The 121,896-nt window shown below is 44.8% G+C and overlaps 1 protein-coding gene across 1 annotated transcript; it reads left to right on the top strand.

Annotated features, from left to right (window-relative positions):
- The first annotated feature begins 896 nt into the window (after positions 1 to 896).
- Positions 897 to 86,407, top strand: HBEGF (heparin binding EGF like growth factor). Its single transcript, XM_078653335.1, has 6 exons — positions 897 to 1,489; positions 1,692 to 1,832; positions 55,456 to 55,633; positions 76,756 to 76,911; positions 82,081 to 82,176; positions 85,295 to 86,407. The coding sequence occupies exons 1-5, from the start codon at positions 1,450 to 1,452 to the stop codon at positions 82,169 to 82,171; spliced, it is 606 nt and encodes a 201-aa protein (XP_078509461.1). The 5' UTR covers positions 897 to 1,449; the 3' UTR covers positions 82,172 to 82,176; positions 85,295 to 86,407.
- The last annotated feature ends 35,489 nt before the right edge of the window (positions 86,408 to 121,896 follow it).

Here is a 121,896-nt window from a genome sequence, read left to right as displayed (position 1 = left end):
AAAGAGCTATATGTGCTAGATGATAGATTTTACATTAACATTCGCATATGTGGCTAATGTTACTCTATGGGAATCCATTTGTGTTTTCTTATAAAAGCGCTAGGGCTCAATAGGGTTTGCTTAATACTTCTGACTCACCTGTGCAGGGGTCCTCGACAAATGCGGTACAAAATAGCTTATATGCTTTACCCGGCATTCTGCTTAAACGATTCCACAGAGAAAGACTTGTGCAAGACTGAGAAAGACTCCGTTTGCTGGAGAGCTTTCTGCTTATTTTCCTGTCACCACAGTCAAACCCACTTCTGAAAGAAGAGTTCACACAAGTGCTGAAGGCATTTAAGTGGCTACATGGAACACATGGCCCGTAGGGCCAACAAAAGGGACAACTTTCTTGACATTTCGATTACCTTCACAAATAGGAGGAACTTTGTCTGCTTTTTTCTCGTTATCGCGAGCTTATTGAGTACAAATAGTCAGAGCTGAGGGTAATCAGAAGCGATTCAAAATATCACTGTTCGAAAATGGAATACCTCGTTTAAAAACGTTGGCAACCCCGTTTTCTTCATTTTGTGGGCCCTGGGTAGAAGTATTTATTTATTCTATAAAACTATGACAACCCTGTCAGAAATGCTAGTATCTGCAATAAAATTACGTGAGGACTAATAGCGCTGCAACGCCGATAGCACATTCTTAAGTCTGCCTGCTCATCGCAGCAAAAATAAACATGAGGTCACACTTTCCTGTGTTATGTTTTTCCAATCATTTTATGGTTAACTTTCAGTGTAGCGTTTTTTTTCCCTTTGTCAAGTCTGCCTTCTGGCATTTCTCCACGCAGTCCGGTTTATTTCACTGTGGGGGTAAAAAGTTAGAGGCTTATTAAAATTCCTCCCGCTGTCTGCCCGGGCTGGAAATCCCCCACATGCTTCGCGCCGTCCAATGGGGAGCCCTGGCCGCGCGACGCGCTCTTGGAATGGAGCGGTGGGCGAGCGAGGGAAAGGTTAGGCGGCGGAGCGGCCCACCAAGATGCGAGGACGCTTCAAGGCGCACTTTCCTCTTTCCATCCTTCGGAGGACGGCGGCGTGGCGCAGCTGAAAGTCTGGAATAAACTTGCAAGGCTGGTCGGCGAGGAGACGCACTCGGGCGGTTGTCTGCGTGGGGGCTGCAGCGACTGAGCCCTGTGCTGGAGCAGACATGAATAAGCCGCGCTGTCTGATCAATGAAGGGAGTGGCCGCAGTATTTAAAGAGGGGAAACGAGAAGATTCTGCCTCATTACGCCGCGGGTTTGTTGCTGTTCTGACTCAAAGGGAAAGTTTCCGATGAATCCGCGGATGTGGAGTTTTATTCCGCCCAGGCTTGCGTGTTGAACTCGAACTGGTTTCCATTTCAGGGTGCTGCTGGTCAATTCTTTGAAGGCAGTCCGCCGCGTGCGCTTCACTCACCTGGGGAAAATGAACCTCCTCAGACTTGCAAGCGCGCTTTTGAGTGCAGGTAAGATTTGCGTCATTAATCTCCTTTCATGTGTGCCAGACAAGTGCATGGGTCCGTATCTATTTTTAGAGAACGAATGCTGCCTTACCAAAAGGCAGAGCCGAGCGCTGTTTACAGACACGCAGCCCGTAGTTATATTGTTTCCTGGATTTCAGAGAAGAAGTGGGCTTTCATTTAATCTGGTGTATATTTCTGCCTACAGTTTGCATCGTTGTTATTAACGGGGCAGCAGTTGAGCCGCTTCAGAATGAAGTTGTCCACAAAGTAAGCGAAGGTTTTAAGTATGAAGACAGGAAAGAGGCAAGTGTTCCATCAGTGGAGGAAAGTGTAGATCTGAGAAGAGGTAAGTTAAATATGAATATTGAACTTGCTTTCTCTTTAAAGTTTCCTTTTTGTACTATTTGCTTTCAACAGTTATTTATCCATACGTTTTGCTTATTGAGTTTTTTTAAGGACATTTCTTATAATTGTATTTCTGTTGCGATCTGCCCACAGTCGTGTTATACATGTATACAGCAAGGTTGCTGGACAGCATGGTGGTATAGTGAGAGAATGCATGAAGCAAAACGCTTTTATCAGCCAAGAGCTGCGATTCAAGAGAGGTGATACATGTAAACACCCTACATGGTGTAGCATCATGCTACATTATTGGTAACCTCTTCGGCGCCCCACGTAGGGTAGTAAGGGCCATATAAGTAAATGTTACAATGCACTACTATAAAATGCAATGTATGGAAGCTTGCTGTATGTAACACGTTTTGATGGAGGGATGTGGCAGCAAGTTATTTTTATCCTGATGGGTGTGTAGTGCCTTGTGAAATTAAGGAGCCTACTGTGCAGGTAGTTACTCACTGGCATGGTAGCAATGTGTATGATGCGTGTCAAAGCACGGGCTTTTGTGAAAGTCCTCATCTCACAGTTGTAATCGCCTAGGCAGAATTCTGCAAATATTGAGTGAGTAATCACTGATCTGCGCGGAACAGCACACTGTGACACGAGTGGAGATATTTGAATACAGATACAGTTCTAAATAATAATCAGAGAAATGTAGCTGATGACGGAGCCTTGCAGCGCAGCTTCTTAACATTTGTCTTCTCATTGGCTGCTCGCAAATGATACGTTTATTGCTCACCTATGCTTTATTATTTAATATATATATTTTGCCTAGTACTGCATGCTATCTTGTAGCTTCTTTAGTGCGCTTGTCCATTTCTGCAGTTAGTCGATGGAGGGCCTGCCTTTGTGTGCCAAAGGTGTGGTGGGTGTGGTAAATAAATAAATAATACCCTATTTTTGACTAGGCATATAGCATAACAGATAGCTCAATAAATAAGAGTCAAGATTCGAGGTAGTAGGAGTTTCTGCAGGTTTATTACAGCATAAGGACAGGATCAGGACAACCTGCATAGGAATAGGACAATAAGGCCCGGCAGCTGCCGGGGCTGGGTCTGGGATGAGCGCGCTAACATTCAATAACAAAACACAGGCATATATACATAGCGCGAACACATAGCATTACATTGCAGTAGGCGTAGCAGTGGGTGGAGCAGAAGGCGTGACGCGTAGCAGTCGCGAGAGATAACAGTAAAAGTAGGTGTAACTGGGAGTGTACATAGACATGTGGTGCAAACGTAACAGAATATGTCATGAATGGGGCGGAAACATTGGAGGGGGCTACCTAAGGAGCCGGGACCTCTAACCTAATGGTGCGCGTAAACTGGCAATGACGTATTACTAGGAGAAGCTGGGGGCTATGAACTCTGTGCTAGGAGCGGAGACTAAAGTCTGGAGGGTCGGAGCGACATGTACCTAAACCCTATCTAGTATCTGGTGTTTAGGGAACATGTTGATATAAACTAGAAGTCATGAGGGGAAAAGCTAACTTGATTCTAAGACTGGACCATGCATTATTCTACATGTAGTGCGTGATGAAGAATATTAAATGACCATTTAAATACAGTATTTCTCTAACGTGGAGACGTGAAGGCTAGACAATGACGGAAACTATTGATGCAGTTCAGTAGCTTAGGAATGCAGAGAAGGAGGACTGAACTGATAGCTGGAACTATAACATACTTTTGGCAGACTCAGAGGCAGAGCCAAGCTGCACCGGGCACTGCGAGGCAGGAAGTAAGTGAAAGGTCGAGGATACAGGTGGGGGCTGTATCGCTCCTCAGCGAGGCTTTCAGGAGACAGGAGCTGAATCTAGTGTCCGGGCCCTGTTGAGGCCTGGAAACGGGGACTTTATAATGGAATAACGTGCACACTGAGAAACGTGGCAACGTAACTTTACATAGGCCTGATATTCGTAGTATTCACGAGGACTGGAAACTGACATACCAGAGGTGGACACAACTGTAATTGCGTCATTAATCAGATATGGGGAATAACATATGCATATTAGTCATGCACACATAACATATGATGGATGAGGCGTAGGGACACAGAACATGGCAAAATTTACTTTTCCACATTCCCTCCTTGTCACTACGTTTCCATCAGGAAACATCAATATTCATGATACCGTCTATCATTTCATACAGTACCATTTGCTCGTCTCGAATTGTCTTGGAACGGGATTTAGAACGGGGCTTAGGACTAGGAATACAAGAGGTAGCGCACATGCTGCAAATCGCAGGGCCACATTGTATACAGAGGCAGCAGCTAAATATGATCGCTACTGCTATACTTAGAAAGGACAGGACTTTCCATCCCCATGCGGAAATTATATTCCAGAACCAACCGGACCATGTCCAGGTGCCTGGGTCTTGATGTAACAGATGGGCAATTTTATGGAGTCTGGTTATAGCTGAATAAACAGACGGCGCGTTATTTGGAATGAAAATGCAGCAACTAGATCCGAGGACTCTACAGGCCCCGCCCCTATCGGCCAGTATGACGTCAAGGACGAGACGATTCTGTAAAACAACAATTCTCATAAAGGATTGCTCTTCAGTTAAGTTACCTAGAGCGGAAGCAGTCTCATCTACTACAGCTTCAAGGGTTCTTGTTAACCTACGGATTAGCTTACTATTTACAACTGTACCTAAATAAGGGAACACACCCTTATCAATATCAATGAATTGCTCTGCGGCAGTTTCAGTATAATCGACAATCGGGAGATTTCTCTTGTGTCTAGTATGTACTAGGAAGGAATTCCTATGGTAGTCAGGTGGGGCTAGGAAAACAGGTGGCAGTAGGAAGGCAATGTAACAGGTTCCCTCCCAATCGAGGGGCAGACGAACATATGCGGTTTGACCACAAACAAAATAAGAATGACGTGAAGCTTTGAAAACAGATTTCCCACTGTCACTATACTGGATAACAGCAGTACATTCACTATGACCTACATGTATGGAACCATAACTACGGACACATAATTCGCCTTTGACTGGTAGTACTGAAATAGCAGGTGAGTCTGGAGTAGTATCAGACTGAACATTCAGGACCATGAAATTCGACGAATAATTACCTAAATTATAAACTTCATTTTCTAGATCTAAACCTGTTCTGTGGGGGAAACCTTGCTTATCTGGAAAACATGTACTGTTAAGAAAAGACATATCTGTTGCGGATGACGTTAACGTGGACCATGCTCCACACGAACCATTATGTGAAAAAGGATAAGGAAAGAGTGGCAGAACTCCCTTCGGTGTCTGGAAAGGGGGGAGTCGACCACACACCCAACAATTAGTGGCATTGCTGGTCTGGTGTGAATAATGTAACATACGGATAAATGAGTTGTTGCGCATAGCGAGGCGGTAAGAATATTCGTGAGGAGGCAGATCACTAAACGTGTGCTCTACTGTAGCATTAGCAGACATATTTACATGAGGAACTGGAAAATACAGATAGAACGCATAGCTGATGCAGGAAATCATAATGCTGATGAATAATATGAAACTTAGAAAAACGATACATCTGATTGAACTTTGACTGACTCTCTCACTATGGGGGTCTATTTTATACATGTCAGAAACAGTCTAACCGTTTCACCTAGGGGAGGACTTATACAATCAAACTGACTGACTTATTTTGCTAGACCTGAGCTTTAACTTATACTCCTGTTGCGGAGTTTTCTCTAACAAGGGAGGGGTTGTAGTAATGTCTTTTGCGGGACAGTCCTTTAAAACAATGTTTTGGCAGTCTTTAGAATCTTGGGAATCCTTGGAAATGTTCTTGGAGACTGGTTTCAATCCATTGAAAAGTTTTACATGAGAAAGATGGACCCACCCCTTCCTGCCTTCCAGCTTGACGGCAGTACGGGTGGTCAAGAGGACCTGACGTGGCTCTTTCCAACGAGGCTCCAGCGGACTTGATCTGTCAAAATTGCGGACCATCACAAGGGAACCTGGAACGATTTCATGCGGTGCCACCTCGGTGTTGTCTGGAAAGGCGGCAGCAACCTGTGAACGACATGAGTTGAGGGCAGACATCAAGGAAGCTAGGTAATCTGTCAACATATTACATGAAACATCGGTAATACTTCGGGGTCTAGGAGTACCCCACATGTTAGGGGGGCGGCCGAATACGACCTCATACGGGGACAGACCTGATCTGGAATGTGCGACCATGCGCATATAAAACAAAGCGACTGGCAGAGCTACTAGCCAGTCCACACCTTTTTCTTTACAAACTTTGGCAATACGGATTTTCAGGGTCTGATTATGTCTCTCAACTAGACCGGCTGCTTCAGGATGGCGTATACAATGGAACTTCCACTGGTACCCTAACAACAGGGAAACGTGCTTCATTAACTCTGAGGAGAATGGCTGACCGTTATCAGAATATACGACTCTAGGGAGTCCATATCTAGGGAAAAATTCACGAACCAACTGCTTGGCAGTGGTCGCGGCTGTGTAATCTGGGACTGGATATGCTTCTGTCCACCTGGACAAAGCGCATACTACTACAAGGACATACTTGAAACCTTGACATCGCTCCATCTGAATATAATCCATCTGGAGGACCTCAAAAGGGTGGTCAGGGGGCTGGAAACCACCTTGTTCCACCGGGACACTTTTACCTGGATTAAACTGACAACATATCATACAGGTACGGACTTTCTGTTTGGCTGCAGCTCGTAAATGCTTATTGAACCAAATATTCTGGATACTGTCTAACATAGCTTTTTCTCCTAAATGTGCTGGACTATGTGCGGTATTGATAATGACTTGAACCATAGAGTCGGGGAGAAACCATGTGGCTCTACCCTTCGTTAACCATCCTTGATCTGTCTGGACCCCTCCTTGTTCAGACCATTTCTTGATTTCTTCGGGAGTAGCATGTAACTGGATATCTATGACATCTTGAGTAGGGTCCTTAACTGTCATGCATGTAGTCGGATCTGGAGTATGTGTCATGTTAACTGGAATGTCTGGAGTCTGTGCTGTAAGCTTGGCTGTGCGATCTGCTAGATCATTACCTTGGGAAATAATGTCAGTAATTTTCGTATGTGCTTTGCATTTCATGATAGCAATGGATGTCGGTAAATGTATGGCATCTAACAGGGCTTGAATAAGGAGACCATGCTGAATCTTGGTTCCATGAGAAGTCATGAAACCTCTCTCCTGCCAGAGCACTCCGAAGTCGTGTACAACTCCAAATGCGTAACATGAATCTGTGTAAACATTAACTTTCAGGTTCTTGGCGTGTATACAGGCTTGTGTCAGAGCGACTAGCTCTGCTGCTTGAGCGGACAGGGTATCAATACGGTGTGTTTCAATAACTTCAGTGTCAGTAGTTACTGCATACGCGGCGACTAGTTCTCCTATACTAGTTCTCATACATGAACCATCCACATAGAGTGTCAGATCGGGATCTGGTAACGGAATGTCTGTCAGGTCTTGTCTTGGCTTTGTCGTAATATTAACTACTTCCACACAGTCATGTGGGTCAGAATTTGAACTAACTGATGGTAACAGTGTAGCAGGATTCAGGACGTTGCAGCGTCTAATTTCTATGTGTGGCTGGAACAGTGTCAATTCATAACCTGTTAAACGTGCAATTGTCAAGTGCTGAGTTTGTGTTCGGTTCAAAAGAACTTCCACAGAATGTGGGACTTGTACTGTCAGGGAATGTCCTAAAACTATGGAATCACTTTGTCTGATAGCTAGTGCTGTGGCTGCAACTGACTTGAGGCACACAGGCAACGCCTGGGCGACTGGATCTAATGTGCTAGAAAAATAAGCACAGGGCTTGTATTGTCCTGCTTGATCTTGTGTAAGAACAGGTAATGCTGTACCTTCACGTTCAGTAACGAAAAGTGTAAAAGGCTTACTGTAGTTCGGTGTAGCTAGAACTGGAGCTTGGCATAGAGCTTTCTTTAACTCGTTGAAACTAAGTGTATGTTCAGATGTCCAAGGGAGGACAGTCGATACGGCTGCCTCCTGTGTCGTTAACTGTATCAGTGGCTTGGCTAGAAATGCATACTGGGGAATCCATTGTCTACAATAAGAAGTAAGGCCGATAAAGGCACGTACCTCCTTCTGGGTTCTGGGCTGGGGAAGACTCGCTATTAACTGGATACGGTCGGGTGTCAACTGCCTGCCCCTCTTGGACAGCAAGTGTCCTAAGTATACCACTTGCTGGACACAGAATTGAAGCTTCGAAGGTGACACCTTGTGCCCCATCTCGGCTAGGAAATACAGAACCGTCAGTGACGCTCGCTCGCAAGCACGTTCAGAACGGGCTGTGATCAGTAGATCATCGACATACTGGAGCAGGGCAGTGTCAGTTGGCATATGAATGTTGTCTAGTTGTCTCTTGAGTGCTTGACTGTAAATACTAGGGCTTTCTGTGAAACCTTGAGGAGCGCGTGTGAACATATAGCTCCTTCCATTAAAACAAAATCCGAAAAGAAACTGGCTGTCTGGATGAATTGGAACACTAAAAAATGCATTCTTGAGGTCTATGACAGTGAAGAACGTGGCTTCAGAATCAATGGCTGTTAATAGGGAAGAAATGTCTGGGACAACTGGGTACTGAGGAATAATACATTTGTTAAGCTCTCGTAAATCAATCACTAATCGATATACTGGGGGTGCATTTGGATCAGTACGTTTCATGACTGGAATGATCGGAGAATTACATACATTGGAGTCAGTTTCTACAACTACTCCTTGAGCCATGAGCTCGTCAATAATTTTGGATAAGGCTGCTACAGCCTCAGGTGGCAATCTGTACTGTCTGATTCGTGGTAACACTACACCTGGTTTGAGAGTCACACGATGGGGTGTGATTTGCATGTAACCTACATCAGTTGGACCTTGCGCCCATAAATGCTGCGGAACTTTAGACAGTCTGGAATCAAAATCTCGTAATACATAGTGACCCTTGAAGTCACGTAGGAACAGACGTATTCCCTCTGGGGAACAGCAAATGACTGCACCTAACTCTTTCAGTGTCTTAATGCCTAACAGATTTTCTGGACATGACTTAGTAAGTAACAGATCAGTAGTGCGGGACAATGGACCTACTTCTAGAGTAACTGGCTTAGATATCTCATTAACTATTGGCTTTCCTGAAAATCCAAGGGAAACATTTCTTGAGCCTGAGAGCGGAGCCCCTGGAACTTCGGCATGACTAATTGTGGTCCTACTTGCCCCTGTATCGATCAAAAACTTTCTGTCTTTCCCTAATACTTGACTGTGAACATAGGGACCTTCTTGATCTACAGGTATCTCGATGAGAGGCAAGCCTACCTCCCTCTCTAGGCTGTTTCATGAATATGGCTGGTACTCTGGATACTCGGACTGTGCATACTGGTACATCTGCGATGTAACATGCTGTGTTGCAGCGATAGGCTGCGGTACTGTAACTGTCTGTTGTGCTTTCTGTGACTGAGGAATCTGTGAAACTTGTTCTTGTCTAGGCGGACGTGGTCTTTCTTTAGTCTTACCAGTAGCTATGTTGTGTTTCAGAACTGCACACTCGTTTATAAAATGACCGGGCTGTTTACAATAATTGCAGTTCCCTTTAACGGGAGCTGCAGGATGACTGACTTGATTCGGACCCCTCTTCTGACTGTCTTGAGGAACAGATTGTGCAACTAGCACTTTCATTTTCGTGTCTTTCATACGTTTTCTCTCGTGTTCTTGCTCTTCCCTGATTCTATTCTGGTGATACTGGAGCATCTGGAGCATCTGGGACGGAGTATTTGCTTGCCAGGTGCTTTCGACTTTCAAGACTCGATTTTTAATTTGTGGACTTGAATTCTCGACTAATTTAGTAACGAAAAGGTGAGGGTATGACTCACTACTTGTCTTGAGACCACTGTTAATACTGAAACATTTTTCAAACCTAGAATAAAAATCACTAATATCTTCATCTTGTTTCTGTTTACAGGCTGAGATTGCATCCCAGTCTTCTTTTCTCGTTGTCAATAATCTGGGTAAAACTTGAATCAATAATTCTGGTAATTCTTTACATTTATCTCCAAGACCGGTACCTGGTACTCGTGCCTTGTCTTCAGCTTCTAGAGCTGTCCAATCGATCTTTTTCTCTCCCACCTCCCATTCTTTTTCCTTTAACTTTTCATACACCCCTGCGGGCAACAGGACTTTTAACATTTTAATGATATCTGGGTAAGTGTATTCTCCCATACGGAGCATGTCTTTTAATTCTCGATGGAACCCCGCTGGATCTTTGTCATGACAGGGAATTAATTTCTTCATTTCAAGAAGTTCCATCTTTGAAATCGGAGTGTATACAAACACTCGTTGCATTACGCCACCCGCCCCTTGGACTGGGTGGACTTCTCGTAACGGATTCTGTCTGTCTATGTAAAATGATTTATTTTCTGGGGGTGAGACATGAACAAAATGCGTGTTCAAGAACGTTCTATATTTGTGACGCTGTTCTAGAATGACACTAATTAAATCGGTACCTAGACCTCTCCATCTGTACTGGAGTAACTCGTTCAGGATATCATGTAACGGACCTGGATCAGAGTGTTGACCCTCATACAGAGTAATGAGGTGCTGAATCATATACATTCCCACCAGTCGTTGCTCGGCTGGGGGCAGTTTCAGAAACATTTGTGCCACTATTTCGTCTGGAAAAGTGGTAGAATCAGTAATCCATCGGACTGCTGATCGAGCTAGTTCTTGTTCATACATAGTACTTAACTCACTATAACCGATTCGTGATTTCAGAATGTGATCGGTAGCTTGAAATACTTGTTCTAGAGAACCTTGTTCTGGTGCTGAATGATGAAAAATAGACTTGTGTTCTAGGCGTAAATGGCGATCTGGAAATCTAGATTTTCCTACATACGCTATTCTGGCGGGATTCTCGTCGTCTACCTCTTCAGTATCAGAGTTACTTTCTTTCTCACTTACTTGTGCTGCTTTACGTTGTTCGTGTATCTTTATTATTTCTTTACGGATTTTCTTGTACATACTCTCCATAGCACCGACGGTCTTGTGCTTACCCTCGGCTATATTATCACTCCACCTTGTCAGGATTCTCATTTCGGCGGAATCTTTAGACGGGTAATCTTGTTCTCTTATTAGACAATTGATCAGGAACTTTAATATCATGAGCTGGATCTCGGCTTTCCTTTGAGACATAGTCTCGCTAATACTTTCTGGATCATCCCCTGTACGGATGAAACGATATATTCTGTCTAGATCTTCTTTCATATTCGGTAAGGTGACTAGATACTCGGCCACCTTTCTTACGCGAAATGAATATAAAACCATATTATCCTCGCCTGGGACTGGATCATAGACACATTCGGCAAGGGATTTTCTTATTTCTGCAACAGACTGATACCTAGGCGTACGCTGTGACGCTTGTGCATGTAATTCGGCTAACGTTAAACGCTTGTGTGGCGGCGGGGTTTGAGGAGGACCTCCTCCTGCGGCCCCTAAACTGGAGTCATCGACGGACATTCTTCGTGGCGGAGCGGGAAGTTGAAATGCTGACTGGACCGGGGGTACCGTAGCAGGTACTCCGGTGTCTGGAAGAGCGGGAAGTGCCTGATTTACAGGGACTGGCGGAGCGCGAACAGGATTTGCATATTCGGGGACTGTGTCGTCCAAATAGGACGAAATAAAAATATCAGCTGCGGTCGGTTTGTGACGTAGCTTGGTCGGAACTAATGGTAGCGGGAAATTACTGGATGCCTCTGGGGTCGCTTTTGGCAAGCCCTCGGCAAGAAGAGGATACATACCCTTAATGAGGGCATGCCTCTGTCTGTCTGACTGTTCGGCTTTGACTTGTTCACCTATCTCGATTAATTCTCTTTCTTGGGCTCGTTCTTGGGATTCTCTACTTAACTCTGACTTTCTGACTTCCTTTTCGGTTCTTCTATGCGCTTCTTTACGCCATAACTCGATGGAATCTTTCTGTGACTGTCTGGCTTTCTTTTTCCATAATGCTTCTTCTACTCGCATGATACATTCGGCATCCCATGTACCCGATACGGGCCATCTATATTTTTCTTCTAACTGTTTGGTATACTCTACCCATAAATCTAGATACAATATGGCGCTTATGCCATGTTTCTGATACATAAAGTGACCTGGACTGTCCCTAGGCGGAACAGGAACTGCTGCTTCCAGCAGACCCTTTCTAGTTTTTAACTGACGTAACTTGGAAAATATAGGCATGACTGAACTGTAATCTGGACACAATACAATATACAATGAAAACACGAAATCACGTCACACTCATACCACAACATTACAATACATGAAGAACATTATAAATAACAGTTCGAACAGAATATTACCTGAAATACTGAAAACAGAAATACAAGAATTTTCTCGAGAACGGAACAGACTAGAGTTACTAGATGCACTGCTATAACAGTACGGAACATACCGGTCCCATAAAGGGACGCATCAAGACCCGTATCCACCTAGGTGAACACTTCGTTTGTGAGTCTGGGCACCACCAACCCACGGACCAGGAGTCAATTTAGATTGGTCCTGTCTAGATACTACCCCAGCAATGGTACTCACCGGGCAGCACGGAACGGAAGGCCTCGGACTGGACTGGATTTCTACGACGACGAACTTCGGACTTCAGTTACGGGTGGGCCTCCGGATACCTCGGACCTTGGACTCTCGGCTTGGGCTCTGGTCGGGACTCGCCGCGTTCCTCCACCGTCTCGTTCGGATGCTGGACCGCCTCCTCCGTCTCCTCCGTGGGCCTGAGGGATACTTGGAGCAGAAATATCTGCCAGTGCACGGTATGGTTCCGTCACGACTGCAGAGGGTCAGGGGGTCGGCGTGGCTTCACCGACGCGTGGGGAAAGGGCAAGTCCCTATTCGGGCGCCATTATGTGGTAAATAAATAAATAATACCCTATTTTTGACTAGGCATATAGCATAACAGATAGCTCAATAAATAAGAGTCAAGATTCGAGGTAGTAGGAGTTTCTGCAGGTTTATTACAGCATAAGGACAGGATCAGGACAACCTGCATAGGAATAGGACAATAAGGCCCGGCAGCTGCCGGGGCTGGGTCTGGGATGAGCGCGCTAACATTCAATAACAAAACACAGGCATATATACATAGCGCGAACACATAGCATTACATTGCAGTAGGCGTAGCAGTGGGTGGAGCAGAAGGCGTGACGCGTAGCAGTCGCGAGAGATAACAGTAAAAGTAGGTGTAACTGGGAGTGTACATAGACATGTGGTGCAAACGTAACAGAATATGTCATGAATGGGGCGGAAACATTGGAGGGGGCTACCTAAGGAGCCGGGACCTCTAACCTAATGGTGCGCGTAAACTGGCAATGACGTATTACTAGGAGAAGCTGGGGGCTATGAACTCTGTGCTAGGAGCGGAGACTAAAGTCTGGAGGGTCGGAGCGACATGTACCTAAACCCTATCTAGTATCTGGTGTTTAGGGAACATGTTGATATAAACTAGAAGTCATGAGGGGAAAAGCTAACTTGATTCTAAGACTGGACCATGCATTATTCTACATGTAGTGCGTGATGAAGAATATTAAATGACCATTTAAATACAGTATTTCTCTAACGTGGAGACGTGAAGGCTAGACAATGACGGAAACTATTGATGCAGTTCAGTAGCTTAGGAATGCAGAGAAGGAGGACTGAACTGATAGCTGGAACTATAACATACTTTTGGCAGACTCAGAGGCAGAGCCAAGCTGCACCGGGCACTGCGAGGCAGGAAGTAAGTGAAAGGTCGAGGATACAGGTGGGGGCTGTATCGCTCCTCAGCGAGGCTTTCAGGAGACAGGAGCTGAATCTAGTGTCCGGGCCCTGTTGAGGCCTGGAAACGGGGACTTTATAATGGAATAACGTGCACACTGAGAAACGTGGCAACGTAACTTTACATAGGCCTGATATTCGTAGTATTCACGAGGACTGGAAACTGACATACCAGAGGTGGACACAACTGTAATTGCGTCATTAATCAGATATGGGGAATAACATATGCATATTAGTCATGCACACATAACATATGATGGATGAGGCGTAGGGACACAGAACATGGCAAAATTTACTTTTCCACATTCCCTCCTTGTCACTACGTTTCCATCAGGAAACATCAATATTCATGATACCGTCTATCATTTCATACAGTACCATTTGCTCGTCTCGAATTGTCTTGGAACGGGATTTAGAACGGGGCTTAGGACTAGGAATACAAGAGGTAGCACACATGCTGCAAATCGCAGGGCCACATTGTATACAGAGGCAGCAGCTAAATATGATCGCTACTGCTATACTTAGAAAGGACAGGACTTTCCATCCCCATGCGGAAATTATATTCCAGAACCAACCGGACCATGTCCAGGTGCCTGGGTCTTGATGTAACAGATGGGCAATTTTATGGAGTCTGGTTATAGCTGAATAAACAGACGGCGCGTTATTTGGAATGAAAATGCAGCAACTAGATCCGAGGACTCTACAGGCCCCGCCCCTATCGGCCAGTATGACGTCAAGGACGAGACGATTCTGTAAAACAACAATTCTCATAAAGGATTGCTCTTCAGTTAAGTTACCTAGAGCGGAAGCAGTCTCATCTACTACAGCTTCAAGGGTTCTTGTTAACCTACGGATTAGCTTACTATTTACAACTGTACCTAAATAAGGGAACACACCCTTATCAATATCAATGAATTGCTCTGCGGCAGTTTCAGTATAATCGACAATCGGGAGATTTCTCTTGTGTCTAGTATGTACTAGGAAGGAATTCCTATGGTAGTCAGGTGGGGCTAGGAAAACAGGTGGCAGTAGGAAGGCAATGTAACAGGTTCCCTCCCAATCGAGGGGCAGACGAACATATGCGGTTTGACCACAAACAAAATAAGAATGACGTGAAGCTTTGAAAACAGATTTCCCACTGTCACTATACTGGATAACAGCAGTACATTCACTATGACCTACATGTATGGAACCATAACTACGGACACATAATTCGCCTTTGACTGGTAGTACTGAAATAGCAGGTGAGTCTGGAGTAGTATCAGACTGAACATTCAGGACCATGAAATTCGACGAATAATTACCTAAATTATAAACTTCATTTTCTAGATCTAAACCTGTTCTGTGGGGGAAACCTTGCTTATCTGGAAAACATGTACTGTTAAGAAAAGACATATCTGTTGCGGATGACGTTAACGTGGACCATGCTCCACACGAACCATTATGTGAAAAAGGATAAGGAAAGAGTGGCAGAACTCCCTTCGGTGTCTGGAAAGGGGGGAGTCGACCACACACCCAACAATTAGTGGCATTGCTGGTCTGGTGTGAATAATGTAACATACGGATAAATGAGTTGTTGCGCATAGCGAGGCGGTAAGAATATTCGTGAGGAGGCAGATCACTAAACGTGTGCTCTACTGTAGCATTAGCAGACATATTTACATGAGGAACTGGAAAATACAGATAGAACGCATAGCTGATGCAGGAAATCATAATGCTGATGAATAATATGAAACTTAGAAAAACGATACATCTGATTGAACTTTGACTGACTCTCTCACTATGGGGGTCTATTTTATACATGTCAGAAACAGTCTAACCGTTTCACCTAGGGGAGGACTTATACAATCAAACTGACTGACTTATTTTGCTAGACCTGAGCTTTAACTTATACTCCTGTTGCGGAGTTTTCTCTAACAAGGGAGGGGTTGTAGTAATGTCTTTTGCGGGACAGTCCTTTAAAACAATGTTTTGGCAGTCTTTAGAATCTTGGGAATCCTTGGAAATGTTCTTGGAGACTGGTTTCAATCCATTGAAAAGTTTTACATGAGAAAGATGGACCCACCCCTTCCTGCCTTCCAGCTTGACGGCAGTACGGGTGGTCAAGAGGACCTGACGTGGCTCTTTCCAACGAGGCTCCAGCGGACTTGATCTGTCAAAATTGCGGACCATCACAAGGGAACCTGGAACGATTTCATGCGGTGCCACCTCGGTGTTGTCTGGAAAGGCGGCAGCAACCTGTGAACGACATGAGTTGAGGGCAGACATCAAGGAAGCTAGGTAATCTGTCAACATATTACATGAAACATCGGTAATACTTCGGGGTCTAGGAGTACCCCACATGTTAGGGGGGCGGCCGAATACGACCTCATACGGGGACAGACCTGATCTGGAATGTGCGACCATGCGCATATAAAACAAAGCGACTGGCAGAGCTACTAGCCAGTCCACACCTTTTTCTTTACAAACTTTGGCAATACGGATTTTCAGGGTCTGATTATGTCTCTCAACTAGACCGGCTGCTTCAGGATGGCGTATACAATGGAACTTCCACTGGTACCCTAACAACAGGGAAACGTGCTTCATTAACTCTGAGGAGAATGGCTGACCGTTATCAGAATATACGACTCTAGGGAGTCCATATCTAGGGAAAAATTCACGAACCAACTGCTTGGCAGTGGTCGCGGCTGTGTAATCTGGGACTGGATATGCTTCTGTCCACCTGGACAAAGCGCATACTACTACAAGGACATACTTGAAACCTCGACATCGCTCCATCTGAATATAATCCATCTGGAGGACCTCAAAAGGGTGGTCAGGGGGCTGGAAACCACCTTGTTCCACCGGGACACTTTTACCTGGATTAAACTGACAACATATCATACAGGTACGGACTTTCTGTTTGGCTGCAGCTCGTAAATGCTTATTGAACCAAATATTCTGGATACTGTCTAACATAGCTTTTTCTCCTAAATGTGCTGGACTATGTGCGGTATTGATAATGACTTGAACCATAGAGTCGGGGAGAAACCATGTGGCTCTACCCTTCGTTAACCATCCTTGATCTGTCTGGACCCCTCCTTGTTCAGACCATTTCTTGATTTCTTCGGGAGTAGCATGTAACTGGATATCTATGACATCTTGAGTAGGGTCCTTAACTGTCATGCATGTAGTCGGATCTGGAGTATGTGTCATGTTAACTGGAATGTCTGGAGTCTGTGCTGTAAGCTTGGCTGTGCGATCTGCTAGATCATTACCTTGGGAAATAATGTCAGTAATTTTCGTATGTGCTTTGCATTTCATGATAGCAATGGATGTCGGTAAATGTATGGCATCTAACAGGGCTTGAATAAGGAGACCATGCTGAATCTTGGTTCCATGAGAAGTCATGAAACCTCTCTCCTGCCAGAGCACTCCGAAGTCGTGTACAACTCCAAATGCGTAACATGAATCTGTGTAAACATTAACTTTCAGGTTCTTGGCGTGTATACAGGCTTGTGTCAGAGCGACTAGCTCTGCTGCTTGAGCGGACAGGGTATCAATACGGTGTGTTTCAATAACTTCAGTGTCAGTAGTTACTGCATACGCGGCGACTAGTTCTCCTATACTAGTTCTCATACATGAACCATCCACATAGAGTGTCAGATCGGGATCTGGTAACGGAATGTCTGTCAGGTCTTGTCTTGGCTTTGTCGTAATATTAACTACTTCCACACAGTCATGTGGGTCAGAATTTGAACTAACTGATGGTAACAGTGTAGCAGGATTCAGGACGTTGCAGCGTCTAATTTCTATGTGTGGCTGGAACAGTGTCAATTCATAACCTGTTAAACGTGCAATTGTCAAGTGCTGAGTTTGTGTTCGGTTCAAAAGAACTTCCACGGAATGTGGGACTTGTACTGTCAGGGAATGTCCTAAAACTATGGAATCACTTTGTCTGATAGCTAGTGCTGTGGCTGCAACTGACTTGAGGCACACAGGCAACGCCTGGGCGACTGGATCTAATGTGCTAGAAAAATAAGCACAGGGCTTGTATTGTCCTGCTTGATCTTGTGTAAGAACAGGTAATGCTGTACCTTCACGTTCAGTAACGAAAAGTGTAAAAGGCTTACTGTAGTTCGGTGTAGCTAGAACTGGAGCTTGGCATAGAGCTTTCTTTAACTCGTTGAAACTAAGTGTATGTTCAGATGTCCAAGGGAGGACAGTCGATACGGCTGCCTCCTGTGTCGTTAACTGTATCAGTGGCTTGGCTAGAAATGCATACTGGGGAATCCATTGTCTACAATAAGAAGTAAGGCCGATAAAGGCACGTACCTCCTTCTGGGTTCTGGGCTGGGGAAGACTCGCTATTAACTGGATACGGTCGGGTGTCAACTGCCTGCCCCTCTTGGACAGCAAGTGTCCTAAGTATACCACTTGCTGGACACAGAATTGAAGCTTCGAAGGTGACACCTTGTGCCCCATCGCGGCTAGGAAATACAGAACCGTCAGTGACGCTCGCTCGCAAGCACGTTCAGAACGGGCTGTGATCAGTAGATCATCGACATACTGGAGCAGGGCAGTGTCAGTTGGCATATGAATGTTGTCTAGTTGTCTCTTGAGTGCTTGACTGTAAATACTAGGGCTTTCTGTGAAACCTTGAGGAGCGCGTGTGAACATATAGCTCCTTCCATTAAAACAAAATCCGAAAAGAAACTGGCTGTCTGGATGAATTGGAACACTAAAAAATGCATTCTTGAGGTCTATGACAGTGAAGAACGTGGCTTCAGAATCAATGGCTGTTAATAGGGAAGAAATGTCTGGGACAACTGGGTACTGAGGAATAATACATTTGTTAAGCTCTCGTAAATCAATCACTAATCGATATACTGGGGGTGCATTTGGATCAGTACGTTTCATGACTGGAATGATCGGAGAATTACATACATTGGAGTCAGTTTCTACAACTACTCCTTGAGCCATGAGCTCGTCAATAATTTTGGATAAGGCTGCTACAGCCTCAGGTGGCAATCTGTACTGTCTGATTCGTGGTAACACTACACCTGGTTTGAGAGTCACACGATGGGGTGTGATTTGCATGTAACCTACATCAGTTGGACCTTGCGCCCATAAATGCTGCGGAACTTTAGACAGTCTGGAATCAAAATCTCGTAATACATAGTGACCCTTGAAGTCACGTAGGAACAGACGTATTCCCTCTGGGGAACAGCAAATGACTGCACCTAACTCTTTCAGTGTCTTAATGCCTAACAGATTTTCTGGACATGACTTAGTAAGTAACAGATCAGTAGTGCGGGACAATGGACCTACTTCTAGAGTAACTGGCTTAGATATCTCATTAACTATTGGCTTTCCTGAAAATCCAAGGGAAACATTTCTTGAGCCTGAGAGCGGAGCCCCTGGAACTTCGGCATGACTAATTGTGGTCCTACTTGCCCCTGTATCGATCAAAAACTTTCTGTCTTTCCCTAATACTTGACTGTGAACATAGGGACCTTCTTGATCTACAGGTATCTCGATGAGAGGCAAGCCTACCTCCCTCTCTAGGCTGTTTCATGAATATGGCTGGTACTCTGGATACTCGGACTGTGCATACTGGTACATCTGCGATGTAACATGCTGTGTTGCAGCGATAGGCTGCGGTACTGTAACTGTCTGTTGTGCTTTCTGTGACTGAGGAATCTGTGAAACTTGTTCTTGTCTAGGCGGACGTGGTCTTTCTTTAGTCTTACCAGTAGCTATGTTGTGTTTCAGAACTGCACACTCGTTTATAAAATGACCGGGCTGTTTACAATAATTGCAGTTCCCTTTAACGGGAGCTGCAGGATGACTGACTTGATTCGGACCCCTCTTCTGACTGTCTTGAGGAACAGATTGTGCAACTAGCACTTTCATTTTCGTGTCTTTCATACGTTTTCTCTCGTGTTCTTGCTCTTCCCTGATTCTATTCTGGTGATACTGGAGCATCTGGAGCATCTGGGACGGAGTATTTGCTTGCCAGGTGCTTTCGACTTTCAAGACTCGATTTTTAATTTGTGGACTTGAATTCTCGACTAATTTAGTAACGAAAAGGTGAGGGTATGACTCACTACTTGTCTTGAGACCACTGTTAATACTGAAACATTTTTCAAACCTAGAATAAAAATCACTAATATCTTCATCTTGTTTCTGTTTACAGGCTGAGATTGCATCCCAGTCTTCTTTTCTCGTTGTCAATAATCTGGGTAAAACTTGAATCAATAATTCTGGTAATTCTTTACATTTATCTCCAAGACCGGTACCTGGTACTCGTGCCTTGTCTTCAGCTTCTAGAGCTGTCCAATCGATCTTTTTCTCTCCCACCTCCCATTCTTTTTCCTTTAACTTTTCATACACCCGGACTTTTAACATTTTAATGATATCTGGGTAAGTGTATTCTCCCATACGGAGCATGTCTTTTAATTCTCGATGGAACCCCGCTGGATCTTTGTCATGACAGGGAATTAATTTCTTCATTTCAAGAAGTTCCATCTTTGAAATCGGAGTGTATACAAACACTCGTTGCATTACGCCACCCGCCCCTTGGACTGGGTGGACTTCTCGTAACGGATTCTGTCTGTCTATGTAAAATGATTTATTTTCTGGGGGTGAGACATGAACAAAATGCGTGTTCAAGAACGTTCTATATTTGTGACGCTGTTCTAGAATGACACTAATTAAATCGGTACCTAGACCTCTCCATCTGTACTGGAGTAACTCGTTCAGGATATCATGTAACGGACCTGGATCAGAGTGTTGACCCTCATACAGAGTAATGAGGTGCTGAATCATATACATTCCCACCAGTCGTTGCTCGGCTGGGGGCAGTTTCAGAAACATTTGTGCCACTATTTCGTCTGGAAAAGTGGTAGAATCAGTAATCCATCGGACTGCTGATCGAGCTAGTTCTTGTTCATACATAGTACTTAACTCACTATAACCGATTCGTGATTTCAGAATGTGATCGGTAGCTTGAAATACTTGTTCTAGAGAACCTTGTTCTGGTGCTGAATGATGAAAAATAGACTTGTGTTCTAGGCGTAAATGGCGATCTGGAAATCTAGATTTTCCTACATACGCTATTCTGGCGGGATTCTCGTCGTCTACCTCTTCAGTATCAGAGTTACTTTCTTTCTCACTTACTTGTGCTGCTTTACGTTGTTCGTGTATCTTTATTATTTCTTTACGGATTTTCTTGTACATACTCTCCATAGCACCGACGGTCTTGTGCTTACCCTCGGCTATATTATCACTCCACCTTGTCAGGATTCTCATTTCGGCGGAATCTTTAGACGGGTAATCTTGTTCTCTTATTAGACAATTGATCAGGAACTTTAATATCATGAGCTGGATCTCGGCTTTCCTTTGAGACATAGTCTCGCTAATACTTTCTGGATCATCCCCTGTACGGATGAAACGATATATTCTGTCTAGATCTTCTTTCATATTCGGTAAGGTGACTAGATACTCGGCCACCTTTCTTACGCGAAATGAATATAAAACCATATTATCCTCGCCTGGGACTGGATCATAGACACATTCGGCAAGGGATTTTCTTATTTCTGCAACAGACTGATACCTAGGCGTACGCTGTGACGCTTGTGCATGTAATTCGGCTAACGTTAAACGCTTGTGTGGCGGCGGGGTTTGAGGAGGACCTCCTCCTGCGGCCCCTAAACTGGAGTCATCGACGGACATTCTTCGTGGCGGAGCGGGAAGTTGAAATGCTGACTGGACCGGGGGTACCGTAGCAGGTACTCCGGTGTCTGGAAGAGCGGGAAGTGCCTGATTTACAGGGACTGGCGGAGCGCGAACAGGATTTGCATATTCGGGGACTGTGTCGTCCAAATAGGACGAAATAAAAATATCAGCTGCGGTCGGTTTGTGACGTAGCTTGGTCGGAACTAATGGTAGCGGGAAATTACTGGATGCCTCTGGGGTCGCTTTTGGCAAGCCCTCGGCAAGAAGAGGATACATACCCTTAATGAGGGCATGCCTCTGTCTGTCTGACTGTTCGGCTTTGACTTGTTCACCTATCTCGATTAATTCTCTTTCTTGGGCTCGTTCTTGGGATTCTCTACTTAACTCTGACTTTCTGACTTCCTTTTCGGTTCTTCTATGCGCTTCTTTACGCCATAACTCGATGGCATCTTTCTGTGACTGTCTGGCTTTCTTTTTCCATAATGCTTCTTCTACTCGCATGATACATTCGGCATCCCATGTACCCGATACGGGCCATCTATATTTTTCTTCTAACTGTTTGGTATACTCTACCCATAAATCTAGATACAATATGGCGCTTATGCCATGTTTCTGATACATAAAGTGACCTGGACTGTCCCTAGGCGGAACAGGAACTGCTGCTTCCAGCAGACCCTTTCTAGTTTTTAACTGACGTAACTTGGAAAATATAGGCATGACTGAACTGTAATCTGGACACAATACAATATACAATGAAAACACGAAATCACGTCACACTCATACCACAACATTACAATACATGAAGAACATTATAAATAACAGTTCGAACAGAATATTACCTGAAATACTGAAAACAGAAATACAAGAATTTTCTCGAGAACGGAACAGACTAGAGTTACTAGATGCACTGCTATAACAGTACGGAACATACCGGTCCCATAAAGGGACGCATCAAGACCCGTATCCACCTAGGTGAACACTTCGTTTGTGAGTCTGGGCACCACCAACCCACGGACCAGGAGTCAATTTAGATTGGTCCTGTCTAGATACTACCCCAGCAATGGTACTCACCGGGCAGCACGGAACGGAAGGCCTCGGACTGGACTGGATTTCTACGACGACGAACTTCGGACTTCAGTTACGGGTGGGCCTCCGGATACCTCGGACCTTGGACTCTCGGCTTGGGCTCTGGTCGGGACTCGCCGCGTTCCTCCACCGTCTCGTTCGGATGCTGGACCGCCTCCTCCGTCTCCTCCGTGGGCCTGAGGGATACTTGGAGCAGAAATATCTGCCAGTGCACGGTATGGTTCCGTCACGACTGCAGAGGGTCAGGGGGTCGGCGTGGCTTCACCGACGCGTGGGGAAAGGGCAAGTCCCTATTCGGGCGCCATTATGTGGTAAATAAATAAATAATACCCTATTTTTGACTAGGCATATAGCATAACAGATAGCTCAATAAATAAGAGTCAAGATTCGAGGTAGTAGGAGTTTCTGCAGGTTTATTACAGCATAAGGACAGGATCAGGACAACCTGCATAGGAATAGGACAATAAGGCCCGGCAGCTGCCGGGGCTGGGTCTGGGATGAGCGCGCTAACATTCAATAACAAAACACAGGCATATATACATAGCGCGAACACATAGCATTACATTGCAGTAGGCGTAGCAGTGGGTGGAGCAGAAGGCGTGACGCGTAGCAGTCGCGAGAGATAACAGTAAAAGTAGGTGTAACTGGGAGTGTACATAGACATGTGGTGCAAACGTAACAGAATATGTCATGAATGGGGCGGAAACATTGGAGGGGGCTACCTAAGGAGCCGGGACCTCTAACCTAATGGTGCGCGTAAACTGGCAATGACGTATTACTAGGAGAAGCTGGGGGCTATGAACTCTGTGCTAGGAGCGGAGACTAAAGTCTGGAGGGTCGGAGCGACATGTACCTAAACCCTATCTAGTATCTGGTGTTTAGGGAACATGTTGATATAAACTAGAAGTCATGAGGGGAAAAGCTAACTTGATTCTAAGACTGGACCATGCATTATTCTACATGTAGTGCGTGATGAAGAATATTAAATGACCATTTAAATACAGTATTTCTCTAACGTGGAGACGTGAAGGCTAGACAATGACGGAAACTATTGATGCAGTTCAGTAGCTTAGGAATGCAGAGAAGGAGGACTGAACTGATAGCTGGAACTATAACATACTTTTGGCAGACTCAGAGGCAGAGCCAAGCTGCACCGGGCACTGCGAGGCAGGAAGTAAGTGAAAGGTCGAGGATACAGGTGGGGGCTGTATCGCTCCTCAGCGAGGCTTTCAGGAGACAGGAGCTGAATCTAGTGTCCGGGCCCTGTTGAGGCCTGGAAACGGGGACTTTATAATGGAATAACGTGCACACTGAGAAACGTGGCAACGTAACTTTACATAGGCCTGATATTCGTAGTATTCACGAGGACTGGAAACTGACATACCAGAGGTGGACACAACTGTAATTGCGTCATTAATCAGATATGGGGAATAACATATGCATATTAGTCATGCACACATAACATATGATGGATGAGGCGTAGGGACACAGAACATGGCAAAATTTACTTTTCCACATGGGGAAGGTGGAGCTGACATCAGTTGTTCCACCAGACATGGGCTCTGGTCTTTTTAGGAGTCAGAGTTGCTTGTGGTTCAGGTGACTGGTGCTTGGTTTAGCAGATTGCCACTGAATGAACGGGGCCATGGCTCCTCAGTTGAAAGTCAAGGAACACCAGGTATACCATGCTAAAAGCCAAAGGCCTCCCTAAACAGGAGGGGTTTTATGAGTCTTCTTGTGTGTATGGTGGGTTGCTTGGGCCTTAAACTACCGATTGTTCATAGCATTGGCCCTTGATGTCTAATGTTCTGTCTCTCATAGCACATTTTAGACCTATAACACATGCTTGTCTGGGACATAGGCTTGTGGATGGAATATTGTGGTGCCAGCATTTGAAAATAGACCCCCATCTGCCGTATGCAATGTGGAAGGTGCAGTACAACTTGTATTTAGTGTTCTCTGCCACAGATAGTTTTTTGTTTGCCTTTGAACAATGGGAGATGTGCCTGGAGTTTTTCAGCACATTGTTTCTACCTTGCTTTTCTGCCTCCACAATGCTGGAATTTATAGAGGTCTGTACGTGAGGATGCATTGATCCATCTTCGAAAGAATCCAGAGTCTTTTTTTTAATAACCAATTATATTGATTTTTCGTGGTATAGTGTGGACGGGAGGCCAATTTACATATACTCAAGCTTGAATACGTTACCAAGTAGTACCAGTATCTCGAGATATCAACAAAAGCCAATAGGAATCTAACTAACAAGGCAACCCCGGCACAGGCGGTGTACTCCATTCCCCCCGCAGAGCATCTCTATCAAGATCAATCAAGCGGCTGAAGCTGCTAGTCATGAAGGTGTCCGAGGCCTAATGGGTGCATTCCCCATTCCATGGAGGCCATGTGGCGTCTGTGAAGGATAGTTCTATGCCCCTGTTTGTCGCCCAAAGGACCAAATCTTTTTATGTTTCTGTGGACAACCACGTGCTTTAAACACTGCTATTTCCATCCCCATGCACCTATATATGGCACGTTTCCAACTCCCTATCCATGGCGGAAAAGAGACTTTCCAATGTTGGGCGATGTCCCGCTTGGCCAGGTTGAGTCCCAGGAATAGGAGATGCTACTTGTATCTGTTACTGACAATCCCTTCTGTGCTATGTAATAGGAAGAGTTTGGGTTCTAAGAAGAGACGCCAGGATAGGACCTGTACTACACAGGAGGATACCTTACTCAAGAAGGGCTCAAGTGCCCTACAGTTCCATACTGTGTGTTGGAAGGTCCCCTCTTCATCCCTGCATCTGAGGCAAGTGAGGAACAGGATAACACCCATGCGCCAAAGGTGAGACCATATATAGTATGCTCTATGTACATAATTGAATTAGGCGGTACCGTGTTGTGATAGGGGCACTGCGGGAACTCGCCAAGACCTCAGTCCAGTCATCATACGTGAGCTCTGGGACGTCTGCTTCCCATGCCAAGCATAGTGTGCTTAGTGTACTATGATAATGAATGATAAGTGTTTGATGAATGTGTCTAATTTTGTGGGCACCTAGGTCTCCTAGGAAGATATTAGTTATGAAAATATGGTATTCTAAGATCTTTTTGAAAAATTACATCACTGGAGTGAACATCAAAGAAAGTTTACTGGTTATGACTGATTGCCTGATGCCCATAACAGTTACTATGTGCAGTGCCCTCTGAGAAGAGGGGTGAAACTCCGGTAATCCTCTTCCCCCCCCCCCCCCCTCCCGAGCACTGATATACGGTGTCAATGCTTGCCTAAGCTGTAGGTACCTGTAGAACTGGCTGCAGTGGAGATGATATTCAGTTTGTAATTGCTCAAAGGACTTAAGCACTGTCCCTTGAATTATGTCCCCCTATGTAGAGATCTCGATAAGGTCCCAAGCACGGAAACTTGGTAGTGTGGCAACTTGCCGGAGGTACATTCCATGCCAAAGGGAGGGTCGTCTGGGTCAAGCGTCCTCCCCAGCCCATCCTCCTTACTGTGCGCCTCCTTACCTTAAGTACTATCTTACACCCTGATGGTAGGTGGTCAAGGTTTGTCTGACGATAAAGGAGATCCAGAAGCGATTGGAAACACATCACACACCTCTCTACCAGATAGGCTGGATCCATTTGTGTGCTATACCACCAGTCGTTAATGTTTAGTAAGTGGGAGGCAGAATAGTAGGCATATATATCGGCTGCAGTGAATCCTCCTCAGTAGGGCTACCCTGATGGCACCATCACACCATAGAAAATGATTGTGAAGTGCGTTGACCTGTTGGAACCATGATTGCGGGATAGTATAAAGAAAAGTTTGGAGACAATATAATATTTGCGGTAGAGAGACCATTTTGAAGGTGGCAGACCTCCAGAACAAGGATGATAAAGGTAGAGGTGACCACCCCTTCATTTCTTCGCGGAGACGTGACATTAGAGGGGGGATATTCCGCGACCAAGAAATGATCAGACATGGTGAGATAAACACGTCTAGGTATTGGAAGCCCTCTGTGACATGGAGCAGTTGGGTCGCCCATGGGCCTCTCCACTGGTCCCCACCGACTGGGAACAGTACCAACTTTGCTGGGTTGGTGCAGAGTCAAGATGTTTCGCCAAATACCCAGAGTATCTGCAAGATTTGCTGGCTGGAAAAACATCAATGTGAGAAAAAGCAGCACATCGTCCACGTACTGTGCAATCATGTCGGATGCCACCGCAGACCACTCAAATCCCAGCTTCAAAGGGTCCCGCCTCACCCACGTAGCCAAAGGTTATATTGTCAATACAAATAAAAGCAGGGAAAGTGGGCTGCGCTGTTGTGTGCCCCGATGGATTGGGACAATGTTTTTTCATTTCTGCAAGTTTTTGATCAATTGCAAAGATCTAATTACTTCACTGAAGTAGTAGAAATCAATATATTCTACGGGCTACCTTCTTTATAAGATCAAGTATATTGCAATTAATTAATTAATTTAGGTGTATGGATTGTGCCATATTCTAGATACACTCTAAATGTTTGGCTCATGATTAGATTTTTTGCAATTGATCAAAAACTTGCAGAAATGAAAAAAATATTGTCCTTTAAAATGAGTTCCTTGTGAACAATTGTTGCTAGCTACACAGCTAATACACAGTTCACATGGACGTTTGGGTCGCTCTTGTGTTTTTGAAATTCAGATGGATTGGGAATCACTCTGATCGCGCTCCCGCCACCCGTACAGAGGCAGAGAGATCGTGTATAAAAGATAAATATATGAGAGAAAACGCGGACCAAAGTAGAGAGCATGGAGGAGAAGAAAAAGGTAATACCAACTATGTGAATCAAATGCCTTATCAATGTCAGAAGGCAAAAGAGCAGCGGGACGTCCAAGTTCTGGGGCTTTCGCATGGCGTTATGAACTCGCCTGATGTTGTCGGGTGGATCAATATAGCATGAAGCTAGCTTGATCCGGATGAACCAGCTCATGAATGTGTGTACGGAGGCGATCAGCAAGGACTTTACCCAGAAGTTTGGATTCCAAATTCAGAAGAGAGATAGGGCGGTATGAGGAGGGTTAATCGAGAGGACAGCCTGGTTTGAGGAATACCACAATTTCGGCATGGCCAGTCAGGAGTAAGGATTTGTTGTTCTAGGGCTTCAGGAAGCATGTTTACGAAGTGTTAGCCTAATTGGGACATATAAAATCGCAGAATTTCACTCCAGAATCCATTGGGACCCGGTGCGTGGCCGGGAAGTATGCCTGATAGGGCCACGCCAAGCTCCTCAACCGTAATTGGTTCATCAAGCTGTTCACGAATATGGTCGGGTAGTGACTTTGGTGGTATAGCTCTCAGGAATTTGCTGATTTGATCTGACGATATAATTTCCATTTTGGCGTATAGATTCGAGTAGAAGGATGCAAATTCTTGGGCGACAGTACCTGGGGTAGCACACAGGATCCCTTCTGCATTTCGCAGTGTAGGTACTGGGAAAGGTGATTGTACCGCTTGACATAGGCGATGTAACATCCATCTTGATTTATCCCCCCATTGATAATAAATTCTGGATTTGGTTGCTTTCCACACTCCTTAGGCTTATTTTGTAATCATCTGGTGCAGTTCTTTTTGTGTCAGGAGGTGACATCGCTTGGCCTTGGCACCCTTGCCCTTCCGCAATTCGGCTTCTAGGGCACGCTGACTGGTTTCAATGGCCACTACTTGCGAAAGGTGGCAGTGTTTCTCACCTGCCCAGTAGGTAATATCTACTCCTGTATCGTGGGTTTCAGGATTTCCCACAAAATTATATTTGAGGGGGCGGTGTCGACATTGGAGAATCCAGAGTCTTGCTACCTTTATTGGATAGACAGACTTCATTTGCAGGAGAGTCTTTCTTAATGTATTCTGCCTGGTGTTTGGTTACTTGGATCCTCAACCACCACGTTTACCTGGAAGCCCAAATTCTTGCCTTTGTTTCCCAGGTGAAGGATTTGGCAACATCAGAGGTCAAGTGGAAGGGAGAGCAATATCATTTGTCTTGTGTAATAGCAGGAACTCAGTTTTAGAACCATTAAGACTCAAACTGACAATTAACTTTTGTAAGCATTGAGTTGCAGTGCTGAGAACACAGACTTTCTACAGAATCCTTTAAATTTCTTATGTGTGATTTGGCTGCACCAGTTCTAATCTTGAAGCTTCAAATACAAAGAATGGATGTAACAAAGTCTGTTACCATCCCAGTCCTCCCTACCCATTCAGGCAAGCATTCCAGAATGATAGGTAGCCCACTGTTCAATAGGTAGCCTGTACGTTCTTATCCTCATCCAATGTGTTGAGGAGATCCTCATAAATAGCAGGGTATACTGACTCAGTTCACTGCTTGGACCTGCAGCCTCCCTGTTGGTTGTCACACGGATCTTCAGGACCTTTGCAGTTACTGGTGACCTGCCCCGTGTATAGTTTGTACATCAAAGATTGATTGTAGATCTGCTGACATTTGCCCAGGTAGATGGTTGAGTCAAAGGCTTATCAAAGAGCAAAGTGACCCTGCACTGAGTTAGTGAGTCATGAAGATGTGTGTGGCGAGCAGTGCCTAATTTGAGCTGGTAGTTTCTGATGCTCGGCACCAGCACATATTTGGCAGCACCAGCACGTATGAGTCTGCCACATGTTGGACTGTTTGTCTGATTTATATGACACCTATCACCCGAGGGCATTGAGAGACAACTTGCCTGCGGGGCAATTCCTTCGCTATTGCAGGAATTGTTCCACAACTGAGGTGTATATGGAACAAGCTCAGGAATTGAGTAACAAACTGTATGAGAAGAATTGTCCTGTAAAAACAATAAAACATGCTAGGAAAAGGGCACTTAATACTCCTCGGAGTGTCCTTTTAGAGAAAAATGTAAAAGCAAAATACGATTGTGTACCAGTTGTCATGACCTTCGATCCTTTATCTACGAAGATTAGGCAATCTATCCGAAAACATTGGTCGCTACTGTCAAGTAAGGATTTCAAGATGCCTCCGCCCAGGTTTACATTTAAGAGGGGCAGTAATCTTAAGGACAAGTTGTTCCATACACGTATACCAACGGCTCAGAAAATGAAGGGAAGTACCATACTAAAAGGCCACTTTCCGTGTGGCTCATGCTCGGTGTGTTCCCTCACGAAGAAAACAACGAGCGTGTCCTTATCATCAGGACGGGAATGGTTCTTGGCTCAGTTTAGTAACTGTAATACCACGAATGTGGTGTATAGGTTACAGTGTGAATGTGGCCTGCATTATATAGGTCTTACCACCAGGAAAATTAAGACAAGGGAGCAAGAACATCTTAGCACAATAAAGGCTGGCAAACTGACAACTAAACTAGTGCAACATTGCCACACAACCAAGCATTGTTTTACCTGGGTAGTCCTTGAAAATGTTAATGGTAGTCCACACAACATTGAAAAGATCCTCCTCTCTAAGGAAGCTCGGTGGATCTTTCAAGAAAAACGTGACCAATTGGGACTTAATGAATTTATCGAGTGGAATAGGGTGGGTTGAATGGAACAATACCACAACATGTTATTCTAACCCACTAGATCCCTTTGGTATTGGTGAGAGAGATAGGTCACCTCCAGGTACTCCTTCTTATTGTTATAGCCTAGGACTCTCGGCAGAAATAGACACTTTGCTCGGCAGCTCATATGTTTTGAAAAACTTTATTGATAAAGGCCCACGTGTATTATCAAGATTGATGAGACTTTATTTTATTTCATTCTATAAAAAAAACTTGCAGAATGAAATATAGTTTTATGAATGTGGAGGCCCTGATGAAATAATTAAATATAAACAAGTAGCTCCACAAAAATAGTTTTTGTGTTAAAAATTTTGTGGTTTAGAACGTGGGCTCTGTATATACGTATGGCGGGGTGAGAATGAAGAAGACAATCCAGAGATGAATACACTGGGATTAGAGGTGTGAGAATTGAGAATACAAATCTGAGATGAGGACATAAGATTGGCATTAAGATAAGTGTATTTACACGATCTGTGTTTTTAACTGTTGAATAAAGTTACCAGTGAGGCGAGGCTTTGGCTCGGTCCTGACTCCCAATCCAAAATGGCCACTATGATCTCGCGGGAATACGTGACTTGCCGCGTAATCTGAAATAGAGAGCAGCTGGCTTCAGAGAGACTCAGAGGTGGAGGCGATATGCTCCGTGAGGCCTCGGTTGGTAAGGAGTAGAGGGGGACGTGGGTTACGACTCGCTCATCACTGCATTTGTCGCCTCCACCTAGCTATGGCCCACCGTGGTCGCCTAACCCCGTATCTGGCGTTGCTCTTCATCGACTTTGAGAAGGCCTTTGATACGGTGGAATGGAAGTACCTTGAGGATGTGCTGGAGAGGACGGGCTTCGGCCTCCCCTTCTGCCACCTGGTCAGGGACCTTTATACTAACCCCAGAGCCCGTGTTCTCATTAATGGCGAGCTTTCTGGGACATTCCCAATCCGGAGGGGCACGCGTCAGGGATGCCCGCTGTCACCCCTCTTGTTTCCGCTGGTGATGGAGCCCCTGGCGGCGCTCATCCGGCAGGACCCACTCATCAGAGGTTGGGCCTGGGACTTGAGTCAGGTTGATAAGATAGCTGTTTACGCGGATGACGTCCTGCTTTATCTGGCGGACCCGGACAGTTCTGGCCCCAGATGCCTGGAGGTCCTCTCCGCTTTTGAGCGGGTCTCTGGACTCCGAATCAACCCGGCAAAATCAACTTTGGTCCCTTTACATCCCTCCCGGGCTTGCTTTGACTGACAGACGAATATCCACCTTTTCGGAGGCAATCGTTCAAATATCTGGGCGTCTGGATTACCCTTCTGCCAGAGCTCGAATGGGCTTTGAATGTCGCGCCTTTGGTCGCCAGGATGAAGTCAGACCTCAAGAAATGGCAGGCCCTCCCCCTTAATCCCCAGGGCAGAAGTGCACTCTTTAAAATGATGATCCTCCCCAGCTTCCTTTCCATTTTGCAGAACATCACCATCCACCTCGCCGCTGGGAACTCATTGGAATCTCGTTGCTTGGAGACGTATGGGTGGGAAACCACATTCGATCCTTTGCCCATCTGCAACAGCGTCACGCCCTTCGTCATTCCCAATTCTATAAATATCTACAACTCAGACATGCCCTCCATGCACACATTTCATCTCCTGCGTCTTTTCCAGAGTTCAGCCCGCTGGAGGCTCAGGTGATGATGGGGAACCTGGGGAGGGGGGAGTGTCCCGCATATAACGGTCACTGGTGAATAATGGTCCCGCATCCCTGGACCGGCTCAGGGCTCGATGGGAGGGATGGTTGGCCCCCCTAGAGGAGGCGGACTGGCGAGATGCCCGTATGGCACCCAAAACCCTGACCACATCCTCCAAGTTGCGCCTGGTCCAACTTTATTACCTTCATGCAGTCTACCTCACTCCGTCACGCCTATTCCGGGCCCGTTGTCTCCCAACAGTTTGTTATTTTTAGCCGCCTACGGGCCGCTGTTCCTTGTTCTCACTGGCAGCCGTGATTCCCTAGTTGTCTCCGCAGTTTACAAGCAGATCCCCACTTTCCATGCCTCTTTCCCTAGGTCCCGGGCGGAGTGGGTGCTTCCCCCGGGCTGGAACGGCCCCACGTCTACATCCGCCCCTCCACACATCATTCCTCTAGATGACGAGCGCCCTCAATAGGCCTATCCACATCCTCTCCTGGAACGTCAATGGCCTCCATGACCGAATCAAGCGCACAGCCGTGATTCGCGCGGCCCACCGCCACACGCCGGACATCCTGTTCCTCCAAGAGACGCACCTCCTGGGTACACAATGCAACTTCCTAGCCCGATATGGATTTGACAGGGTCTGGCATTCTGGCTTTGCACAGGGTCACTGAGGGGTGGCTATTTTACTCAGAAAGGGGCTTCCCTTTGCCCTGGCTTGAGCCGAGACTGATACACAGGGCCGATGTGTGGCCGTCTCCGGAACGATTGAGGGGCACCCTACGAACCTCCTATGCACTTACATTCCACCTGCACTTCTGCCCTCCACCCTTCGGCACCTCACGCTGGTCTTCTCCTACTTTCCACAGGGCCTCACGGTGGTCGGCGGGATTTCAATGCCGTCCTGCAACGCCTGCGTGGCGTGACGGGGAACCCATCGGAGGGTCGTCTCGCCTCCGCGAGGGCCCTCTCGAGTTGGTCTTCGGCCCTGGTCCTTTGTGACATATGGAGGGTCTGGAACCCCTGCAAGGAACAATACACCCACACGTCGGCGGCCCATCATACGCACTCCTGTATAGATCTCCTCCTGATGCCTGCCACGGACTGCCAACTGGTCTCTGGGGCAGCGATATTGCCCAGGGGGATCTTGAATCACTCCCCGGTCTCCCTTCGTCTCGGGTCCTCCTCTGCGGGTCCACGGGCGACTTGGCGGCTGAACGCCTGGTTTCTGAAGGACTCCACGCTCGTGAAATCACTTGGGCAGGAACTGCATCAATACTATTCCACTAATACGGGCTCGGTTCCCTCACCGGGGACGCTGTGGGAGGCTGGCAAGGCTGTTGTCTGGGGGGTGGCCAGGGGACTGGTCCACGCGAAACGGGAGGAGCAAACAGCCCAAATTGTGCAGCTGGAAGCTCAGGTAGCACAGCTGGAAAGAACCCAGCTAACTAACGGTCGCGGTAGCTCCTCTCGGCAATTGGCAGTGGTCCGCGAGGAGGTTCGCTGGATCTCATTGGAATCCGCGAAAACGCTCTGGTGTTCATCGGTGGCACGTATTTACGGGTGGGGCGATAAAAATGGCAAGCTCCTCCACAACCTAGTGTCCTATCCCAAGGTCAACCGCGTTATTCCTGAAATCCGTTCGGAGACTGGGGCCCACCAGGTCACGTCTTCAGCCATAGCACAAACTTTTGCTAATTACTACGCGACCTCATATGCTGCTCGCCCTCCTGGTGCTTCACTGGCAGACCTGCTGGAGAGGACCGGTACTCGGCTGGCGTGTCTCCCCCGGGAGACCGCAGAGGCTCTGGATCACCCCTTCATCCCGGTGGAAATTTGCAAGGCGATATCACTATTACACCCCGGTAAAACGCCTGGTCCGGACGGTTACCCCCAGGAGTACTACGCGACCTTTCGCGAGATTCTAGTTCCCCATTTAGTGTGTTAGGAGAAGGGCCAACTTCCACAGGAGCGAAGAAGAATCCCTCCACCTCCAGGACACAGCAGCAGGAATGCTATAACAGAGTATACGACACTCCTGTCTACTGTCTCCTAAAAGTATGAGGGAATTTACCCAAGGAGTGTCCACCACTCTCCTCATACGAGGGGTAACAAATAACAGAAGGCGTCTCCGGGGATGGTCCAGGCTAGGAAACAAAAGCACGTTATGAACAGTCACACTCCCTATGGTTCCTTGGTCTAAACACAGCGAAACATTGACATGTGTGATTAATTATGGATCTTACCCCAATTGTAGGTCGGGCAGCTTCATGTGTGAGTCCAGGCAACAGGGAGGGGGCCAAAAGGACTCACGAAGGACTCAACACACCTCAGACGCAAACCAAAGTTTAAAGGAAGGTGAGGTGAACGGACCGGCTGTCTGAAGGGGGCCAGTGCAGCGGAGCAGTACAACCATACACCAAACACAAGCAAACCAACTCAAAAAAGGAGTGAGGGGCACCGACCGGCTGCACAGGGGGCAAGTACAGCGGAGCAGTACCCACTCAGGAGGTGAGACACCCGGCCCCTAGCAAGTCAGGGCGGAGCGCTCACACTCGATAGGAAGTCCCAAAAGAAAGGTATAAGCAAAGGAGGTAGTGCAGCCAAAGAAACGAGGAGACTGAATGAAGTGAACGGACGACGCCCGCAAAATGCGTGAGAAATAGCAGGGCGTCGCGTTCACCGGTAAGAGAAGCGGCGAAGAATTACCGCGTATCAGTCAGGCACACACACACACTCTAGGAGCAGGAATACGAATGGCCAAAGGGCAGCAACCAAGAAGAGCAGCGTCTATTCACCAGAACTCCAGCAGAGAGTCCTCAGACGCCAGCACAACACACGAGCAGGAACCAGGAAGTGGGGAGGGGGCGTGGTCACGTAACAGTAAGCCAAGCAACGACGGGAGTGCGCTGCTCCTCCTTATTCCCCTTAGGGAATGTCAATAAAGTACATGCTCTGACAATAAGGGGCCACGAAAAAAGTGTCAGAACCGCATTAAGCACACAAGTCAAGGCTGATTCCTAACATAGTGGAGCTATTCAACCATGTGGCGGAGGCAGGATCATTCCCACCTGAATCTGACGTGGCCACCATAGTGGTCATTCCAAAAACGCAGCCGCCCTCCCTCGACTGTGTGGATTACCGCCCGATCTCGCTGATTAACACGGAGCTCAAGATCTTCGCTACCGGGATAGCCCAAAGACTCAGACCCCTTCTTCAGAACTTGGTCCATCCCGACCAATGCAGGTTCATGACTGCCAGGGGCATTCATCACTGCATCCGTCGCCTCCACCTAGCAATGGCACACCGTGGTCGCCTAACCCCGTATCTGGTGTTGCTCTTCATCGACTTTGAATAGGCCTTTGATACGGTGGACTGGAAGTACCTTGAGGATGTGCTGGATTGGTTAGGCTTCGGCCTCCCCTTCCGCCACCTGGTCAGGGTCCTTTATACTAATCCCAGAGCCCGTGTTCTCATTAACGGCGAGCTTTCTGGGACATTCCCAATCCGGAGGGGCTCGCGCCAGGGGTGCCCGCTGTCACCCCTCTTGTTTGTGCTGGTGATGGAGCCCCTGGTGGCGCTCATCCGGCAGGGCCCACTCATCCCAGGTTGGGCCTGGGACTTAAGTCAGGTTGATAAGATAGCCCTTTACGCGGACGACGTCTTGCTTTATCTGGCGGACCCGGACAGTTCTGGCCCCAGATGCCTGGAGGTCCTCTCCGCTTTTGAGCGGGTCTCTGGACTCCGACTCAACCCGGCAAAATCAACTTTGGCCCCTTTACATCCATCCCGGGCTTGCTTTGACTGGCAGACGAATATCCCCCTTCGGAGGCAATCGTTCAAATACCTGGGCGTCTGGATTACCCTTCTGCCAAAGCTCGAATGGGCTTTGAATGTTGCGCCTTTGGTCGCCAGGATGAAGTCAGACCTCAAGAAATGGCAGGCCCTCCCCCTTAATCCTCCGGGCAGAAGTGCGCTCTTTAAAATGATGATCCTCCCCCGCTTCCTTTACATTTTGCAGAACATCACCATCCACCTCCCGGGAAATTGGTTCTGGGAACTAAACTGTGTTCTTACCCGGTTTCTCTGGGGAGGAGGGAAGCCGCGTTTATCCCTGGTGCACTGTCGTATCCCCCCCTTCGATGGAGGCATGGGAGTGACTAATCTCCACCTCTACTACTTGGCCACGAGGCTTATTGTGATCCACGATTGGTTTGCGGGCAGCTGGTCCCACCCAGCATACCGAGTGGAACTCATCACAACGGACTTCGCGCAGATCCAGTCATTCTTATACGGTAGCCCGGTGCCACAGGCTCTACCCCCTGTCACGAGGACGGTACTCGTGGCTTGGCGCACAGCCCTACGCCATGTGCAGTGGGACCGGAAGCTCACTCGACAAACACCGCTCTGGAACGGGGCATGGCTACATGAGAGGTCTCGTCCCTGCAGGGGTTTTGCCGCTGGGACCTCATTGGAATCTTGTTGCTTGGAGACGTATGGGTGGGAAATCACATTCGATCCTTTGCCGACCTGCAACAGCGTCACGCCCTTTGCCATTCCCAAATCTATAAATATCTACAACTCAGACATGCCCTCCATGCACACATTTCATCCCCTGCATCTTTTCCAGAGTTCAGCCCGCTGGAGGCTCAGGTGATAATGGGGAACCTGGGGAGGTGGGGGGAGTGTCCCGCATATACAGGTCACTGGTGAATAATGGTGCCGCATCCCTGGACAGGCTCAGGGCTCGATGGGAGGGATGATTGGGCCCCCTAGAGGAGGCGGACTGGCGAGATGCCCTTATGGCACCCAAAACCCTGACCATATCCTCCAAGTTCCGCCTGGGCCAACTTTATTACCTCCATGCAGTCTACTTCACTCCGTCGCGCCTATTCCGGGCCCATATGAGACCTTCCCCAGCGTGTACGGGCTGTGACGCTACTCCAGCTGACTTCTATCACATGGTATGACAATGTCCGGCTTTAGCGCCGTTCTGGAGAGGGGTAGAACTTGAACTCATGCAGGCTCTGGGATGGGAGGTTCCCCATGATCCGAGACGCTTGCTGCTGGGGGTGGTCGACGTCCTGGATGGCTCCAGGGCAGATAAGCGCTTTCTGGGGATGGCCGTGGCAAATGAGATATAGCTGCGCTTTGGTCCCAGGCTAAGGCGCCGACTGTACAGAAATGGAGGAGAGGCGTGGATTGATGTGGAATGCAGGAGGAGTCTTTCTTCATGGCCCGGGGTTGCCCGGACTTATTTGGTAAAGTGTGGGGTAAATGGATTAATCTGCTACCAATGTGATGATCTGCCTAATTTTATGTATCTGCAATAAATATCTGACCTGCCGTACCCAGCTCAGCTGGGCCGCCCATGTCTTGTTGACTGTGTATAATGCCATGTTCCTTCCAATGATAACTGATCTGCTGCCAATGAATTTTCGTGCTTTTGAAAATCCAATAAAGTTGATTATCAAAAAAAGAAATGCTTCTATTCTATCTTCGATAAACAAGCAGAAAGCCATATATTATATGGTGAGCTTATTTTGTTACATTATTAAAAAACAGCTGTAGCAGGACGTTTATCATTGTATGGCCACACAGACGGACCATTAAACGTAACAAGCATTGGCAAAGCCAATAGGTCGCACCTTTAGAACCTGTTAGCTCCCGAGCAGCATGGTTAAAGTGTAAACAGAAAAAGGCGCTATTACTTGTCCACCCGCCTCATTTTGCAGGCCCACACAACTCACATGCACAAGCCTCGAAAATGAGGTAGGCTCTTGGTATTCTTTTATTTACCAATCCCAGTTGGTTCAAAGGTAAATGAAAATATCTAAAAAGTATCTCAAAAGCATGTTTATTGTGTTTTTTGAGGCACGGGAGAAACGACAAAAAGAGCGTGGGTGGGTAAGGAAGCAGTATGAGAGGTGAAGCACGTGCAGGGAAGACATACGATGAGTAGATAAGCAACATGGTCGAGAGAGAGGACCATAGAGCACAGGGGGGAGAGCAGCACATGAGCTAGAGTGCGCAACATGGAACTATTAGGAGGGAAGCACACAGGCGAGAAAATAACGAAGCACATAAGGGTGAGCACAACTCAAAGGGGATGCGGGGTAGAAGCACAAAGGAGAGAGACAACAACATGTTGCGAGCTGGAGGGGCGAAGAGCAGTATACAAGGGAGAGAGCCGGAGAACCCGTGCACTCTCGGTGGGACATGCTCACAAAAAAGCAAACATATGAGGGATGATAAAGCCAACCAATCGTAAGCAGTGGACGGGCTCTAAGTCCACTGTAAACTGAAAATAGGTCTTTTTGGCAAGAGACCGGTTGCGTTATCTGGGAGGAGACCTAAAATATATGTTTAGGAACAATTAGGAATGTGGGCTCATTTTTGTTGGTTCTGGATAAAAATATCTTACAGTGCTCTTTATGGAGAAAGGCAGTTGTTCAGCAGTTTGGGTCTCAAATACTGTAGCGTCAAGAAGTACCAATATATTTTAGGCAGGGCTTTGTTCCTGCCACTCATTCATTAGGCAAAATGCAGTTTGTTATGATGAACTCTAAAGTTCAACTTGCTATGCAATTGCCTCGAGATTTGAAGGGTATAAAGCTGTACTCCAATGATAAATGAAGAGAGTGAGCGAGAAAGCGTGATTGCTTTGTGTTGCGGAAGGGACAGTTGGGAAGGAAGATATTAGTTATGAAAAGATGGTATTCTAATATCGTTTTTAAAACTTACATCACTGGAGTGAACATCAAAATAAGTTTACTAGTTATGATTGATTGCCCAATCCACATAACAGTGACTATGCGTAATGCCCTCTGAGAAGATGTTAACTTCTCTGAATGGCTCATCGTGCAGTTAGGTACCCAAACTGAAGGTGAGGGTGCATGAAGAGGGGCAGGATAATTCACAATGATTAACTCCTGTCAACATGTTGGTAATGGTACTAATTGCACCAGCGCTGACTGTTCTAGTCCAATCTATGTTCCCGCTTCACACCCTCACTGAAGTTAGAAAAAAGACAAACACCAGTTGTTGCTGCCAGCATCAATAGGGGCTGACTCATTCCCAGCGTTTTCATCATGGTTCTCATATATCAAAGGCATTACTGGAACAGAGAGAGATGAATATGTTGGCTTAGGTGCTGTCATGTTATCTTAAGTGAGCCCATCCTCAGCAATCCCTCCCCGGATCGGCCCTTACATGCCAGGTACAGCCATCATGTCAAGTGCAGCTTCATATGCCTAGGAAATGCCTCCATATGCTAGATACAACTTCACGTACTTGTGTCTGGAATTGTATCCCCAATTGAAGCCATTGTATGTATGGATTCTGTAATTGAATGCCCTGAAACCTTCGAAAATGTTCAGATAGACCCTCAAATACCCAGTCACTGCCTCCTATACCAAAGAAAAGACTCACAGGTTGAGGAACTGTCCCACATGCCAAAATTGTTGATCTAAAGTTTGTTGTACTGTTATTACAACCCATTAAAAACTTGCGAGAAAAAAACATAAGTAAGTATACTGGGCTGCACTTTACAGAATTGAATGTATATAAATCACAGAGTATGCTTTAATATATTACATTTTTTTACAAGAGAACAGATGATCATTGTTTTAATAGAACGTTACTTGAATATATTTCGCACAACTCATAAATAAATCGTACATATAGCCCTTTGGAAGCAAAACTCAGTTACAAAGAACTGATTATGAATAACCTAATTTACAAAAAAGTGTTTTGCAGGTATAATTTGGAAATATTTTATCTGTTCACAAATGCATATTTATTTAGCTCTTGATTACGTGTCCCAGTACTTAAATTCTGCACAAACACCTGTTTGTGCAGGTATTGCAATCATAAATGGGTAGGAGTTCACCGCACCTAGCAATTTACTAAGTAGGGTAACGTTTGCATCCCCCAGAAAATGTTGGCAGAATAAATGTGCCAGATCTTAACAGAGGCAAAAAGGCCTGGTAAATGCCAGGTTAGGCAGATTTTGGTGTAGAGAATGCCAGAATCTGCAGGTGATAATCCGTTTTCGGGAAAACTCATAATGGGTGCTCTTTACCACACCCCAAAAAGCTAAATCATGGGGGGGCAATTTTATTGAGTGGGATAAATATCACATCCCCCACTGGAGCATTTGCAATAATGGCCTACGTGAATTAAATCTTCAGTGATTGGCGCACAAAGTCTGCACTGATTTCCTATATCTGTTGATTTTATTTGCAAGACACCATCGTTTTTCCTGTATATACAGAAGGTAGGGGGACCTCTGGGACTCACACCACTTTACAATGGTCTAGTTATAATATGTTGTGCCCTGACATTTCCATATGGTGGTTATGTCCCCTTTGGCCACTAATAACATATGAATTAACAAAGGAATTTGGAAATGTCAGTATGAAAGTACATGAACATTTTAAGAAGTTAACTTGGGAAGTTTAAGTTGGCACAGTGCATTTTAATTAAAACAGTAATGCACCTTTATTCGCTTTTCTTTTTTTTTTGTTCCAGTTAAACGTTTGCAATGTACCTCCCACATAGTGCAGATTTCTTTCTGTTCAAGTTTGGAGACCAAAAATGTTTTAAAAAGGTTCGATTGAAGCTTCTGAAGGCAGCCCTAGATAATTGGCTACAGATCCGTAAGATGTTAGGTATTCACTATTATCACTCACAAGCCCCAATTTGGGACTCCCCCGGCACTCCGGTCTGTTTGATGGACCAATTAGCTCTTCCATTGAAGAGAGCCGGTCTCTCAAAATGGGGGGACCTTTGTGACGCCTCGAAAGTATTAAATTGGGAAGTCCTAGCGAGTTTAACCGGGGGCACTCTTACGAGATTTAAGTTCTATCAATTGTCGGCCTGGTGGGGAAGCCAAACTCGGAATATAGAAGATGAGAACCCCTTGTTAGATTTAATAAGTGGCAATACAGGAAGGAAAGGAGAGACTGCTCAATGGTATAAAATCTTGCTGGAAAGTAAGGATAATTTGGAAACAGATATTAGTAAATTATGGGACCCCTCCACGGTTCAGATCTCAGATAACTTAGTGGAACTTTGGGTAGACTCTTTTTCCATGTCTCAAAAAATTATTAAACCTTCAAACTTAAGAAGAAATCATTTATTTACAATGTACAGGGCTTATTGGACCCCAGCGAAACTTTCTAAGATGTCAGCAGTTCAATACTCTTGCCCCAGATGTAAGTCTCAAGAAGCTAATGACATACATATGTTTGTTGAATGTCCTGAAATAGGTAACTTCTGGGGACAAGTGTGTGGTTTTTTAGAAGAGGTACTTTCATCTTCACTCATATGTACCCCTAGATTGGTTTTCTTTGGTCTCCCATCTGATTATGATATTAATAGCAATATATCACAGTTTATTTTTTATGTAATAGTCATTGCTAGAAGAGAGATCTGTAAAGAGTGGAAGTCGGAACTCCCTCCAAAATTTGCAGACTGCCTTAAAAACATCATGGCGGTGAGTAGATTGGATACACTATGTGGGGGTGAGAAGTCTGTTAACTTGTGGTCGGCCTTGAATGTATGGAGTGAGAAATAAACTAATAGTCCAATGATTATGCCAGAGGTCTTGTGGTCCTGTCCTTCCTAAGTAGCAAGTAACATCACGAGAGGAAGTTGGACGGGTAACAGCCCTACCTCTGGGCAATCTTCATTGGCTATCCACAAATACAAGGGTTGGACAGGAAGGTTTGTGTCAGTAGCCTGAAGAACGCCTATCTAGAGCAATCATCTACTGGTGGCATATATGAGGACAAGAAAAAAAAAATTTTTTGCAATGTACAGCCAACACATGTTTTGCTCCCTGGTGGCGTTCAGACCTGTGCTTTTTCAAGGCTGATAATGGAGTAATTCGATTTCTGGGAGGAGATGGGGCATCTTAAATTCTTGTTTCAGTAGTGTTGAGACAAGTTGAGGTATTCTCATCTTTGGGCACTGACAGGCTAAGTTCTCTTGGGATCTTGAAAAAGAAAATCGAAATCATGGGATCTAGCTGTCATTTGTTTTGAAATTTCTGAATCCCTCTGTTAAGCCATACTTTTCCTGGTGGGTAAAAGTAGAATGCATGAATCAATGTCTAATTTTAAGATAGACGTGCTTCCCAAGTAGTGTAGTGGCACTGGTGCACAAAACGTATTCTGCACGTTTTGCAATTTTTAAATGACCAAGTCTCCTATTACACTAAATTGCTTTGCAGAAAAGTATATTATTTATAAGAAACCAGATAATTACTTAAGATTTTCTGGGAGGTCTCCTATCACCAGAAACCTCTCTTTATACCAGCAGCCTCTGGATTTTAAGTTGTGGAGCATACATTTCTCCTCATCATGACTTTTTATATTTACAGTTTCTCAAAACATTTCCGTATGTCACATTTAGACACATTGAAGTCAACCACAGTGGGGTAGTTTAAATTTCCATTTTCAGTTACTAGATGAATCTTCTTCTCAAAAACCTTCTTGAAAAGCATTAAATGTGGTTGCAACACAGGAGCATGTGCAAGTAGTTTCCCATCACAACTTGGCATGCTCAGCATATTGAATTTTCATTTTTCCTGGTGCTTAGTAAGAGCAAGAATAGATATTTTATTGTGACTGTATACCATGAAAAGTTAAATCCTCGCTCAAGCCTTCCCACAGATTTTTAGAAACACCTTTCATAGATACAGTTGTCGATCATTTTATAAAGTGGATGCTTTTTATCTAGTTTCATGAATGTTTGCTATGGTCTCGAGTGAAGTATTCGTTTAAAATCTGTTCCTCTAAATGCTCACATACCCCCAGAAACATTCACTGAAAACCTTTAGTAAAGGTAGGAACTTTAACTCTGCCATCTTTTGTAAGCAGTGGGGATACATATTGTAAGGTTACATTATGGTCAGCTGGGGCTTGGTTCTATTTTACAGTATAGATAGCAAACTAATGTACATCACACACTTGCTGAGCTGCTGCACAACACATGCCTGGGATGTACAAGTTCTTTTCCATGATAGTATTTTGATGGCTTTAAAAAGCTATGCAGTTGGATAGTAGCCAGGCTTGAGGATATCATGAGTTGCAAATAGCTCTTGGATTGTAGTGTCAGGCACCGGTCATAAACACAGTGCCAGGAGGTTAAGTATTTGGCAACGGTGTTGTCTACAGATATCACATAATATAAGACTTGCTTGAGTTGTGGGCCACTACACCACAAACCTATTTTGTATATGATCTATCACAGATCTAGCTCTAAAGAGCAGCAGATAGCTTCAGAGGCAACATTTTATTGTACATGGATTTTTTTCTGCACAGTGATCCTGGCCACAATAATCAGGGTGCACTTTACACCCCACCTGAGAGATTAGTAATAGGGTTGCCTGGGCTCACAAAGCACATAAACGCACACATTGTTAGTCAAGGAGCAATACAGAAATTAAATATCAGGTCCTGAGGTTCGAAGGTCTCCTACTTAGCCAAAAGACCACTTTAACCTGTTTCCAAATAATAGCATCTCTGAGACTACCAATATGTTTACACCTGCCATTGATAAATCATGACCATGTATGACCTGCCACCCTTTGTTTACTGCATCATCTTCCTGTACACTCTCCTACCTCACCATGTTCCTGTTACTGTCCATTTTACAAAGAAATCCTTCCTAACTCTTCCGTGCTTCCCTTACCCCATCATGATCACAAAGCAGCACATTGTTATTGCAGGCCAAACACTTCTCTCTCGAAATGCACAAAAAGTATTTTAACCATTTGAGCAGTACTAGAAGTGGGCTAAGAAAGCCCTTTTGGTTATATAGATGAGCAACTCGTAAGTCTCAAACTGCTATTGTGGTGTTTTTGGACAGGCAGTTTCACTGTGACATCCAGAATTGCGAAAACAAGATAACAAATTGTTCAGAATGGATAGGCACATTACTTGGCCATCCTTTCTGTTGGCATCAGTATCACAACCCCAATCACCTCAGTTGCAGACTCGGAATCAGTGTTGCAGGGGTGTTTGGAGTGCTGAAGGGAAAGGGGTAGAAGTTTTACTGTAACAGGTCATGAAAAGTATGCTCTATGCTGTAATAATCTATCACATTAACCTCTTTGTCAGACTGAGGACAGATTATCCTCCCACTTCAGTTGATAATGCAAATATTTTAGGTTTTTGGATTGACAGAGAAATTTGAATGACCAGCCAGATAAATGGCGTAGTGGCATCATGCCAATTCCAAAATGAAAATATTGAGAACATTTTTTCACTTCATTTCAAGTTTTCTGAAAGTTCACATACCCAACGCTGACATCATCTCTAAGCTTGACTACGTAAATGCCTTGTAGGTAGGTCTACCCGATTCTGTTATATGTAGGCTCCAAGGTGTGCAGAACATTGCAGTTTGGCTTGTTATGAATTTCAGGACATGTGATTGTCTCTGCTGCTTACTGTAACGTGCATTGGCTGCCAGTTACCAAAAGGATTCAACATACATATCACAATCTCACAGACTCCGAATATTACCAAATGCAGTAAGGTATTCTCACTTTTCCAACTGCCAATTCTTCTCCAGTTTCTGGAAGTCTGGAAAGCAGATTCTTCAAGTGTCGTGTATACGTCTGTTTTTGGTAGTTTGGTGGTTGGAATTTGTAGTTGCTGTTTTGTGATGCGCAGGCAATCTTTGCATGTTTATCATTTTCCACTACCTTTAGGCTAGGTTCGTGCTATAGAAATACTGTGATCATAGGTGCCAACAGGAAAGCTTCTTTGCTGTGGTTAGTTGTGCACATGCTTATTCTTGTAGTTCTCGATGTATTTTTATTAATCCACAACTTCTCTGTTCTTAAAAGTTTCTTGCTCTGGTGCTTTACTATGTTTATATCCTTATCAGGCTTTACATTACTGTGCTGATATCAATAATAAGCCCAAATCTTGCATGCCTCCATAAAAGTACTAGGCCAAATGTTAACGGATTTATTTGGTACAAGGACACTTATGACCCAAAGTCCGAGCTTTCCCTCCTTTCTGGACGTGCACACGTTTCGCATATTGTGCAGTTATAATGTTATTGTGTGAAAAGAGAAAAAAACAAATAAGGGCGTTTTTCAGTTCTAGAAGATGTGTGATGGTTCAGACTAACCCTGGGCGAAGCACTACGCTACGCTCGCGGAGTTTGCGAAGTTTGCGCAACTTCGCACTACTCGAGCTGCACGTAGCACAGTGCGAGCATGCGTAGTGCAGGGTAGCGTAGTGCAGCGGTCATTTTTTGCTTGTTCGCGGTCCTGAACGTCATGTTCGCGACCGCGAGCAAGCAAAATGACATCCCGGCGAGATTCTCAACGCGGGGAGGTCAGGTTTCTCATTGTGAGTGGTTGCGCATGCTCGCGACCGCTCTCAATGAGAAACTACCTGTTCGCGTTGAGAAAGCTGCCGCTCGAGTAATAATCTACTCGAGCAGCAGAAAACTACAGCTCGCACTGTGCAAGATGCCGTTTTCAATGCTTGCACAGTGCCGGATGCTTGTCCGCACTGTGCAATCATTGAAAACGCATCTTGCACAGTGCGAACATGCTACTATGCAGCTCGCGTAGTGCTACGTGAAGTTCGCGTAGTGGGAAGTGCACTTCGCGTAGCTTCGCGTAGCGCTACTTCGCGAACTACGCCCAGGGTTAGTTCAGACATGTATATGTGTATGCCATCTTGGCTACTGGTTCACTTAGGTGAATTCTAAGCCATTAAGGGCCAGATGTAGGAGCCATTTACTGACCGGTAACGGCCGATTTCGGCCGTTACCGACCGGTAAATGGGTTTTCGGTATGTAGGGGCACTTTTTTACAGAATCGGTAAATCTCAGATGTAGGTGGGACTCTTCAGAGTCCCAAAGGCCCTACAAATTCGGTATTTTACCACACAATCCTATTGTGTGGTAAAATACCGAATTCAGGTGTGCATGCGCATGTGTGCATGCACACCTATGCCATGTGACAGACAGACATGCCCTTAGGGCATGTCTGTGTGCCACATGGCTCACATGCCCGTCTTTGGGGTGCTAGAGGGTGTCAAAGTGACACCCCCTGCACCCTTGCTAAAATCGGTATTTACCGATTCTGGAATTACAGAATCTGTATTTCCCATTGATTCCTATGGGCTTCAAAGCCCATAGGAATCAATGGGAAATACCGATTCTGTAATTACAGAATCGGTAAATACCGAATATTACCGATTCGGTAATTCCACATCTGGAATTACCTACATTTCCCCCCCTCTATTTTACCACTTCTTAAATACCGAATCGGTAAAATTCGGTATTTAAGAAGTGGTAAAATAGATTTACCTACATCTAGCCCTAAGTGTGCTACAATGCAGCTTCGTGCCTGATACTCAATCTTCTAAAGAAGGGCAGCATGCACAGGTGAAGTCCTTCAACATGAGCAGCCATACTTGCAGGAACCCCGAAATCCCTTCATGTGCCCATTAATTGGAGATTTAGGCTAGCTGTCTTCCTAATGCAGTTGTCATTTCTAGTTATATAGATGTAATCTTCCTCTCTGCCCAAAACCTCTGTTTATTGGTAATCTACGTGGAGAGCTTGGCTGCTCCAAAACATTACTTAACCTTCAAAATTGGCCGCCGAGGTCAAGATGTACAACAGTAGACATGCTGTCTTGCTTTCGTCAGATTGGCTCCAGCAAAGTTCAAGTACAGAACACTGGAGAAGGAAATGAATTGTAGCCTCCATTTTAAAAGGTGAAATACAATCTTTGTTGTGTTGAATCCCATAATATTAGTTAATATTATTTCAATAGATATCAAACAATATCAAACAGGACTTATAAAGTGAGGCTAATAACCCGTGAGGGTATCCGGGGCTGAGAACCCTGCTGCTAGTGAGGGTTTTTTTGAACACCCAGGTCTTCTTGAGTCCTTTCCTGAATTATGTTAGAGAGGATGAGGACCAGAGGTGAGGTGGGAGGTTGTTCCAGGACTTCATAGCGAGGCAGGCGAAAGAGCGTCCTCCACTGTTGCTTCGGCGGATGTGGGGTGGGAGAGGGAGGCAGAGCGCGGGACAGGGAGGCAGAGCGCAGGTGTCTGGTGGGTTGGTGGAAGTTCAGGCGGTGGTTGATGTATGTTGGTCCTTGGCTGTGTAGGGTTTTTTAAGTGTGAATCAGCATCTGGCATTGGCATCTCTTCTGAATGGGGAGCAGTGGAACTTCTTGAGGTGGGGGGGTTATGTGGGTCCGCTTTGGGAGGTCGAGGATGAGTCTCGCTGCTCTAATCTGTATTGTCTGCATAAACAAACTTTTAGAAGACAGAAATCCATTTACTACATTTATATATTTGACCACATTTCTACTGAGGTGTGTCTAACAGTTGGCTCCATTTCAAAGAAACCAGAACTGTTCATGAAAATTGAATCTGAAAGAGACACGTTAGTGATAGATTCCTTACCTTAGAATATCCCCAGGCGTCAGACTGGATCCGGAACTGTTTGCGTAGCAGTACCCTTGTGCGTCGTCTGCGGCTCCGCGTCCGTCGTGGGCGCCGTGATGACGTCGTCGGAGTACTTAGACGCCGCCTCCGCGTGCTGACGTCAGTTCTTCTTTTTTCCGTGCCAGCAAGCGCAGATCTGGAAAAGGCAGTACTTTTAGTCACTTTTTGACTAACTTTTTGGATCATTTTGATCATCTTTTCGAAGTCGAACGACTCCGATCGGTGCCATTGGGTTGCCTGGATTTAAGCACTGCGAGGATTGCGACCGCACGATGTCGGTCACGGATCCTCACTGCCGGTGTCTACTCTGTCTAGGCGTCGACCACGACGACAAGGCCTGCCCCGACTGCCAGGCCCTATCTTCGAAAGCCAGGCGGGAGCGGTCCCGCAGGCGACTCGAACTCCGGCAGTCGGCCCTGCGCCACGAGAGGTCCCGGTCCCAAGGGAGGTCGAGGGACAGGTCGCGGGGTCGGAGCCACCACAGCTCCGAGAGTCGGCACCACCCCTCCGGGTCGAAGTCGTCGTCAGGTAAGACACACAAGAAGTCGAAGAGGCGTCATCGCTCTTCTGACTCCCCCCTCCCCCCCCCCCCGACGCGCCTGGGGGTTCGGGTGACACCGCCCACGCGGCTCCGTCGGTGTCACGGGCGCCGCGTCCAGCTCCACACCTTCCAGTCCCTGGGCGTGACGCAACGCAGGAGTAGATCGAGCGCTTCCTCATGGCCATGAGGTCCCTTTCTCCTCCGACGGGCTCCGTGGCGCCTTCGGGCCCAGCGGACCCGTCTGGGGCCCCTAGCGGGTCGGGGGCTTCGGCCCGACGCCGCCGGGTGCTACGGCCCCGGCGCCGCAGGGCCCGTGGTCCCGACGCCGCCGGCGCCTTCGGGCCCGGCGTTGCAGGAACCCACTGGATCCGCTTCGGGATCTGGGTCGTCGCCGATGGACCTTACGACCCCCCCCCCCCCCCAGCGTCGGTCCGTCAGGTGTCACCTCCGACGCCGTCCTCGGGCGGCGCCGTCCCCAATGCCTCCCTCGACCCGACTCCGGCGCTGGAGCGGCGCCGCTGGGCGCCGCATTCGACGCCGTTTGGGGAGTTTAACTTCTATGAGCCGGACCCATCCATTGACAACCCTGATTATTAGGAGATGGGTGATGAGGAGTGTTGGGAGGGGTCTGAGGACCCTCTGACCAGAGAGTGTCAGTCTCAAGAGGACTGGACAGGTGGACTTGGGGATGCCAGTGGTCTGGACACCTCACCGGACACTGGTTTTGTCTCACATCCTACCGTGGCGTCGGAGGCGGGGGCAACCTACAGTGTGGTGCTGATGAGGGCAGCCAAGGCCTTGAGCTCCCCGTCGCGGCCGTGAGGACTAACCTCCTCACTGAGGTCCTTAAACCGCAGTCAAGCTCGGCCGAGCCTCTGCTGCCCTTTAATGAGGCATTATCTGACGTTCTTTTGGGCACTTGGTCCAGGCCCGCTACGGGTTTGCCTGTAGATAGGAACGTGGCCAGACGTCACCGCCCGGCCCCGGGCGACCCTGTCCACCCACCCCACCCCCGAGAGCCTGGTCATCCAGGCATCCAATTCCCAGACCGCATTCCCGTCGGCTCCGCCGGACAGGGAATCCAAGAGGTACGAGCAGTACGGTAAAAAGATCTTCTCCTCCCTTAGTCTGGGACTGCGGTCTTCCAACACCGCATGCCTCTTGGGCCGCTACACCCACTCTCTGTGGGATACGGTTGCGGAAGTGATGCCAGAGTGTCCGTTGGAGGTACGGGCCAAACTCGGCCAAGCCCTTGTGGAGGGCCGGGATGCAGCCAGATTTTCTATCCGGTGTGGGCTGGATACCACCGACTCACTAGGTAGAGCGATGGCAACGACGGGGGCGGTCAGACGCCACGCCTGGTTGAGGTCCGCCAACTTTTCGGCCGATGTCCAAAATACACTGATGGACATGCCGTTTGATGGCCGTCGCCTTTTTGGCGACAAGGCAGACCATGCGCTTGAGCGCTTTAAGGACTCCAGGGCTACGGCCGAGTCCTTGGGCCTCTCGGCCCCACGCCAGCAATCGGCTGCCTTTCACTCCTTTCGTGGCCACGGAAGGGGTGTACCCACACGTGCTGCCAGCCACGCTGCGCAGGGTAATACCCAACGTGGTGGCAGCCGTGGAAACCGCCGTGGCGGCGGTCGGGGGCAACGGCGAGGTCAGTCCACACCTTCCCCCGCAGCATCTGCCTCAAACCCCTCCTAGTCCGTGCTTTTAGGCCCATGTGACGTCAGTGGGGGGCAAGGTTCGCCATCACCACTCTCACTGGCGCACTGTCACTTCGGACAGGTGGGTGCTGCAGATCGTCCAAAGGGGCTACTCCCTCCCCTTCGAGACGACCCCTCCAGCCATGCCACCACAATTCCACCACGTATCGGGGGATCATTTGCGACTTCTGCAGGAGGAAGTTACGGCCCTCTTGGCCAAGGGGGCCATCGAGCGCGTTCCTGGGCCAGAAGTAGGGTGTGGTTGCTACTCCCACTACTTTCTGGTACCCAAGAAGGGCAAAGGGGGCCTACGTCCTATCTTGGACCTACGGAACATCAACGGCTTCCTCCGGAAGGAGAAGTTCAAAATGCTGACTCTGGCTCAGGGTTTGGCTGCCCTAGACCCAGGAGACTGGATGGTAGCATTGGATCTGCAGGACGCTTATTTCCACATCCCCGTCCTGCCGGCCCACCGGCGTTACCTACGGTTCACGGTAGGCCACGAGCACTTTCAGTTTACCGTGCTCCCCTTCGGCCTTACCAGCGCACCACGGGTGTTCACGAAAGTGATGGCGGTGGTCGCAGCTCATCTGCGCAGGTTAGGGGTTTCAGTCTTTCCCTACCTCGACGACTGGTTGTTGAAGGCGGGCTCGCCCCAGACAGTCGTCAGCCACCTCCAGACTACGGCCGACCTCCTGCACCTGCTGGAGTTCTCCATCAATGTGCCGAAGTCACACCTGTGTCCCTCTCAGAAGCCCCTCTTCATCGGAGCGGTTCTAGACTCGGCGCGGATTCGGGTTTATCCTCCCGAACAGCGGGTCCGGGATATTCAGGCTCTGATTCCACTCTTTCAGCCTTTATCCCGGGTCTCGCCAGGTTGACGCTGCGGCTTCTGGGGCTGATGGCCTCCTGCATCCTACTGGTGCATCACGCCAGGTGGCGGATGCGGGCTCTGCAGTGGGACCTGAAGTTTCAGTGGGCCCAGCATCAGGGCAACCTGTCCGACCACGTCCTGATCTCGGAGGGCACTGCGAGACAGCTGCAGTGGTGGCTCACGGACCGCAATTGGGTCAGCGGCAGATCCCTCTCCCTACCCCAACCGGAGCACGTAGTTGTGACGGACGCGTCCCTCCAGGGCTGGGGGGGCCACATGGGAGAGGCGGAGATCAGAGGCCTCTGGTCTCCGGCGGAGGCCCGGCTCCACATCAACCTTTTGGAGTTGCGGGCGATTCGTCTAGCACTGAAGGCATTCCACTCCTCCATCCGGGGGAGTGTAGTGCAGGTGTTCACGGACAACACCACCGCCATGTGGTACTGCAACAAACTGGGCGGGGTGGGGTCGTGGACCCTTTGCCAGGAGGCTCTGCGCCTCTGGCAGTGGCTGGAACGCCAGGGCGTGACCCTGGTGGCTCAACACCTGGCAGGTTCTCTGAACGCCAGGGCGGACGAGCTCAGCCGTCGGTGCATGATGGATCACGAATGGCGTCTGAACTCGGACGTGGCGCAAGACCTCTTTCAGCGATGGGGAGAGCCTTGGTTAGATCTATTCGCTACCGAAGAGAACGCGCAATGTCATCAGTTCTGCGCGTTGGAATTTCCAAGGGGGCACTCGCTCGGAGACGCTTTTCGTAGCGAGTGGAGTTGTGGTCTGTTATACGCCTTTCCGCCTATACCACTTGTGCCCAGAGTGCTGAAGAAGATCAAGCGCGGCCGGGACTAAGTCATCCTTGTGGCTCTGGACTGGGCGCGAAGGTACTGGTATCCAGAGCTACTCAGTATGTCAGTCGATTCCCCGGTTTGTCTGCCTCTTCGGGAGGACCTTCTGTCGCAGCAGCAGGGGACGGTCCTCCACCCGAACCTGTCCAGTCTCCACCTCCATGCTTGGAGATTGAGCGGCGACAGTTGAGGCCATTTGACTTGCCTCCTGAAGTCTGTAACGTCATTCTGGCAGCCAGGCGTCCCTCCACTAAGTCGGTATACGCCTGCAGGTGGAACAGATTTGTGGCATGGTGCACAGCAAAGGCTGTGGATCCTCTTGCTGCCCCTCTCTCTGAGGTTCTTCTCTTCCTTCTTTCTCTTGCCCAGCAGGGCCCTGCTCTGGGCACTATCAAGGGCTACCTTTCTGCCCTTTCAGACTTTCTAAGGCTGCCTGATCAACCTTCCTTGTTCAAGTCCCCTATTGTAAATCGCTTTCTGAAGGGCATCACACACACGTTTCCTCCTGTTCCGTTTGTGATGCCTCAGTGGGACTTGAACCTTGTTCTTACATTTCTGATGTGCGCTCCCTTTGAGCCACTTCACAACTGTCCTCTCCGCCTTCTTTCTCTGAAGACCGCTTTCCTGGTTGCCATCACCTCTGTCAGGAGAGTGAGTGAGCTCCAGGCTCTTTCTTGTACTCCTCCCTTCCTTTCTGTCCATCCGGACAAGGTTGTGTTGCGTACTAAGCCATCTTTCCTGGCCAAGGTTGTCACGGCCTTCCACATCGGGCAGTCTATCACCTTGCCCACCTTCTTCCCGCCACCGCATCCCTCTAAAGAGGAAGAGCGGCTCCACCGTCTGGACCCAAAACGTGCGCTTTCATTCTATTTGGATCGCACACGCCAGTTCCGGGTGGATGACCAACTCTTTGTTGGTTACGTGGGCGCTAAGAAGGGGAAAGCGGTGCACAAGAGGACCATCTCTCGGTGGATCATCTTGTGTATCCAGGCATGTTACTCCTTGGCTAAAAAGGAGCCCCCTGTTGGATTGCAGGCTCACTCCACCCGAGCCACGGCGACTACAACTGCCCTGGGCCAGGGAGTGCCCTTGCAGGACATTTGCCAGGCGGATACGTGGGCCTCGCTGCACACGTTTGCAAGACACTACTGCCTGGACAGTCAAGTCCGGAGGGATGGCTTCTTTGGCCGTTCCGTCCTCCAGGACTTTCTTGTGTGATTATTGGTTCGCAGACCCACCACCGGGGTTGGTATTGCTGGGGTACCTATTCTAAGGTAAGGAATCTATCACTAACGTGTCTCTTTCAGATGCACAAGTTACTACTTGTGTAACGATATATCTGTAAGAGACATTAGTTAGTGATAGATTCCTTACCGACCCACTCATCCTCCCCGTTCTGCGAACCGATTTCTGGGGTTAAGGACATCCCCTTTCAGGGCCCTAGTTTCATGGCACCAGTGTTGGTTTTTGGCATAGCTCTGCGTTTCTGGCACGGAAAAGCTGTGTCTAAGAACTGACGTCAGCACGCGGAGGCGGCGTCTAAGTACTCCGACAACGTCATCACGGCGCCCATGACGCCGACAACGGACGCGGAGCCGCAGACGACGCCTACCGACGCGCAAGGGTACTGCTTTGCAAAAATTTCTGGATCCAGTCTGACGCCTGGGGATATTCTAAGGTAAGGAATCTATCACTAACTAATGTCTCTTACAGATATATTGTTACACAAGTAGTAACTTGTGCTTACTGAACGAAAAGAAATTAGCCAGAATATGAATATTTACTAAATGTATCAGAAATGAGGTATTATAAGTTTATTGTGGTTTACATTTGTAAAATACACCTATATTGATTGCACAAAAATTAAGTGTTTGATAATGGTGGTGCTATTTGCACCACTTTGGCCAGAGACACAGAAATGGGTGCAGAAGTGAAATAAGAATACGAGTGAGGCTTGCATACAATTATACTCCAATATTCATTATACCAAAAAGAGATGGTAGCAAGGGTGGGAGAGTGCAAGTGAAGAATGAACAATAGTGTGTGGATAAACAAAATATGAAAAGATGTGAAGGATTTCCGACCCTTAAAAACCCAAGGAAACAGAAAACTACTTAGCATTATTTTTATAATATATCGGCTAAAAAGCCTTGTGGTTGATATGCTTTTTCAAATGCAAATGAGAACTAATTAAATATTCCAGGGTCTGCCAGAGTACCCAGGAGCAACATTTATCCAGAGCATAAAACCATATAGGTGTGTATAAAAAAGAACGTCCCAGATGCACAAAATGGATACACAGTAGGCAACATTTTCTGCCACATGAGCTGCAGGGTCTATCTATTATAGTATGCACATCTAAGTAATTACAGATGTAAGGTCATATGTTAAGAGAAATAATACCGGATTCAAAAATTGGGTCATACCCTGATGCCCATTACTGCAAGCCTGTCAGTTAAGAGTCCATCAAAACATGTTCTGGTGCTAGTAATATGGTACCAGAGGTACAGCCAAAGTATGCCACAGTGCTTTCCAAAATGCCAGCTGATCAGAGGTGATGCTCAACTAAGTCAGTGCTGTTCATTGTGACAGGAAGCTGTACGCTGATGTTTACAGAGCTAGATTATGCCTCTGCACTTGGAAACCTTCATGGTAGCAGGGTGCATTATACATTTAGTGAAAATGATCATGAAGAGTGCAGCCCAACTAGCCTTGGAACGCCACTCTAGTCTGCAGCCTTCCATGGAAGGCCATAGGGCCTAGATTGACAGTCCATTCCTGCACCATGTTCAAGCCAGTAGTAGTAGTTGCAATTTCTTTAAAACAAATTTTATTGGCATTTTTGAGAGTACATTTTTATACAGTCAAGTAATGCTCACCAAGCGGATCAAGGTCTTGCCATTCTTATGGTGTTTTTCAGTCTGTCATGGTCTTGATACTTGTGGCTAGCTAAGTGCTTTATACCAGTTGATGTCACTATTGGGACCTGGGGATGGGGTTTTATGTATCTCTTGAGTATTCTGCCCAATAAAACCTACATCTGCCATGTGTGTTGCTGTTATCTGTGTGATCTGACAATCCCATATCTTTTATTTGGGTCCCCTTTGTGTCTGTGGGCAATAATTGTTTTACTTTCCGAATCTAATTGTCATGTTGCATGAACTAAGTGAAGTTCTCTGCTCTAATGCCACTTCCTCTAACATCACAATGTGCTGTTCTTTCATTGAGATGTACGTTTGTGTCCTGAATCCTGAGTGCCTAGTCACTTCATGTAATTATAAAATTACGGTGTCATACTTTCATATTGTTACAAAATAGCCATAATTGATGTTATGATATAAGTCACCATGGGTTACCAAGGCAGGTTGTTGTCAGAATAGGTAAGCTCCAAAGCTATAGGGGCTTATTCGTTTCCCCATCCTGCTTTAAAAACAGTTTTTATCTTGTCAGTCTTTAGCATGCCTGGCCTTAGAAATGTTAGTACAGTCTGGTAACTCTCCTCCTAGACTCAGTTTGCCAAGTTTTTGGCAGCGAGCCAGAGCCCCTAAGAACCTTCCTTAGATACCATACATGCCTGTAGAAAAGAGGCAGCAGTTACACCACACCACACCATACCACAGAGAAACTTTTACTCTTCTTGCTGCCTTCCTCTCATCCATGGTTGACATGGAGGTATAACCTTTGTTAGCCCTTCATGTGCTGCCCTGATTGGTCTGCTATCTTTTTCGGGGTGTCAACAAGGGTAGTATTTGGTGTAAGGGCCTTCCCCTGTCTTGACCTGCTCCCTTAAGTAGATTTCCCTCAGATTCCTCTAGATTCTCTTCATACGGTGGCAGATTGGGGCGCCGTCCCTGGAAACTGCAGAAACATCACAGGTGCCCATCAAGGTTTGCAACATCTAACACGCAACTAGGCCTTGACCTGATGTGGGGAAGAAAGATCAATCCCATTCCTTTCCCTATGTTTTGTTGCTCTGTTCTCAGTAGCCAACGTGGTTTCAGTGTTCCCTATGTCAGACCTTAAAGCACTGGATGTAGTCATGTTAGTGGCAGGCACATAGCTTCTGCTATTGCCTGATCATGGCTGCCCGGGACTTAAGGGGCAAAGGTAAGCAGTTGAAATTATTTGGCTTGAAGTGAAACATTAGGAGAGCTATCTCCTGGAACCACACTGGAAGAGGGCACAATAAGAGACAGACAAGGTGGTGACCCTGTCCCAGGCAGTAAGGACATTTACTGACACATTTCCAATTCGTCTTTATCATTTCTGTTTTTTTTTTGTTTTTTACAGTGGCTCTCTCGCCAAAACCTGAGAGTATTGTTATTCAAAATAAAGAAGAAAAGAAAAGAAGAAATAAGAAAGGGAAAGGAAAAGGGAGAAAAAGAAACCCTTGTTTGAAAAAGTTCAAAGACTTTTGTATACATGGAGAATGCAGATACATAAAACAGCTTAATGTTCCTTCATGCATGTAAGTTAATGTATAGACATGTTTTTGACAAATGCATGATTTTTAAGAGTTCCGCCACACTCATATCAGATATTCTGGCTTTTGTTCTAGTTTGATATTTCAGATGTGATGCACTTTGTAGTATATTTATAAAAAATTGTATTTATCAACAATAATAGAGTCAAATTGGAGTGGTTTAGATGTGGTCTAGCGCTCGCCACTTTAAGATACATCAAAAAGGCAATGGAACAAAACATTGAACAACTGTTTGCTTAACGAAACAACTCTTCAGCTAAAATATTTAGATATGCGTGGTAGAGGTAGACGGGATACTAACTTCAACATCTAATTGAATGTCAGTCATTACCTCGCATGCCTTTACCATGTGGTACTGTATTACACATATAATCCATCGCATTGATCTTTACAACATATTGTATTACATCGTTCTGCTTGTGCTAGTAATTATATATAATTGATATACATATTTTTTACAGTTGCTTTGTTGGGAGAACCCTCCTTTATATATATGAATATATATATATATTTCTCTTTTTAAAATGGGATGAACACTATATATATGTGTGTGTGCGTGCGTGCTACTGTGCGTCTGTGTGTTAAAACAAAACATATAAATTTACTGACAAAACGAAACATTACAGGAACGTTATAGTGAGGTTGACGTTTTACCCATAATAAACCAAAGAAATTCAGCAGTTATAGTTTTACTTATATCTATACTTATGTTAAGAAACTATAACTCGTGGCCTAAAGTTACTTAACAGTATGAGTTATAGTTTCATCAGGTAAGTATAACTATAACTTCTGAATTTCCATGGTTTTTATGGTAAAACGTCAACCTGACTATAATGTCCCTGTAACCTTTTGTTTTTTTTCTGTCAATTTTTGGTATTTTTTAACGTAATGTAATTTATAATTATTGTACATTAATACAATCACCTCATTTGGCCGGGCGTGGCTGGGGGTGGAGGCAGGGTATGGTGTGTGAGAGGGTGAGTGTTTTTTGTTTTTGGACAATGTCGGGGCGGGCGGTGGTCGGGGAAGCCTGTTGCTCCCGGACAACGTCAGGACGGGCTGCTAGTATATATATATATATATATATATATATATATATATATATATATATATATACACACATATATAATAATAAAATGTCTCTCCATCTCTAAACAAACTCCTTACTACCACTTACACCTACTCATCCCTGGCTCCTAAGAAAAAACTTACTACCTACCCATCCCTGGGACATAAAAATCTCTTACTCCTACCCATACCTGTACCCTACAAACCCTTACTGCCTCTTACCCATTCCTGAAAACTAAAAACTCCTACCTTTTTAAAGTAACTTAAGTGTGTTTGTGTATTCATATATGTATACACACACACATATATATGTATGTTTGTGACCAAGCTCCCACAAGGAGTGAAACGCGTCATGGAGGGCACTAGTCCCAGCTATTTTATATATATATATATATATATATATCACAACAACCCTCTCTGCAAGAGAGAGGAATGAGTCGCCACTCCATCTGGTTTTTAATTATTTATTTTGCAATTCGGCACGTTCTTTTTCTTTTTCTAATGCATTTCGGTCACCACTGTGACCTTCGTCAGAGATGAGATGAGAATCAGCAGCTCGAGGTTACAAACAGCTTACCCACACAGCCAATTGTTTTTATACCTTCCATTTTATGCCCCCTGGTGGGCGCCGCATTTTAGGCTTTCTTAATGCATGCTCGTTCGTGTAGTTTGCCGTCGCCTCTCAATTCTTTCCCTCCAGTGGGTGCTGCATTTCTCTCCTCCAGTGCTCTCCCGGAAACCCTTCGTAATGTTCTTTTAAAACATATGCCGGGACCCTAACCACAGTCCAGTCCGTGGCGGCACCTCACACCCTCCGTGTCTCCACTTCAACTTTTTGATCCGCTTTCGGGTGTGATTAGGCGCTCTTGATGGGCGGTGCGTGTCTCTTGGGCCGGACCATGCCACATATAAATCACAACAACCCTCTCTGCAAGAGAGAGGAATGAGTCACCACTCCATCCGGTTTTTAATTATTTATTTTGCAATTCGGCACGTTCTTTTTCTTTTTCTAATGCATTTCGGTCACCACTGTGACCTTCGTCAGAGATGAGATGAGAATCAGCAGCATATATATATATGTCGCTCCGTCTCCACTAGGATTCGAGGCACTCGCAGGAGGGTACTGGTTGCGGTCGTGGAAAACCGCCAAACATAAACAAAAGTTAAAGTAATGTTATAGATAGGTGAACTGTTCAGTAACAACGCAACGTATTAAGCTCTAAAAACACTCAAATTCAGCAGTTTTAGTTATCTCAACTAACTTTAACTCGGTAGCTATAAGTTGTGCCCCCGTCATGCACAATGATGTTCTCAATGATGCCAATGAAGATGTCATGAGTGGTGTAATACGTAGGGTAATTAACAGTTCATGGCGAGGGCACGAGTTATAGTTCCTTAGGGCATGAGCGATTGTTACTTAAGATAACTATAACTGGTGAATTTCTGTGTTTTTAGAGCTTAATACTTTACATTATTAATGAGCATCTCCTACCTATAACATTAGTAGGACCTTTTATTTTTTCCAGTGAATTTCTACTTTTTTTAATGTAAAGTAATATTTAATTACCATACATTAATTCAAACAGCTGCTAATGGCCTCTGGCAGTGCATGGCGGGGGTTGGCTGAGCCTCTGCACCTTATTAGGCCCTGGGGACCTCATCCTTCAGGGCCTTTTTTTATTAAGAGAGCAGGGCCATGTGGCACCCCCTTGAAAATTATTAGGCCTGTGACCCATCCCCCAGGGCCACTATTAAAATGAATGAGGAAGGGGGCACGCATTCTCCCCCTCTCCAGGCTGAATTTGGCCCCGGGGTCCTATCCTGCGGTGCCCAGCGCATTTTCTAGGGGGAGGGGGTATGTGGCTTTCCTCTCGGGGTTGCTCTTGGCCCTGTGAACCTCATCCCTGAGCAATGGCAAATGGTTTAGGTGGGAGGCACGTGGCCACCCTCCCCTGGTCCCAGCGGCTCCCCGCATCCAGCTAATAATGCTGCTTCGTGCAGACGAGAGCAATCTCTTTGTCTGTTTCCCCGTCTGCTTCAGTGATGTCATTTGAGATGTCATCAGTGATCTCACTGACCATGTCATAAGTGATGTAATATGTGGGGTCAAAAGCAGCCCATTGCGGGGCACAAGTTATAGTTAGCTCAGCTAACTAGAACTGCTGAATTTCACTTGTTTTGTATAAGTGAAACCTGAGTCTAACTATAACGTCCCTGCAACCTTCGTTTTTTTCAGTGAATTTCTAAGGTTTTTTGTATTCCATTCCCTAACTATAACATCCCTGTAAACCTTTGTTTTTTTATAGTGAACTTGCGCGGTGCTAGCGGGGACATTGGCAATCCCTTTAATACTTTTTTTGCATGCGAATGGCGGTGGCGACCCACTTGGGTGTTACCGAACCACCAGTCCCAGAGAGCATTGCTTCAGGTTTTACACCTGTGCATAATTACTGAGGGTATTTACTGGTGCCTGCAGCTTGCCGTCATGTCAAATGTGCTGCCACTGAAGAGGGCGTTGGCCCGAAACGCGTCTGGCAGGAAAGGGACTCTGTTCGCGGCTCGCACCCTTGCGTTGGCATTAATCCCTACCTGTAAGTGCATCCCACCTAGGGGCAACTCTTTCTTTCCATATATATATATATGTATATATATCAGCGCCACCTGGAATTATGCCATTCTGAAGCTGCACGGTTTTTCTGATTGTTATGCATTTGTCACATAATCTATAATTTGCAAATACTAGGGGGTCACTCACAAGGCACCTATTAAAGAAAAGACAACCTGTAGGAAAAGGAGAGAAAAAGAAGTTCATGCAGCACTAAATATCTAGCACACACAAATGCACTTTTTTGCTAGCAGCACTAGATCTGCAGACAGGGCATACAGGCTGAGGTGATATTTTCTGCCTGTGCCAGAGCATAAACTGTTTAGTAGCTGTGCTTTTCACCAAAGCACACTTTGGTTTGGCATCTTATAATTCCTTTGTTATGAAAACTAATAAATGTGAAAAAAAATAGTAAAACGTCTTGCATGCCTAAACGGTAACTGGACACCACCAATGATCCTTAGTCTTAGACTTACATGTTTAGAGAGCCTTTTCATGTTGGGGAAAACCAAGATCATGAAGGCTAACAGGCCCAGCATAACTGTTGTCACTCTTGCAGGCAATGCACCGGTAGAGGTTGAGACCTTCACCTCCCTGGGCAGTTTCATAGATGAGCAGGGTGGCACAGACTCCAACATCAAGGCAAGAATCGGCAAAGCAAGGGCTGCCTTCATTCAGCTAACGAACATCTGGAGTTCCAAGGACCTAACACAGCAAACCAAAAACAGGTTTTTAACACCAACGTAAAATCGGTCCTTCTGTATGGAGCAGAAACTTGGACGATAACAGTGATCATCACCAACAAAGTCCAGACCTTCGCTGACATCTGTCTGTGGAAAATCCACAAAATCTGCCGGCCAAACACCATCTGCAACAACGACCTATGGCAGTAGACTTCCCAACTCCTTGCTCATGAAGAAATCATAAAAAGATGCTGGTGCTGGATATGTCACACCCACTGCAATCCCGTGTTAAACACCACCAAGCAAACCCTGACTTGGAACCCTCAAGGGTAAAGCAAAAGAGGAAGGCCAAGAAACACCTGGTGTTGAGGCTGACTGCAAGGAAATGGGTTACACCTGTAGTCAGTTTGAAAGAAAAGCCCAGGACAGAGATGGTTGGAGGGTCCTAATTGATGGCCTGTACCCCAGGAAGCATAGTAGGAATAAGTGAGTAAGAGTCGACATCGAAAAGATAAAACTGCCTTGAATAGGGTGTTCCACCTGTGACCAGATCATATCTTGCATAAGTAGCTTACATCCTCCCCCGGTCTCTGGTGCAATACTCACTTTTTGCTCATTTCCTGATTCTGTCCATTACATGTATCTCCACACCCTGTCTTTTTCCTAGAATTCCACACCCTTTTTTCAGTTATGACAAGTCTCTTTTGGTATTTGTGCTTTTTTATTAATTCATAAAAGACTGAAAGTGATAATAAACGCTTTGCCTCATGTGAGCCTCTGTGGATGTTTTATAGCGAGGGAAAAAATTGATAAAACTAAAAGAACCATAGTCATAGCTGCTGAACTTCTAAAGCAAATTAAAACTTGATTCCCAAAATAACTTGTCCAATGGGACACGCATTTTAATTTTACTGTTCACAGAAAATGTTTACAGGTGCCAACACGTAAATAGTGTTTGTCTAAAAAAGCTAGGAATAACTGAAGATATCACATGCTATAAGGTCACTTTGCAGCTTTGTATAGGATATGGCTCCTCAGTAGACGCTTGCACTTCCACCTCGATCTCTCCCCTCTGTCTCACATCTCTTGCTAACGATGCGTCACGTCTTACTCATCCTGGCTGGAGGCCTTTCTGTGACCTGCTAGGTGTACAACCAGTAGGAGGGGGAGGGAATTAAGGAGCAATGTGTCATATTTCTCTGAATGTTATGATGAAAATCCTTGGGCAGAGCTGTACTTTGGTGTGCTTTTGGTTAAGTAAATTCGGAAATTATAACCACAGTTTTAAGCTGAGTGCTTATGAGTCATTTTCCTAATATTTCCCACGTCTGCACTGAATATTCACCAGGTCACCCTTTCGTGTGTTTCATTAAATCGGAGGAGCATGTAAAATATTAATTTTGCACAAAACAAATTTTATATTCAAACGCCAAAACTGTTCACTTTGTCAGTGGGTGGTGTTTGTAAGTTCTGCTGCAGCTTTGATGATTGCCAGTGTTTACCCTGTGGTGAAAACCCACCCCTTCACCCTCCCGTTGCAACTGGAGCAGGGCTTGCCAGCATTCCACAGCCATGACATAGCCTGCTATAAAGTAGTATGCTGTATGGAGACTTCTCTCGTACAGCTTGTGAGTAGCGGTGAACACTGAATGGGACTGCTGAATTGAGGCTTTGCTGCAACTGCACAGTAATCGTTAAAGTATAAAGAACTTTCCCAAATAAAGTTAACAAAATAGCAAAAAAGGTGATGGATTAAACTGCCCAAATTGTTTTCTATTAATGTTAATTACTCTTAGTCCTCGTTGTTACTTATGAGGTGTATCACACTTCATACATACAGTTAAACACAGGAACGTATTCTGAAAAGTCCGCAAGGAGCCATAAAAGAGAATGGCATCCCAGCATCCTTGTGGAATACCAAGCCTTATGTGGAAGGCCAAATAGGCCCAGGGCTGTAGTGTGGGACATAATGACTGTAACAAGGACACTTAGGACTAAGTTATGAAGATCAATTTAAGTAATCAGGGCATTACCTCTATGTCCCTCATAAGTAACCACTTATGAGGAATGCTTAAGCTATTACTTATGAGGAATACCCAAACTAATAGACACCCATCGACCCCAACAAAAAAATATATGTAACAAATGTCTTACTGCCAAAACTCAATGATGTATTATATCAATAAACTCAACATTTTAAGAAAGAATGAAATTGAGAATCCCATGCCAAGTTCCTTTCATCCATTTCCAAACGAATTAGTCTATAGTGATTTACAAAAGTGATCAAAGAAGACCAAGTTGTAGCTCTAGAAATCTCAGCAAAAGGAACACCTTGCATTTCAAGATATGTAGTAGCAAAACTCCTGGTGGCTCTCCCGGTACCCCAGCATAAAGGAGACACTTTGCTAAGGTGCAGGGGAAGGCTAAAGTAGGCCTACTCGATTAATTTATCATAACAGCATAGGCCTTACTACCTTTATTTACCACACCAGAAGTTACAAATACATCACCTTAAGTCGCAAATCTCTTCATCTGTGCATATAACTCAATGTAGGCCTTTTTACATCCATCAAATGCAATAACTCCTCCTCTGGAGTGGAAGGAGAAGGGAAAAGACAGGTAGAACAATTTCCCGACATGCATTTGTGACGCTGGCCACTTTCATCGCAAAAGTAGATCTTTATATAAAATGATCCCATCATCTGTAATAGTAAGAAAAGGGGCCACCCCGCGCAAGCAGAGGTAATTTCTGTTAGGAATTACACTTCTCATCCTCAACAATGTTATATCTACAGAATCCAGACAGGCTAAAAAAAACTCTTCAGGAAATATCCATTCTTTTAGCCTGGTCCAAGGTTCTCTGAAGGCTCAAACACCCACCCAATGGGTCCTTGGTGTTAAGACTGCTAAACTCTTCTGAAAATCTTCTTGCAGAAATCTTTAGACCTAGAATAGTTCACACTGCAACATCTTTGAGGCCACGTTCTCGGAAAGCTGGAAGCATGCCGAGATCAACGCCCTTCTCAAGAAACCCAAGGCGGACCCCAAGGACCTCAAGAATTTGCGGCCCATCTCCCTGCTCCCGTTCCCGGCGAAGGTCATCGAGAAAGTCATCAACGCGCAACTGACCCGCTACCTCGAGGACAACAACATCCTAGACCCATCCCAGTCCGGATTCCGACAAAACCACATCACCGAGACAGCCCTCATCGCCGCCACAGACGACATCAGGATCCAACTTGACAACGGCGAAACATCAACCCTCATCCTCCTGGACCTGTCAGCCGCCTTCGACACGGTCTGCCACCGCACACAAAGACACGCCTCCAAGAAGCCGGAATCCAAGAGAAGGCCCTGGTCTGGACCACATCCTTCCTCAGAGCGTCCGCCTTCCTCCACCTTCCCCCCTTCCGCTCTGAAGCCATTGACATCATCTGCGGCGTACCCCAGGGATCATCCCTCAGCCCGACGCTGTTCAACGTCTACATGGCCTCCCTCTCACACGTCGCCCGCCAGCATGACCTCAACATCCTCTCCTACGCCGACGACACCCAGCTGATCATCTCCCTCACCAAAGACCCGCACACCGTCAAAACCAACCTCCATGAGGGAATGAAGGCCGTCGCCGAATGGATGAGGAACAGCTGACTGAAGCTGAACTCGGACAGCCTGGGATGAACCCTGGTGGCTGACCACGCTGGGAACAGCACCAACACCCAACGACCACGCACGCAACCTGGGATACATCCTTGATTCCTCCCTCTCCATGTCGAAGCAGGTCAACACCTTCTCCTGCTATAACACCCTCCGCATGCTTCACAGGACCTACAAGTGGATCCCCACCGAAACCAGAAGAATGGTGACCCAGGCCCTCGTCAGTAGCAGAGTGGACTATGGCAACGCACTCCATGCAGGCATCACGGCCAAGCACCTACGACGACTGCAACGCATTCAAAACGCCTCCGCCCGACTGATCCTCAATGTCCCTCGCCACCGCCACATCACCCCTCACCTGAGAGACCTACACTGGCTCCCCGTCGAAAAAAGGATTACCTTCAAACTACTCACCCACACACAAAGCCCTCCACAACACCCTACCAGCCTACCTCAACAGCCGACTCAGCTTCTACACCCCCGCCCGCCAGCTCCGCTCCGCCAGCCTTGCCCTCGCCGCGGTCCCACGCATCCAACGAACTACCTCCAGCGGCAGATCCTTCTCCTTCCGCAGCCAAGACCTGGACCACCCTCCCTACCCACCTACGGCAGACCCAAGACCTACTCACCTTCAGAAGACTCCTCAAGACCTGGCTCTTCGAGCAGTAGCAGCACACCCTTCCCCTCAGCGCCTTGAGACCCTCACGGGTAAGTAGTGCGGTTTATAAATACATTGATTGATTGATTAATTTGAGGTGAACCGCTATGGCAGTAGCATGACTTTGAAGTTGAAGGCCTATGACAATTCTGTATGACAAATTAGCCACGTTCTCTCTAACACTCTCCTTACAATTTATAAACTGGAAAGGGTAATGTTAACAAAGGCAATTCCTCCAGTTCTCTAAGTCCCTCTCTCGGTCAGAGACAGGAAAAAACTGTAGAATGCTGGCATGCCACCCCCTTTTATGGTTCCCAGGTGGGATGGACGATACTGTCTTTTCAACACACTCTTGTATCTTTGTTGTCTCATTCGGGTGGGCTATAACTCATAAGCAATGACAGGTGCAAAGACAAGAGACGCGGAGGTAATGTCTGAATTAATCAGAACCATTGGAAAATACCCCTTGCACAGCAAACTACTCAACCCACATTTGAGCATGTCCTCGTCATCTGTGTAGACCTATGTAAAGTTTTTGTCAATTAAAAGAAATCTATGTATTGTATAATAGGTTTAACAAGCACAAAATAACCGTTTCTTAGGATTAAAAAAACAAAACAAGCATTCATGCACCACAGTCAGAAAGTCCTACATATTTAAAATTGTTCATGCGTCAATTCTTAAAAGAATATAAGTTATTTTAGTACATTATTTATAATACATATTAAATAAGCACTGTAGAGTATACATGCCACACACAAACTATTATTTTTTCACATTGCAGTCCTCAGCAAAGTGATATCATACCAGCAACAAGAGACATACTGATATCATAGGTGGTGAGTGTAGCAAGCACTTACAGTGGGCCGGGTCTTTGCAAATCCCAAGTCGAGCAAACTGCAATCTGGACAGGCCTGAGTCGAGTAAAGGTTGATCTCCAACAAACTCAGAGGATGGTGCTTACTTTCCGATGAGCCTCATTTTGTTGGTACCCTACAGAGGTCTGATCCTCAAAATTCACCTGGAGTTTCCTCAGTGATTGGATTTAAATCAAAGCAGCCGTGTGCACCCTCATAGCGTTAATGGAGAATCTTTAGAGCCTGATTCTTTAAAGATATTCCTATTTCTACACCCTAGATTGAATAGAGATTTACGAATTTCAAAAAATCACAAACTTCTTCAAGCTTGCTTCTGGAAACCTGTGTTATGGGTTTAAAGGGTACTAAAGGTTTTTGAATCCCTAATTATGTCAATACAAAATTAATTCATATATACAGATACATAGAAAATACAAAAGTGCATGCCAAAAATGACTTTGCATGAGTTCAACTGCACTTTCATTTTTCTCTTTTTTTCTACACAATTTTCCCAAGAGGGAATGCCCCTCTGTAATTCCCTACCTTTTTCGAGGGTATTCCTTCCAGTGCCCACCCTGAAAACTGCGGGGAGTAAAACCATTACTATTTCCAGAGTAGAACTGAGTCAAGGACACGTTTCTGAATACTTTTGTGGCTAATCACAAACGTTGAAGGGAATCCCAGTCTGGTAGGAGATATCCTCATGTATAATATTACACCATAAGTACATGCATGGAGACTTCGATTTACTTGTGCACGTTCACCTTTAATGAACTGCTTGCACTTAGTCAAGCCCACAGCACGTTTAAGGTGACCTTGTGCATAAATACGTTTGTGAATTGGACCATCTTTCTTTAATTTCCATCTTTATCCAGGCTAATAGAGTCTGATCGTACAATTAAATGGTTTCATTGTTGCAAACTATGCTAATTTAACTTTCTGCGCATATCCGAGATCAGCATTAAGTGCAAAACACACTGCTGAAGCTTTTTATTAAAGCTATCTTTTGGGCTTCAAAGGATTTCAAACACTTTACTGCATTAATAAAACAATACACCTCCTGAGATTGTCAAAATCATTCAAGCTTTTTAGGTGTTGCTTGACAGCACAGCTGTTTCTAGGCCTTATATGATCAACAACAATAAAAAGAGTACTGCTGACATAGGGGCTTAGGCCCCACCTTCATGTTGGTTTCCCTCAGTACAGGATTTGACTGGACCAACGTTGTGTGCTTCTACTGAAAAGAGTGCCTGCATTATACTTTCTGCTAGAGCTAAAGCTTATTTCCATTACAGTAGGCCTGAGTTGGTTATGGTGAAAGGCCAGTGATAACAGCTCACAAGCCAATGATAACAGCTACCGCCATGATTGGTACACTAGGACAAGGTATTTCAGGTTGAGGCAGTAGGCCTTATTTATTTACGGTGTAGCACTTATGTTAAGGCCTTTAACCCTTTAAATGCGGCTGAAATTTATTTCACGCCTGTGCAAATCGGACGGCTCCTGGCCATCCGACACACACCACCCTTGACGTCGGACGACCGGGGGCCGTCTGACACATCCAAAGGGTTAAAGCCTGTAAACGGGAGTTTGTTTTTTTACATGAAATCTCACATAGTACCTTTGTAACGAAGGATTTTGGGGTTGGATACCCCTGTGGCACACCGATGGGGTAGAAGACTTGCACTGTAATAAAGGATCTTTTATTGGGGGGGTGTATATATATATATATATATATATATATATATATATATATATATATATATATATATATATATATATACATTAATTTAGATCATAATTATATTATTGCATAGAGGTGGACTATGCTTCCATCCATCACAATGTATTTCCTGGTAATGGTTCATTCCACATCATTCATTTGTTCTCTTGGTCTGTGAATCACAGCATTTTCTAATAACGTGCACATTCACCTGAAATTGAGTGTTTTAGTGTCTGGGCAGTGTAGGAGAGTGGAGTCTGCTTCCTATGGTCACCCCCACTTTTTGCTTTGCTTTACTGGTTTTCGACTTAGATGTGGCTGTGGGCCTGCTAATCAGACCCACAGCCCAGATGCACTCTCTCTAATTTCTCACCATGTACTCTAGGTACATACACAATTGGGAATTGGTTCACCTTGTCAGCCCCTGTAGAAGTGTACCCTAGGTACTCAGGGCATAGGTGTAACCAAGGCCTACCAGGGGCTGCAGCATGTATTATGCCACCCCTGGCTGGCCACTCAAATAGACACAACGGGCTGATCACTCAGCTGGGGCAAGGTCGTGTAATCACCCCTTGCTTGGGTATAGTATTCCTATACCTACTTGTATATAGACACATAGTAACATATAAGTCACTCCTATGGCAGGCCTTAACAATCCTGGAGGCAGAGTGCTTGGTTATGTGTGAGATGTTGCTCTAGCATGAGCTGAGCCTGTCTGCAGCTTTCGGAACCATGTCCTTATAGCTGTTCTATGATATTGCCATACCATATACTCTTAAGTGCATTATGAACCTCGCGGTTAAATGCTAACTCTGGTTTGGCTTTATCAAAACATGTCGTGTAAGGTGTCACACGCTGTGGAATACTGCCCCCTCGCCAATTCTGGCGACGGGGGTAGCATTCCACCCTTCTAGAGGGAGAAGACATGTTGTTGCTGACTATCCCAGTTAAAGTTAACCAGAGCCCCCAGCGTCACAAAATGGACGCTGCTACCACCAACACAAGTCTGACCTCCTGCTGCTTGGAGTCCTTCCAGTCACGGAGGTGTGGACAATAGGTTTCCTGCCTGGGGAGGTGCGAGCCCCACCCCAGACAGGACTTTGTGTATTGGGACAGGGAGGGCTGAATAGAATGAGACACTGCCCGGAGCACCCTTGGTGCTCCATGCATACCCCAGTTCAAACCGGTTGCTGGGGCACTCCAGCCCCAGCTCTGGCACGAAACTCTACAAAGGAAAGGGGGTGTAACCACCCCCCTTCCTGGTGCCACCCATAGGAGGGACCTAGAAAGTAATCCATCCCCTTTTAGTTGTATAAAGATAGGAGCTGAGTCCTGAGACTTTAGATTAATCCTGAAACGAAACTTGACACAAAACTCTGGACCTTCGACATTCTGCTGAAGCTGAAGACTGAAGAATCTCCCTTGTGGCCAAGGAGTGACCACACTGGGCAACCAGGCACCATCCAGCAAATCAGCGGCTTGCTTTGTCGACGTTCCCGCCGAAACCCGAGCACAGAGCCTGACAAGACCGAGACTTCCAGACCTCTCTGACCCTCTCTTCACGCTGCAGCATAGCTGTGATCCGTGGAGGCGACGAGACACGTGGGACCGGACATCTTGGAAAGCCTGCAACTTGCTAACTGTGCAGCACCTGAGGCATCCTCGAAGCTGGGCACTGGGGATTGAGAAACCCCGAACCCGAGCTCCACCTGCACCGAAGATTAGCACTCCACGAGTTCTGCGTGGGGCCCTTCTGCTTGTGTTCTGCTCGACGCGTTGTCCGGTTGCTGGCCCGTTGGCAAGTAGCCTCTGTGACGAAAATCCTTTTGAACCACCTCGCTGGTCTGGTTGCTCCAGACTGGCCCTTGCTTCCCTGCAAAAGTGAGGCACCCCAGACCTTGCTGGTCTGCACCAGAAGCCTTTGTTGAATCCTGCGTGGGTTTGCCCTTGCCAAGGCTTGTTGACTCCAATCCGGAAGACGACTCCTCCATCTGCGAGAACCTTCGTCGGACAGCTCGTCTCCAGCACCTGGTCGTCAACGACGCCTCCTGGTCCACGTGGCTGCCACGACAAGCTTCAAGACAGCACCTGATTGCTGCTCGACGTCGTCTGGTTCCTTCCTGGTTCCACCCGGTCACTGGCTAGTGACCCAGACTCTGTCCCCTCTGCTTTCAGGTCCTCTTCATCCTCGATCCACACTTGGATCCACCCGGACATCTTCCTCCTGGTCGCCTGCAGCATCTTTCTTCAAGGCTCCATAGGATTCAACGACGAAACCCGACACATCTTCACACCTATGCACCCGCCTTCCGTGGGTGAGGTAATGCGAGTATTTCGGTGCTCCCAAGGGTATTGACTATCCAAGTGTTTAAGTCTTTAGTTGTTTCCTCCTAGCTAAAACGGAAGTGTCCTAAATCCTTCTAAATCTAACTTCTAAGTTCCCATTGACTTTGCATTGACTCCCGCGTGTGTGTAAAGACACTGCACACGCCGCCTGTGGGCCTCCTACTTCTAAACTATTGTTCCTATAGTGTATCCCCAGCGATTCCCTAGGCCTGTCCTTTCCGCGTGACGTGGTACTTATAACACTTTCTTAATATATGGTTTGCTTCGCCCCTAGGGCCTAACCGTAAATTGTGCAACTTAACGTATTCTGACTAAGTATCTTGTTATGTGTTTTGGCCTCTGATCTCATAAAGAGTTCAGAGGAGTGTGTTAGTAAATAAATACATATATATTTTATATATATCCTGTGTGGTGTCCTTTCATTTGATATTCAAGGGGTTACATATGGTAAAACAGCTGGCTTTACATGCCCTCACAAGTCTTTTAGCCTAAGACTGTCCACGCTACCACTAGGATAGCCGGTCTATAAGGTTGACTTACAACCATCACCATAAGGGTTGTTTGGACTGGTGCAAGGTGATCACTAGAATAGTGATCATCATATACCAGGCAAACGTCTCACAGGCAGGTTGATCAGTCTTTTATTTTTTAGGGTTCTCCTTTCATTGTTCCTGTTTAATTACTTTGCTTTTTACATTTTTCCTAAGAGAATACTACAGCTTGGATGGGATAATTACGCACACAGGACCAGGGAGTAACTACACACTTTGGTGTCTAATAATTGGAGGTGGCACATGGGACGTGTGATTGCTGCAAGCATGGAGGTGCGGGAAGCAATGGTGCTGGAGGCGAACGTTTGAGAAATGTGGACTAAGAACACATAAATTCAGTAAATGACATTATATTAAGGATTTGAGTGACATAAACAATCAATCAAGAAAGCTTTATTGGTCTGTTTGCACAGAAAAAAATATACATCACTTTCCAATCAAAGGAGAATTAAGGAACAGCAGCAGTTTTATAAAACAAACACGTACATGAAGAAAGGCTTTTAAAAACAATTAAAAAGCAATTAAAATGCATCTGTAATAGTTAGACTTTTCCTTAAGCGGAGTACACTCTTTAAAAACATAGCAAGCCTCCATACTACATGTTCTTTATCCATCAGTTGAAGTTTTAAAAAAGCAGGGCGACATTGCCTTAACCCCTGGTTTTTTAAGAGTGGAATTAGCCACACTTTTCTTGACTCAGAATAAAATTTGCAGAAAAGGACAGAATAAATGGTAGACTGACATGATTGATTGTCACAAGGACACAATGGAAGCTGCCTCGACCAATCGTTCATTTTAGGCCAAGTCACCAGTCTATGAAACATATTAAGCATAAATCTGGCCAATAACATTCTATCATAAGTTAAAGGGACAAATGACAAATATGGCTCCATGCCGAATGTAGTTAATATAGATTGATGTTGGTTAACAGTGGGCTTCAAGAGTTCACCAGACAGTCTGACCTCTTCCAGCATGTGAAGCCCCTCCTTTTTTAATGCTTCCCTTGAAATCATCTGTAAGGAACTTGGGTCGGTAAAATATTCTGGATGCCCTAAATGGTTCATAACATCACAAATGAATCTAATCCATGGTATCTTTAAGGCTCCGTCTAATTTAAGACAGTCATCTAAAATATCCCTGTTTAACTGTGTCTGCTCCTTAGACCAGATACTATGCCACAACAGTATCGGTTCTATTTTAATTAAGTCAGAAATAAAAGAGAGACCCAATTCTTCATGGCAAACAAAAGATGAAGTACTAGGGGGGACAGATAAGATAAATCTTAAAAAAGAATTCTCAACGTGTTGCAGCTGTGTGGTATTTGCTAGGCCCCACACCCCGGCTCTGTGCATTGCTGATGTAATGCACTTTGCTTTGTAGATTTGTATCAACTCCCCAGGAGGTTTCCGACCTAATTTCTTAGAAAAGGTTACCAGGAAATTGGATGACCGAATAAACATCAATTCTTTTGCAGTTATTGTTTGAACCCATAATTCGTTTTGATTGAACAATATACCCAAATATGAAAAGCTCTTAGTTGTGATTAGCTTCTGTCCCTCAACAAAAATATCTTTCGCTCTCATGGTCCCTTGACCACATCTCATTACATATGTTATATGTTTTATGTTGTTTTATATAGCGCACGGCTACTCAAAAAGAGTGTCCCGGCGCTTTTATTGAGATCCTATAGCAGTGAACACAACACAGTAATAAAAACAGAACAGGAGAAAAAAAAAATACGTCTTAGCAATGTTAATGCTGAGGCCTTAATCCTTCGTAAAAGCAGAAAATACATTAAGAACCCTTTGGAGAGCAATTTTGGTTCTTGCCAACAAAACTGCGCCATCCGCATAAACGAGTGCCGGGATGAGTCGGCCTGCAACTTGGGGGAGGTCATGTGTAGTTCTTACTAAAGCTTCCCCTAACCCATTAGTATACAAATTAAAAAGAAAGGGGGCCAGCACACAACCCTGTCTCACCCCCCTTCTAACAGGAAAGGTAGCCGTATGTTCCCCGAGTGATATATCTTCTAGTTGATCATTTCCAAGCTTAAACTGACAGGTAAGAAGGAATCGCCCTCCCCAAATGTTTGAGGTTTTGTCGTTAGTGAGCTAAGAGAAAATTCAGTATGTCATGTGTACCATATTATTGGGCAATATTATTATTTGTAGAACAAATATGCTCTGTTAAACCATATATGAGTGGTGAATTTGTTTTGAGATTGTTCACAGTCTGGTATGAATTATCTGTAGGTGCCACAAAATTTGGCATCTGCCAAGGATCACTTAGGTTGACCAAGTGGGCAAGACAGGATTTGACTTGATGTTTCTTGGTTACACATTCTGCAGTGCAGCCACTTGGCAGTATCTACTTTTCTCTCCTGCAAACACAGGGGAGGGTTTTGAGTAAATAGGAAGTGATGGCGCTTGGCTAAAGTTTGCGTAAGGACTGAGCAAAATATTGTTTGAATACGGTGCTGACCAGGTAGACAGGACCCTTGTAACCCCTATATGCGTATGGGAAGAATCCCTTCAACAAAATAGTACATTCAAATCCTGGGCACAAGTGCATTAGTGCCTCTGCTAGTGCAAATCCTTCACGGAATGAAGGTCTCAGAGAGAAATTTATCAAGTTAGAGAGCCTTAAAAAATTGGAAAAATTCAGATGGTGGGATGGAGCCACTTTAAAACCGTATTTAGGACTTAACCGGGTCCCATGGGGACTACGGTCCCAAATCTTCCCCACATACGATGATCTTGCCGAGGCTCTTCTCGGCAAATGGGAATCAGCACTGACGGCTGGTTGCTTTAGCTGGTTTTTGTTCTACATGATATGAATTAAAAGAAACAGGAAACAACTCTTCTGCAAACTTTATGATATTTACTCTTCAATTCACTTATGTTCATGTGATCTCACATGTATACACTAATGCACGTATGCCCAGGATTTGAATGTGCTTTTCTCTCCTGTTTTACTCAATATAACAACCCGTTTTGTGTTTGGATTTCACAAGCTGAATAAACCTGACGGTATATAACATCCCTTTTAGGAGAGAAGTTAGACGAACAGGTTTGATTCACCGTTGGGCGAAGGGTTAAGAAAAAAAGAGAATAAATGTTGGGATATATAAAATAATCCAGCAAACTGCAAAATCCGTAAATTAATCTGTGTTGTTTTCTATCTCATAAAATATAATACAACTAAGTTGCAGCACTCGGTTTATATATATTTATTTAGAAGAAGCCCAACTGCTTAACATATACAATTAAATAAATCACAAAACAGTGACCTCAGTGGTCACACAAAGCTTACTGTAAGTTTGCAAACCCTTAGTGGGTCAGATCTATGAGAAACCGCTCCAGTCTGTAGATAAACATTCACTGTTTTGATCCTACATTGTCAGTATGAGGAGGTTAAGAAAAACAGTTATTTTTGGCTTTTAGGATTATGTAACATGCTTGCAAGTTTTCTTTCATTTAGCAGGAGTCTGCATTTTTTATTTCCAAAATTCAGCCTATGTTAAGGAAGGGACGAGGGGGCAGCCTTCAACATCTCCAAAATTCTGGTTTCAGCTATGAAATGGCTCTGAAGTTCTATGAGAAAAGGGCAGAGCCAGATCTTGGCTCTGAGTCAGGCTTAACTCTCTAGAACTCCGCGTGCAATTAACTAATTGCCCTTTAAAGAAGATTCACAGGGTGGCGATCATAAAACAGGAAGATGGATGGTGCTGCCAGTGGATTCCTGTCATGGTTCAGTGACCATCTATTCTCTCACATGATGTCCTCCTAGAGAGTTCAGGAAGTTTGTAATGGAAAGTCTTAGAATTTCACCTGACTGTGTGCACTGTACCTGGTCCTCACTGTTGGTATATATTTCATCCACTCAAGACGTGTAGTTACCCAAAGATGTGATAGAGGTGTAGGCACATGTCCAACTACTTGACTAGAAACAATCCTGAATTGCATAGATTGTGGGGGGACACAATACGGAATGCATTTTACGGCACTATGGGGCACATGCATCATTGATAGCTTTTGCGATTCTTAATTTGCGAAAATTACCGAATCGCAAATTAAGAATTGCAAAATGCTATGCATCATTTTTTTCACTATTTATTTGCGAATCGGTAAAAATCGCAATTTTTACCGATTCTCAAATAAATAGCGAATTCCAAAGTGCATTTTCGCAATTCCCATTGATTCGGCCCATAGGAGTCAATGGGAAGGCAGTTAAGAATTCGCAATTTGTTGATGCATTCCACGGGTGCAGGGGGGGGGTCCAAAGGACCCCCCCCTGCACCCCTGAAATGTATTTGAAAGTGCATGTTTCACACACACATGTCCTAAGGACATGTGTGTCTGTAACATGACACTTTAAAAAATGCATTTTTTAGTTTTTGTAAACATTTTCGCAAATTAACACGAGGTTCAACCTCGTGTTAATTTGCACTTCCAAATTCCAAATTCGCAATTTTAGAAAAAATGATGCATTGCCTTTAAGGAATCGCACAAATGCGATTCCTTAAATGCATTCGCTTTTTTTGGAAGTGCAAAAAAAAGCGAATTGTGCAACAAAGTTTGATGCATCCCAAAAATGGTTTTTGCATTCGCAAACGGGCGATTTTACCGATTCGCACCGTTTGCGAATGCAAAAACCAATGATGCATGTGCCCCTAAATCTTAGGAACGGTGCCTGAAAAGTTTAATCTGTAACAACTATTTCAGTTAGTGATAAAGGAATGTACTCTAGTACGTCCTCCACAGGAACTTTCAAGGGACTGTTTGCAAGGGACTTTCAAGGGACTGTATGTAAAGCTAAGTAGACTTAGTTTGCTATGTGTCCCTGCAAGTCTTCTGTGTAACTCATCCTAGCTGTGGGTGTGACTTCAGTGCAATGCCGAAATGAGCAACATCATAGTCACAAGGTTAATTGAGCGGTCTCTCGGCCGCATAGAGGTTGTGAAATTTGGTGATGACCAATAGTGGTGGGAAGGGTGTATGTAACCTTGTTCATTCTGTGATTCTCTGTTTAGGACCTTAGTCTAGAGGATTTGATGTGGAAATGATAAACCTTTGCATTGTGCCTTCTTAAAATTCGCCTTTGAATGAGTTTTACTGTTCTAATTTATATCACTGGCAAGTGTATTTCTCGTTGGGTTATTCATTTTACATGTGAAAGTGAGTGTGCCATTAGCCAGGCTGGTGCTGAGATTAACAAGGGTGTTGCATAAAAAAGTTAGTAAGTATGCCCCAGGAAGTAAATATCTCCCCCCCCCCCCCCTCATGGCCTGAACCGTTAACTGAGAACCATCACTTCTGCATATCTTTGTCAACACAGTGTCTAAAGCACTGTAAGGCAGTATTCCTATGTCTCACCTGACCGTTCTATGAAGGCTGGACTGGCCGGACCAGGCATCAGGCGTTTCCCCGGACGGCTGATAGGGTGGGGGCTGGTTTTTGTTACTTGGGGCGTTATTATAACTGTGCAGCAGTTTTGAAGCATCTACTGCAGAATTCCTTGTATATCCAGTAGTTTTCAGGCAACGATAAAAGTGTCAAGATATCTCTAGTGATTAATGTACCTACTGGAGAGAGATTGAAGTTTTGTTTAGTGGCAGTTTTGACTCCTCTAAGTTAGCGCAGAGGATTAATATGCCTGCTGCAAAGAGCGTGCATCATGTAGATCACAGAACAGTATTTTATGTGCATAGCTTAATGGGTTGCTGCTTTTGTCACAGAGACCCTTTTGTTACTGTGCTGTACCTAAGTTACAATCATGATCTAGCACAGTAAGCTCTGAAGTGTCATCAAAGAGTACATGGTACCAGTTAGAAAGTAATTTTTCCCCCATTATCTTAATGTTGCAAAAAAAGGGGTTTGTTTCGGTACAAGTAAATTCTTATTAGAAAAGCCAGACCTAACCACTGTTACGTTCTGAATCCTGGGGTTGTGCTTCTCCACACCAAGCACTCTTAAAAAATGCCTACCAGTAGGGATGACATGTGAATCCTATATACCTTATATTTCCCTTTGTCACATTTTCTATGCACTGATTTACACATGTATTATGCATTGTCGCTGTATTTGTGTGTGATATAAAATGCTCCGACACCCTACACTGGTGTGAGAGGAGCTATAAAACACATGAAATACATGAGCAGGGAGGGGCTATGGAGAGATTAGAAACACCGTTGGAGTGTGATAGTGAGGGAATCATTGAAGAGCCCCAACAAAGATTGTTGAATCCTGGTGCACTCTAAGGTCATCATTTACTATGCTTTAAAAGCTAATACAATTGAATAATAATGTTATAGAATGCGCCATTTGTGCCCTAATTTTCTTTGGGAGAGAACCACCCAGAGCCACCTTGTAGTTGTCAGGCTTACTTGCTGCACTCACTGTGCGCCGTACAGGGGCTGGTCTGACCAAATTTGCCTGGGATCCTTTGGTTTCCCAGTCCAGCCCTGTGTGCTAGGCAAACTATGAAACAGAATTACAAATAGTTATACGATAGCTGTTATGTAGTTGTTGAAGCTTTGAGTCAATTTAGTCTGTAAGAAAGTGCTGTGTAAATGTCAACATTGATTTTGTGGCGCACTGCTGTGGGTAAGAATATGTTTCACACAATTAGACTTTATATGTACAAGAAACGTATTTGTATATAATGCATGGATCTGTAACAATAAACAAAATACCCAAAAATATTTTTTATAAAAAATGTAGATGCCCTGAGCGTTGTGAAAACTCAGGATACTGTTAGAAATACATTGTATGGTTCAGCATATGTTGCATAAGGCCCTCTACACACATGTGAAAATGTAATTGCATATTTTGTACATGGTGTTCTCTTAAATAATGAAACACCTTGGGCACACCGTGGAATCTTTTAAATGACTCGTATTTTCAGACTATGTTTGTTGTGCATGTGTTTAAATGTTTTCTTTTATTTATTGTTCTTCATAGATGCCAGCATGGGTACCATGGTGAACGTTGCCACGCGTTTATTCTTTCAGTGGAAAATCCATCTTCCAGTTATGACCACACAACAACACTGGCAGTTGCAGCAGTGGTGCTGTCTTCTGTCTGTCTTCTAATCATTGGCACATTGTTGTTGCTAAGGTAATTTTGTAATCATATTTTTTGCTGCAGAGCATGTGCAATGTAATGCAGCTGTGCCATATTGTAAGAATAACCTTGTCATTTCGATTGCAAGTGATATCAGCTAAGAATCATTCAGCTTTAAAAAATACTGTGATTTTTGTCAGTGTCTGTACACATTGAACCCTATCAGACTTAGTCCTAACCAAGGCCTGGCAGTAGATAAATCTAACCTTATGTGACAACACAGAGAGATTTCACTGTGTTACTATTTATTAAATAACATTTGGCGAAACTCACAGAGGTTTTGTGTGAAAAAGTGCACCTTTCATGCTTCCATGTCAGTTAGGAAGGTATTAGATAACCAGGAAGTGCCACCACACGCGTATAAAATGCAGAAACTTTGGGCCTGATTTAGATCTTGGTGGACGGGTCACTCCATTTTAGCGGTGACGGATATTTCCGTTCACCGAAATATAAATCCCATAGGATATAATGGGATTTATATTTCAGCAGACGGGATATTCGTCACCGTTGTGACGGAGTAACCCATCTGCTGAACTTTAAACCAGGCCCTGTGTTTGGGTTGGAACATTCAGATTTGTGGTAACATGCCTTGGTCAAAAGATCTTTGTAGCGGTCTCAGAGAAAAGATTGTTGCTCATTAGTCGGGGAAGGGTGATAAAGCCATTTCCAAACAATACAAAGTCCATCATTCGACAGTGGGAATGATTATTTATACTATTTAATAGAGAAAGTGCATGCCAGTTATCAGGCTACCCAGTAGTGGGTGTCCCAGCACAATGACCCCAAGTTTTGACCAAATGATGCTTTTATACATCTAAAATAACCCCAAAGCTACATCCAGGGATCCATAGGACTCTGCCAATATGGTAAACGTTAGAGTTCATGATTCCTTCATTTGCAAAAGACTGAACAGAACCACAAGACACGCTTATTCGTTACCCTTCTTTGGGGGGGTGGGCGGGGGTGTTGTGTGTGTGTGTTTTTGTTCACTGAAAAAAACACAGGTTTCAGGGACGTTATAGTTAATCTGACATTTAATTCATACAAAACCAGAGAAATTCAGCCGGTATAGTTATCTGAGCTAACTATATCTCACGCCCCCCGCGCTGATGATATCACATAGTACATCACTCATGACATGGTCAGTGACATCACTTTTGTCATTGGGCTATACGTGGGCTACATCTGCGTGATATTTGTGCTACATTTGGGCTCCTTTTTCTCTGGTGGCCTTCAATTCAATACATTTTATTTGATCTGATTTAGAAACATAGATAATAAAAGTGTACATAAAAACAGTAAATCCTTTCTTAATACAATACAAACAGAATTAATTAAAACCTGTAGGTGAAAACGGGTGTTACAAAGCCCGGCTCAGAGCAACTTCAGTTTAACAGAATAGTAAAGTTCAATGTTTCACAAGATCAATCTCAAGTATTTTGTGTAAAATACACAATAAGGGGTCCAAGTGAGGTGCAACGCTCCCATAACTGACCAGACTGCACTATAAAAAACTGCAAAAGAAACTAAAAATAAAAAGGGTTTTGCACACTTCCATCATTGGCCCATACGTGGGCTACATCTGGATAATATTTGTGCTACATTTGGACTTGTTTTTCTCTGGTGGCAATCTTGAGAATCTTATTTGTTATGAAGTTTCCTAATTTCCTCATTTACTGCAGTCTCCTCAGTAGGAAATGCTTTCAGTTTTTTATTTTGATTCCATCAAGAAGGCATTCAGACGTGTCACACATTTGCCATAAATTCAGAATATTAGCACTCTAGTTGCTCATTAGATCACTATATTAAAGCTACTGCTCACCAGGGAGTTAACTGGAAGTCTGCTGCTGGTATTGAAAGTTCATGTTTCAGTCTGCATGTCAGAATGTTTTTATGAAATAGAAAAGAATTTGAGAAGTCACTCAAAATGCGCCCTAATTTTTCTTTCTGCAGCACTAATCACAATTTTTATGGCAAAATGAGCCTCCTCAGTTTGTTCCTTTTTAAATTAAATGTTTTAAGTGTTACCAATTTATTCCAATCGAGATGGCTTCACTTGTGTCATACTTTTGTCATAAGTAAACCTGTTAGCGCTCTAGTTGTTCTTTAGAACAATTTGGGTAGCTGCAGTAGAACACAAAGGAATCAACTGACAGTCTATGCTCTTGTTGGATGTTCATGTTTTACTGAGAATGTCAGACTTCACTCTCACATGACTGAGAAAGATATTGTGAATTTTCAGAAAATATGCTCTCACTTTAGCTTCTGGAGGACATGCCAACGTCTATGGGAAAAGCATAAGAAAATAGTTTTCTCTCAAGCATGACTCAGGATACCCCAGCAGAAGGCTTTTTCACAGGGTCAAATCACCTAAGAACACACCACAATTCCTAAAATTAGTATGGAAGCTTCAACAGTAACAAAGTCTGTTATCACTTTCTCCTTCTGGTGACCCTCAAAACCTTCCATTCACCACAATGCATTTTAATGGGGTGCTATCATGTATATTGTGCCAAGATGGCTGCCAACACTTGGATGAAGTGCTGACAGCCAATCAGATCTCATGATAAGATGTGTGGTTGGGCTCTACCCAGATATATAAATGTATTTTTCCTTTAATATCTAAAAAATCGACCTAACGGATTTACACCATTTAAAGCAAAGAGTGCACTGTGGACCAAGAGCTACCTTTCTGCCAAATTTGGTGTAATTCCGTTCAGCAGTGTGGGCCGTAGCCCTGACAAATGTTTCCTATGGAAATGAACATGGAGAAAACATGTTTTGGGACCCCCCCTTTTTTTGTTGGACCCCGCTTGACGAATCACCCCGAAACTTTCAAGACAGGAGCTGACCGGAGCACCCCATTAGTTTTGACAATTTCGAGAAGATTTGTCAAATATATATATATATATATATATATAGAGAGAGATATAGAGATATATATATATATATATATATATAGATAGATATTTATTCTAGATATATGGTTAGGTCAGACCTTCCCTAGGGAGAGCATTTTTTATTTTGCAAAGCTTTTGGGTGCAGTTTGACGAATCTTCATGAAACTTTCCATAAAATGGCACCTCCTTCCTGGGATGTTTTGGGGCGACCCTTCAAGCATGGGCCGAGAAAAAAAGGGGCTGTCTCAAAACGTGTTTTCCCAAATGGAATTTACCTTAGGAATTTTAGACAGTGTTTTAGAAAAAACAGCTGAACAGAATTCATTCGGATTTGGCTGAAAGCTAGATTGTTACTCAGAAAGTGTACTTTTTGTGACTTGGTGTAAATCCATTCAGCCGTTTCCGAGAAATTAAGGTTCAAATGTTCGTGATATCTGGATGGTTGTTACAGCGGTACTACCACAGTACCGCAAATTATGAAAACGAGAGTGATCAAATTGGCCAAGAGTTCTTTTTTTTCCCCGTCCGCAGTCACGGGACCAACCGATCAGATTGGCTAGAGATTTTTTGCAGCCACCATTTCAGGACCTAGTCCCAGTGTCCAGAGAGTCAAAAACTATTAAGCAATAAGAGGACAGGGAAATGGTAATGTAATATGTGAGGTCATAAGCAGTGCATGACGGGGACCAAAGTTATTGGTAACTCTCTGAGCTATCACCCACAAATTTCAGTCATTTTTTAAATTAAAAACATTGCATTATGACTGGCATTGTCTCCTATAATCTCACATTAACCTTTGGGTTTTTTCAGTGAATCTTTAGAGCTTTTTTCTTTAACATAAGTTAAGGTGTTATTTGTATATCTAACTACAACAACACTTTAACCTTTGGTTTTGTAGTGAGTACATATATATTCCCCAAAAACTAAAGTTGGAAGTGCATTAAGGTTTGCTAATATGTTGACCATGGTTACAGAACAAAAAACTATCAAGCAACAAAATTCAAAGATCAGCCTTAACTTCATTTCAACTTTATTTATCTAGCGACTAATGTTTTTTTAGTTGTTTGCTTTTATGTGTTGGTGTGTGTTGGTATGTGATGGTGGGTGTATGGGCATATAATGTTAGTTGAGTGAATGTATGAGTGTGGATGCGTTGGCATAGGATGGTTGCTGTGTCCATTGTGGAGGATTTGACCCAGAAGTCCCTGTGAGTACTATACCGAGTGCACTGTATATGGCCTCACACATTTCACAGATGACACCACAAGGAATATCAGTGGCATCACTGGTGACATTGTGTAACACTTCACCACTTTCCAATGGTGCCCAATTCTAGGCAAAATATCCAACAGTTTTTGCCCCAGACTATTACCATGTATGCACTTGGATGTAAAACTATCCTGTGTACTCCTTTACCGTTCATGAATGCTCTAATGGATGGGAAGAATACTGTGTGTCGGCCACTTTCAGGAATATTTTCCAGCAGTCTTCCCCTAGTCATAGTTTCTGCACAACACATTTGGTGTTTGTATCTGTGCACTTAATTGTTACCTCCCTTCACATGGTCACCTACTTGGTGGATTATTGTGCATGAGTAAGTCTGCATTAGAGCATGAAAGCAAGTTGGAGGAGGAACCAACATATTATGGTAGGGGAAGATGGCTGTGCAGATTTGTGTGGCCACCCACGAAATCAAAACTTTGCTTTACTTTACAAAAGATTGCCATGTTTTTTCCCCACATTTGAAGCACATGCAAAAGTACTCATGCAGATGTTTCCAGGCTACTATTACCTAGGAGGCTTATTAGGTTTGGACTTATGCGAGGAAACCTATCAGTGTCTTAGATTTTGGACTGCAATTTATTGGAATTAGGTAAATTTCCAAAAAAGGAGTCAACCTAAAATACATCAGACTAAAATGTACTCCTCTAGATTTACTCTTGTTTTGTGAATGAACCCCAAAATGTTTAGTTGGACATGCCTGTTTTCATCTGACTTGTGCTGGGTCAGTGAACCTCTTGCTGATTCACTGGTAAATCAGAAATTAACTTGACTTTCACAATTGCTATAAAAGGAAACTTATATGTGGGTCTACATTCTGAATTGCTATTTAATTTCTAACATCATAATCCAAAACCGTTGAAAATACAAAAACAGTGCCCCATGATTAGGGCACTGCAGTCATAAAAAGATTATCTTATCAGGTCTCTAGTTGCAAAGAAAATGTGTAATTATTTTCATATCCCAAATGTTTGGATTTCAGGTACCACAAAAGAGGAGGATATGATGTGGAAAATTCTGAAAAAATGAAGGCGGGCATTGCTGCTGGTAATTTATGCGGTCGGTCAGCTTGACTGAGGTATTATTATGAATTTTTTTTAACATGCTCAGTGAAAGCCGTATAGTAGTAAAGTGTCTATCAAGATTGGAAAGAGATAGATGTTGCATGTCTAAGTATTTTTGTTACATTTTACAGAACATTATCCTGTATGTACAGCTTTGGGCCTAATCATTCAAAGAGAGTACAGGTACATCGATGATAAAGGATCAGGTTTATTGGCAGGAATATGGTTATTTCGGAAAGAGATGATTTCCAGCAGTCCCCTAAATGTTATCTTCTCGATCTATGGTCTAATCCCAAGGTGAAAGTGCTGTGCATGTCATAAAGGTGCTGCAAGCTCAAGTAAAGGTTTTTACTATGGTCATTTGAATCTTTATTTATGTGTCCCTTTGTTGCATCCACACCACATTTATAGTGCCTCTGCCAATGATCAGGGACTTGATTCACCCACTCCCTGCCTTTAGTTTGTGGATGGATTAAAGATGACAGAGGTCTCTCAATTCCGAGATCCTGGACAAGAACCATCCAAAATAAGGAAGTAAACAAAGGGAACCTCCACCTGATAATATTGTTTTCTTATTTGCCTAGTGTTCTTTAGTGAGATTCTTGCCCTCTCTGGAGTGGAAGGATACCTGATAAAAGGCTGAAATGGGACACCTCTATAAATGTGTACATCATTACCATGAATAATGAAAAGCCTTTTAAAATAGGAAGAGCGAGGATAACATCGATAGAAATTACTCTGCAAGGCCCTTCTGCAGTGTCACATAACACAACAGGTGTATACTTGGAGCACACATTCACTTCCAAGGTAGTCTCTTGGTGCTAAAAGGCAGCAGAAAATCACTTGAATGTTTGTGAGATTGAACATGAGTAATTAGAACAAGTGACATCTATCGTAAAAGAAGGACACAACCAATATTTAAAAATCCATTCAGTGGTACTTGCAGTAACTTGTTGTCCAACAGCAGGTGCCTTTAAATTGATATATCAATGTTGGTATACTGATGGTACTCCTCATATACTTCTGAAGAATGAGGGTGCAAGGTGATTAGCATGATTGCACATGGTGCAGAGTACCATGGTCTGTTTGACTTCCACGTCAGATATGGCTCCTAACAAAAGTTAGTGCCATTCATTTGATGGTTCTTTCACAAATTATTGCTCTTCTTTAATGATCAGAGTTCTTCTCACATTAGTTAGGGACAGAGATAAAAAGAAAGCAGGGTGTAAAGCTGTCACTCTTTCATACAGCTTTTATTGCTCAGCTGAGCCACCAGCTTTTATGATGTATGGAAGTAGAAGATCAGGATATACCAATATAGGGCGTGTCATAAAAGCCTTTTCTTAAATGAACAAACGCCAGATCTGTGTTTTGATAGCGGTTTTAATCTAATTGAGGCTTGTTTATTTACGAAAGATTTGCTGAAAAGGAGCCTCTGATGGGTACTTCTAACCACCGATTCCTCACCTTTAGAATAGCCCCTGGTGCCATGCTTGATCCAGAAGATTTTGTTTTTTTGTTCACCAGTTTCATTGAGTTTTGACACATGGGTAAAAATAAGGTACAGCACAGGGCAGACTCGTAAAGTACTGTAAGGCGAATACCTCGGTAGGAGATGTTATCAGAAAATAAAATAAGACGGGAGACTCTAGTCCAGCTGTCCAAACCATTTCACGAATATTCGTTCATGCTTTGAGGGACAATCTTTGGCTTTAAACACAGGCTTTCTTGCTGTGCACACCAGCCCACCCCAGGCTGCCACTGCGACATCGTAGGGGGAGCAGGGTTTTTCCATCGGGCTGCCATGTTGCGATTAGCCAACATAGTAGCCATTCCCAGGAACGCCCGGTCTGCTGTCAAACCCCCCGAGCCCTCCAGGACCACAAGCAACAGCATTAAAGGCGAGAGTTCCACCTCCCATCCCAGCACTTTTGTCAGTTCAACATGAACCGTGGTGGCTTCAAATCCAAGTTTCACCAAATGCCAAGACACTCAGATTCACTATAGACATCAACTCACCTTTAGAGAACACATTGACAAAAACAAAGACAACCTAATACCAGCTCTCTCTTCTAAATAAAGTGGGACTGTTTCTTGCTTCCAGAAAGCAACTTCAGAACTGTTGTTGAAGCCCCTGTACTCTCACTTCTGGAATGTGGTAACACCATGCTACATGGCCTCCCACATTCCTCATTGACAACCTATATGGATATCCTTCACGCTGCAGCACACCTCGTCCTGGCACAACACCCCCTGCATCCATCAGGACTAGACAACGCTGCTCCAGTGTAGGAAAGAGTTGAAGATGCATCATTTTAAAGAACACTACATAACAATACACTAACAGTACCCTTATGCTTTCAGACCCTATGCTTGCCTTTGACCCTTTAGTGTTCCGCTGCCTTTTGACACATACAAAAATAATAAATACATACTTGTATATACTAAAGAGAGATTCGGTTATTCAAATTCTGTTTGTAAATTGTTTCATTTCTTGCTGTCATATTTTTTTTTTTTTGCTGTTTATTGTTGTATATTGATATACTATTCGGAAAGGGAGTAATAGTATTGTAAAACTAAAATAATGATGAACATGTTAAAAAATGATCTTCCTTTATGTAGGGAAGAAGAACGCCTACATGGCTAATAAAAGCAGCAACAGAGTTTCTGCAGTAATTCTTTCCCAGAGACGTCGTTACCACTCGAGCTTTTGCCTATAAGGGATGATGTGTCCATAAAAGCTGACAATAAGTGTGACAAAGAAGCATAGTACCAAGTCAAGGTTTTAAAAAAAATAGTGCTTATGTTGAAACAAATTATTGTGTTGAGAGACCATTAGTGCCAAACACTGTTCTTTCCTTTAGCCGCGCTCCCTATCCAACACCCTCTCTTAGCTGCTAACTCTCTCAAGATAGCGAGCTCCCCATTTAAATTATCTCAATTTTTAGCACTTGCTACGCATTGAGTAAAACTATGTTGCCTTTTGGCTAGGTTCACGCTATACAAATAGAATTGACATACATACCTACATACTAAGGGCCAGAGAAAACAAATGTTTTGTCTTAAAACGTAACAACTGTATTTTTATTGAAAACATGCCATATACTATTTAAGTTGAATTTTTTTTTTCAGAACGTTGCAATGAAATTCTACCTCCACAACGAACCAGAGAACAAACTGGGACGTCTCGTTATATGTTGGACATATCGAAATATATGATGGAAGCTGTTCAGCATATGAAGATTAAGTCTGTTTTCCAGACAGTTGTGTTTCAGAAAATAACCAAAACTGCTTAGCTAATACCTTCAAATTGGAATACAGACCTGGAAATACAGAATGGACAACAGCTGCATCGTGACAAATGCCAGAAGTCCAGCAGCTCAAGTTGATCTTAAGAAATGTAAATTTTGAAAAAAGAAACACTGACCCAATTGTAATTCTCACAAAGGATTCTGGATTCTTTCTATGCATGCCGGAACTAACTGTGAAAACCTAAAAAAAAAATGAGTAGTGTACCTTTATGAAGGCATTTTTTAGTTGAAAGTAGGATATTTAACAAAAATATTGTTTTTAAACATTAGCATTTAAATTATCATATTTATTTTTTGGTATGTTGCTCTGTTAATGTTATTTATTTATTTTTAGTGTATTTTACCCTCCTAACACCAGTAACTTATTAATCAGTTACAAAAACATTGACTGCACATCTGTCACATCACGATTTCTCATGATTTTTAGTTCAAAATATATTATGAGTGTAAAGACTGATCGTGACAAATGTTTTTTGCATATAAAATTGTGTTTTTTAACTTAACTACGTATACAGTCATTAAAATGACCTTAAACATCTTAATTTACAACTAAAAGAAGTGTATAGACGTATTTGCTTCGAGATTGCATTAATGGACAAATGCTCCGTTACAACACGTTGACAGATAAAGAGTTGCGTTATATTGATTGCTGGGCAGACAGATCACATGTCCATCCACGGTTTCATTTATCACCTTTTACTGATCAGTTAGATGGGAGTGAAAATTATGGACAGCCCAAATGTTCTTATTCAGTTAAAATCGTAAGTTATCTCAAAGAGCTATTCAGTGAACATTTATACAGTTTCATGTATAATAGGTGCAGATACTTGGACCTGTCACACAAATGACTAGTTGTGCTATCATGGTGCTCTTTTACATTTCATTATGAAATTGTTAAAATGCCGTACAACAAAGTAAAGGTCTTGACAAAGCACTTTGGTTGTTTTCCATTTTTGTTTTCTTCCACTTGTATATTAACACAAGAAAATATCATAATTTAAGTATCTGTCTTTTATATATAATAGAAAATGAACCACTTTCAGTCCCGGGAGTGCCTAGAAGTATGACCGGTTCGAATTGGGGAGGGTATGTTACTGGTTACCATACCTTTTGCTCTTGGTTTGCTGGTCTGAAAAACAAAAACACATTTGTTTAGTCCCAGTTTGTGGAGTTTAGGAGAAACTGAACTGAGCTTTAATTGGTGATAATTAAAAGAGTCGGCTCTGTTTTCTCTCCTCATATTGCTCTCACCACTTTTTTCAGCAATACAGAGTAAAAACCTGTTAAAATTGTCACTATGGTTAAATTATAAAAACCTTCTAAATATGAATTAGAAACTGGGTTTGGGAAGGTAACAGATAAAGTAGTGTGGTACTGCCCGAGATTTTCTTTTTGTTTTTTTTAGTTGTAATTGTACTGTACAGTCGGATAAAGAGATTCAAATCTGAAATAGATAACGAGTTATACCCAGGGTTACACAGAACTCTAAATAGTGTTTAAATGGTATCTTCTAACGTTTTTTGTGTCTTGAATTTAAATTAAACAGTCAGTACAAAACTCAAAACATTTCAACAGTATTGCCATTACCTCATGTAAAGTCGATACGACATGGCAATGAGAAACATAATGCAGAAAGCAGAAACTGGCTAAAATATAATTGCTAAGAAATTAGGAAATGTCATATAAAAATTCAGATTCATGAATACACTGGTTGCTATATGCTGGGAAGAGATTTCAAGTCAATCCTAGAGTCTCAGAACTAATTAAGGAACTGAGCACTCCGGGTTTAACTCTGAAAATTGTGTCACAGGTAAACATCAGCCAACTAAAAAGCAAGGGTTAATATGGAGAAGAAAGCAGTTTCAAATTAACTGACGAAAGAAAGTGCTGCCTGCTCGTAAAAAGCGTTTGTCTCTTTGACACTGAGACATCTTCTTGAAGGAATTACATTTTTTTTTTGTCCTCATTTGCCACTTTGGCCTTGTTTCCATGATGAAGTCCAGAGGTATAGAGGCGGAAAGGGAAGCTGTCTCAGTTAATTGATCGCTGGTAGGGCCCAACTTAACACTCGATACTCGTCCCTCAGCTCCTCCAGCCTCAACCAACTGTAATTACCAGACAAAACCAATCAAAAGGTGGAGAATTTTTCCACAATGATGTCACGCCCTGGATTAGGTCTAGGTGGCTTATCATTGGACTCGGGGGTAAAAAAAGAAAAAAAAAACCCCGAACATTCCATGAGCCCAATTTAATAGTTGCCAGAACGCCCTTTTGTTTGAATTACCAGACCTACCCAGGTCTAATCTAGAGACCATCAATGCGGAGGTGTACCAAGCTTCGATTGTAGGGGGCAAAGAGTCTTTCCATTTTCTACATATCTCCCTTCTGTCAAGCAAGATAGAGTAGAAAACTAGCTTATTCTCTAAACTTTGGACACCATCCAAAATACCAAAGATGACCAGTGGAAGATCAAAGACTATATTCAAGTTCAGGGATAATGACAAAGTTCTTTTTACTGCCTCCCAAAATGTTGACGAAATGGGGCATTCAAAATACATGTGACAGTCTGAAGCGGCCACCAAACCACACTTAGGGCATGCCACCAAACTCCCCTGAGTAAACTTCGAAAGCCTTAGTGGAGAATAATAGACTCTATGGATGAAAACCCTGCCCCATACTCCGATGGATTTTTTAAGAGCATTCTGGCATGAGACAGTTGGAATGCCCATGCATATGTCTGAAAATCTGGGGCAGCGATTCCCCCTTTTTCTCTACGCCTCCTCAACTTTTTCCAAGAAATCCTCGAAAGGCGCTTACTCCAAATGAAAGAACTAATATCAGACTGTAATTTATTTCTTAATGAAGGATCAAAATATAACTGGATTGTGTTAAAAAGAAAAGAAATTTTAGGTAAAATAGACATCTTAATTAAGTTGACCCTTCCCAAAAATGATAAAGGGAGTTGTGCCCATGACTGTAACAATTTACGGCATTCCTTAGCTACAGCTACAAAGTTTATATTGGCGATCTGATTGATATCCTTAACAATGTTGACACCCAAATATCTCATCTTATTTCCAGAACGTAATGTAATATTTGCTGGAACCTGATCTACATTCCATATCATCATCTCCGTCTTATCAGCATTGATCTCGTACCCGGAGATTTCCCCAAACTCAGAGGCCACCTTAAGGACTGCAGGAAGTGCAGTGTGTACCTCCGATGTATACACCAGAATATCATCGGCGTATAGGGCCACCTTTCTCTCCCACCCCTTATACATGAACGATCTGATGTTGACATTATCTCTTAAGCACTGGGCAAATGGTTCAATGTATAGATCGAACAGGAGCGGGTAGAGAGGGCAGCCCTGCCTTGTTCCTCTCGAGATATTCAGTGGCTCAGTTAGGGCGCCGTTTACCAAAATACGGGCATTGGGGTTCTGGTATAAGAGATCAATTGCCCGCCGCGTTTTTCCACCCACGTTGAACTTGGCCAAGGCCTCCGACAGGTAAACCCAGTTCACCCTGTCGAAGGCCTTGGTTGCGTCCAACGTGAGGACTGCTAAGGGAAGGGACTCCAATACGGCCATATCGATCGCCCCTATTAAATCATAAGTTAACTCGTATAACTGTCGTCCCTTCACGAATCCCTTCTGATCTAAATGAAGAATTTCAGGAGCCACCGATGCAAATCTTTTAGCAAGTATTGTGGTAAAGATTTTGTAATCCACATTTAAAATCGATATGGGTCTATACGAACCACATGATGTAGGTGACTTTCCGGGCTTTAATATTAGAGTTATAGAGGCGCTATCCCAGGATGGTGGAGGGCGAGTACTGTCCTGTAAGATTTGGTTAAATAGCACTGTCAAGAAGGAGACTAGTTCTTGCTCTAATACTCTATCAATTTCAGCTGGTAGACCGTCAGGCCCCGCCGCCTTCCCCTTTTTTGCACTTTGAACGGCCTTTCTAACTTCTCCCTCTGAAATTATACCATCTAAGAACTCACTCTGTTCTCTTGATAGGGCCGGAAGGGCGATTTGATTCAGCCATTCCCTGATTTGATCGGGTTCAGCAGTTTTATCTTCATGATATATATCCTGGAAAAACTCTCTAAAAGCTTGTCTTATGTCCAAATCTGAGGACCGTGGATCGTTATTGACCATGATCAAGTCTATATTATTACGAACTTGATCCGTTTTGGCTTTCCAGGCCAATAACTTCCCTGCGCCTTCGCCGTATTCAAAATGGGCGATCTTACTAGCATCCCATCTTTCTTGAATACGCTGGTTTAAGATAGAACTTAATTGGCCCTTTAAAGAAAGTAGCTTATTATGGAGGCCTGACAAGAGGGTTGCCGAGGAGGCCAAGTTGGTATCAATGTCGTGCTGGACTTTAGCTATATTAGCTTCGACTGAGGCCACCGCCTCCCTATACTCCTTCCTTCTATAGGACACCTTAGAGGTAATGAGGCCTCGTAAAATTGCCTTGAGGGAATCCCAGACGATACCATTATCAGCTGACCCAACATTTTCGTTAAGAAAGTGCTGGACTTCAGTTTCGAGGAATAAAACATCATCGGCGTGGGAAAGCAAGGAGCGATCAAATGTCCAGCTTCTAGGTGAAGCATTGAAAGCCACCAAGAGCTCCAATACTACAGCCGCGTGGTCAGATAGATGTATGGGAAGATAATGGATGTTCTTTACTCCTTCAACTAAACTGTGACTGATCAATACAAAGTCAATCCGAGATTGATGATGGTACTTGTAGTTTTTAAACGAAACTCCCTGTAGGGTCCCTGACTTTTCCCTCCAAATGTCCACGTACCCGAATTGCTTCATTGCATTAAGCAAAAAAGTCCTGGATTTTGAAGGGATACGGGAACGGTTGTTTTGCGACTTGTCTAAAGTTGGATCGAGTACAATGTTGAAATCTCCCGCAAATATTACTGGATCGGGAAAAGATAGAAGATGAAAGAAGATTGTCTCTAATACTGAGGGATCATCTTGATTCGGGCCGTAATAACCCACAAGTGTAAATTGGGCCCCCAAAATATTTAATAAGGCTATAACCCATCTGCCACCTGGGTCCGCCATGGAGGTTATCAATCTAGCCTTTAGTTGTTTTTTAAAGATCAAGGATACTCCCCTAGTATTCGTGGATTGGGAAGTGGAAACCGCAAAGTCAATCCATCTATTTTTCTTTACCGCTATGTCTATTTCAGACTGAGTCAAGTGAGTTTCCTGGAGCAAGATGACCTGTGCATCTATATCTCGAAGATACTGAAACAATTTTCTAGCCCTGGGTTTGGTCCGCAGGCCATTAATGTTCCAGGAAAATATTTTTAAGTTAGCCATAGCCATAGAAAAAAGAGACCAACCAGAATTTTACCCAATAATGACACTGATACCAAGGACTGCCGTTATGCCAATCTAACCAAGACAAGCTCAGCTGAAAATCATGAGGCACCAACTGAACTTCATAATAAAAAATCATAATGTGATGACAAATTAGGATTTTTTTTGCTTTTAACCCCCCCCCCCAACCCATCCTCTCCCCACATTACCTCCCCCCCTCCCGTGGAGAACCCTTGATGTATCTAACCGGATCAAATCTAGTAGATGGCACCCCCCTACGAATTCCGGCTGGCCCATCCGGACCAAACCCTGAACCCGATACCCCAAACCAAATTTTAGATACCCTTGTGACCTACTTATGTGCAACTAGATACTAAATTTTTATGTTTAATTTTTATCATTTATGTGTTTATGTGTATATATATATATATTTTTTTTAATAAGTGTATTTTATTTTCCTCATCAAGCATCTTTTTTATTTTATATCTAGGTGCCGTGAATAAATGGGGAAGAAACCCCTACTTACTCCATTTTACTCCATTTTCCTGGAGGCACCACCTTCCCCTATACCGAGGAAGCCTTATTGCCCAACTCCAACAAAAGCTCATCCGCTGCCTGCACTGTCCTGATGTTGAACATTTTATTATTGTGCATCACTTTTAATGCAGCGGGAAATGTCATCTGAGCTGTTGCACCCTCCTTCCTGAAGGCGTCTAAGCGCCTACCAAACTCCCACTGCCTCTCAAGTGTGACCCTGGCCAAATCCGATCTTATGAGAAAAGTAGACCCCTTCCCTGGTAGGGATTTCTGTTTAAGGGCTAGGTTGAGAATTTGCTCTTTAAGAGCATATGTATGGAAATTGACCAAGATCTTAGGCGGTTTAGTCCTTTGTGGATTACGTCTAAAAGTTTCTCTATGTACTCTTTGAATGTCTGTGGCCAGCTCCTCCACTGAACAGTCAAGGCGTAATGAGTCTTTTAGAAGCCGAGTGACAAACTGTTTGATCTCTGAAGCTTCTGTTCCTTCGGGCACATTAAGGACACAAATGTTACTGCGTCTGGCATTGTTTTCCAACTCCTCCATCCTGTCCAGAAGGGCTTGATCTTCTCTCTTCAGTTTAACAATGTCTTCCTCGACTTTATCCACGTGAAGTGACAACACCCCCATGTTCTCTTCCAGTGCGCCAGTTCTTGATGCCAGGCCATCTAATTTGGTATCCAGAGATTCATAATAGCTCCTTATCTCTGCTTGGTTAGCTGAGGACTCCTCAAACCCCCTCTGTATATCCTGGGAAAGAGTGGAGAACATTGCCATCAAAGATGCGGCCGAGATGCCAACTGTAAGGTCCCCTGGTGTCAGACTAGGAGAAGCAGATATATCGCATTGCGGCTGTATAGTACCCAAGAGCAAACGCTCTTTTTTACCTTCGTTCTCTGTGGGATCTTCATCCCTTTCCTCCAGTTACCGACTCCTGATTGGAATCAACTAAAGTTGCCGAGACCACAACAGCACTGAGAGAAGGTCCTGACTCTACCTGCTCTCCCTCCTCTGTACTCGTACCTCCCACCAGGCTGCAGGAGCTACTCATGAGCTGCCTCTCTTCATCTAGCACTAATGATGAGCTGCTTGTTGCTAAGGGGGCAATCGTATATCCTGGGGACACTAAGGTATCAGCAGGAGTTTCAACAGTGGATAGTATAGGTGCCAATCCTTTGTCGGTGGGGGCTGAGGCAATACCCACTACCAAACCCGGGGCCGAGGTCGAGGCCAGAGTAGGGAGGTTAGAAGCAATTACTGGAGCTATACCTTCTGGGATATCTGCCCTATCTGTACTATCTGCACATGCTCCGTCATTGAGGGCAGCCATATCCTGATTTTTTGAAAGGTGCAATACTTGTGGTAAAACCTTAAACAAGCATTTGCAATGCAATAGGTCTCGCATTAGGAAAGTTTGAGCTATTGGTATTGTAAATGACACATTTTTTATTTATGTGTTGGTTTTGAAAATAGCGAAATGAATAGCTTTGTCATTTACAATGCCAATAGTTATAACTTTCGCAAATGTGACACCTATAGCATTTGTAATGCAATATGTGTTGTATTTACATGACTTAGATGTATTGTTAATACACATAACAATGGCTTTTATTTTTTTTATAATTAATACTTAAAAAAAAGTTATTGTATTTTATAATGGCACTAGCGTAAGTTTTTGTAATTAACTTTTGTGAAGATTATGTTCAGTGTATTTTATTGAGACGAAAACCCAAGAACAGAAGTGAAATATTAACATCTTTTTGTGGGCTTGAAAAAAGTACAGACGGACAGGAGGACGGTGTTGCAGCTGCTGAGATGGGGTTCAGGAGCATAGGGTGTGGTGTAACAGGACAGTGGGGGGATGGTGGGGTTTGGGGGGATGTGAGGCTTAGGTTCGGAGCTGCCGTCTTTGGAGGGGGTGGGGTTGGGTTTGGGTCTAGGTGTGGTTTATCGTCCTGGGGCTCATGTGGAAGGGTGCAAGGGGGGACGACACCATGTTTAGGCAGCCTGGGGAGGAGGCAGCGAGGAGTTTTCATTGCTGAGTTAGGGGGAGCGCTGCATTTCTGCTGTTTTGCCACTGGAGGTTCGTGGTTAGGATGGAGGAGACGGATTGGGGGTTGGGACGGAGGCGCACCTGGGTGTGCGGTGGGGGAGGGGCAATAAGTTGGACAGCTGGGGCGGAGATAGCAAGGGGTCTGGCGGCAGGACGGATGGGGAGGCGATGCTGTAGACAGAGGGGACCGTTGCGGCAGGGGGGGGAGGGGGTAGTCATCATGCCAATGCCTTTATCCTTCAGAGGCCAGTTGGGTACAGTGTCTCCGGGCACTCGAGAGACATGCAGGCGCTGTCTGGGAGGGGTGAAGGGGGTATTGCAAGGGAGGATGTGGGGAGGGCTGAGGGTGATGGGTGCAGGTATTGCCGAGCAGATTGTCACCTTCAGAGGTGGCATGGATGGAGTGACCTGGGTTAACCGGGCAGAGGGTGTGCGGTTTCACGGGGCGGAGGGGTGTGGGGCTCCAATTTGGATGAGTGAGGGAGTGTCGCAATGCTCGGGAGCAAGGGGGGGGGCCTGTAAGGTGATTGTGTCCCGGACAGCGGGAGGTTGAATGGCGGTATAGGAATGCTGGCTGGGGGGGGGGGGGTTGTCGGGGAGCACGTAGGGGTGGAAGAAGCAGGTAACAGTGGGCAGGGTCTCAGTGGAGGGGACGAGCCTTCTGGGATAGGCTGGTAAATCAAAATAGCAAACACTTACACGCTGACTAGGGTTAGAAGGTGGAAAAAGCGCGCCAGGGGCAGCAATTTACGTAGCTGAGGTAGAGATAGCAAAGGGTCTGATTACAGGGTAAAGGAGGGAGGGGACTGGGTTGGGGGGATGAGGTCGTCCAGGAGAAGGACTGTCTCAGATAAAGATATCTGGGCGTGCGGTAGTTATTAAGGAGCTTTTATCGGGGGTCAATGGGTGGGGCAGAATCAAGACAAGAACCGCATGTGGGGGAAGCAAGGTGGGGTCAGGGAGCCTGAAGCAAGAGGGAGGGTACAGTGGAAGTCAGGCGGAGGAGCGGCAGCCTTTGAAGTCTGATGCGAGGCACAGACAAATGGGGCAGTGGGGAAGAGCCTATCGGGGAGAGCACTCCGAAGTGAACTCGAGCGGCCATATGGAGAGGGAGGGGGTGGGATGCCTGGTGAGTTTAATGCCCGTGGCAACAGAGGGAGAGCGCGGCGCGCGCGCACAAAGTCTCTGGGAGCAAATGGAAGCTCTTAAAACAAGCTTGGAGAATATGTAGGAGCGAGAATTGATTAGCATAATATGATTATGTCACAGGGGGCGATGGCACACAAAATTTTACATTAATGGCAAGAGAAGGAGGGGCATCAATGAAATGATTAAATCAAGGCAAGTTTAAAATACCGTCAAAGATGTAATAAAAGTAAACTTACTGCTTACAAAAATAGTGGAGAAACATAACCTGAGTAAATGTTGGCCTGGGCAAGGGTGCTGCTCATCAGGGACGTAACTACCATTGGTACAGCTGGGGCAGTGGCACCAGGGTCCAGAGCCCTGAGTAGCTAACCCAAACCCAGATAATTGCTGTTTTACAACACGAACAGCAGTCAAAGGGGTGTTGTTTGCCTGTCTTGTATCAGGGGGCATGGCATCCTCGCCACACTACTGCCGCCGAGGTGCCGCCTGGACTCTGGTGCATGTCACTGCATATGATTCACTTATGGCAGTTGTTATTGAAGGTCGCCAAAGTTCATGTTTAAAAACATTTTCTCAGATGTCCATGTAGAGGCAAATTGTGTTATCTTAAAGTGAAACAAAGCATTCAGAAGTAACAGATATGATCCAGGGCATTGCTGGAGCCACGTGTTAGGCCGAGTCTCTCTCACCGGGAGCGGACTGGTTGCAGTGTGCAGGGGCCGCGGCAGAGAAGTTATACTGTCCTCCCTTCCCCGCCACCCTCGGTCGAGCTGCATCAGTTCCGACAACTCAAGCCCCTTGTCCTGAGCGACAGCTGCCCATGACGTCGAGCCTGGAAACGTCCCGAAAGAGCACGTTTACCAAAAGTCATAGCCCACTCTGATTGGTTGTAATATTAGCCTTTACACTGAGTAATGAGCCCTTCTGCCTGCCAACATGCTGTATTCAGTTTCATTGCGACTGTATTTCAAGGGTTCTTTGTGTGTTGCAATGACTTTCTCGGCGTGACAGCTGATTCTTAGCCCAGTTTACGTGATTCTCATGCACAATGCGTTAGGCTTGGTCTCTGCAAAATTATTTCTAACTGCTCGTGGTCAGTAAACATATCTACCATGTTTGTGTGTTTCAACGTATTCACGGTATGTGTAACAGAAACAATGACCCTCGAAAAAGGAGAGCGACTCAGTGGGGAGCCTTTTGGTTAGCGGTACTGGTGGGAAACGGGAGCCGAGGGCCAGCCAACCGAGCAAATCGCAAGCTTTAATCTGCGTACTAAACTAGCATACATACCGGGCTTTGAATAGTGGTGACCTATGACCCGGCAGCATTGTAGTGGACTGGCTTGGATCATTTTAAGGAAGGCTGTCTTTGTGGCAATGCTAACTTCGGTTCTCGTCGCTTGAAAGACACTTGCACGTTTTATGTTATTTACAGTACGGGTGGTACTTCAAGCCCCACTGTGTGTTTTGTGGAGTACGAAGATGTTTTCGGAGCATCACTGATGAGAGGCTAAACTGCGGAGCTAAAGGCAACGCCGCTTAATGATCTGCCACAGTCACGTGATCGCTGGGTTTTCTCTGTGATCATTAACAGCTGCTTATCAGACAAAGGCACCGCTGACGAGCTTTTGAAAACACCAACGAGGGAAACATTGAAAGAAACATCGCTGCGATCCCTACCACCGTTCACATGCATTGGAGGGATGAGATTCTTTTTCTTTTTTCATATATTTATATTCGGGAAGACTACAAAGAAATATAGCATTTGTGAAAAGTAGGCATGAAAATCGTTAGGCCGTAGATCAGGTATTTACAAACAAAAAAGGGACACTGCTCGGTGCTCTTGGTTAAAACAAACAAGCTCTCGGCATTGCGTGGCGGGGGGAACGTCGAGTCGGAACAAAAAACAAGTGAAAGCGGGATGTAAGTAGGGGGGAGGAGAAGTCTGGGCAGGCAGGATGACTCAGGGGAGGGGGCGGAGCGGGGCAGAGCGGCATGTGGGTGTGAAGAAGCCGGGCCTTTGAAGTGAAGCTAAGCTTCACTTCAAAGGTGTCGGAGGAATGCGGGCGGCTGTGCACGCGCTTTTAAGCTCAATGCACATGCGCATTGAGCTTAAAAGTCACGGGCACTGCAAGGAATCGCCACGATTCCTTGCAAGTTAGATAAAGAGTCGATGAGCCCCTATAGTCTCGCTTGCTCGATGCGCATGCGCATCGACAGGCGAGACCTAAAAAGGAACGTAAGGATGGGGTAATTTTAGAGCCTGTTTCTGCTGCAGTGTTAATACTTTTGGCGTTCGCCCTTGTTTTAACACTATTTGAGCGCGTACACTTAGCCTTAACCTCTGTTGATAGAAAGGAAGAGGGTCCTTTATCCGTCAAAGGGGCAGCCTTGGATAGCGTCTTATCTAGAGTCTTCCCCCTTTTCCGAACACTATGGCCCTTAGATCTATGTTTAGTCTGGCGGGGGGAAGAGTTTAGTTCTTGGCTACCCACCTCTTGAACACTCCCCTTACCGTTTCTGGGACACCCTTCAGCCCCCTCATCAGCCACTTTTACGATGGAGACCAACTCCCCACAGCCCCTCGTAGAGACTCCGCTTGACACGCGCACCAGATTGCGTGCTCTCCTACCCCTCCTCAGCTCCAGGTCGGCTGAAGACCACTGCCGCAAAGCCAACGGAGAATTCTTGTGGCTCAACGGTTTGTTCACCTCCTCCGCTCTGCAGCCAGGATCGAGACTCGAAATGCCGGGTCTCGATTTCAACATCCAGGCATGGAAATGGTGAAAAGACTCTCCGCCCGGGGAGATACACGGGAGCAAGAATGTTTGTACAAATGGGCGAATATCTCAAATCGCGGCAAACTTTGATTTTTTAAGAACGGTCAGCATACTCCGATATTCCGGCTTCAGTTTCGTGCATTTTCTGTCGGGTCGGATTGAGTCAGGTCGTCGGGTGGGACACAGTGGGAGCCCGCTTCACGGAGCACCACGGCAGCTCAGCCGTCTGCCGCCATGTTCTCCTGGTACGCCCCAAAAATATATGTGAGTGTTATCGCTCAGGGCAAGTGTATGCACATGTTAGGCCGAAGGAATTAATTTCAATGAATTCTTGACATGTAATTTACATATGGGTTGTTCCTATATAACCATGGTGTCATTAATTCATCAGGAAAATTTGGAGCATAAGTGAAATCCATGACTTAATTCACGAAGTCCAAATAAATGAAGAGCAATTCCACTTACGTATTTCACAAACATATATATATATATATATCCATACACTCTTTCCTGTTAAGGAAATAGACGCAGTAGGCCCTAACTGGTACTTACAAAGTGTAACTATAACTCGTGCCCCCGCCATGCACAGTTTTCCCCATCAATAATTTAATTGCAAATGTTTTAGCAATATCATCAATGAATCCATAGAAAATGTCATGAGTGATGTAATATGTGGGGTAATTAGCAGTGCATGGTGATGGTGAGAGTTATAGTTCTCTTCCAGGGGATCCTCATCAATAGTCATAAGCATAGAATATTCCCGCCCATGTGCGGGACCCCGGAAACACTATATTATATGTGCCCCACTTATATATAACCATATATATATATATATATACATATATATAAAAATAAAAATAAGCAATTGCAGCCTAATAAACACTAGAGCTGAATCATGCTGTAAAGAATTTCCACCATACATGCATTAGAAACATGAGAAACAACAATCAAGTTTGTTTTGGAACTGTTTTAATGCTCAGAAAACAGTAGAAATTCTTATAAAACACTGAAAGCATAGGAAGCTCCCAGGCTGCATTGCAAACACACAGTCTAAAAAGACTGAAAAGCTAACCTGTAGCTGCATGCAATAAACTGACGCTGTGCCTTTAAGGCACTCAAGACCCCCAGCTTCCCATCATGGCTCAGGGGTGACAGTAGGCCAGTTGTTCTTTCAGGCTCCTTCTGGAAGGATCCTGGCGGATGTATGACGTTACAACGCATGCTTTTACCACGCATGCTGTTACAACGCAAGTATTACAACGCAAACCTTTACAACGCATGGCGCTTTGGGGTGCTGGATAGTGAATAGTTTAATTTACTATTCCAACTCCAGTCCCCGTGGACACTAGGGAAGGTGTTGGATAGTAAATTAAAACTATTCCCTATCCTAGAGCGCCCCCCAGTGTAATGCGTTGTAAAGGTTTTCGTTGTAATACTTGCGTTGTAACAGCACTGCGTGGTAAAAGTTTCGTTGTTAAGGATGTTTCCCAATCCTGGCAACACAGCTCCACTCTTCTGCTTTCTTCAGAAAAATCTTTTCACTTTTAACAACTTTTTCTCTTTACTTCGACGTTTTACATCTTTAGAAGTAAGAGACTGTCCTTTTTTGACAGATTAAGGCATTTTTAACTCCTTAAAATGCTGTCTCTTTTTGACTCTTTCCCTTCTTGTGGTCATAAGAAGGTCAAAACAGACTCTCACGAAGTCTGTGTACTTTGTCTCCCTGAAGACCATGACCCAAAGGTCTGCTCTCACTGTCAGCTCCTGACCAGCAGAACTTTGAAAGACAGAGAGCGAATTCGTATCTATGGCCTGTCAAGAGGAAGATCTCCAGTCAAGAAGGGCTCCAAGAGGGCTAGAACATCTAGAAGTAAGTCCTCGCGCCCTTCAGCTTCAGCGTCGGGCTCGGCGCTTAAAAAAGATCTTCAAATGGGTCATTTATCGAAGAAAAGACCCTCGACAGTCGAGAAAAGGTATGTCGTCGACGTCGAAGATTCATCTTCCGCCGTCGTCAACCCGGCAGCGATCGGCGTCAAGAGACAAGACTCCTCCGCCGTTGTCAACCCGGCGGCGATCGGCGTCGAGAGACAAGACTCCTCCGCCGTCGTCAACCCGGCGACGATCGGCATCGAGAGACAAGACTCCTCCGCCGTCGTCAACCCGACGACGATTGGCGTTGAGAGATAAGACTCCTCCGCCGTCGTCAACCCGGCGACGATCGGCGTCGAGGAGCACAGACCCTCCGCCGTCGTCAACCCGGCGACGATCGGCGTCGAGGAGCAGGGACCCTTCGCCGTCGTCATCTCGACGAATCCGTCGACGTCGGTAAGGCGTTCGACGTCGAGGGCAGGTTTTCTTCTGTCGTCGCAATCCCACCAGCGATCGACGTCGAGAACGAGGACACCTCTGCCGTCGTCAACTGGGCGACGATCGGCGTCGAGGTTCAAGTCTCCGTCGTCGTATCGAGGCGTTCGGCAACGAGGGCGAGGCAAACCCCTCTGCCGTTGTCTCGAAGACCTTCGACGACGAGACTGGATCCAGCTCCGCCGTCGTCTAGAAGACATTCGGCGTCGAGTGAGAGACATCCTCCGCTCTCATCGCCGTTCGACGTCGAGAGAGCACTTACCTGCGTCTCATCGGCACCGATCGACGTTGAGGATGCGTTCGACGTCGGGAGGATGGCAGGAGCCTAGATCGGCATCCAGAATGCGTTCGACGTCGAGACAGGCCTCGGTGAGATCTGGGGACTCAGTGGTCCTGGTGACAGAGTCGGCGTCATGACATTCGTCTCCTCACTCTTCCAGGAGGGCATATACAAAGTCGTCCACTCCGGAACCTGCTACCCGCGTTCGCAAATCTCCTTCACGATCAAAGGGGGCCCCTGCTGCGACTCAGTTGTCCCCAAGATGGTACCTCCCTGCAAGTCACTGGAAGGACTCTGGAGCAGCAAGGCGAATGCAGGAATATGCCAGCTCTGTGCATAGGTCTCCTTTGCAGAGACTAGTGGACGAAGCAGACACAGACAGGAGAGGTCTCCAGAGACAAGGCGCCACAGGTCTCGCTCTCCGAGACGCTAGGACTGCACTGGGAGATCGAGAGAAGGGAGGATTTCTGAACATCGACGGCGTAGGAGAACACCATGTACGTCCTAGTCTTCCTCCACCCGATCCTCCATGAGAGATTACTCTCCCACACTATCCGACAGCCCGACTACCAGGGTACCAGGGTCTCTCCCATAAACGATATTGCCACCTACCATGAGGTTCTGCAAAGAGGTGCCCAAAAGCTTAATATTGAGATGTCTGTCCCGCAAGTCACGACAACAGTGATTTTCGAAACTCTCCATAAGAAGACAGAATCTCGACCTCTGCTGCCACTGCTTCCTGGGATGTTGACCCAGTCATGGACACGTTTTTAACTCCAGCGACCATTAAGGCGGTTCCGGCTCGTCTCTGGAAAAAATACAAGCCGACTACCTCAGATCCAATCTTCGTCAAGACAGACCCTCTTGCAGACTCTGTCATTGTGGCAGCAGCGAAAAAGACACATGCTGTTTCGCCCACTTCTTCTGTTCCACCAGACAAGGACAGCAGGTCCCAGGACTCGTGGGGTCGCAAGGTCTGCACTTCTGCTGCAGCTTCTCTTAGGGTCACCAGCGTAGCTGCGTTGCTTGGCAGGTATGACAGGGCTCTCTGGGCCTCTTTGGAGCGTTTCCAAGCCAAGCTCCCAAAGGAAGACTGGAAGGATTTCGCAGAGATAGTCACAGAGGGATCTCTGGTGGCTAACCAAGCAATAAGCACAGCGGCAGATGGCGCCGTGTTATCAGCGCACTCTTGCACGCATGGAGTATGCGCCAGGAGATCGTCCTGGTTACGGTTAACAGGACTTTAGCCAGATGCTAAACAAGGGATCATGAACCTCCCGTTCTCCGGCTCTTCTCTCTTCGGCTCCCACGCTGACGAGGAAATGACTAGGATGAAGACCGTGTTGGACACGGTCAAGGCAGTTGGGCTGGAGAAGAAAAAAGAATTTAAGCGCCGCTACAAATCCAACCGTGGCAAAGGGCCTCAACAGAGGGTTCAAACCCCTCAGTGGTCCCAAAATAAGGACATGGGGAAGATCCAGTTTCGTGGAGGAAAGTCCAACAGAGGTAGAGGTGGTCACCAACAGCAGTCCTCTACCACGACGAGAGGAGGGAAGTCCTGAATAGTGGCTTCCTCCGCCTCCGTTGCCCACTCCAGTGGGAGGAAGTGCCTCTCAACATCTAGCAGAGTGGGCCAGCATCACAAAAGATCGCTGGGTGCTGAATATACTGAGCAATGGATATGCGCTACGTTTCCGAGCGCTTTCGAAGGACATTCCACCAAAAAAGTCTCGTCCCCATCAATTACAGCTGCTTCGAAAAGAGGTGAGAGCTCTTCTCCAAAAGCAGGCGATAGAGGAGGTTTCACCCTCCCAAAGAGGAAAAGGAGTTTACTCCAGATATTTTCTTGTCCCCAAAAAAGATCAGGAGGGCAAGTTTTGACCAATTCTGGACCTTCGACTACTGAACAAAGTCATAGTGAAGGAAAAGTTTTGCATGTTGGCCCTTCACCAAATATGTCCACATCTGCAAGTAGGGGATTGGATGTGTTCGGTGGACCTCCAAGATGCGTACTTCCACATCTCCATCAGAAAATGACATCGAAAGTGCCTGCGGTTTGTGGTCGGTCACAAACATTATCAGTACAAGGTTCTGCCCTTTGGTCTGAAGTCGGCTCCGCGAGTCTTCACCAAATGCATGGCAGTGGTGGCAGCTTTTCTTCACAGAAAAGGACTTTTCGTCAATCCATACTTGGACGACTGGCTGCTAAAAGGTCCTTCCCCACTGCAAGTGAGTCACGACTTCCAGTTCTGCCTGCAGCAGTTGCACGACCTCGGGCTGCATGTCAACATGGACAAGTCAGTGCAGCAGCCCACCCAGACCATCCACTATCTTGGCTACGTTCTGGACACAGGTGTGGGAAGAGCGTATCCTTCGGAGGAGAGGCTGTCTTCCATGAAGCACAGATGCAGGCTTCTGCTCCAAGCGCAGAATCTGACAGTCAGGCAGGTGGCATCCCTGCTAGGATCCATGGCGTCTTGCATCTTCCCAATTCCCAACGCCAGGCTGAGGATGCGTCCTCTGCAGCAGACTCTGGAGGACCAGTGGGATCAGTCGACAGGTCGCTGGGAGGATCAGATCCCTCTCTTTCAGGCGGCCGGATCCTCCCTCTCATGGTGGACCCAGCAGCGGAATGTGATGGTGGGAGTCCCTTTTCACCAACCACTACCAGTGCAATCGGTGGTGACAGACGCATCTCTGCAAGGCTGGGGCGCGCACATAGGATGCCTTCAGATTCAAGGACGGTGGTCGGCAAAATAACAGACCTACCACATCAACATGCTGGAACTCCGGGCAGTCCATCTAGCTCTGAAAGCTTTCCTGCCTGCGATCGAGTCCGATTCAGTCCTGGTCCAGGCAGACAACACGACGACCATGTTCTACCTGAACAAGCAAGGTGGAACTCAGTCACGTCCGCTCTCCCTGGAGTCTCAGACCATCTGGCACTGGGTGCTCGCCCAGAACCTCTCGGTGGTGGCAGTGCATCTTCTAGGAGAGCTAAACATCAAGGCAGACTCCCTCAGCAGGCACTTCGAAGATCAGCCAGACTGGGTGCTGCACGAAGAGGTGGTGGCAGACCTTTTCCATCGTTGGGGTCGTCCGGAAATAGATCTGTTCGTGGACGGCGAAAACCAAAATGCCACGCCTTCGCGTCCAGGTTCCACCTTCCAGGGACAAGAGGGAATGCTCTTTTGATGGACTGGTCAGGGACATTTGCCTACGCCTTTCCTCCTCTGCCCCTGATCCCGAAGGTGGTGTCCAAGCTACTCCGATCCAACATGACCATGATTCTGATAGCTCCAGACTGGCCACGGCAGTGGTGGTACCCGGACCTTCTACATTTGTTGGTGCTTCCACACAGGAGACTACCTTGCAGGCCGGACCTGCTGTCCAAGATGGGAGGGAGGATTCTTCATCCCAACCTTCGCTCACTGAACTTGACAGCATGGCTCCTGAAGTCCTACAATACGGACATTTAAATTTGCCTCCTGATTGTATGCATATTTTAAAGGAAGCGAAAAGACCATCCACAAGAACGTCATATGCGTTTAAATGGAAGAGGTTTTTTCTTTGGTGTAGAGAGCTTTACTTTGATCCCACGAAGGGACAGGAGGATGTTATTCTCCCTTACCTTCTGTACCTAGCAAGATCTGGTCTTAAATATGCTTCGATCAGAGTGCATTTATCTGCCATTACAGCTTATAGGAAGTCACCTAGTCAGCCCTCCTTTTTCCAAATGCAGGTGGTCAAGGACTTCTTACAGGGGTTAAAGAAAGTGTATCCCCCTGTTCGAAACCCTTCTCCTCGGTGGGAGTTGAACCTGGTGTTGTCTAAGTTGATGGGCCCTCCCTTTGAGCCCATCCACAGAGCTTCCTTGCAGCATTTTATCTTGGAAGGCCGCTTTTCTAGTAGCGATTACATCAGCGCGCAGAGTAAGCGAGATACAAGCGCTATGTGCCAATGAGCCTTACACTGTTTTCCACCATAACAGTGTAGTCTTGAGAGCACATCCTTCTTTTCTCCCTAAGGTGGTGTCTGATTTTCACATCAATCAGTCCATTTCCCTGCCTTCTTTCTTCCCTGATCCAGCGACCCCAGCTGAGCGGTCGCTTCATTCCTTAGATCTTAAAAGAGTACTTAAGTTCTACTTACAGCGTACAAAAGGGATAAGGAAGACAGATCAATTGTTTGTTAACTATGGCGTCATGAGAACTGGCTTCCCAGCCGCTAAGAGATCCATTTCAAGTTGGATTGTTTCATGCATTACCTTAGGTTATCAGCTGGCGAAACGGCCCTTACCTTTACCTCCTAAGGCTCATTCCACCAGGGGGAAAGCGGCCACTGTTGCATTCTTGCATGACGTCCCTATGTCAGAAATTTGCAAGGCCGCAACCTGGAAATCAGTTCATAATTTTACGAGGCACTACTGCCTAGAGTCTGATTCCAGGGCTGATGCTCAAGTAGGCCATGCCTCCTTGAGGAATCTGTTCGGATAGTGGTTTCTTACTCTATCCTAGCTTGGTGTTTTTAACTAAGCTTACTGATTATATTTACTGTGTTTTCCTTTGCCCGCAGGGAGATGAGGTGAGGCTCGCTATTCTATTCTAATGCTTATGACTATTGATGAGGATCCCCTGGAAGAGAAGGATTAGTTACTTACCTGTAATCCTAGTTCTCTTCCAGGGGTATCCTCATCAAGGTCATAAGTAACCCTCCCGCCTCCCCGGGTAAAGGACTATTTTAAGTTGGAGATATTGTTAACCTCTTAGTTTCATGGTTTTTTCAGTCTCCGCAAAGAACAACTGACCTAACTGTCACCCCTGAGGCATGGTGGGAAGCTGGGGGTCAGGAGTGCCTTAAAGGTGTCAGTTTATTGCATGCAGCTACAGGTTAGCTTTTCAGTCTTTTAGACTGTGTGTTTGCAATGCAGCCTGGGAGCTTCCTATGCTTTCAGTGTTTTATAAGAATTTCTACTGTTTTCTGAGCATTAAAACAGTTCCAAAACAAACTTTATTGTTGTTTCTCATGTTTCTAATGCATGTTATTCATTTATGGTGGAAATTCTTTACAGCATGATTCAGCTCTAGTGTTTATTAGGCTGCAATTGCTTATATATATATATATATATATATATATATATATATATATATATATATATATATATATATATGTGTGTGTATATATGTGGGGCACATATAATATAGTGTTTCCGGGGTCCCGCGCTTGGGTGGGAATATTCAAATTTTGTGACTTTGATGAGGATACCCCTGGAAGAGAACTAGGATTACAGGTAAGTAACTAATCCTTACCGTGGGGCGCGAGTTATAGTTACCGTGGGGCACGAGTTATAGTTACTTGAGATAACAATAAATATAGCTGGTGAATTTGTGGTTTTTAGAATTTGAAACATTACATCGTAACTGAACATTTCACCTAACTGTAACATAACTTTAACCTTTGTTTTTTTCATTGAAGTTTTAGCTTTCTGTTTTTTAACATGACCAGGCCCTGTGGCTAATTCCACGCTGAGCAGGGCCTTCTGCCAACTGTGAGCAGAGGTTGGCTACAGGGCCTGGCCTGTGGCTGGGCCCTGTGGCTAACCCCATACCACGCACGGCGAGGGGGTTGAGCTTTTGCCATACAGCGTAGGATTGGCTTATTGTGCACAGGGACCCCATCGCCTGTAGCCAAATGAAATTAAACCGTGGAGGGGGCATGTCCCCCCCTCCACAAGCATTCCCGGCCTCAGGGACCCCATCCCTTGGGGCCAAATATAATGAAACGTGGAGGGGGCCGAAGGCCCCCCTTCCCAACCCTTATTAGGCTCGGGAGCCCCATCCTCAGGGTCTTTTTTTTTAAGGGGGAGAGGAGCCATGTGGCCCTGCTCCCCAAAACACATTAGGCCCTGAGGACCCTGTTCCCAAGGGCACTATGTAGTTTAAAGGGGAAAGGGCCACATGGCCTCTTCCCTGAGTCTTGTTAGGCCCTGGGGACCCGAACCCCAGGGCCATTTTATTTTTAAACGGGAAGAGGATCGTGAGCCTCCCCCCTCCCCTGAGCATCATCAGTCCCTGTGGGCCCCATTCCCCAGGGCTGTATCTCTTTAACCCGTTTACCATTCCATTGCGTGGGTGGGGCCGCGTCAACCAACGGGCGTGTGCAGCACTACCGAGGTAGTGCTTGCGACGGCCGTTGGTCGACGGCCGCACGCAAGGGGTTAAAAGGGAGGGGGGGTGTTGTGTTTACATCTTGCTCCAAATGTATGTTTACTTACGTCATTGCATTCTCTATCTATGTTCTCTTGTGCGTGCCCTGTGTCTGTTACATCATTGATGACACTTGGAATGCTCACATGTCATCAGTGGTCAGTTGGGCAGTTGTCTTCTCCTGTGCGGTTGTGTTGGCCTCTTTACCTGGATACTTTAATAAAGGACCTGCACAGATAATAAGACTCTTGGAATTATTCAACTTAACAGCCCCCCTCACTGAGCCTATTATGGCTCTGAGAACCCCATCCCCCGGGGTCCACATTATTTCAAGGTTGGTGCCCAACCAGGGCACCCACCAAGCACAATGTTGGTGGCCACAGAAGAGCTCCAGGGCTCCTGCGGTCCAAGCCAGCTCCCCGCATACTGCAGGAGGCAGCATTGCTCCTGCCTGCAAGGAGCAGCTACTTATGCTGCGCCCTCCAGGTGGGAGCAATATCTTGGTCTGTTTACTTGCCTGCATGAATACGAGCAGTGAAACAGATCTCAACTCCGCACCCAGCTTGTGGTAGTGATCCAGCGGCCTATAGGAAATATGTCATAAGCTACGCTACCCAACTTCACAATACTCACCATTAATCATAAATCAATCACAAGGCCCATAAACTAATATGACATATTTTGACCAACTGAATCATGTGACCTAATTAACCTTTTCACAAATATATACATTTATATACAACCGCGGTAAATGAATTTCATCATACTTTACAAAACCTACAAATTAATTAAGCCACTGTGGCGATAAGATCTTGCTAATGGTAACCTAAACTCATGAAATAACAAGACCAGCTTGTTTTCCAAAGTAAAGATTTATTTATTATTTGTTTAGAAAATGCATTTGTAATCTTTATTAAAGCATTTTTATTAGAGTATTTGTAAAAAGTAACGATGGTTTAAGTAAAATTCAGTAGCATAAATCAATTAGAAAATAACAGCATTGGCATTATCAAAATCCTAAGTCCCTAACTACACTTACTATAATAAAGAATAAAGAATAAAAGTCTTTTTGGGTCTCTTACGTGCTCCAAGAGTAGTCCGTCTGCACGACACACCCATCTAAAGGTCAGCAAGAAGCAGCGCTCTCTTCCACGGGGAAGAGTTTTTATACCTTTCTACACTAAACTAATCTAAGTAAAAGTATATTTTTATGCTAAACTCGGAGTCCCATTGGCTGTTAAGTGACAGGCATCATGTCACCACATTTTTTGAATAACAGTTCCGTCCCTTTCTTAGAGTCCATTGTCTCTAGTTTTCGAACAACTAGGCTTCCTCCAGTTTGCAACATTAACCAAAAGAGAGTCATAACTTCCTCGGATATGAAATTGTCACACACTCCTCTGCCGGTTCCTGGCCTTGGCCTTGCTTGACTAAAGAACAGTCAGCTCATCGAGTTTCAATTTGCATCACGACAAAATGTTTCAGCAGAAGGAGGTTTTCCATCATGGACTCTCTCTTGCTCCGAGCAGAATTTTTGGCAAACACGAATGCACTAGGCCCAGAACCACTTTTACGAAAAACTATTATATAAACAAACACAAAAGAAAAATTAATGCGAGAAATACAGTTCGTTCTGTTGCCACCCACCATTGCTAATAATTAACCCATTAGTCTAAATTACCTAGCTGAAGCACACAAATAAAGCAGCATTTATATCTACCATTCTTCATTTAATCCAGGAGGATTCTTTATGCACCTGTAAAGAGTAAAGTGACACCACATAGACAAGAAAAGCAAAATAAGCACATGCCATTCTTTAAGACAGCCGCTATTAGTTATGACACAACAATAGACAAGATTAATGTATTATTTTCCACATACATGAAAATGCAACATAATGCACGTTTATGAGCACACATGTTAGTAACCCTCGTGTTTTTTGTGAATGTGACTCTTAAAACTAAGTTGAATTAATACACACATAACAAAAATCGTTAGCATAACCCCTTCGATGCTCATGACGGAACGGTTCCGTCATGAGCGTCGGTTGAGCTGTGCTCATGACGGAACCGTTCCGTCATGAGCCCATAGGCTCATTAGAACGTTCAGCACAGCGCAGGAATCTGCGCCGCGCTGAAGGTGTTAATTAATTCAGTTATGGAAGTGTGACTTCACGAGCTGAAATGAAAACATTTCTGAATCTCGCTCCATCAACTCCCTCATCTGGTGATTTCCAAATCACCACACCACACCTAAAATTAAGCAAAAATTTTATCTTAAACGAATATGGTTCGATTTCACTGTGTTAGTATTTTTAAAGACTTGTTTCAGCAAAATCTCTGCAACTATCATATTGAGCTCTGCGTAACTCTTCTAGCTCTACCTCCCTCTCCTGTTCCTTTCTGATTTTGTAAATTCTTCTCTTTTCCTTCATGTGCTTTTTCCTCTTGTGTAACATGCAACTGATCTTCGTCAAAACTATCACAAAAATTATCGCAAACAAAGGTGTTAAAATCTTGCCAAGAACTGAACCACCAATCTCTTGAAACCAGGTTTTGATATCTTGAAATCTTTTTGAAAGACGTTTTGAAAAATCATCTTCTTCTAAGGGTACTATTTCTGAATGCATTTCTGTGATGTTTTTAATGTACATTTCAATATTCTTGCTCTCGTCTGGGATATAAGTACAGCAATGTAGGACATGTAGAATGCCACAGACTCCTCCCTCTTTTGCTAGAAGTATGTCCAGGGCAAGGCGATTTTGCATCACCATTGACCTAACCGCAATCACCTCAGTATCCACTAATTGGAAACCACCTGCTGTGTCAGTGGACAATCTGTCAACTATTGTGGACAATTTTCTATTATTCCTGCATTTAGGGTTGTACCTACTAAGGGTATCACAGCCTCAAAAATGTCTCCCAGAATTTCTGGAAAACTTTCTCTCTTATATCTATTTGCATGATTACTGATTTCAAATGAGCCCTCTGCATTTCTGTCAACATGAAAAATCTTTGGGAACACAAGACCAACAAAACATGTCCCGTACCAGTGGTCCGGGAGATTATAATAAGCTTTGTCTCCACAGATAAAATAGATCCCAGGAAAAATTGGATCTCTGCCACCTTTGAATCCCCAGCCCCCCATGATTTGGTAAGTGGCCTCACAATTGCTAGCACCTACAAAGTAATTATCAAAAAGTGTATTATCTCTCCTAATGCAAAGCTTGCCACTAATTGGTTTGTCTATGTGAATTGCAACATTGTCAAAAGACTTGCCATTAATCTTTTCATCCTCCTTCTGCCAGAACTTGGATTTGGTCTGTTTGACCATCTCATTTCTTTTATAGATCGCCCTTCTCTCCTCAACAAGATTCAGGAAAGTCTTTTCCTCAGCTCTCAATTTGCCGGTTAAATTATTTCTGTAAGCATACTCATAGGTGAGTTCATTAGTAACTAAAAAGAATTCCCTCATCTGTTTGGCTTGCTTGTGTTTATTTAAAGCATTCTCAATTTTCAGGTTAGAAAAAATCTCATCATAGTTTGAATAATAGTACTCTAAGCGGCCAGTTTGGTAAAATAAACTAGCTATCACACTGCAGGTTATGCCATAAGTAAGAGGAAGCATATTGTATGTCACTCCCTCAGAAACAGAAGCAGGTAACTTTACACAAATGTAGCAATCTTTGACACTCATAACCTTAACATACTCTCCCAAAAGCCTCGAAAATGTATTGCTAGAACAATCACTAACAGACCTATCTTGATGAGCCTCTGGTCTGTGATCAATAACTTTGTTAGCTTTGTTTGTTGCACAATGTTTATCCTGTCTAACTGAAGCTTTGCTTGTCATATTGACCTTGTACATCTCCTTATCGATCCCGAAAGGAAAGATGACAGCTAAAACTAACCAGAGCAGAATTAATATGAGCACACATACCAGAGTCATCTTACAGCAATTTTTAAGAATGGAACATTTTGAGGTACTACGCTTCAAAACAACAGGCATTTTAGCTAGCCTTATCACAGGAAAAAGAAAACAAAATTTTAAAATATCTCTAACTTAAAACCTAAATTTTTTTATTTAAAAACCTTCTAACAACTTTTCTTCGACCTTGCGTCACAAGTTACTTTCCAACTAAACACAATTTCTTCAACCTTGTGTCACCTAACACAATTTCTTCAGCCTTATGCCAAAAACAGAAACCTAAATTCTAACAGATTAGTACTTCAATCATTGTCACTATTGTCTTCAACTTCCTCCTGACTGCTACTATTTATCTCAATTACAGGTGGGATTATAATATAAGCCCACTCAGGAGACTTATACTTTTGATTTGGTCTCAAAACTCTCTTTGTTTTTCTAGAGATCACTTCTATTTTCTTTCCTTTCTCTGCTTTCTTTTCAGGATCCTCCTGACTAGTTATTTCATTCACCTGCTCCTTTGATCTCTTAATTAACCTGACTCTTAGTCCTCCGTTTTCACTTGGCCAGGTTTCGCCTTTTCTCAGCAATTTTCTTTTTGGCTCAGTCACGTTAGATTCTGTTTTCCAGGATCTCTTCCTCACTCTTTCCCTCTGACAATCTTCATCACTTTCTCCAGAATCACTGTCAGAAATTTAAATCCTTGACTCAGGATCTTCTCTAATCGGCAACTTCACTCCGTTAGGAACAGTACTTCTTTTCCCGTCACTGGTACTCGGCAATTCGTCTTCCTCCCCTTCTTCAATCACCTTCAACTTCCCAGTTCCGGATTCTTTGTTCCTGCATTCAGAGCTTGTTTTCTGCTTTTCGATACTTTCCTGGTCTTGCTTCTGAACCTGCTCAGATTCTTCTGCTGTTTCAGGTTCTTTTTCTTTATTTTGATCAGATTCTTTTGTCTCTCCCGCTTCCTTGACAGATTCTTCTGTTAATTCTTTTCCTAACAGATCTTCATCAACTTCAGAATCTGCTACAATTATTTTCAAGTCTTTTCCAATAAAATCTCCATTCACAGATGGTTTTTCCAGATGTCGACCTCTCTATCGATCTTCAGAATCTGGATTTTCTTCAGCTTCTTCTTCAGAATCTGAATCAGCTGTTGTATCACTCTCTTCATCAGAATTTTCAGGTGTAGGTATAGGAATAGTGTGACTCGGATGAATCCACCTTTTTATGCCTCTACACTTTACAGCATTCGTAGTCACCAGTATCACCTGCCTTGGTTTCTGCCACCTTGGTACCAGACAGTTTCTTCTTCGGTGAACTTTTGTTCTGACCCAGTCTCCAGGTCTCAGATCATGCGTCTGCAGTTTGTCTTTTGACTGTATTTCAGTTCCCACCTGATTAGACACAGAAGTCACGACGTCAGAAAGCTTCTTACAGTATTCCAAAATTGCACTGTCATTAATGCTCAACAGTTTTCCTACTGGAACAAAAGCTTGTCTCATGACTCTGCCCATAAGAATTTCATGAGGACTTAGACCTGTCTTTTTATCTGGTGTACTTCTCAGAGTCATCAGAACAAGTGGAAGAGCATCTGTCCACTTTATACCTGTAGCTAGACACATTTTCCCTATTCTGTTTTTAATCGTTCCATTTATTTGCTCTACAACTCCAGATGCCTCTGGTCTGTATGCACAGTGCAACTTCTGCTCAATGTGTAATGCTTCACAGATCAATTTCAACAGTCTGTTATCAAAATGACCTCCTCTATCACTCTCAATAGTCACAGGGAATCCATATCTCGGAATAATCTCTCTTAAAAGCAACTTTGCTACAGTAATTGAATCACTGTGACGTGTGGGGAATGCTTCTACCCATCTTGAAAAGAAACAGACAATCACCAAAACATATTGCAGTCTGTTGTGTTTGGGCATCTCAATGAAATCCATCTGTAATCTGGTGAAAGGACCACCCTCCCGACCTATGGTTCCCGTTCCCACAACTGATTTCCTGTTTGGGTTCATTTGCTGACAGATCAAACACCTTTGGCAGAGAGACTCTGCAATTGTTCTGAACTTGGTATTAAACCAAGTCTCCTTGAAAAGCCTAATCATCGAATCCCTTCCAATATGACCAGGACCATGATACATTCTGGCCATATCAGCAATCATGCAATTTGGTAAAACTACCCTGCCATCTTTGTAAGTCCAAATTCCATCCTCATCTCGCTGTCTACATTCTGCCTTCAACCATGTATTTTTCTCATCATCATCAGCTTCATTTTGCAAATCTCTGATTTCCTGCCATGTCTCAACAGATGATGTTAGCATCAGTGAACTCGAAACATACTCTTTGTTTTTCTCCCGATTAAGCGCATAACTGTTCCTTGCACAGTACTTTGCAATTTCATCTGCATAAGCATTCCCTTTGGTGATAAAATCCTCACCTTTCCTGTGAGCCGCGCACTTCACTATGGCAATTTCTTTTGGCAACTGTATGCCATCAATCAATCTTCTAATGAACTCTGCATTTTTAATTGGTGAACCTGCTGATGTCATGTAGCCTCTTGGAGACCAGAGCTGTCCATAATCATGCACAACTCCATACCCATATTGGCTATCTGTAACTATGGTGACCCTCAAATCTTTTGCCAATTCACAAGCCCGAATTAAAGTAATTAATTCAGCCACCTGTGCTGAACGAATTCCTTCAAGACATGATGCTTCTTCAACATCTGCCACTGTGCAGACTGAGTATGCTGCTCTCAAAATACCTCCCTCTGATCTCAGACAGGAGCCATCTACAAAGTAGACATAATCTGATTCACGCAATGGTACATCTTTAATGTCCTGCCTTGGCTTGGTACAGTATTCCATAACATCCAAGCATTCATGCTCCACATCATTTTCATCACTAATTTCAGTATCAGGTAACAGCGTGGAAGGATTTAAATTCACACACCTTGCTATTGATACATTGTCTGATCCCAGAATGATTTTCTCATATTTTGTCAATCTATTGCTTGTCAGGTGTTGCGTTTTGCTCCTTGTAAGGAGAATCTCAACTGAATGGGGAACACAGACTTTTAAAGGAAATCCCATTATGATTCCTTCGCTTTGCTCAAGGCTAACACTTGTTGCTGCAACTGCTTTTAAGCAACCTGGTAAGGCTTTTGCAACTGGATCGAGAACTGCTGAGAAGTAAGCAATAGGTTTTCTCATGTTTCCATGTCTCTGAATCAACACAGACAATGCACATCCTTCCCTTTCACTGCAATACAGCTCAAAACCTTTCTCATAATCTGGCATGCCCAGAGCTGGAGCTTCACACAAACTTCTTTTTAGCTTTTCAAAGGCTTCCAATTCAGTTTCAGTAAGGACAATTGGATCTTTTATGTCTGATTTTGTCAGTCTCTGTAGTGGTTTCGCAATTACTGAAAACCCACTAATCCATTGACGACAGTAACCAACCATTCCTAAAAACATTCTGACCTGTCTTTGTGTTTTTGGAGGATGCATTCCCTGAATCATTTTAATTCTCTCAATTGTTACTTGTCTCATTCCCTTTGCAATTCTATGGCCAAGATATTTTACCTCCTGTTTACAAAACTGTAACTTTGCAGGAGACACTTTATGTCCCTCATCTGCCAGATGATTCAAAAGAGTAATCGTATCTGTCACACAGTTGTCTCTTGTTTTTGCTGCTATCAACAGATCGTCAATATATTGGACTAATGTCGATCTGCCAGGTAGACTTAAATCCTCCAAAGATTTCTTTAACAACTCATTAAAGATAGAAGGACTCTCTGTATACCCTTGAGGAATTCTACACCATGCGAGGGTCCTACTCTGGAACCTGAAAGCAAAGATTTCCTGGCTCTCTGGATGCAATGGAACAGTAAAGAACGCATTGCAAAGGTCAATGACAGTATACCATTCTGCATCATGCGGAATCTGGTAAAGAATGACAGCTGGGTTTGGAACAACTGGACAACAAGGAACAACAATTTGGTTAACCTTTCTCAAATCCTGAACAATTCTGTACGTTCCATTTGGTTTTTTAATCCCCATAATCGGTGAGTTACAAGGACTGCTCTCAATTTCTTTCAAAACACCTTGTTTAATAAATTTCTCAATCACAGGAATAACACCTTCAATTGTTTCAGTTTTCATTTTGTACTGAGGAATGTTTGGAAAATCTATTCCCTGCTTCACTGTAATTTTGATTGGATCGACATGCTTCATCAGACCCATTTCATTACCTGTCAAATGCCAAATTTCAGTTTTGACTGTCTCTTTTAATTCTTCTGGTAAATTTTCTTTATCAAATGCAGGAAATAATTTTGTTTCTTCTGCCTCAACCATCAACATTGTCAATCTGTACAACCCATCTTCCTCCATTGTTAGTAACTCAATTCCATCAGGTGAGCAATATATTCTGCAATTCATCTTGCACAATATATCTCTCCCCAGCAGGTTCACTGGACTGCTGTTGCAAACTACAAACCTGTGTTTGTCTTTAAAATTGCCAATTTCAACTTTCACGGGCTCAGTTAGATCTGTTTTAATTTGCTGATTACTTACTCCGACTACTTGGATGGTATCCCCAGAGAGAGGTAGGTTTTCAATTTCCACTGATCTAACAGTAGAACGGGTAGCACCAGTGTCCACAAGAAAAGTAAATTCTACATCATTTACTTTTCCATTTACAAATGGACCAGACTGGTCAACCTCAAGAGTGGCTCCAATTACACACTCTTCCCCCTCTCACGGGCACCGTCAGAAGCAGTCATCAGAATCACTTCCTTGGTTCCCTGTCAACAAAAATTGTCCTGATGTATTGTGCACATTTTGTCTTTGAGCTCTTATTACCTGATCACCTCCGCTGAATCCAGTACCTGGATTATATTTTTTACCTCCCCCACAACTAGGAAATGGAGGCAGTGGAATCTGATTCTGTTGTTGCACTAATTGTCGCTGTAGCTGTTGCTGAAGACTCAGGTCATTCAATTGACGCTGTAGCTGTAGCTGTTGCTGCAGATCAACATCGTTCTGCATCTGTGGGTTTAATGATGTATTTTTAAATTTCCTGGGCGGGTTCTTACACTCGTTTTTCCAATGACCGATTTCGCCGCAATTAAAACAAGGCAATTTCTGTTTTAACTCTTCAATATTAACATTAAACTTTGGCTTGTTGAAATTATTTTTGAACTTTCCCTGACCCTGAGTCTGGTTCTGATTCTGACCAAAATTCACATTTTTATTCTCAAGGCTTGCAATCTGTTGCTCAGCCACCTTCACCTGCGCCCACATTGCCTTTTCTTTTAATTTTTTCTGTTTTACTTCCAATTCATCACTGCAGTATTTTGCCTTTCTCAAAATATCGTCAACTGAATTTGATTGCCATCCGACAATATTATTCCTGATCATTTCTCTAATTTCTGGTCTAAGACCATAAACGAAACTGTAGATAAAGTGGCTCATATCTTTTTCATCTAATTTTTCATAGCCACTGTACTGTTTAAAAACTAGTAATAACCTTTCATTAAATGAATAAACGGACTCTTTTGGTTCCTGATTTGTCCTGTCTACTTTTACCCAATCAACTTCTTTTGGTGCAATTTTCTTTTTCAACCAGTAAATCACTTTGTCATAGAGATCCATGACCTCCGGTGCTGGAGCACCTGTCTCCTTAATGCGATCTGGCTCTGCTTTGGGCCAACTCACAGCAATTTTGCATTCTGTCCAAAGATCCGATGGGACAACTATGTCAAAGAATCCATCCAGATCAATCCACAGAACTTATGAGACCTTGATAAACCTGTCCACCTGTCGATACCATTCCACAGGCTTCTCTCTCAGCCGAGGAAAGTCATTTGTGAAAAGCAAACTATCCTGTCTTGACCATGGGACATGTACATATCCTCCACCCGCAATTTCTCTCATTGGAAACTGTTTAGACAGTTTATCCAACCTTTCATCTTCCTTCTTTTTGGTCCATTTCACTCTCCATTTACTCAAGTCACCCAATTTTTTGATGTATACAATCAATTCCTTTATGTGCATAATTCTTCCCATTGTGTTGAAGTTCCCAATGTCCTTCTCAGTAAAGTCTAATCTGTAATGCTTTCCCAGATTTTTCTGCCTGCTCAAATCGATTTCTAATTCTGCAGCCAGTTCTTCCAATTGATCATATTTATTTTTTGTTTTCCATTGAATGCTTTTGCTGATGAACAGGAGTTCATCATCTCGATAATACTTCAAACTGTCAGGACCAATTGTGCCAATTAAAAATTCTTCCAGATCTGCTTTTAATTTTGCAACATCAAGTTTTGAATTTGACTCTCTTTTCTCAGAAGTCTCAGCATCTGATTCTGCACTCATTGGTGACTGGTTAAAAGAACCTTCATTAAAAGTCAAATCAGGCATTTTTGTTTTCTCACGATGAATTTCAGATAAATCCGAATAAAAATTTTCAGCTACTTTTTGAATTTCTGCATTTAATGGAATTGTTAAACCTGGCTGTTTAATTTCATTTTGATCAAAAACAGGTTGAACAGTGTGGTTCTGAAATTCTGGACCCCGCTGTTATCCCGGTATCGAGATGCAATACCCGTGCCACAAAATATCAACGTACCATGACGAATTTGGTGTCGACGGACCGGTAATGATTAGGACATCATCCCTATACATTTGCGTCATGATTGAGGGATGCCAACACCCCTAAATCGTAGTTTCCGTCCCGACCCTTAGACTCCATTTTGTGAACGACATCCATCTTGTGTCTTGCCCTCATGATAAGTCAATTGAGTAAGGTCAAGCTTGATCTAAAAGGACACGTCCACCTTCCCTGACTTCTCCCTGACCTGTCCCAACTGACTCCATTGCCTCCAGCCGAACCTGTTTGGGCAGCTCCTCGCCCAGTGGCCAAATAAGATAGCATCAATGCATAACATGCCACAAACCATTCACTACGTACAGACCATGTTTTCTACACACACACACACCTGTCCACGTTCCTCGTTTATGGCCAGTTTTATGACTAGGAGGTACCCTGCTTTATTGGGGTTTCATCGATATCTGATGGGAGTTCCGGGCCTGGCCGGGTAATCCGTCACGAACTGGACGTCTAAAATATGGGTTGGCCTACATGACTTCGCTCTTTGTATTATTGTAGAAATATGTGTATAACCATATCGTAAACTCAAGAATTCTTGCTTGCAGCTATTATTTCTGTATATAAGGAGGAAGCTGATTCTGTAAAAACGAACAGTCTCCTGGGAATACGCGACCCGGGTTGTCGTGTTTCTAGGACACGTGTTACTTGGTAGCTGCCAATAAAACTCGATCTCTGACTTCAACTAGAAGACTCCGTGTTTCTGTGGTCCGGAACAGGGAGAACTCAGAGGTCTTCGGGTGTTATCCCCTGGCACCACCGGGTTCCTAAAAACCCGTTACCTCAGTTGGCGCCCAACTCGGGGCGGTATCAAGCGGCGACGGTCCAAGCCAGATGTTCGTGAGGAGCTTCGTGTGAAAATTCCAGAGGACGGCCAGCCACTTCAGCAACCCCTGTATGTCGACATGGTTCCGAAGGTCTTTGCTGCGAGGTTCCCCGCGTCCCGACGGCTACGAAGGACTGCTGCCCTGACTATCGCCCTGTTTTGGACCCAGTGATCCTTGGTAGAGCGAAACGATAGACGAGTCTTCTAGTGACGTCATCGATCTTCAAATACTTCAGTTAAGTATAAGTGGAGCGTCTCCCAGTCCTTAGTTTGATCCTTAGTTTTTGGTATCCTTGAGATACGTTTTGATTTGGTACTTGCAAGCCCCAAAGCCGAAGGACTCGTGTATTCACGAGAAATATCGTAATCGATAAATCCTTTGAAGTTTGAAGCTAGACTAGTGAGCAAAGATGCCTTGTTTTAGCAGATTTGGAAACTTGTTTTGTCTTGGTTGTAGTAAGGACTCCCGATTAGAGGATTCTTGTCCAGTTCCTCCGATTGGAACTCCAACATATGAGTTATACGTAAAACATGGCGTAGGTCCTATCACATATAATGAAGTGTGGATAAAATACACCCGCAAGGATGGTGTTTTAAAATGGCCCCAATATGGTAGTTTTGACTCAGAAATTTTAGATAACCTCGAGGTCAAATTGTTCAAGAAAAAAGCCCGGCCGGCGATGTTTGACTCTTTTCGCTTATGGCGCAAAGAAGCCAAACAGAAAGAAATAAAATTAGCAAAAAGGAATAAAAGAGGTATGTCGATGGTGCAAGCTGCCGTTGCATACAAGGATAACGAGGAAGAGCAAGAAAGCGAACAAATGCTTAGGAGCAAGAAACTAGCAGTAGATAAATGCTACCCAATGTTACCTCATAAGGGACAAGGTCAAGAGGAAAGATCCGAGAAAGATCCATTGATGTCCCACTTATTAAACTCACCACCGCCGTATGCGTTGGACGCTACCGCACCCCCAAAGCATTTTATTATACCGCGCCCCGGCGCACGAAACACAGCTCTTGCACACACGCCAGCTACTCTTCAGCTGGTTCCTACTTCTCCGGCGCAGCCTTCTCAAGGGCCGCCGCCTCTGCTACATACTCCATCTACTTCTACTACTTTGCCTACCGCTCCAACTGTTCCCTATGATACTACGTCTGCCACTGCTTCAACTTCCTCTGCTATTGCCTCGATTTCTTCTTCGCATCAGCCTGTTTTTTCTGACGCATCTGCCCCTCTGCAAGCTTCTCCTTCTATTAGACAGAGAGTGGCAGGTACTGTCACTGGTCTGCTTTCACCTTTCTTTGGGCCGCCTAAAACGACCCCTAAAACAGAACGTAGACAGTTACGTAGTCAGCTGCCTGATTACGAGGAAAGAGAAGTGCTGAACGAGCTAGCACGCCAATGGATTACGGACACTGTTAGATATGATGTTCAGTCTGTTATGGAAGTTTTCCGTCAATGGGATGCACCCACTCAGAGATACGTATTTGAAGAGATGTGTGTATATCTGTGTGAAGATTTGGAGACAAATGATCCCAAACGCAAAATGAACGAACTATGGCGTACGCGTTTTAAGTTCCATGAAGGTATGATTATAGGTGCCGAAGTTGAGGAAGCGATAGATTTATTGTTCTCTTACCGGAGTAAGGGAAACGCCTCTAGATCATTGTACGAAGACGACGTATCAGGTAGAAAGAAGGCGAGACAGTACCCCATGAGAGAGGTTCTTCCGGTTTGGAGGGAAGGTGATGCGAATGTAAACCCACCAATTCTGCCACATTTCCAGCGTGTATGGGTACATGTCCCCTGGAAAAGATCCGAAGTTTTAGCACTCAAGCAGACATTACCTGATCCCCGTAAAAATCCGACTGGGTATTATAAGGAGTTATCGCAGACTGCCAGCTCATGTATAATGAATTTAGCGGATGTAGATATGTTGTTTGGGAATGTTGTTCCACATCCTTTATGGAGTAAAATCCGTCATACGGATCATGATCGAGAACTAGGTGACTCATGGGCTAATATTACCGCTATAGATGCTAGACAAATAGGTGGTTCTAAACCTGAGCCGTTAATAGCCGAACTTCCCGGTAGGATTATCACGTACATGAAAACATTAATGCCTGAATTACGCGTAAATTGGGACAAGCTGTCTGCGTGCAAGCAGAAGAAAGATGAGAATGTGTCTGACTTTTTCACGAGATTTGAGGAGATTTTCACGGATCATAGTGGTCAGGATATGGCTACCGAGGGTGGTCAAAGATTGTTTGTAGACAAATTTGTACATAATCTGCTTCCTGAACTGTGTAATAAACTGAAAGATTCAGAGAGTGCTTGGGCTGTCTCTACGTCAGCACAGATTTTAGCTACAGCCCAGTACTATGAAAATAGGCGCAAAGACGAGCTAGATAAGGTAGACAAAAAGACGAAAGATTTAAAAACTAAAGTTCTTCTCCAGCAGGCCTATCCGCCTCGTACGGCTAGTCAGCCTAATTATCACCAACCACAGCAGTATTCGAGAAACGCGCAAGGAAACGAGTTTTCCCATCAGCGTCTTCCGTATGGCCCGAATCAATGTGCATATTGCAAGGAAGAGGGTCACTTTAAAGGTAATTGTCCGGCTCTTGCGCGACGTTTAAACGGTATTTCAGGTATAAGGGGTAGAGGTGTTCAACATGCTCCTAGGGGTAGGGGCCGTGGAAATTTCCCCCAGAATACAACTCCTTTTCCGCCTCAGAATTCCATGAACAGCTTTGACCAACAGAATAATGCATCGTCTAGGTCAGCTCAGTACTATGCTGACGACTATTACACCAAAAACGAGAATGAGGGAAATAATTGCTAGGACAGCCATGGACAAAGAGAGGGAGTCGTTTCAGTTCCAGTAGATCAGAATGGACCTTATGACGAGGTGATTACCTCAGGAGTGTCAGAGCCATTTCTGCTGGATACTGGTGCTACAAAAAGTTCTATCATGCACTCGAAACTTCCTGGCGCACCTTTGTCTGGCGAAATGAATATTTCAGTAGGTTTCTCTGGCGCCCCTGTTAGAAACCCGATCTCTAGTCCCATGTCCCTTTCTGTTGGCCCATGCGAATTAGAAGCACCCCTCATTCTTACAACTGGTTGCGGTGAAAATTTGTTAGGTTTGGATTTGCTAAAGAGGTTATATGCGACTCTGTACTGTTCTCCAGTCATTTCTCCAATGTATTTGTCAAAGGAAAATATTCCAACTGAATTGTCATCTCTTCCGGATATACTCTGGGCTAATGGTTCCAATGATGTAGGCCGTTTAGAGATAGCACCGTATGTCATAACATTGAAAGCCAACGTTAGGTTGCCACGTATTCCCCAATACAAAATATCTAGCGAATGCGAAAAGGCGTTGTTGACAATTGTTTATGATCTGATCGAGAAAGATGTCATCGAAGAAACAACAGGCAACGTTTGTAACAGTCCAGTTTTGCCCGTTTTAAAGCGTACCGATCCTTCACAGCCCCCTGTGTACAGGTTTGTGATCGACCTCAGAGAAGTGAATAAGGTGGTTATTCCACAGTTTCCAGTTGTCCCCGACATTACTGCCTTGTTGACAATGGTTCCAGCTTCAGCAACTTGGTTTTCGGTGATTGACCTGAAGAACGCTTTCTTCAGCATCCCGATTGCTGAGGAGAGTAGAGATATTTTCGGCTTCAATTTAGGAGGACGAAGCTTCCGCTTCAAGTGCGCTCCTCAAGGCTACTGCGAAAGCCCATCAATATTCAGTCAGGCCCTGAAAACACAGCTAGACACAATTATTCTACCTAATGGGTCAACTCTGATTCAATATGTCGACGATCTGCTGATCGCTGCAGACACTGAAGAAATTTGCAAGCGAGCTACATTGTCCTTACTGCGTCACTTATGTGACATGAAGCACAAAGTCTCTCTTTCAAAACTGCAATTTTGTCGACAAGAAGTAACTGTAGCAGCGGGGCTAGGAATAGGCAGGAGTCGTGTTTTAGTTGGTCTGGTATTTATTCGGTCATATAAGGAATCAGTACAAGTCTTTCTAACAGGGACTTTGCGAGGAGATCGACTTCTCTCTCCTCTGGTCTTTCGGATGACTCCCTCCTCTTTCCTCCGGACGGGGCTCCTCCTTCTTCTGGCTCCCGGAGGCTCCGTGCTGTCCACCCTCGCCGACACCAACAGGGGCGGGGGGAAACAGAAGAGAGGCTTGTATCAATACCACGAATGACTGTTTGTCAAGCTTTAAAGGGAAGGGACCGTGGAG

This window comes from Lissotriton helveticus, chromosome 7 (assembly GCF_964261635.1).
Source record: "Lissotriton helveticus chromosome 7, aLisHel1.1, whole genome shotgun sequence".
Taxonomy (NCBI): domain Eukaryota; kingdom Metazoa; phylum Chordata; class Amphibia; order Caudata; family Salamandridae; genus Lissotriton; species Lissotriton helveticus.
This window is presented reverse-complemented; position numbering and strand designations above follow the sequence as displayed.

Bases quoted from the DNA above. Each gene is read 5' to 3' on its own strand.
- HBEGF (XM_078653335.1), top strand. From the start codon at position 1,450: ATGAACCTCCTCAGACTTGCAAGCGCGCTTTTGAGTGCAG. The intron at 1,490-1,691 runs GTAAGATTTGCG...TTCTGCCTACAG, and splicing joins AAGCGCGCTTTTGAGTGCAG to TTTGCATCGTTGTTATTAAC. The intron at 55,634-76,755 runs GTAAGTTAATGT...TGTTCTTCATAG, and splicing joins CTTAATGTTCCTTCATGCAT to ATGCCAGCATGGGTACCATG.